Raw genomic sequence first — 122,084 nt, 5'->3', positions numbered from 1 at the left:
CCGGTAGATGACACTGATAGGCACGGATATGTGGCACTGAGGTGCAGCACTGTTGTTAAGGCAGATTGTGGGCACTGATAGGTGACACTGTGGGCACTGATGTATGGCACTTTTATTAATAACTGGCTGGTACTGGCAGGGGGCAGGTGGGCACTGATAAGTTGGCCGTGATCGGGACTGATGTCCCGATCACGGCCGCCGGTGATCGGCTTTTTTTTTTCTCTCCTCGTGCTGTCAGCGCGAGGAGGAAAAATAGCCGATTACCAGCTCTGTTTTGTCACATGATCAGCTGTCATTGGCTGACAGTTGATCACGTGGTAAGGGGTCGGGATCGACCCCTTGCTCGGATCCGTGATCAGGCGAGTCTCATAGACTCGCCGATCACAGAGTGCGCCCCTCAGGGGGCGCGCAGGCCGCTCGTGCACGGGACGACGTCAATAGACGTAGTCCCGGCAAAGCAGGTCCGCGCTGTAGCCCTCATGATCTAATGCTAAACAATTAGTTTTTTTTCCTGTAATGCAAATGCCTGTGTAAACCCCTCATGTGCACCAGCGCTTGTGTCCTGTGGCAGCCTTGCTTCAATGTCTGTTTCCCAGAGTATCAGTATTAAGCTTTTTCAGGCGTGAGCTTGATTGTCTATGTACCACGCCCTTTTCTGTGCTTTAGCAAGAGTCACCTCAGAGGGGAGGCGGGAAGGGGATTTACACAGCAGTTTTATCAGCTCTTTAGATTTATGCTTGTTTAAACTTAACATGTATCCCTATCCACTCAGTTTCCCGATTTAGGGGGAGAGGAGACCCGCCTCCAGCTGCTGAGACACACGCTGTATTAGCGCAGATTTAAACAGGGTCTATTCACTATTACTCCCTCTAGAGAATTTTTTTTTAAGGCATTTTACAATATAATTGAAAGAAAAGTCATAGGTGGACTTTGCAGTTCCTATGCTTTCCTCTTACCTTTTCCTCGCTGCAGGATACTGCTGTAAACAAACAGATCCAAACTTCACCCATCACGGCAGGCAGAGTGGTTAAATCAGCAAAGACTGGGGCCCTTCTAATAGGGGTTCCACTCCTTTAGGCCATGTATAGCACCCCTCAGGGCAGTTTTATGTAATGTAGCAAGACCAAAAAGAGTCCTGTAGAGCCCTGACCATGACCAGAGAATGTAAGGCAACTTCCTTCGGATATGTCGGCTTAGGACATAGGGATGGCAGCATGATGTCCTCATTTAGATGAAAAGCCGAAACCACCATCGGAAGAAAAGAGGGCTGCGGACGCAGCACCGCTTTATCCTTGTGGAGAACCAGGTAGGGAGACTTGCACGACAAGGCCACCAATTCAGAAAGTCTCCTGGCAGATGTAATTGCCACTAGAAAGACTACTTTCTGAGAAAGCGTCAACAAGGGAATCTCCCTAATATTTTCAAACGGCAGTTTCTGAAGAACCGATAGCACCAGATTCAGATTCCATGGAGGCCGCGGTGGTTGAACCAGTTGCACAAATGTACTTGCCAATGAGTGAGTGGCCAAGGGACGTTGAAAGAAGACAGCCAAGGCTGATATCTGCCCCTCGATGGTGCTTAAGGCAAGTTTCTGATCCACTCCTCGCTGCAAAAACAGCAGGATCCTGGAAACGGAGTATGTGCGCCGACGCCACCCCATCTCCTCACACATGGAAAAGTAGGCCTTCCATGTACGATGGTAAATCTTCCACGAATATGACTTCCGTGCCCTCAACATAGTGACCATTAACGAGTCTGACAGACCTTGTCCCTTAGCACCTGGCTTTCAACAGCCATGCCGTGCGACGGTAAAACAGGATGAAGTATCGGACCTTGCGATAGAAGGTCCTCTCGCATCGGCAGCCGCCAAGGAACATCCGCCAACAATTGTACTAGGTCGGCATACCAAGGACACCGAGGCCAATCTGGGGCAATCGGAATCACCGGAATCCCCTCAGCTTCCACTCAGAATAGCAGGGGAATGCATAAATCAGCCGATAATGCCCCCATGTAGCCACCGTGTCCGACCAGGGGTCTTGTCCTGGACACAAACCTCTGCACCTTTCGATTGAGCCAAGAGGGCAAGAGATCCACATCTGGTGTGCCCCACCTTAGGCAAATGAGCCGGAATACATCCGGATGCAACAACCATTCCCCTTGTCCAGCATCTGATAACTTAGGTAGCCCGCCTGCCAGTTTTTTATACCCAGAATATATACAACCGACAAGGTTGGCATGTGCCGCTTTGCTGACTGTAGGATGCGAGTGACCTCCCGTGCTGCAGGCACACTCCTTGTTCCTCATTGATGGTTGAGGTACGCCACTGCCGTGGGGTTGTCAGACTGAATCCTGACCGAACGCCCCTGCAGCCTCTTTGACCATGTGGTGGGGCACCGCCTGATCTCCCGAAGCTCAAGCACATTGATCGGCAGGTGGGATTCCTCCCACGTCCAACGGCCCTGGGCCAACTGTACGCCGAAAACTCCCCCCCAACCGGTCAGGCTGGCGTCCATTGTGATCACCGTCCAATGGAGAGGAAGGAACAATTTCCCAGACCGAAGCGCTGGAGACCTCAGCCACCTGAGCAGGGAATCCCTGACTAACTAGCTCACCCAAATTTGACAATCCAGGGATAAAGGAGATTTGTCCCATTTCAATTTTCTGCAAGACTCGAGTGTGACACAGAGTACAGTACTGCCTTGAAAATGGTTACCATGAGACCCAGGACTCGCATGCAGAAATGCAGCGACGACCACCTGCAGTTCTCCAATAACCTCACCGCAGCTTGAAGAGTCTGCAGCTTGTCCGAAGGGAAAAAGACTCTCACTTCTGAGGAGTCCAGCAGTAAGCCCAGGTACTCCAGGCATTGAGTCAGCACCAACACTGACTTTTTTTTTTAGGTTCAGTACCCAACCAAACTCCCGGAGAGTTTGCATGGTGATTGCCACATCCTCCCTTAATTCTGAGGCGGCAGCAGCTCTCAGAAGGAGGTAGTCTAGGTAACTCAGGATTGCGATCCCACAATGCCAGAATTGGGGCTAACACCTTGGTGAAGACCCGGGGTGCTGACGCCAGGCCAAAAGGAAGAGCCCAAAATTGGTAGTGATCTTCCCCGACTGCAAATTGCAGAAACCTCTGATGCCTGAGGCATATGGGTACATGTAAGTATCCGTCCTTGATGTCCAAGGAGGCCAGGAAGTCCCTCTGATGGAGTGCAGCGACCACAGAGCAAACAGATTCCATCCTGAACCTTTCACTTGCACTTTCACAAAGCTGTTGAGGGCCTTGAGGTCCAGCATTGGACGGACCCCTTCCTTCTTTGGGACTACAGACTGGAGTAGAATCCCTGAAACCTTTCTAGCGTCAGTACAGCTACTATCACCCCACGCAGTAGCAGGTCCTGTACTCTCCCAAATAAGGCCTCCCGACGAACCAGATGAAGGTTGGAGGGAAAGAATCTGTTGGACAAGAAAGAAACTATCTTGTATCCCAATGAAACCAATTCGCAGACCCATTGGTCAGACAGTAGGGAGGTCCACCGGGCTGCAAACTCCCGCAGGCGACCCCCTTCCCCCCCCCCCACGCGAGAGTCGGGCGGGGGCAAACCTTCATGCGCTAACATTTTTGCTCGCAGACTTGTTTGGCTTGCGAAACCAGGGACGCTTTGGTCCTTCTGCAGGTGCCTTGTCAGACTGGGAGCGCTTACCTGCCGACCCGGGCGGGCGAAAAAGCCGCTTCTGAGCGGCAAAAGAGGGCCCTTGCCTACAGCGTGGCTCCTTACCCTTTTCTGGACTGTGGAAGCAATGTGCTCTTCCCACCGGTAACATTTTTACTAATAGCAAAAGGGATAAAGGTGAAAAACTGCACTGAGGTAAATAAACAATATGTGGCAAATTAATCCCAAAAGACTGAACTCAGCTGCGGCTTGACTGTATCACATATTACAGAAAAAGACAATTAGGAAAAATATTAAGCCGCGCTAAGTGCGCTACAACAGATTAAAGTGACAATGTAGAGACAATATTGTTCTGCCCCCAACCAGTGGGAGAACAAACAATATAAATATTATTCCCAGCCACACCCTTAAGTGGGCAGGTCACAGCTTAGTGTACAAAAATTATATAAATCAGGTGATCACATCAAAAAACACCCGTGAACTGAAAGTCTCTAGACACACACAAAATGATGAGCAAATGAATAAATGAAGAAAAAAAGTCCAGCTGTAATGGATTAAATACAAATAGAATCCTCCATATACGAAAAGTGTTCAATCCACCCCCAAGTATCTGAAGTTACTTCTTACGGGAACTTCATGATCCCCCACTACAGAGGATCACGGTGAGCATATGAATATAAGGTTGTCCCCCACTTCAAAGGAATCCTTCCTGTTTGCCTTTACACCACCCTTTCCATGTACGAATAGCTGGATGCGTTTTTCATGGGATACTTCTCACAAATTTGGAAGGCTCATCCAACCTGATGGAGCTTGAGAGGTCATTATTGTGGCAAAAAGCAGGCAAAATAAGGTCCCATACAACGGGGGCATCAGTGTATTCAGTCCCTGGGATGGATGTGCCGTTCATTTTTTTTACTAATGTTATCCAGCGAGGCTCCAAATAGCCTCTCACCTGGAAGGGAAAATCCGCCAGTGCTTTTTTTTTTTTTGATGCCTGGTCCACAGAACAGCATTTCAGACAAATCAGGCGCCGTAACATCACTTCCAGGGCCGCATCACAGACATACTTAAGGCCATGCACCAACTGATCTGCCAATTCTACACAGACGGGGGAAGTCTGTTGCTTCTCCAATTAATGGTGCAACAACTTTGCCCATTCAGTAAGCCTCTGTAACACCAGGGCCATGACCAACACAGGTCGTAACACTGACCCTACCATTGCAAACATGGACCGGGCCACTGCATCAGCTCTCCTGTCAGCAGGGTCCTTGAAGGCAGGAGTCCCTTCTACCGGAATCATGGTTACTTTATTCAACTTGGATACCGGGGGGGGGGGGGGTCAACGACCGGAGGAGATGCCCATTTTTTCAAGAGGCTCTCCTCAAAAGGGTAACGCACAGCCATTCTTCTCAGGACTGAAAAGGCCCGTTGCAGGCTTCCCCATTCCTTGTAAATTAACTTATCAAAATAAGTCAAATACAGATGCCCCTGCTGTATCCTGTATCTTCAGGGTATCCCGCACCGCTGTGGAAAATGCTCCTACTAGCGCTTTTTCCTGTGCTAACCTGGACACAGAGTCATCGTCACTGTCCTGGTCCGCATCCTCACACGTCAGAACAGGGGCCGTCTGTCACAGCGGGGCCCGCGTCTGAATCAGAGCTTTCCCCAGAAGATGGGGGTAGGGGGCAGCCCGCACGCCGCCTGGACCCTGGCAACAAAGGACTCCTGGACCGCCGACAAAGCTTCCATAGGAACCGCATTTTGTGCAGGTGAGCTGGTTGCAATAGCAGGGATGTCTGGGGAATGCCAGCTTCTGATGTCATGCTGACCCTCACTCGCCTGTCACTACTCAGGGACTTAAGGCAAGGTACACAAATTCCCACCCTCCTAGCTGCTCGCAGATTGAGGGGGCCCCCGGTGGACTCACCACCCTGACTGAGTACTGCGCTGTGCTGCCACCGTCCGCTCTGCCCTGTGTCAGTCACAAGGTGTTCGAGTAAAAACCGAGCTGTTCTGGAAGCAGTCACCAGCACTAGCGGTAAGCCACGCTGAGGCTACAAGAAAATGGCTGCCGGCCGTTCTAGCAAAAAATAGGATTTTTTTTTTTTTTTACTCCCCGTAAAGATAAAAAGGAGGGGCGGGTGCTGTGTCGGTCAGTGAATTACAGAGAAAAGGATTTGACGGTGAGTACAAAAAATCCTATTTTCTCTTATATTCACCAACCAACACAGCTCCTCTCAGCCACTGGGACGTCCCCAAGCAGTGCTAAACGAGGGGTGGGAAAAACAGCATAAAAACTTCAACCACCATGGCAAGTGGGAACTAGTGAAACTTTACCCACAAAAAAACAACACAACAAAATCCAGGGCATCTTCAACAGGAGTGATTACCCAAAACTGCAGAAGTAATGCAACAGTGCATTAACATAACAGTACTGTGTTTTTATTGAAAAACCAGGAAAAAAAAAAAAAGGAAATATATATTGCATATTCAATTGCAACTATACGGCCGCCTGCAAAACTTTGCGGCCAGAACAGGCATCAGCCAATGCACTGACGTCTACCTTGTAGAACTTGGTAAACGTGTGGACAGATGACCAAGGCGCCGCTTTACACACCTGAGCGACAGACACTTGGTGTCGGAAGACCCAAGACGTTCCGATTGCCCGAGTGGAGTGGGCCGTGACCGGAAAGGGGGGCACCTGCCCCTTCAAGGCGTAAGCTTGTACCACAAGCTGTCTGATCCACCTGGAAATGGCCGATGAGACTGCCATGCCCTTCTTTGGACCAGCCACCGAAACAGCGAGTCCGACTTCCGAAAGGGAGCCATGGCAAACAAATACACCTTCAGAGCCTGAACCACATCCAGTGCGTGAAGGGCCACCTCCTTACGGTGCTTCGGCTTAAGACACAGAGATGGTAATAAAATGTCCTCATTGATATGAAAAGCCAAAATCTCCCTGATATTTTCAAACAGCGGCGTTTGAAGCGCCGAAAACACCAGGTTCAAATCCCAAGGGGGTAACAGTGGACGCACCGGAGGGACTACATGTCGTACCCCCTGAACGAAGGTACTCACTAATGAGTGATGCCAGGGGCCGCTGAAAAAAAAAAAAAAAAAGACAGCCAAGGCTGAAATTTGCCCTTTAATGGTGCTTAACGGCAATTTCTGGTATACTCCTTGCTGAAGAAACAGCAGGATCCTGGATATAGAAAAGGAGCACGGATGCCATCCTTTCTCCTCACATGGAGATGTAGGCCTTCCACGTACGATGGTATATCTTTCGGGAGGAACATTTTCGTGCTCCTAACATAGTTGGGATCACAGAGTCTGACAGACCCCGGTCCCTCAACACCTGGCTCTCAATAGCCATGCTGTTAAAGCCAGTGATGGTAAAGCAGGATGGAGAATCTGACCTTGAGACAGAAGGTCCTCTCGCAACGGCAGTCGCCAGGGAGCATCTGCCACCAGACACACCAGGTCTGCGTACCAAGGACGCCGAGGCCAATCTGGGGTAACCAGTATCACTAGGATCCCCTCGGCTTCCTCTCTGCGAAGCAGACGTGGTAACAGTTTCAGTGGAGGAAAGGCATAGGATCAGCTGGTACTAATGCCACGGAGCCACCAGCGCGGCCAACGCGTCTGCCCACGAATCTCGTCCTGGACACGAATCTAGGGACCTTCCGATTGAGACGGGAGGCCAGCAGATCCACGTCTGGTGTGCCCCACTTCAGGCACAGTAACCTGAATATCTCTGGATGCAACGCCCATTCTCCTGGCTCCAGCATCTGTCGACTCAGTCCGCCTGCCAGTTCTCCACTCCCGGGATGTAAATGGCCGACAGGGCCGGTACATGTCGCTCTGCCCACTGAAGTATGTGAGGGAACTCCCGTGCAGCGGCTGAGCTTCTTGTGATGTATGCCACTGCAGTGGAGTTGTCTGACTGGATCCTGATCGGACGCCCTTGCAGTCTCATCGACCATGTGGAGAGGCACAGCCTGATCGCTCTCAATTCTAGCAGATTGATCGGCAACTTGGATTTTTCCATCTACCAGAGGCCCTGAGCCGACTGAACCCCCATCACTCCACCCCAGCCGGATAGACTGGTATCCGTTGTGTTTACTGTCCATCTCAGAGGTAGGAATGATTTTCCTGACCGAATCACCGGGGACCTCAACCACCATATCAGCGAGTGTGACTGACTGGCTCACCTGGATCTGTCGATCCAGGGACAACTGAGATTTGTCAAAATCTCCTTCTGCAGGACTCTGGTGTGGAACTGGGCATACGGCACTGCCTCGAAGGAGGCTACCATGAGGCCCAGCACATCCTTCTAATTTTGAGGTGGAAGATGCCCTCAGGAGGAGATCGTCTAGGTATCCCACAATTGCGATCCCACGTTGCCGTAGCAACGCCAAAACTGGAACCAATACCTTGGTAAAGACTCGGGGGGGCTGATGCCAGACCAAAAGGAAGAGCCACAAACTGGTAGTGGGCTTCCGACTGCAATCGCAGAAACTTTTGATGCCGGAGGCATATGGGTATGCGCAGGTACGCATCCTGGATGTCTAAGGACGCCAGGGCGTCCCCTTGACTGAGTGCAGCGACTACTGAGTGAACTGATTCCATTCTGAACCTCTGCACTTTAACAAAGTGATTGAGGGCTTTTAGATCCAAGATTGAACGTACCGCTTTCCTTTTTGGGAACTACAAACAGGTTTGAGTAGAACCCCTGGAAACGTTCCTATTCTTAAACAGGTACATTCATCCCACGATTCAGCAGGTCCCCTACTGCTGGAGGGGAAGAATCTGTTTTGCGGCCAAGAGAGGAAATCTATCTTGTAGCCGTAGGAAATCAGATTGCAGACCCATTGGTTGGACAGTCGAGAGGACCACCAGGCTGAAAACTCCCGAAGGCGACCCCCACCCGAGTCATGGGTGGGGGCAAACCTCCATAGGGTAGCACTATTGTTCACAGACTTGCGGTTCCAGGGACGTTTCTGCCCATCCGTGGTCATCCTGTCGGGCTGACAAAAAAAGCCGTTTGTGAGCGGAAAAAGGAGGGCCCTTGCCTACGGCGTGGCTTCTTAGCCTTCCTGGCCTGTGGGAGTACTGTACTCTTACCACCTGTGGCATTCTTAATAATGTCATCCAAAGAGGTTCCAAAGAGCCGGTTGCCAAGGAAGGGAAGATCCGTCAGGGCTTTTTTGGATGCCTGGACAGCAGACCAGCATTTCAACCAAATCAGGCACCTCGGCACCACTGCTGACACTGAAGCCCTGGATAACAGGTGGAGGGTATCCAGGGCCACGTCACAAACGTACTTAAGGCCATGCACTAGTTGGTCTGCTAGTTCCAGACAGACTGGAGAAGCCTGTTCTCCCAATTCGCGGTGCAAAAGTTTTGCCCACTCAGTGTCTGCGACACAAGTGCGGATGACAGTACTGGTCGCATGGTTGACCCCACAACCGTAAACAAGGAACGAGCCTCTGCCTCGGCCTTCCTGTCCATGGGATCCTTAACCACTTTGCGCCCAGGCCAATTCTGACATTTCTCTCCTACATGTAAAAATGTTTTGCTAGAAAATTACATAGAACCCCCAAACATTATATTTGTTTTTTTAGCAAAGACCCTAGAGAATACAATGGCGGTCGTTGAAAAAAAAGTTTCACGCTTAAAAAAAAAAAAAAAAAAAAAAAAAAAAACACACAACAGTAAAGTTAGCCCATTTTTTTGCATAATGTGAAAGAGGAAGATACGCGGAGTAAATAGATACCCAACATGTCACGCTTCAAAATTGCACGCTCTCGTGGAATGGCGCCAAACTTTGGTATTTAAAAATCCCCATAGGCGACGCTTTAAATTTTTTTACTGGTTACATGTTTTGGGTTAGAGGTGGTCTAGAGCTAAAATTATGGCCCTCGCTCTAACGTTCGCGGCAATACCTTACATGTGTGGTTTGAACACCGTTTTCATATGTGGGTGGGACTTATGTATGCGTTCGCTTCTGCGTACGAGCTCACGGGGACAGGGCGCTTTACTTTTTTTTTTTATTGTTAATTTTATTTAAATTTTTTTAGTTTGACACTTAAAAAAAATAAAAAAAATTAATTACTTTTATTATTTTTACAAGGAATGTAAACATCCCTTGTAATAGGAATATGGCACGATCGGACCTATTTACAGTGAGATATGGGGTCAATAAGACCTCACATCTCACCTCTAGGCTGGGGAGCCTAAAATAAAAAAAATAAAAAGATCCTGGCTTCCTAGCCAAATTGGCGGGGTTAATTTGAATGCAGAGGCCGGGCGTGACATAACATCGCGCCCAGCCTCCGGACGATCATAGAGACTCCGGGGACGATCTGGTCCGCCGGAAATATCTATGGTAACTTCCGGGGGCCGGCGGATCCTGTGACCGACTCACTGATGGAAGTGGTGAGTCGGTACAAGCACCGGAGGGCGGCGGGAGGGGGGGCGTCCCCTCCCGCTGCCCGTAAGAACGATCAAGCGGCGGAACAGCCGCTATGATCATTCTTATGGTGCAGGGAATCGCCGGCTGAAAGCGCCGATATCTGAATGATGTCTGTGGCCTCAGGCATCATTCAGATATACCGCCACAAAGCCAATGATGTCAATAAACGTAGTATGGGCGCCAAGTGGTTAAATGCAGGAGTCCCCTCTACCGGGATCCTGGTTACTTTGTTTAACCTGGATACTGGGGGGGTCCATGACCGGAGGAGCCGACCACTTTTTGAGAAGGCTCTACTCAAAGGGGCAACGCACCGCCATGTATTTGGGGACCGAAAGGTCCATTGCGGTCGACCCCATTCCTTGTAAATTAACTTGTTAAAATAAGTCAGATATGGGAACACCTTAGGTGAATGGCTGGCTTACGGGACCCAAAAGGGGCCGCTACATCACGCACAGCTGTGATAAGTGCTCCAACAAGCGCTTTGACGTGCACGGACCCAGACGGGGACTCATCCTCACTGTTCGAATGGTCCTGGTCAGCAGCATCTGAAAACGACAGAGCAGGGGTCACCAGTCTCAGGCGAACCGGTTGCAATTGCCTGGACTTCGGGGGAAGAAACACCAGGGGACATCCTGCTTCTCGTTCCACCCTTGCTAGGTGAACTTGAGAGGTCATTGTTTAGGCCTATATCCTACAGGATAATGTTCTTCCCTTTCCTGATAAGGCCCACTCCACTAGGTCTGTGGAAGTTTTTTGCGCCTTTCTGCAACAAGCATCAGTTTTTCAGCTTTGTAAGGCCGCTGGTCTTCTAGTCAGACATTTACTAAGTATTAGCAGGTCGATGTTCATGCCTTTGTTGATGTGGCTTTGGCTGCAAGGTGCTGCAAGCAGTTTTCTACCCAGTTTCCCCGAAAATAAGATCTAGGGTGATTGTGCAATATAAGCCCTAGTTAAAGTCCTTGGTCTCATTTTCAGGGTAGGGCTTATTTGGGGGGTAGGGCTTATATTGCAGCCATCACCGACAATCACGCTAGGTCTTATTTTCGGGGAAACAGGGTAGTTAGGATCTTTAAACCCTTGTTTGTTTTTTTGCTCTTATGCCCACTGATCCTTTTTAAGTATTGCTTTTTGGAAGTCCCAGTCATCTAGGACGATGCCATGTTTTGTGCTGTACCATCAAGAAAAAAGGATTTTTGACTCGTCAGATCATGTGGCAGTTTCCTGTCAATAGAGAATTATTTCCCAGTGGACACCATCCCCAACTGCTTTATAAACCGAGAAACCCATTAAGGGCAGAAATAGTTGAATGGGACTTTATGTGCCACCAAGAAATCACATAAATCAAAATAATTTATATATATATATTTTTTTTCCATATTTAAATTTCAAAGATAATCCTCAGTATATAATTAATGTGTGGTATCTGCAGGGCTGTCCTCATGCAAGGCTCCCCTCAGACACAGCCCAGTGAAAAAAAACAGACCTAATAAAAGCTATGTAGATCAGTAAAAACAGTGAAGTTAAAAATAAAAAAAATAAAAAATAAAATCACATACTTGATTTTTTGTTTGCTTTCAGTCACTGGAAAAGTACTGAAGCCATTAGAATACTATTTTGTTGGTATCCTTTGGATTTTTTTTCAATTCTGGAGGATTTTTTTTCTTACAAATTTCTTGTTAGTAACCCCTTTCATGACCAGTGTTCTATAGTTTTGCCATTTTTTTTCAAACTGACATATTCATGGTAAGCCACAATACATTTCACACGGCTTGTCTCAGCAAAGAATATTTTTTTTTAGTAGTATGATACTGTAATTGTTGATAAAGGCTGAAATGTGATACTTTGGACATCAAAGCCAAAGCATACCATATTTTCCATGACCCCAGCACACAAAAGATATATCATGGTGTTCTTTCAGGATCAGCAAGTTTGTGCACTTGGAGATATAGAAAATATTTTCTCCTTTCAGAATCAGTTTGTTGAGATATTTTTGCATATAATTTTCAATGTAAAGAAAAAAAAATAAAGCATTTTGTAAAACTAGAGCATTTAATGAAACACACAAAAAAAAAAATCAATGTTTCTGCTTGGATTTCTTCTTTCGGACATTTTGGGATTGTGGATCCGTCTTCTTTTTGTCGCGATTTTTGTTTTTGACATTGTGAGTGTCGTAGTATCGTACCCCCACTTTTTTTGAATGTTGTTGCCGCTCTAGACGTCTCCTCTAAAAAAAAAAAAAAAAAACTCAGCATAACAAAAATACCTCAAGGGTTCATAAACCACAATAAAATCAAAATTCATGCATAATTTATTTTGTTCATTTGCTCTTGGTAAATAGATTGAAGTACCGAATGATGCCTCCATACTTGCAGCCTATAGGGGTTGCTTCTTTTGTCAAAGAGTCCAGTTTTAAAGCATTATATTAAAACGGAACTTCTGGTACACGGAATCCATTAAGTTGTGGTTTGTAGGTGGGAGCTTTAGGTGTCCTTATGCAAGCCAGATGGAGGTGCAGGGGGACCTGGGTGTAGGAATCAGCTGCACGCTGCCCGTCCTCAGGGATGATGGAAACCCGGAACCAGGAGGACAAACCACACACAACTCAATGGATTCCGTGTCCCGGAAGGGATATATGGACGTGTCCATACGTCACTTCCAGGACACGGAATCCATAGAGTTGCGAGATCCATGCTGGTTTGTCCTTCTGGTTCCGAGTTTTCAGCATACCCGAGGATAGACAGCGGGCAGCCGATTCCTACACCCAGGTCCCCCTGCACCTGGAACCGGAAGGACAAACCACAACTCGATGGATTCCATGTAACGGGAGTGACGTATGGACGTGTCCATACATCACTTCCAGTACACGGAATCTATCGAGTTGTGCGTTCCACGCTGGTTTGTCCTTCCAGTTCCAGGTTTCCAGCATCCCCCCAGGATGGACGGCGTGCAGCCGATTGCTACACCCCGGTCCCCCTGAACCTTCATCTGGCTTGCATAAGGACAGACGGCCCCCACCTAAAGCAAGACATACAGGCCGTCTTACATCTCCATCTTGGCAGTTCATCCAGATTCCGCTGGGACGCCTCCACTAAAGAGGCCTAGAGGCGATTCAGTTCGCATTGTGCGCTATACAAGTATTTCATTCATTCATTCATTCACTAATGCAACCCTGGACTGAATAAGTGAACATGGACTTCACTACCTTTACATGCCCGATTCTCACTCATAAGTTGTGAGTAGCCACTTGGCCACCTTTTATTTCTTCATTAAATTGGTCCATACATACTGCACTTAGATTGGCATGCCTAGTCTCTTATTTGTCTTCCAAAGTTTTTGCTTCAACTCCCAAGGGAGCTGCCGCAAGTAATTTTATAAATCCCTCCCCACGTTTTATTGCTGGAACTTTTTATCTATATACATATTTCTTTGAGATATAAACATTATATACATTATGATTATTTATCTAACTTTGATTGCTGTTATAATGTTTGGTTAATTGTTGTGCCATCTCTTCCTTTTCTGTTGAGCTGCTGGTTTGCTCTATGCAGCTGCTGCATGGTCAAGTGCCACCTTGTTGCCTATGACAGCTGCCAGCTCTGCTGGTTGCAGGTGCCGCTAGGCCCATCCCCTCTCCCTTACTGAATGGGACTGCACATAATTCATTCCAGGAGACACCGCGTCATTCACCTAGGAGAGTTCCCGGGAGCTGGGGAACTAATCATAAAATAAATTTAAAATATTGCCGCTGTGGAGGGGGGATGGGAGGAGGAGGAATGAATGAAATACTTGTATAGCGCACAATGCGAACTGAATCGCCTCTAGGCGCTGTGGCGAGCTTTCGTCTGCTAAAAGAGGAAGGTCTTGAGTTTTATCCTAAAAGCCAGGTGATTTTCTTCCAGGTGGATGTTGATTGGTAGAGCATTTCATAGCCGAGGCCCTAGGACAGTGAATCTCCAATCCCCCTTGGATTTATACCGGGCTTTGGGTATGAGGAGGAGGTTTTTGTTGGCTGATCCAAGACTGCGGTTTGGTGTGTAATGATTTATTTTCTCCATTAGGTATTGCGGAGCTTCTCTGAGGAGGAGAAGTGAAGGTCCGCTAATGGCCTACTGTCCAATTTGGTGTACATTCTGCCTTGTTGTGAACAGGTCGCTTCTTCAGCCCAAGGCAAAGCAGGATGAAAACAGAGCCAAGATACTTGAAATGTGCTTGACCTTAAGAAAAAGTAACCCATTAAACTGCTCTTTTGGGACAAGTAGAAATCCATAATTAACAGTGAAAAGTGTACTTAAAGTAACATCAGATGGCCACACCTGAAATACAGGATTTTGGCACTAACCGTTTAATACTTTCTCTTAAGTAGATTGAGGGACAAAGGAAACCATTACCTGTCAAGTTATACTGCCACCTACAAAAGTGCAGTACTGGACACTGACCAGCAAACAAAAAGAATATAGGCGAGCCCAGATAACCCCTCCCAGTATGTTGCAGTTTGCAGCAAAGCAGTATCGAGAAGTTGAAAACAGGGGGGGGGGGGGGGAAGAAAAGTATTTTATGCAGAGTATAGAAATCCGGTTTTCCTTCTTGTCTATTGAGGAACTCAGGAAGTCATTAACTATCAGGATCAACTGACTGGTGGACAATAGTCCCAAAAACAAAACTGTCTGCAGCTCAATAAGCCACCAGAATGATCTCATGTCCACAACTGGCATGAGATCAGGCCTGAACATCCACCTTTGAAACCGTGAACAGAAGACCAGGAGGCAGCCTTGCAAATCTTGAAAGCAGATTCCTCTGTACTGAAGAGCCCAAGTGGCAATCACAGAACTAGTAGTGTGTGCCTTGACGGGGGGGGGGACCTTTTCTTAAGACCATAAGCTAAGATAGTAATCGGAGCCACCGAGAAATGGTGGAATAAGAAGCTGGCTCACCTTTATGTGTACAATCCGATATTACGAGAGTCCGTCTTTATATATTTTTTTTACCACTTCAATACCAGGCACTTAGACACCTTCTGCCCAAGCCAATTTTCAGCTTTCAGCTCGGTCACAATTTGAATGACAATTCCACGATCATACAACACTGTACCCAAATTAAATTTTTATCATTTTGTTCCCACAAATAGAGCTTTCTTCTGGTATTTGATCACCTCTACGGTTTGTATTTTTTGCGCAACAAATAAAAAAAAAAAGACAGAAAATTTTGAAAAAAAATGAAAAAAAGGTTTTTCTTTATTTCTGTTACTTTTTTTGTAAATAAGTAAGTTTTCTTCTTCAATGACGGGCACTTATAAGGCAGCACTGATGGGAACTAATGAGGTGGCACTGATAGGCACATTGCTGGGCATCATGTTCTATAATGGTGCCAGTCATTTGTGGGCACTAATTGGCACAGATTAGGCATAATTTCTACATGTGGATGGCCATGGGGTATATACCGCAGAGGTGATCAAATACCACCAAAAGAAAGCTCTATTTGTGGGAAAAACAGGGCGTCAATTTTGTTTGGGTCCAAAGTCGCATGACCATGCAATTGTCAGTTAAAGTAATAGTGCTGTATTGCAAAAAATGTACTGGTTATTAGGGGGGTAAATCCTTCTGGGGCAGAAGTAGTTAAAGAGCAACTAAAAAAGGTAAAAAAAATAAAATTCTCTCATTTTAGAGTAAGGGGGAATTATAACATTCTGTAATATTTATCTTTGCCACCTGTGGCCCATTGGAGGATTTCCCTTTATTTACTTCCTGTCCCATCACCAAAACAGCAAGCGAGAGGAAATCCCAGTGTGTCACCAGACCTAGTGTTACCATTGAAAGATATCCTCTCTATTACTATTCTGATCTCAACTCAAAAGGTTTGATTTACTTTCACTGTCGATGAAAACAGAAAAAGGTGAATATGGGATACAGACAGCAATAAAAACTGGTGTTCTAATGCCTCTCAACTCTGTCCAAAACTTTGTGGAGTTACACTTTAAACAAACACTCACCACATTCTTAAAAAAACTAATTAAAATGCCCTTAACAATGAAGACTTCCACAGAAAAAGCAAGCAACACTGTTTGAAAGAACACTGTTCAAAGGACAGTTTTGCTAGATTTTAATTTCTGCATGGACTAAAAAAAATACACAGGAATACAAAAGGAGGTCAATACATAGACTCAATCTGTGCTTACATAAAGTGTCTCTTTATACAGTGCCTTGAAAAAGTATTTATAACCCTTGAAATCGTCCCCATTTTGTCACGTTACGACCAAAAACATCAATGTATTTTATTGGGATTATATGCGATAGACCAAACAAAAAGTGGCACATAATTGTGAAGTGGAACAAATGGTTTTCGACATTTTTTACAAATATCTGAAAGCGTGGCGTGCATTTGTATTCAGCATCCTTTACTCGGATACCCCTAACTAAATTCTAGTGGAACCAATTGGCTTTAGAAGTCACCTAATTAGTAAATAGCATCCACCTGTGTGTAATTTAATCTCAGTATAAAATACAGCTTTTCTGTGCCCTCAGAGGTTTATAAATTCTGAGCCCTCAGAGGTTTATAAGAGAGCCTTAGTGAACAAACAGCATCACAAAGGCCAAGGACACACCAGACAGGTCAGGGATAAAAAGTTGGAGAAACTTAAAGCAGGTTAGGTTACAAAAAAATATTCCAAGCTTTGAACATCTCACGGATGATGTTCAATCCATCATCCGAAAATGGAAAGTGTATGGCACAATTGCAAACCTACCATCCACCAAAACTGACAGGCCGGGCAAGGAGAGCATCAGAGAAGCAGCCACAAGGCCCATGGTAACTCTGGAGGAGCTGCAGAGATCCACAGCTCAGGTTGGAAAATCTGTCCACAGGACAACTATTAGTTGTGCACTCCACAAATGTGGCCTTTATGGAAGAGTGGCAAGAAGAAAACCATAAGAAGTCCCGTTTGCAAGAAGCCATGTGGGGGACATAGCAAACGTGGACAAAGGTGCTCTGGTCAGAGAAGTCCAAAATGTAACTTTTTGGCCTAAAAGCAAAATGCTATGTGTGGCAGAAAACACTACACATCACCCTGAACACACTATCCGCACAGTGAAACGTGGTGGCAGCATCCTGTTGTGGGGATGCTTTTCTTGAGCAGGGACAGGGAAGTTGGTCAGAGTTGATGGGAAGATGGATGGAGCCAAATACAGGGCACTCTTAGAAGAAAACCTATGTGCAAAAAAGACTTGAGACTGGGGCGGAGGTTCACCTTCCAGCAGGAAAACTACCCAAAATATACAGCAAGAGCTACAATGGAATGGTTTAGATCAAAGCATATTCATGTGTTAGAATGGCCCAGGTGAAGTCCAGACCTAAACCCAGATGAAAATCTGTGGCAATGGCTGTTCACAGAAGCTCTCCATTCAATCTGACAGAGCTTGAGCTATTTTGCAAAGAAGAATGCGCACAAATGTCACTCTAGATGTGCAAAGCTGGTAGACACATACCCAAAAAGAAAGGGGGTTCTACAAAGTATTCACTGAATACAAATGCATGCCACACTTATCACATATTTGTAATAATAATTTGAAAACCATTTAATCATTTTCCCTTCCACTTCACAAGTATGCCACTTCAAGATCTAACTTCATCAAACCAGAAGTAAGCACAAATAAAAATAGTACAAGACAGAATCTCAAGTGGCAAAGTTCAAAAAGGTAAAATTGGTTACAGCACATATTGTTCATCTCTCCATTAAAAAAAAAAAAAAAAAAAAAAAGGAAGACAAAAAGGATATTTTTTACACTGAAATGTTTTTCATCTACAAACCAATTCAATGCCTACCTCATTTCTACTGACCAGGGATACATACCTCTTTTGATGTTAGTTTTTTCTGTGGCTTTTCATCATCCTCCTCCTCTTCAACCAGTTTCCTTTTCTTTCCCAGTTTATTCTTCCCTGTGAAAAATAGTTTATTAGTGTAAAGCTTTATGCTCTGCTAGAGAGTAGTGACAAAATAATTTAGGATCCTTTGCTATCCCTCACAGAATAGTAACATACATTACAAGTAACAAAAGGACAGTACAGGATAGTAAGTCATAGACAGTGAGTTTTATGCTCTTCTCTTCAGGTGATTGGACACTGACAAAAGCTTTCCTTAGCTACATCCCGCAGTGCATCTCCTATAACCCCAACAACTGTATGTGACTTCAGTTACGTAGTAAGCAATAAAGAAGAAGCAGATGACAGAGGGGAGGGACCTGTGCCTTGTACTGTACTCCAAGATATAGAATTTAGTGGTAGAGCCAAAAATGTCTAATTATATTAATCGCACAGTAGAAGACACAGAGCAGGACATCAGACAGCTGAATGCCCACAATAATAAATTGAGGGATGGACAACATAGCAAACAGGCCCACATAAGGAAGGGCCAATGGATCCTAAACAGAAACTAGGTGGCAGCATTGCAAACCCGGGAAATTGGTGTTTGATGCAAAAAAGTCCTAGAAACGCCTATAGAATTGCGTGGAGTGGGTCCTAAAAGGGAAAGGAGGAACCCTTTCCTTGAGGGTGTAAGCCTTAGAAATGAGCAACCTGAACCACCTAGCAATGGTGGAAGATGAAGGATGTCCCTTCTTGGGGTCTTCAAGTTGGAAGTTTTTTTCTGAAGGAAGATGTGGCAGACAGGTAGACCCCTAAGCACGCTGATTACATCCAGGCAGCAAAGGGGGGTTTCTTCAGCATATTTCTGAACAGGACATAGGGGAGAGAGAGCAATGCCTTTGAGGTGAAAGCAAGACAATCTGGATCTTAGGATCACCATGCACCAATGTAAGACAAGAAAAGGCTCCTTGCAAGAAAGAACCACTAGCCAGGAGACACCTGACAGAGGTAACGACCACAATAAAGGCCATATTACCAGTGAAACCCACAAATTAAATTGGTTCAAAGGGAGGTTTTTGAAGAACCAAAGGCACTAGATTCAAGTCCCATGCCGACACAGACCATCAGAGTGGAGGATTAACATAAGAAACTACTTTTCTACTATTCCAAAGATTTCTGGAACAAAAAAAGATAAGACCGAACCCTGTCCTTTTAGAGTACTAAAAGCCAGATGCTGGGTCTGGCCAGACTGGAGGAAGGCCAAGATGCAAGGAAAAGAATATTCCTGGGTGTTGAGGGGCCTACTTTTGCACCAGCCAAGTAGGCCCTTCAAGTGCAATATTAGATACTGCAAGAAATCTGACCTTAAGCAAGGAATCCTTTAGGACCTGGGTTTCAGCAGTCGCGCCCTTAAAGCCAGCAACTGAGATGCATGGTGGAACAGAGGGCCCTGGACAAGAGTCCTGGCCTGTTTGACAGAGGCCAAGGCTCGTTCACCAGGAGTCTGTGTACCAAGTTCTCCTGGGCCAATCTGAAATGATGAAGATCACCAGAATCGGTTATTCCTCTACCTTGTGGAGCAACTGAGGCAGAACCTTCACTGGAGATAATGCATACACCAGTCTGAACTTGAACCGATCATTCATCAGGGCATCCATCATGAAAGCCAGGGGATCCCTGGACCTGGTCACTAACCTGTTAAGTGTTTTTTTTTTTTTTTTTACTCTAGTAGGCCATGATGTCAACCTCTGTTGGTCCAATTCCTGACAGAGCATCAAGAAGTTCTCAGGATGAAGGGAACACTCCCCTGAGACTTGGCAACTCAGGAAGTCCACTTGCTAATTTTTCTTGGAATATGGCTCTCTGTCCAGGTGGGAATCGGGTATACATTATTCATGGCTGCCCAATTTATGGTACCCCCCCTGGATGGTTTATGTAGGAAAAAGCTATGGTGTGTCCCAACTTACCCACCCATTTCTTACTGTATGGGTGAGTCACTCTTATGGGTCTGTTCCCAAAGGCCAAAGGCTGATGGGGAGCATAGATTTCTGGTGGGACCAGGTTCCATGGACAGTCAGGGAGTTGTGATTTCCTGGATTCTAGGGATTTAAAAATCCATGTCAGATTTTTGTCCTGGGTGGACAGCATTAGTGGGGAATACAGAAGGGATCTGCTCGTTTCACATCAAGAGGATGTCGAGCTGAAAAGCTCTTGAGTGGAACTAGGCAAAAGGGAATGGCCTTGAAGGTGACCACCATGAGGCTCAGAACCCTCATGCAGAAGTGAGCCAAGGCATAACTGGTTGACCTGGGAGTCTCACAGTTGGGCCTTTGAGAATCAGTCTTTTCTTGGGGAGGATACATCTTTGCCTGAGCTGTGTCAAAGATCTTCCGCAATTACTTCAGGTTATGGGAAGGATAGGAGGCAAGACTTCTTGAATTAGATCAAGCATCTGAAATTTGGAAGCAATTAAATCTTTTAGATGCTGCTGGACAGGACCGTGGCTGAAGAATCTTCCAGCAGGTGGTCATCCTGGTATTCTGTGATCTGGATGCTGCGAGTTCTAAGCTGGGACTTTGTGGTGAAAGCAAAGAAGCATAAATCTCTGTAGTATTCTATTTTGCTTTACTAAACAAGAATGCAGTACCTACAAACTACTTGTGCAGTGTAGGAAAGCAGTACAAGACATACAGAGTATTACAGATATACATACAACACATGGATACGCTACCTAACATTTCTAGCAAAAGGAGAGTGGACAATGGTCTTTGTACAAAAAGGATTCACTATAAGTCATATAGGGGCTTCACAAACTAAGAAAAATCTGTGTCAGGGGGCTGCATTACAACACGAGAATGAAACAGGAAAATCTGTGCCAGAAGAAACTTCACCTGGGGATGATGCTAGCACCCGATCTACTACCCCTAAAATGAGACTGACTTATGTTTTTATGCCTGTACCAAACTGCTAAAGTGTGAGTAGTTCATATTTGAACACAATTAAAAACTTTTATTTAACATACAGGGAGCACTTAGATCCTTTCCTTTTTTATTGTTTATGGTTGGGCGTCCGTATCTATTTGTGAGGAGTCTGGAAATGAGTGTGTGATCTACTTCAACCCATTTGGTATTATTGGGATCTGCTTGCATGACTACCTGTTAGGTCAGGAGTCCATGCCCTGAGGTGAGAGTAGATAATTGGATAGGAGGTGGAGGGACTGTCACCTAATGTCGATGTATTGTCACTGGTGAAGGCTTTCTGGGACCTGTTGTCCATCAACTCTTTGGACTTTTTTTCTCATTTATCACTTATTTGATAATTATTGAATTTTATTTTGGACTTGATGTTCAATGTTTATATAATTTTTTATATCTTATTTAATTTTGCCTTTGGATTTTTTGTGAAAATTCTTTACTGTTCAGCTTGCATACAAGGGGGGGGGGGGGGTTGGGGTTTATTTAATTTCTCAAAAAAAAAAAAAATTTATATATATATATATATATTTTTTTGTGCTGATTGTACCTTCTGTTTTTTACACTTTTAGAGTAGAGCCTGGAGCTCCGGCTGCCTACAGTGAGGATGTCCCTTCTGGGTAGACATTGATGGTTTGGGGTCTAATGATTGCGACAAAAGAATGAAGCTGCCTTTGACTTAAAGTTTAAAAAAAAAAAAAAAAAAAAAAAAACATTAACATATAAACATTTTTACAAGTAAATAAAATGTGAATTTTCTAAGGAGCCTGCAGAGCATTGTACGTGCAATTAGCAGATTGTGGATGCAATCTCAGTGTCCCACAGACTCAGCATAGCTGTTTGCTAGCTAGTATCTCATAAGGGCAGGTAGTTACCCAAGAACAGGAAGATCAATGGACTACGAGAGCACGCTCACAGCTCATTGAGAACTAAAAGCCAGCAACCACTATGGCTGACGGTACTTGTAGGCATTTATTCACAGGACACTCAATGAATGATGCAGCCATGTGAGCCGAGCTGTACATGGCTGGTTGTTTTCAAATTGTGACAGTGAGTATGGGGAGAGAATCCCCCCCGCCCGATGTTCCACCTTAAAAACTGGTGAAACATGCAACATGTTCCAAGGGTGAACTTTAAAGGAAGATGGCTAGGTGGCATGAAAGAATCACTTTCCACTAGAAGAGGTCACAGCCATGCTAATAACAGGCTTAGAGACTGTTCTTGTTGATAAAAGTACTTTTCCCCATTAACTTCCTTGATACCTTTTATCAAGGGATGCACTGAACAGGTGTTCATCATCATAAGTCAAGCATTAAAGATGCAGGCTCAGCAGATCAAGCCTTTAACAACAGAATTCTGCGCATATGCACAGGGAGCAGTGTCATCCTAGAGACCAGGCAAATTACATTCTCCAGATCAAAATAAAATAGCAGCACAGAGCATGAGCTGCAATTTTGCCAGCAGAACAGGGTTCTTAACCACTTCTCGCCTGGTCAATAGCATATTGACGTCCAGGTAGTGGTTCTGTTAACCTGACTGGGCGTCATATGATGTCCAGCAGCATAACATGCCGGCACGTGCCTGTGGGGGTGCGCAGTGCGGCATGTCAGTCTAACATGCCGCATCTCTGATCGTGATAAGAAGCCTCTGTCAGAGGCTTCTTACAACGTAATCAGCTGTGATGGTAAACGTCGTCCCTTGGTTCGCGCTGACAGGGAGAGTCCCCATAATAAAAGACTGCCAGTGTCCATCACAGTGCCAGTCAGTGCCGCCTATTGGTGCCCATCAGTGCTACATATCGGTGCCCATCAATTCTACATATCAGTCCCCATCAGTGAAGGGGAAAACAAAATTTTATGACAAACTGAGAAAAAAAACGTAAAAAAAACATTTTTTTGGTATTTTTTAGTTTGTTTAGCAAAAAATAAAAACCCCAGAGGTGATCAAATACCACCAAAAAAAAAGCTCTATTTGTGGGAAGAAAATTATAAAAATGTAGTTTGGGTACAGTGTTGCATGACCACGCAATTGTCATTCAAAGTGTGACAGTGCTGAAAGCTGAAAATTGTCCTGGACAGGAATTGGCAAAAGTGCATGGTATTGAAGTGGTTAAGGACAAGATTCTAGTCTATTCATTTGCTGAGTGAGAGCCTTCATTTGTGTTTCAAAAGGTCTAAAAACAGAATCCTTAAAGGAAGGAATATCCACAACAAGATGCTTGCTGGTTGAGAACAGAAATGGCAGGAGAGGATGTAATATCAGAACAGACCATTTTTTTCATCAATTTATTTTCCAGTAAGAGCTTGAGGGAGAAGTAGCAAAAAAACTTTTCAGGATTTGGTCAAAATTCAGTTCTTTTGTGTGTTCAAGGAAAAGGTCTTTCCAACCTCACCAGCCATTCTGTGTCCAGCCTGGGAAGTTTCCGGTGCTTTAGGCAAAGGCCAAGTACGTGCTGCATCAAAAAGTAACCCCGCAGAAGAAAGCATATGGTGTGAAGCCTTACTTTTGCATCATAAAACGCATCAGGTGAACATTTCTCTGCATTGGAAGAAATCTGTGTCAGTATAGGACCTTAGTCCAATGCAGGGGAACAACTATTGCCCTGAGCATTTTGCCGATTTGATGAGTGCGATTAGGCCCTTTTTATCAGCTCCTCTGCGCCTTGTCTTTGCAAGTTTTAAATGTGGTGCCCTTTGGGGTACTCACAAATGTATGTGGAATTCTTATTCCACATCTTCTTGTCCAGAAAGGGAACTGGAAAAAAAAAACACAGGCGCCGAGGTGAATAAACACCCTACATGTAAAAACAGGACAAAAACAGAAAAACCCTCTCTTTATCCACACTGAAGATACTTGTATGGGACCGAACGTCACCTGTCACAATGAGCATACACCTCAACCACCCCCCACCGAAAGGGTCTTCAGTGTCTGGGTGCAATAGGCATGGAGTATGTATTGGCACCCTGCAGCTAAGTACAACCACCAAATCCAATCAAACTACAATTTGCAATTCTCATAAACCCATATTTTATTCACAAATAGAAAACCTCAAATCTTTAAACTGAGAAAATTTGCCATTTTAAAAAGGAAAAAAAAAAAAAGCAATTTTGATATTTGCATACTGCATCTATGATCACCGCAAGGTTTTGTAGTATAAAAGTCTGGGTACTTAACTGGCCTGCCTGCAGATCAGACCTTTCACCAACTGAAAATATTTGGTACACCTTGAAATAAAAAATACAACAAAAGACGACCCAGGACTGTTGAATAGGTTGAATCCTATATCAGACAAGAATGGGACATCTTTCTGCTCCCAAAACTACAAAAACTGGTCTTAGTTCCTAGATGTTTAGGGCGTTATTAAAAGAAAAATGGTCCTGTCCAAACTTTGCTGTCATCAAATTCAAAACAATCTTCATTTTTTTTTCTTAAAATAGTACAACTTCTCAGGTTTAAACATTTGATAGGTTTTCTATTGCGAATAAAATATGGGTTTGAGATTTACAAATCATTGCATTTTACTTTTATGTAGATTTTACACAGCATCCCAAACCTTTTGTAATAGGGGTTGTACACTCATTGCACCATGTGCCAAGGATCCAGTGCCTGAAGAAAACAAAGTACAGCCCCGCTGCTTTGGGGTCTGGGTACGGTTCCCAAATGTTCATCGAGGGTAACCTATCTGCAAACTGCTAGTGAGCCTGAAACATTCAGCAGTTGGATCGCGATAGAAGTATCAGTCAAAATGGTGAAGAAAAAATTAAAATTAATAGGTATGGATAAAATGTCCATCGGCTAAAGGACACTAGCAAAAAAAAAAAACTGGAGTCCCAGTGGAGATTGTTATGAGAGGCTGCGCTGGGGACATCCCCAGAAAAGCTTTTGCCAGTTTTTAACCACCTGAAGTGACATATAAAAATGCATTGGTCTATGATTTGCTATACTGTGCCCTGTACTGTACGATTAAGATAACAAAAATTACCAGCAACATCTTTAAAATCTTCAATAATGTGTAAGATTAAAATCATCACAAGGCAGATCTGGATAACTACCAGGGTCAGTTTCAAAGCAGCAGTATACAGCATATATCTGGGTTCCTGCTGCATCCTATAGTCAATAAAGCCATCATGAAATTTTCATCAACACCAAAATGGATAGCAAATATGAATCAAGATCAAAGCTCAGGCCAAAGAAATGTTAAAGATTGCTATTACTGTTCTGCAACTGTGTAAGCATGGGAATCTTGATTTAGAAATAAAGTGTGTTGACAAGGAAGTCAAGTGGACTATCTTTGTGTTCTAATGTAGCCTTAAAGTGTTAAAATAATGCACAACTGTTAAAAGGAGTTTGAAATGGTCTGTGCTAATAGACAATCACAGTAATTGGATGTTTAAAGTGGAAGTAAACTCCTCTATCGTTTTCAGCCAAGGAAGCTGCCATCTTTGCCTCTGTTTAATCTTCTACTGCTATGGTGCTGCACATGTGATTCGTTATGACACCAGCCATTGGATGGTTTGATAGTTTGGCTGAGAGCACAGCCAACGTGCAGTTAGCATTCCCGACATGCCTTTTTTTTTTAACTGTTTAAATCGATGGGTTTACTTCCACTTTAAAGATACAACTATCAAAACACAAAAATCGACAAGAAGCCAAAATTACTTTTCTCAAAACGTTAAAGTGTGACGAAAGACTAGTTTTGGTGATACACTGAGATTCCCTCACTTCTGTTTTTGCTATGGGACAGGAAGTCAAGGAAAATCTCCCCAATAGAACACAGATGGCAAAAAAAAAAAAAAACTGACCGTTTATAATCCTCCCTTACTCTATACAAAAAAAAAAAAAAAAAAAGTTAAAATAAAAATTAGCCTCTAGTTACACTTTAAGATGCATCTGTAGGCTGAATATATAAAATTGGCAACGCACCGTATAGCGAGCCCCTTCTAGTGTCTATGCCTTGCATTCCCCTTTATTACAGCGAGCAGTTAAACCTATGGCGTCCAGTTATTCAATTAGTGACCTGTGCCAGCAGGCTCTAGTCCATAGCTTACATTTTGTTTATCAGGTCACTCGTCATAGCGATGGCCTGCAGAGTGTACTTTAGGGACACCTTATGCAATGAATGTGATGGTTTCAAATGTATGCAAGGACAACAGGTTTTCTGCAAGTTGTACAGAGTTACAGTAGTTTTTTCCATCCAAAAGGAAAAATATACAGTAACATACAAAAAAAATATATATATTATTGCTGTGCCAGTTTTTAGAAGGATGAATGGCAGGTAATAATTGCATGGCTAAAATGGTTCAGAAAATAATTAACTTTAAGCAGTGAAGTGCAAAGGCCAGGTAATTAATGGGCATTAATAGTTAGAGAACATGATAAATGTGGGTGGCAGCTCTAAGCAACCTCAGGAGATTACTAAAGTGTAAAAATTACCTTCATTTTGTTGCTGTTCTTCATCATCACTCTTTTTGGGTTTTGCAAATAAGTGCTCACATAGATCTTTAGGAATTCTGAAAGTCACAAAATTAGAATATTTTTTATTATCACACACATATCAATATTGCATTTAGTAGTAAATTGGCTCCAATATATAATTTCATGTTAGGAACGAAATCAAGTATATAAAACTATTTGGTAACATTTATTGTTTTTCCCAAAACCTTAACAACCCTATTAAATTCCTCAATACCAACAATATTTGAAACATGCTTCATTCAGAAACCACAGCTTTCAACAGCATACAATAAGTCCCTAGGCACATACCACGGCCAATCTTCAGAAAATATGCACCTCAGCACAGAACAGGCTCCTGTTAAAAATATTTCACCACATATACACTAGCAATCTTAGTTAACCCTCTGCACACTGATATATACCCGTATGCTCTTCTAGCTAACCCCTGTGCCTATGATAAAAAGGGAGGAATAAAAAAAGAAATAAAAAAAAGAAAGGAGGAAGGAAACTCAGTCACTTACAGACCATCCGTATTTTACGTGCATCCCCTCCCGCCGAAATCGAACACAGAAAGGTTTTGTCAGCAGGTTTCAGCCAATGATTTCATGGCCGAGAGCTGCTGATCGACTCAGAGCCCTGTTGGAAAACACTAAGGGCTCTGTACAGAGGGAACTTTGTTTCTCACTGCAAACCACCAAGAAGGAACAACCAGATTTTCAGTAAATAGCAGCACATATTACACACATTAACACGTGTCAGGCACACACTTAATGCCAGATTACCCCAAAATGTTAACCCCTAGTGACAGTGTATAGTATCACTGTATTTGTGTCATTGGTGATGTCAGTGTCAGTCATTTTGACTACCCCCCACCCAGTGTCAGGTAATGTCAGACTGTCCACTGCACTATGACAGTCCCACTAGAAGTCGCTGATCACTGCCATTACTAGCAAAAAAATAAAAACATTTGAATATATATATATATATATATATATATATATATATATATATATATATATATATATATATATATATATATATATATATATATATATATATATATATATATATATATTTGGGGGATAAGAAGGGGCTATTGTACCATCACTGCAGGGTTTGGGAGGTGGTGAGACAGACTTAAACTCCCGCCCACACACTTCCACACGCCGCTAGGGAATAATTCAGGTCTAAGGGAACTGCAAAATTTACCGGCCTTCGACCTCCCTAACTATGCATTTTCGATACCTCCAGCTCCACCACGCTCTGCGGACACAATTTCACGAGACCACCCCCCTAGTGTAGAATGCTTCGACTGTTTCTGTATCCTCACAGGTCAGGAGCACCAAAAGCTAACATCATTGATATACAACTCACTTCTTAGACCCCAGCATACATGCTGAAAGTGTGATGGTCGGGGGATGTGGGGGAGCTGGAGGACGATGAGTGGGAGGATGCGCTGGGTACCTGCAAAAAGGTCTCAACTAAACTGTCTGACCGTCTTACGCAATTATATATCCTACACAGAACATACCCGACACCAATCTGGATAGCGAAATATAAGCCAAACTACAGCCCCCTCTGCCCTAGGTGCAACAGTCCAAACAGTACCTTCTTTCATATGATATGGGTGTGTCCAGTGATACAGGCCTACTGGACTCATGTCATGAAGTTCATTCATGACAAGATGGGTTCACCTCTGACATTATGCCCTAAACAATGCCTGTTAGGAATATTTCCTGACCCTGACTTGGACAAATTTCATAAAATATTTCTTCAGGAATCACTCTACATGGCTAGATTACTTATAGCGAGATGATGGCTTCAGGCCCTACCACCAACACTGCAGAAATGGATAGCTGCAATAAATAAGGTTCTCTCCTACAAGAAGAGGATATATGCCCACAGAGGATGTGAAGCCAAGTATGGGAAGGTTTGGGAAGCCTGGTTGGGCAGTGCTGCCACGTGTAATGAGCTGCCACAGTAAAACCTATGTTATGTGCCTGCTCACTCACTCTGTGCAGAATCAGAATTCGATACCCAGCAAGCAGCGCACCCAAGTACCAGGATTAGCTAAATCTTTCTTCGTTCTTATTACACATATTCATGTAGCTGCTCTCTGTATTCCACTGCAATAAGTGACAATTTCACGTGACTGCATTTTGTCCTATCTTGCTGAAACCTATTCTGACAAATGTGTACTGTGCACTGCTGTATTGCCGATATCCTTTGTGTAATGTAGCCTTACTGCTCTTAATAAAACACGTTAATTGGAAAAAAAAAAAAAAAAAAAAAAAAAATGGACCATTTAAAGTAAATCTAACTTGGCCTTAAAATTTGTTGAAGTGTAGGGACATTTTAAGGTGCTGTAAATATCTGTTAGTCTTCAAAGCCGCACCCCAATACCCTAGCTATTCGTAAGACCTTGACCAATGGGCAAATGGGAAAGAATATCCTCTTTTCTGGTGATAAGCTTTGCTCCATCTTTTAGCTGTCAGATTCCAGAACTTGGTCAACTTTTTTTTTTACTCATGTTCAATTAACTGCTGCCATTCTCCATTTCACATACTTGCATTTTCTTTGCTGTCCCACTACTGTTCAGCTGTATGAAATTAAGAGAAATATCTGGGAATTTTGGGTATCAGATGCACCTGACTTGGTTCTCATCCTCCCATGTACAGCACTAATGGTTAGTGATTGGGAAACTAGTACTGTCTTAACTACATCACTAAAAGGACAATTCTGACACTTCTCACATACATGTAAAAAAAATAAAATAAAATCTTCCTTTTTTTGCTGGAAAATTACTTGGAACTCCCAAACATTATTATATATTTTGAAGCAGAGGCCTTATAGGATGGGTGTTGCAAGTTTTTTGTGTCAGGTAGCCAATATGCCTAAAAAAATATCAGTCTTCCGAGAGTACAGGCCACGGCCCGTGACTTCACCGCGGGGCTCCCTCCCCCTCCTTTTTTGGGCAGAACACCGCTTTAAATTTACTTTTCAGTTATTTTTCTCATTTATTGTTCCGTGCATATTTTTTTTTAACCAGCCCTAATGTCCTAATTATACGTATCCTTTTAGCATATCTTAACAAATAAAAAAAAAGTGCCAACTTTTCATTAACCAAAGTCTTGAAGCAGACCCAATGGCTCCTGTCCCAAGGCTTCCCAACATGTGGTGCTGGTTTTAGCCTCTTGCACAACAAGTGCTAACGAGAGAAAGGTTACTTTATTTGAGAACTGGCAAGTCCTCAACTGAAAAAGCATTGAATAATAATATTCAATAAATGGTCTTTTTAAATCCTTCAACATTTTATACCTCTAAAATCCTTTTTGGATTTCCAGTACATAGTCTACCCCCTTTTTCTCATGGATGTTAGGAAACAAACTAACCATTTTCACCAACACCATCTGTGCAAGTCCAAAGCTTAAATGTCTTACCCCATAATAGAAAACAGTCAATAAAATCAGGTGAAGTGGCTGTTGGTAATTTTACAGAAAAAAAAAAACAGATTAACACGATAAAGGCTAGTGATTTGTACCCAGGCAACAGAATGTTGACACGTCTAAAGCTAAATGATAAAATGGCTTCACGGGGAAGGGAAGAGATGGGAAATTGATCCAGTGGGGAAAATGCCTAATATATTGGTACAAATTTACACACACCAAGACTCCTTTCACACTTGTGGGACTTAGAAGCAGACTTGTGAGACCCAAAATCACAGGACATGTGAAATGCCATGCATCTAACAGCCATTCCAATTGACACTGCTAAAGTCGTTGCAACTTCAGGTTCCTTCCTGTTAGTTTTTTTAGACTTTGTTATCTGGTAATCAGCGCCTAGAGGCGATTCAGTTCGCATTGTGCGCTATACAAGTATTTCATTCATTCATTCAGTAACACATTTCCTTCCCTTCTACTCTATGAGGAGGTAAACTATAATTTGGATAAAGAAAGTCCTGTATCTATATTTCACTAAAGCATTTGGCAGTACCCCATTAAATACTTACTTTAAAAACTGAGGTCATTTGGCATTGATGACATTGTATGTACTTGGATGTAAATAGTTTTAGGGGTCCTATTAGATCAAACTCAGCAATAGCATGCAATGCAAGCTGCAGTAAGAAAGGCCAGCAGACTATTTCTCTTAGCATGTATTAAAAAGTGTATTTACTCCAGAAATAAAACTAGAATTATTTAATTTTACAAAACTCTGGTTCAGCCAAATCTTGAGTATGTGAGACAGTTTTGGTCAGCTGTGCTCAGAAAGGAAGTGCTTGAACTGGAGAGGGTCCAGAGAAGGGCAACCAAGCTAATAAGGGAGGCGGCAGCAGCAGATATGATGACCTGTAAGATTTGAAGCATCATCTATGAAAAATTTGGGGTATCGAAGTTTTCCACAATTTCAAGGGTGGCCTGACAGGTCTGAGCATTTACTAGTCACAAAATCATCTTTTATATCTTGTCCAAAAAAATAAAAAAACGAATTACATTGTTGGCGTGTTGTGTGCCCTAAAATAAATGTATTTTTTTGCTGAAAATTTGTATGCAATAAATCATTGTGCGAATATGCAACATAAAAATCTGCAAATACTGCCATTTTACTCTCTGATTTCAGAAAATGTTTGGGGGTTGTGCAAACCCATAGAATGTGCAACAATAGCAGCGAACGGGTTAATCCTATTTACCAGGTATGTAAAATATAGTATATAGAAATCCATCTAGCCATTGAAACCACCCTTTTCGGATTACGTTACCTTAAAGCAGAGAATCGTTTTGCTTTGGCTTTATCCAGGAATTTCTTGCACTTTGCTATTCTGTCATCTAAATCTTTCAAACGTGTTTTTGAACTTTGCTTTTCAGCCTGTTGCTGATCAGTATGCTCTGTACTGTTGTCTGTGTGTACAGTATTAGTAACTTGATCTTCCTCTTCTTCCGATTGTTCTTCTATCCCTGTAGAATCTAGGTCTGAAATGTCCGACATGCCATCTACTTCTATAGGGACCAGATCCTCCTGTGAAAACTCAGGTGCCACATTGATCTTGCCAAAATTCTGTCTCACATGTGAAATTATTTCCTTTATTTCTCTCTTTTCTAGAAGTGCAGCTTCCTGTGCATCTGAAACTGAGCTTTCATCGTCACATTTCTCATCATTTACAACATTCTCATTTGATGTTGTTTGGGATGTTTGCAAAGCCTAGCAAATGGGAAAGACATGGAAAATAAGCTATAATTATACAGTTATGTCAAAAGATATATTATATATATTTTTATTCACACGTATGTCGAGCACCTAAGCCATTTTTGCAGTCAAGTCAGGGTGGTTCATAGCAACAAATTTTTTTATGGTCCATTCACACTGCTCAAGTGCGTTAAACATGCACCTGTTAATTCAAGATTAATTACAAAGTAACAGACATTACATTAAGCACTTCCCACCCGGCACTTCCTCCTGAGTGGAAGTTCAGGAACATCCCTCAGGAGGAGGGGGGATCACGCACGTGCATGCCCTCGCAGTGGCACGATACCGATGCGCTCGTGTCAACCTGATGCGGCACATCTCCGATCAGCAGGAGGGCTCTGTGATTGGCCCTCCTGTTCACGATAGCTGTGTCCAATCACAGCGTCATGTGATGTAAACAGAGCTGGTTGCTAGGCGATCGACTCTCCTCTCCTCACAAGGAAGTGGTCAGTGAGGAAAGAACAGTAGATCACTGCAGCCAGCCGATGATCAGTGATTAGAAGCACACAGTGTCCGCAAAACACCCGTCCCCACATATGTAACACTAAAATCATATGTCCCAATGATCATCTGCACACATGTCTGATCATTGCGTACATACATCTGATCACACAAACCAGTTATACACTTAAAAGTATTTTTTTTTTTACCAAAGACATGTAGCAGAATACATTTTGGCTTAAATTTGACAAAATTCGATTTTATTGGATTTATTTTAAAACAAAAGTAGAAAATATTTTTTTTTTTTCCAAAATTTGGGTACAGTGTTGCATGACCGTGCAATTGTTATCGAAAGTGCAAGAGCGCTGAAAGTTGAAAATTGGCCTGGGAAGAAGGGGTGAAAGTACCCAGTATTGTAGTGGTTAAATAGGCTGCCTAACACACCAAAATGAACCAAATGTCATGCACACACTATTTTCTCTAGTGCACCGCAATGCATGGTTTATTCCGAATGGCACCCCCAATGCACCAACACGCACTATGGCGATGCATGAGTTACTGCAGTAAGATGGTAGGAACTTGCCCTTATGTTTTTGGTAAAATTGCCTTAGCAGTAAACTCTGTTTGGCAGTATGCTCCAGCAGTACGCCATGCTCTCTGTGAGAGCAGCTGTCCAACAGGATCCTATGAATTACAGCTACAGTGCTGTATTCAAAAGGGAGCATGAGGTTTGCTGAATGAGTGTTACAGCATTTTGTTTTCATATAGCCTCCTGCACACAAACAGTAATAAAACTATTAGCCATTTTCAGCCATGTGGGCTTGCTTTCTTTTTTAAATGACTACAATAATACATTTATCAGAGATGTTACCTCAGGGGGTGGTTCAGCATTTGGTGGTTTCACAAAGAATGGTATTCTTCCCCTCTGCCAGTCATTAAGAACCATCTTTGACACAGTTTGTCTGTCTGGTTCTCCACCCTACAAAAAGTGTACAAAATATCATGTGAATTAAACATATTTAAGGGATTTTGTAAATGCTACTAGGAAAAAACAAAGTGTATTTTAATATAGGATGAAAACCAGGTACTACTGCATAGTTGGGAAAATAACCAATCTTGGGTCTGCTTCACTTCCCTGCAACTAGGAAGTGCTGCTGGCGCCCTTAGCTTTATATACAAGTTTTGACTTTCTCAAAGTTTTAACAGCCATAAGCCATCATCCTTTTCCCCACTACTGGCACTGATTACTGCACTGGGGGTGGCAGGAAGGCTCTTTAGGTTTGCTCCAATAAGAGGTGCCAAGTGTTTGAGGTGAGCTCTGCAGTGATGCAACAACCTAATTCACCATGACATATCCAGATAAGAAGTCATTGTAAGGGCCTTACAAAACTAGGAAGCATATCCCATTGATGTTTTTTCTGCATGATTACAAGGTGGTAATATCCAACAAGTGATAGACCATTCATTTTTGTTTAACGTGTGTAACAAATGAAGTATGCTAACCTTCAACAATTTTCCTGTTTTATAAGCTAGCTTCTCAAGGAAATCCTCATCATTTTCCCAGGATTCTATCTTGTAGGCCTTGCTTATGTATTCTGGCTTGGCTCTCTCAAGAACAGCAGCTATGTGATCTTCTGGGCTTTTAATCTTTTCCACTTGTACCTAAGTAGGGAAGAATAGAAAGGAAAAACATGTTTTTTTTAACAAAAAAAAAAGCATTTGGAATTTTTTTTTTTGCTCACCTCTAAATGGCTGTTGCTAGTGGGTCCATTGTAGTCTGCCTCCTTCAGTGCCTGGGCTCTTAATGTCACTTCCCCTCAGTGCAGGAAGGGCTCAGCTCTGCCCCCTCCCTCTTGTCAATCTGGGACACGTGACATGTCCCAGATGATTGAAGCCACAGCCGGGAACCCGCAGTTGCAATGCTGGTGCTGCCGAACGGAGGGGGAGACAAGCAGGGCTTCGATTCCTCGCATCGATGGACCCTGGGACAGGCAAGTGTCCGATTATTAAGTCAGCAGCTGCTGACTTGATTTACTTTTTATAATGGGAACTCCGCTTTAATTTCCCCAATTAATTGAATCAGAGTTCTAGACCAACACAGGAGTAACAGCTGAAAGTCAATCATATTCTGGCAAATCCTCTCACAGTATGTATTTAACCCCACAGTCCCCTCTGTACACCTCCTTAGAACCAGCCCTGTACCATCAAAAACACACACTTGCCGACAACGACTGGAATTTCCGACAACCAAACCGTGGCTTTATTTCCGACGGATGTTGACTGAAACTTGTCTTGCATACACGCGGTCGCACAAATGTTTTACGATGGGCAAGAACACGCTCATGTACAACACATACGACAGGACTAGAAAAAGGAAGTTCAATAGCCAGTGCGACTCTTCTGCTTGATTCCAGGCATGTGTGGAATTTGGTACACACGATCGGAATTTCCAACAGCGGATTTTTTTGTCGGAAAATTTGAGATCCAGCTCTCAAATTTTTGTTGTCGGAAATTCAACAGAAAACGTCCGATAGAGTCTACACATGGTAGGAATTTCTGACAACAAGCTCACACCGAACATTTGTTGTCAGAAATTCCGATCATGGAGGAAATGTGGGGCAACAGGCAATTTGCTCCACATGTTCTGGGCCTGCAAACACTTGACCAGTTACTGGAATTCTGTCTTCCGCTCCATCTCAGCCATCACGGGCATCCTGACCAAACCTAATCCAGGTCTTGCGATATTGAATCTAGGCATAGAATCCTTTCCTGCAGAATTTAGAACAGTGATTACTCACATCCTCCTGGTCGCAAGAACCCTAATCACCAGACACCGGAAAGATGATAGAGCTCCGAATGTCTCAGAGGTTCTTACCAAGACCCAAGTTCACTATGCCTATGAATCCCTATTAGCTGGTAGAAATGGTAATATTAAACAATTTGATAAACACTGGAAAATTTGGACACTGTGGTTTAAAAGTAATTGATGAAGTAAATTGATTTCTAGCTATACTATCTATCCCTAAGCCTTGATGTAAATCTGACCCAAGTCTTGCCTATCCCTACCCTCCCCTTCCCCCCTCCATTGTTATAATGTTAAAATGTTTTACTCTTTTACTCTCAACAGATTTGTTCAACAGTAGCGAGAATCATCCAACACTGTTAGAATGCCTTATGAGCATCTTATGATATATTGCAGTTTATCCAGTATTCAGTTTCCCTGAATTTATGACTCATTGTACAATAAGGAATGCTGTTTTCTATCTGTAACTTGTTTAACCCAATAAAAAGCTATTTAAACAAAAAAAAAAAAGAAGAAATTCCGATCACGTGCACATGGCATAAGAGTTGACAAACGCTAAATACCGAATGCCTGGAGAACTATTAACTATAGTAGCCGGAGCCACTTTCTCGTTTTCAGGAGCTGCCAGAGGACCCACCTTTACTTTAGGGTGCTATTGAAACCCAAAACAAACTGTCAGTCGGGGGGGTTTGGGGAGGGTAGTGTTAGATGTACTAGCAGATTTATATACACACTAAAAAACTGAAGCTGAACTCCAGCTAAAACCTTATAAATCAGTTACAGCAAACAGTTGTGTTCATTTGGGGATAAAGGTTTTATATAAATAAATGCTGATCATTTTAAGCACCCTTGCCAGTATTAAATAGGTAATCTCATCCTCAAAAAAACAAAACAAAAAATGGATCTCGTTCCCTTAAAACGTGTATACAGCACAGTGCTTCTGCTGTGTCATCTGGCCCCCTGTATCACCTGAAATACCTGGCTGATCCTGCCAGTTTCTGCCCCCACCCTTTTCGTACGATTCTGGAAAACCTTGCCGTTTGCGTAGCTACGTATTGGAAATTATGTCAAATTACGTGCAAACCGTGTTTGCCACGCCTTTTGGCCATTTCCGCTCATATTGTACTCCCATCTCCTTCCGGGTTATTTTCACGCTTCCAATCATGCGTAGCGTTTATTTTTAGCAGACACACTGTACTGATTAAAACGATTGTCGTAAGTTGGGCTATCATCTGAGCAAAGTTTTTGTGTTTGTTCCTTCGGATTTTGTTGGACAGACTGTCATGATTGGCTGTCGAAAGCTGTGTACTAATCTGAAAGCGATTTTTATCATACGAGCGTGTGTGTAAGGCATAAGGCTACCAGCAGATTTGGCCTCTACAAACTCGGAAGTGCCTAAAAATAGAGAGCAACTGAGCATGTGCAGAGCGAGACAGTATTACTGAATTGTAAACAGTATAGGCACATATTTTTAATGTTTTACAGGAGTCTATCTTAAAAATCTCCATAGGTGACTCTTTAAATTTTCTTTACGGTTATCAAGTTAGAGTTAGAGGAGGTCTAGTGCTAGAATTATTGCTCTCGCTCTAACGAGCATGGCGATACCTCGTTTACCGTTTACCGAACACCGTTTACATACGTGGGCACGCCTTCCATATGCGTCTTTGCTGCGAAAGCTCGCAGGGACAGGGGGCGCTTTAAAAAAAAAGTTTTTTTTCTTTTTTATACTATGAAGTTGTGTAAAAAATAAATAAATAAATAAATAACTCATCACTTTTATTGCTGTCACAAGCAATGTAAACATCTCTTGTGACAGTAATAAGTGGTGACAGGTACTCTTAATGGAGGGAATCTTTTAGACCCCCGATCCCTCCTTTGCCCTTCAAAGTATTCAGATCGCCGTTTGACGATTCTGAATACTGTATTTTTTTTAAAACCGGTGCCATTGGCAGCCGCGTAAACCAGAGATATCATTTATAAAGCTTAGTATACTTACCACTCCTTTCAGCACTATGTCAGTTTCAGAGTCTCCAGATGGATAAACTACACCAGGGCAATCAATTAGAAATATCCGACGCATAAGGGTGATATACTGCCAAACCTTAAAAAAAAATAAAAAATAAAAATAATCACATCAAACGAAGCTCATACATGGTATGCAGATGTTCATCTCATCTCATCATTTAATAATGCTGTATAAACCAAGTTTGGGTCAACAGTTTTGAAACTGACCACATATAAAAGATCAGCCCTAATCTAATAAGACATTTTTACAGAATAGCTATACTTGCCAGTCATATCATTGCTCACTAAATCAGGCAGGGACAGCATTTTTATTTTTACATTATGTACCGATCTATAACATAACACAAATATTATTATTTGTGTTATCGGTTCTTCAAATGTACCTGATGTTTATAAGCACAAAAATATAAATAGCATTTTGTGGGGAAGAAGTTTCTCATGCAGTGTCACAGCAGAGTGTGAGTTAATGAATAGTTTCCATAGTCAGATGGAAGAAAGTGTGTTAACATGGAAGTTATCTGGAGGACGCGGTGGTGTAGTATCAGGTTGTTATGGTAGCAGTCTGGAAGCTTATAAAATGGCTCGGGCGGAATGGCTCACCTACCTACTAATAAAGCCTATTGGAGGGCGACATGTCTAGGGAGGGAGGGAGGGGCCACACCTGTGACATCATGCTACCACCTCTGTGTAAGAGGAGTGGCGAGCCAGCTGATGTAGATTTGCTACAAGTGCTTTTTACAGTTTTATCTTGGAAGTGTATTCCATTGGAAGTTTTAATAAATGGTCAAAACAGGAAAGCACTACGTATCTGCCTCTTTGTTTCCTATGTTCCGGTTGGTGAACATGAACACAAGGGTGAGAGATAACAGACTCAAGAGGAAAGAAAGCAGTTCTTAGGAGCAGAGTGATATTTAATGATGGGCCTGATTATTTCTATGTTGAGGTGAGCAGGTTTTTTCACGTGGTGTTGGGAGTACATGCAACACAAGAGGAAGAATTTATCACTGAACAAGGTTGGTGGAAGGCGAGGGACACTTGTATATATGAGTGGAAAGGATTAGGTTTTAGAATTTTTTTGTGCAACTACCACAATTGGAGATAATGACACTATAATATTATCTTACAAAGGGAATAATAAAATTATATATATTTTTTTATGAATCTAGTGGGGTTTTTTTTTTGATTAGCTAATTAATCCTTTGGATAACCTTGAGAGCATTGGCTGGCAGAGCATTGGCTGGCAGAGCATTGCATTGCATGGGCTGGCAGAGCATTGCATTGCATGGGCTGGCAGAGCATTGCATTGCATGGGCTGGCAGAGCATTGCATTGCATGGGCTGGCAGAGTATTGCATTGCATGGGCTGGCAGAGCATTGCATTGCATGGGCTGGCAGAGTATTGCATTGCATGGGCTGGCAGAGTATTGCATTGCATGGGCTGGCAGAGTATTGCATTGCATGGGCTGGCAGAGTATTGCATTGCATGGGCTGGCAGAGTATTGCATTGCATGGGCTGGCAGAGTATTGCATTGCATGGGCTGGCAGAGTATTGCATGGGCTGGCAGAGTATTGCATTGCATGGGCTGGCAGAGTATTGCATTGCATGGGCTGGCAGAGTATTGCATTGCATGGGCTGGCAGAGTATTGCATTGCATGGGCTGGCAGAGTATTGCATTGCATGGGCTGGCAGAGTATTGCATTGCATGGGCTGGCAGAGTATTGCATTGCATGGGCTGGCAGAGTATTGTATTGCATGGGCTGGCAGAGTATTGTATTGCATGGGCTGGCAGAGTATTGTATTGCATGGGCTGGCAGAGTATTGTATTGCATGGGCTGGCAGAGTATTGTATTGCATGGGCTGGCAGAGTATTGTATTGCATGGGCTGGCAGAGTATTGTATTGCATGGGCTGGCAGAGTATTGTATTGCATGGGCTGGCAGAGTATTGTATGGGCTGGCAGAGTATTGTATGGGCTGGCAGAGTATTGTATTGCATGGGCTGGCAGAGTATTGCAGAGTATTGTATTGTATGGGCTGGCAGAGTATGGGCTGGCAGAGTATGGGCTGGCAGAGTATGGGCTGGCAGAGTATGGGGGGATGGCTGCTTCCATCCAACCTCTCCCCTCCACTGCACAGATCAGTACAGAGAGGGGAGAGAGAAACCAGCGCCATGTCATGACGCCGGTTTGTTTACAAGTGATCACTCTGTCGGAGCGATCACATTGTAAACGCCTGGGCGTAGGAAGATGGGCGCCGCTTTGGAGCTAGGCCAAAGCCACGGCCTCTAAGGCCGAGACCGGAGCGCTCCGCGGAACGCGGCAGGTGCCGAACCGAGCGCGGTGACTCGTTCGGATCACGGATCGGTGGCGATCCGTTGCACCCCTAGGGATGGCGGCACGGAGGGGGAGAAGAGAGGGGGAGGGCGGCACGGAGCACTGTGATGCATCGATGCCCTGCACGCACTTCGACGTATTTTTGTAGTCAACGTAATCGATTACGTCGACTCGTCGTGGCAGCTCATATAAATATATGTTGCACTGTCAAGGGGTATAAATTGTTTGGTGTTGTGAGATCACCAATTGTTCAGTTTGCAACAATTGTGAAATTATTTTGAGCTACTAGTTATATTGTTTTTAGGTTTACATATATTGAAATAATTTTGATTACGCCGACTATATACTAGATTTTTTTTTTTCTCAAATAACGTATTTATTGGCATATAACGTGCACTTTTTCCCCCTGCAAATAGTATAACAGTATAACATGCCCTTTTTCCCCTCTGAAAATAGGGGGCAAATCATGGGTGCGCGTTATACGCCGATAACTGGGCTGCCTCGGTGGGGAGCCTCCTCCTGGCACGGCTCCTAGCATAGATGTCACATATCCTGGCATTGGACCAGTGTTCTGTCTATCATAGGAGTCGGGACAGGACTGAGTGACTGCGAGCGCCAAGTACACATGAGATCCTGGCACTGTGTAATCTGTCACTGGTGAGGCTGCATTGATGGGCACTGAGCAGGCTGTATTACTGGGCAATGGTGAGGCTGCAGATGGGCACTGAGCAGGCTGTATTACTGGGCAATGGTGAGGCTGCATTGATGGGCACTGACCCTTATTTTGCTTCAAAGTGCATCATTTAAAATGTAATTTTTTTTTCCTGAAACTTCCCACTTTAAGGGGCATGTTATACACCAATAAATATGGTAATCAATTTTAAGAATAGATAGTTATAAGCCTGGGACTTTCACTTTCAGTGTTCTAGTGGACAGTGTTAAATAACATAACAAAAATGACAGGTACCACAATCCCACTGATATTTCAACAGCAACTTCATTTTGTGCCAGAAGTACAGATTTTTGCGGCCACCCAAATCACTATTTGGCAGGCCATTTTTATTTTTAATGGACATACTGTGCTTGGTGTACTGAAATTGCCGCTTACCTTCGTTTCACCAGCAATTGGGGCAACATTGCAGACTTTCTTTGACCGTAGTGTGTTGATCACAGAGCTTTTTCCCACATTTGGATAACCAATGAATCCCACGCTGATTTGCTTTTTGTCCGTGTGCAGCTGTGACAAGGACAGGACAAATGAGAATCTGACAACCTAATACAGGTGAAAAACTAGAATGAACTAAAAAGTCAGAAATTAGCGATATGCGCTTACCCTAAAACACATTACATAAAATGCCTAGATTCTGGCCAAAAAAAAAAAAAGGAGGAGACCACAACTGTTTACTGAAAATATAATGTACAGTTTTAACTGCCAAAAAGATTAGCTATGAAAAGCACAATTTGCATTTTTGGCACAAAGAAAGGCAGGGGCTTTATAAAAATGAACTTGGGATGCCAGTAGATTTTACAGCAGAGTCACCAGATAATCACTAAGTGCCTGCTCCTTTGAAGATCGGTTTTCTGGTAAGCATTACAACAATTACGCTTGGATTGAAATTGCCAATAGTTAATACCTATGCCGTGTAATCATTTTTAAACACTTTTTTTGCCTTTTAACCACTTACAGACCGGACCATTTTGCTGGTCAAAGACCAGACCACTTTTTGCGATTCGGCACGGTGTCGCTTTAACCGACAATTGCGCGGTCGTGCGACGTGGCTCCCAAACAAAATTGACGTCCTTTTTCCCCCCAAATAGAGCTTTCTTTTGGTGGTTATTTGACCCCCCCTGCGGTTTTTATTTTTTGCGCTATATACAAAAATAGAGCGCCATTTTTGAAAAAAACAAAACGCAATATTTTTTTACTTTTTATAATAAATATCCCCCAAAATATATACCGTATATACTCGAGTATAAGCCGAGATTTTCAGCCTCTTTTTTGATGCTGAAAGTGCCCCCCTCGGCTTATACTCGAGTCATCGCCGTCTGCCTGCCCGATCAGCGTGTCGAGCAGACAGACGGCGGCCATTCTACTATTCAAAAGCCGCGCCTCCGTCTATGATAGGCGGAACACTCAATTTCCCAGCAGTCAGTGGTCCGCCTATCACGGACATCCGCTCATCCTCAGACTACGGACGAGGATGAGAGGATGTCCGTGATAGGCGGAACACAGACTGCTGGGAAATTGAGTGTTCCGCCTATCACAGACGGAGGCGCGGCTTTTGAACAGTGGAATGGCCGCCGACGAAGAGCGGCGATCCTGGCATGGCAGAAGGACGGAGGCTTGGGACGGGACGGAGGCTCGGGACACAGGTAGGCTGGACACACACACAGGCATGGATGGACACACACACACACAGGCATGGATGGACACACACAGGCATGGATGGACACACACAGGCATGGATGGACACACACACACACACACACAGGCATGGATGGACACGCGCACACACACACAGGCATGGATGGACACGCGCACACACACACACACACACACACACACACACACACACAGGCATGGATGGACACACACACACACACACACACGGATGGACACACACACACACACACACACACACACACACACACAGGCATGGATGGACACACACACACACACACACACACACACAGGCATGGATGGACACACACACACACACACACACACAGGCATGGATGGACACACACACACACACACACACACAGGCATGGATGGACACACACACACACACAGGCATGGATGGACACACACACACACACACACACACACAGGCATGGATGGACACACACACACACACACACAGGCATGGATGGACACACACACACACACACACACACAGGCATGGATGGACACACACACACACACACACACACACACAGGCATGGATGGACACACACACACACACACACACACACAGGCATGGATGGACACACACACACACACACAGGCATGGATGGACACACACACACAGGCATGGATGGACACACACACACACACACACACACACACAGGCATGGATGGACACACACACACACACACACACAGGCATGGATGGACACACACACACACACACAGGCATGGATGGACACACACACACACACACACACATGGATGGACACACACACACACACACACACATGGATGGACACACACACACACACACACACACACACACAGGCATGGATGGACACACACACACACACACACACACACAGGCATGGATGGACACACACACACACACACACACACAGGCATGGATGGACACACACAGGCATGGATGGACACACACACACACACAGGCATGGATGGACACACACACACACACACACAGGCATGGATGGACACACACACACACACACACAGGCATGGATGGACACACACACACACACAGGCATGGATGGACACACACACACACACAGGCATGGATGGACACACACACACACACAGGCATGGATGGACACACACACACACACACAGGCATGGATGGACACACACACACACACACACACACAGGCATGGATGGACACACACACACACACACACACACAGGCATGGATGGACACACACACACACACACAGGCATGGATGGACACACACACACACACACAGGCATGGATGGACACACACACACACACACAGGCATGGATGGACACACACACACACACAGGCATGGATGGACACACACACACACACAGGCATGGATGGACACACACACACACACACAGGCATGGATGGACACACACACACACACAGGCATGGATGGACACACACACACACACACACACACACACACAGGCATGGATGGACACACACACACACACACACAGGCATGGATGGACACACACACACACACACACACACACACAGGCATGGATGGACACACACACACACACACAGGCATGGATGGACACACACACACACACACAGGCATGGATGGACACACACACACACACACACAGGCATGGATGGACACACACACACACACACAGGCATGGATGGACACACACACACACACACAGGCATGGATGGACACACACACAGGCATGGATGGACACACACACAGGCATGGATGGACACACACACACACACACACACACAGGGATGGACGGACACACACACACAGGGATGGACGGACACACACACAGGGATGGACGGACACACACACAGGGATGGACGGACACGTCTCACCCTCGGCTTATACACGAGTCAATAAGTTTCCCAGTTTTTTTGGGGTAAATTGGGGGCCTCGGCTTATATTGGGGTCGGCCTATACTCGAGTATATACGGTATATAAAAAAAACTTTTTTTACCTCAGTTTAGGCCGATACGTATTCTTCTACATATTTTTTGAAAAAAATTAAACAAAATAAAAATCGCAATAAGTGATTATTGATTTGCGCAAAAGTTATAGCGTTTACAAAATAGGGATAGTTTTATGGCATTTTTATTAATTTTTTTCATTTTTATTTTTTTACTAGTAATGGCGGCGATCAGCGATTTTTATTGTGACTGCGACATTATAGAGGACACATCGGACATTTTTGACACATTTTTGGGACCATTGTCAGTTATACAATAATCACTGCTATATAAATGCAGTGATTCCTGTGTAAATGACACTGGCAGTGAAGGGGTTAACCAGTGGGTGGTACTGTAGGGGTTAAGTGTTCCTAGGGGTGTGTTACTAACTGTGGGGGGTTGGGCTTTCATTTAGTGAACACTGATCTCTGCTCCAATCACATGGAGCAGAGATCAGCGTCACTAGTTGCTAGGCAGAATGGAGAAATGCTGTTTACAACGGCATTTCCTCCATTCAGCCATCCCCTTAGACGATCACGGGTATGCCCACGGCAATAGAGTCCACGGGACCTGCGACCAGACTCACGGGGGTCCCGACCAGCACGCGAGCGCACCGCCTCGCTCGTGATGGCAGGGCGGCATTGAAGATTGGACGTACCTGCACGCCAATATGCCTGCCCGTGCCATTCTGCCGACGTACATCGGCGTGCGCTGGTCGGGAACCGGTTAAAGTGCAACTATATAAAAAAAGGCACACAGGATACAACTGAGGGCTACTGTCATTAAAAGAACTGTGGGATTTACTAAAGCTGGGGAGTACAAAATCTGGTGTAGTTCTGAGCAGAAACCAATCGGCTTTCAGGTTTTATTGACAAAGCTTAATGCAACAGGCTGAAGCCAATTAGAAGCCAAATGGCTACCATGCACAGGTGCACCAGATTCACAGTGCACAGTTTTAGTAAATCTACCCATGTGTTTCATGTCAAATGTTGCAAAGCTCGCAATCACTGGACCAACATTTTAAATTTTTTTTAAACAAACACATTTTTGTTTTGTTTTATTTTTTTTTGTACCCTGCAAGGTAATGTCATAATGTGCTAGTATGCTTCGCATCACAGTATATAAAAATAATATGCAAAGTGGTCAGGTGGTGAGCAGACTGCAGTTCCTCTTTAGGGGAAAACTATGGAGATTTTAGGACACCTTTGTAAAGTTTAAAAAAAGCGTTTAAACCAATGTTACAATCTCCTGTTCTGAGCCCTATAGCTGCCACACTGGACCAGGGGTTAGAAATTTCCTTGGCTTAATCTTCAAAACGTCCTCCTTCAGAAGGTATGTTTCAGAGCATTCTAATTGGTTGGCGCAGACCAATCAGATCTCGCAAAACCAATTCGGTCAGCGGGGGAAGTAGAGAAAATGCCCCGGCCCAGTGAGGTGGCGATAGCAGGGCTCAGAACGGGAGATCGCCACACTGCAGGTCAGCCGACTAAGTTAACCTTACAGATTTTTCTGTAAAAAGGTGAACTTACACTTTAAGAGCATTGGCTCCGAGTTCCAGGTGACCTTATATTGCCAAAAAGAGAAAAACACAAACTGGAGATAGAATCAGAGGTCTCAAAGTGTACGAGAGGAGACAGGAAGATGTGCAAATCCTGAACAGGAGTTATCTAGACTTCCTTTAAGACATTCTGCTACACTGTATTTTAAAAACAAACATTGTATATATAGGGTGCACCCATTCCACCGGTATTTCTAAGAGCACACTGTAAATTTTAGTCTCATGACAGTAAATCAGGTAGGAAAAAAATTAGAGGGAGTAACTCCTCCTTACATACTAAAACACTATACATTCCAATTAAAAGTACAAGTGATGGTAAAACTCAGCTTTGCATTACTTTTCCAAATTGTCTGAGAAGCTGGATGAAAGCACCTTTACCAAATGGATTGGTAAGGCTAGAGTGAAAGGCCAGTGTTGGATACTCCTCCGATAAATGGGCAACCCAGCGTTTCTGAAAGAGAACAGATATTCATATGTTTTTATTTCACAGTCTATCCCAAAGCCTCTAAGATCCTACCTAAAAGCCTGCATTATATTAGTGTATAAAGGATACAAAATTCTGCGCTCGGTAATTCAAAGAATATAAAATATATGACCCAACTGCTGCACTCATATGTATGCACACACCATAAAACATAAGCAAAATGTTGTGCTGTCATTATTGTGATAATGAAAATCAATATGCAAATAAAGATAGTTATAAACAATACAAGTCCATTCATGTGATCCACAAAAGCCCCGTACACACGATCGGACTATCTGACGGGAAATGTTCAATGCCAGGCTGTTAATCCGACCGTGTGTATGCTCCATCAGACAATTGTTGCCGGATTTTCCGCAAACAAATGTTAGCTAGCAGGTTTTAAAATTTTCTGCCAATAAATGTCTGTTTTTAGATTTTCTGAGCGTGTGTACACAAGTCCGTCAGACAAAAGTCCAAAGTACAAACATGCATGCTCGGAAGCAAGGACGAGCCAGAAGCAGTCGGTCTTGTAAACTAGCATTAGTAATGGAGAATTAACATTCGTGACATTGCAAATTATGAGATCTCCAAATGCAGCGCACATTCTCTTTAATGGGATAATAATAAAGCTGCTTTGCTAGTGATACTGATGGAGTTGTTGCAAACAAATTTTCAAAGGCTTTTTTTTCTAGCGCTATCAAGATTATTACGCTTTTTTTTTTATTTGGGCAAGTTACCACAACACCATTATCCCGTAGTTTTTAAGATCAAAGATACAACTACCATTAATGTCCCTTGTTAATTTTACATTGTATTTTTTTTTTTTAACCACTTTCAGACCAGACCAATTTGCTGGTCAAAGACCAGACCACTTTTTGCGATTCGGCACTGCGTCGCTTTAACTGACAATTGCGTGGTCGTGCGACGTGGCTCGCAAACAAAATTGACGTCCTTTTTTTCCCACAAATAGAGCTTTCTTTTGGTGGTATTTGATCATCCCCTGTGGTTTTTATTTTTTGCGCTATAAACAAAAATAGAGCGACAATTTTGAAAAAAAAACGCATTATTTTTTACTTTTTGTTATAATAAATATCCCCCAAAAATATATAAAAAAACATTTTTTTCCCTCAGTTTAGGCCGATACGTATTCTTCTACATATTTTTGGTAAAAAAAATCGCAATAAGCGATTATTGATTGGTTTGCGCAAAAGTTATAGCGTTTACAAAATAGGGATAGTTTTATAGCATTTTTATTAATAATTTTTTATTATTTTTTTTTTTACTAGTAATGGCGGCGATCTGCGATTTTTATTGTGACTGCGACATTGTCGGGGACCCATCGGACATTTTTGACACATTTTTGGGACCATTGTCATTTATACAGTAATCACTGCTATATAAATGCAGTGATTCCTGTGTAAATGACACTGGCAGTGAAAGGGTTAACCAGTGGGTGGCAGTGTAGGGGTTAAGTGTTCCTAGGGGTGTGTTACTAACTGTGGGGGGGTTGGGCTTTCATTTAGTGTACACTGATCTCTGCTCCAATCACATGGAGCAGAGATCAGCGTCACTAGTTGCTAGGCAGAATGGGAAAATGTTGTTTATACAGCATTTCCTCCATTCGGCCGCTCCGTGAGACGATCGCGGGGATGCCCGCGGCGATCGAGTCCGCGGGTCCCGCGACCGGACTCACTGGGGTCCCGACCAGCGCGGGAGCGCGCCGCCGGCGGCGCGCTCCCGATGGCACGGCGGCAACGAATATTGGACGTACATGTACGCCAATATGCCTGCCCGTGCCATGCTGTCGACGTACATCGTCGTGCGCTGGTCGGGAAGTGGTTAAATGTAACTGCCTACTCCCAAACTGTCATTTGAAGTAAAACACATAGCCAAGTACTCATCTCCACATTTTTTTTTATTGTGTATTAAAAAAAGAAAAACAAATTAAATTAGACATCCCATCTGCCAATAGAACTTAACCAAAAAGTGCAGTCTATGCATCCAAAAATATACCAAATAAAATCATTATTCAACGTCAACGTATTATTAAATGTCAAAGCAATAACTCCAAGGTCAATAAATACACGTTATCGCCTCCGATTCCGCAACATGGGTGGTTGACGAACAGCCACCAAGAAACTGACTGAAAAGCGTGAAATGAAAAGTGCGAATCACTCAAAATTTCTACCAACATGAAATTAGCAGAAGGAGCCCAAAGTGTGGCGCTAAAGAGCTGAAAAACAACGTAGTACATCACTACGTTTGTAATTGTTGGCCAACAATTGTTTGGCCGTGTGGATGAAAGACAAGTTTGGGCCAACGCCCTTCAGACAAAATTCCACGGTTTTGTTGGCGAACAATCCGATCATGTGTATGAGGCTTTAGTGATAATTGAAAAAGATCCAAAACACAAAAAAGTCCTTGTTGTGAAAGAAAATAGTGATGTCCTTCCAAATCAACTGCTGGTGTTAATCCTCGTGCTCCCCAGAAGCTAATTATAGTAAAGGTATCCCCTTACCAGATATCATGACCTTTCAAGGCCGAAATATGCAGTAGTGAGTTCTTACCCCTCACTATAGGTATATCCAGCTCAGCTTTTCCACCGGTTATAGGAGACGCCAATATTGTGTATCGATCTCCCACAAGCCTCAGATCCAATTAAGCCAGGGGTTGATAAATTTGCTTTGAATTTAGGAGCCAGTTGAAAAAGTTAGGAGCCAGTTTTTTTTTTTTTTTAAGAGTGGTATGGATTGTCAGCTCCCGGGGTAAGGCCACTCATTTTCACCCCCTATCCCTAACTCACAATGGAGCACCCAGTCAATAACTCCAATGAAACGCTATTACATCAGGGTTATGGGCTGACCAGAAAGAGTAAGGCTGGCAACAGATGGAACTGGCTGGCACTGGCAGGTGGCACGGGTTTGGAACTGGCAGGTGGTACTGGCAGGTGGCACTGGTTTGGAACTGGCAGGTGGCACTGGCGGTGGCACTGATTGGCAGGTGACCCTGGTTGGCGGTGGCACTAGTTGTCGGTGGCACTAGTTGTCACTGGCAGATGGCACTGATTGGTGGTGGCACTGGTTGGTGTTGGCAGATGGCACTGGTTGGCGGTGGCACTAGTTGGCACTGATTGGCGGTGGCAATGGCAGGTGGCACTGATTGGTGGTGGCAGGTGGCACTGGCAGGCACGTGGAATTGCCAGATGGCATTGGCAGGTGACACTGGTTTGGAAGTGGCAGGTGGCCCTGGTTGGCGGTGGCACTAGTTGTCACTGGCAGATAGCACTGATTGGCAGTGGCACTGGTTGGTGTTGGCAGATGGCACTGGTTTGTGGTGGCACTAGTTGGCACTGATTGGCGGTGGCACTGACAGTGACACTAGGCACTGACTGACATTGGTAGTGGCAGGTGGCACCGATCGGCTGTGGGACTGGTTGGTGGTTGCAGGTGGTATCGATTGGCGGTGGCACTGGTTGGCGCTGGCAGGTGGCACTGACAGGTTTCACACGGAGCACTCTGTTACTGAAATGTAACAGAGGAGCTGTCAGATTTGAGCTTAATGTTGGGGTGGGCGGGTCCCGGCCGGGTGGGCGGGACTCAGCAGCTATCAAACACCGGCCAACGATTGGGCTGCTTAAAAAAAAAAGGCGGGGCCACATACACGTAGCGGCCCACCCAGATTCCATTGGCTGGTGTTTGATAGTTGATGGGTCCCGCCCACCCCGACATCAGGCTGAAATCTGACAGATCCTCCTCTCTCTGTAGCTTGTCAGTTTCACACACTTAGCGCGACGCCGCAGAGTGTGGGGGAGGGAGGAGGACGGCAGTCAGTGTTAATGCTGCTGCATGTCTGAGGCATCAATAGTGAGTGGGCTGGTGGCAGCTTAGGAGCCAGTTTGCGATTTCTGGTCGCATTGACGGCCTGGGGTTTGTCGAGCCCTGAATTAAGCCATATGTCAGGAAATAGAGGAAACCTACCTCATTGCACAACATTCAGTTAAAAGCACAAGAGTTGTTTTAAAATTCTACTTGCATTCGAAGTCGGAGATCTTACCAATAGTGCTTACCCCAGCCCTCGCAGACAACCTAAAGGTGGCGTTTCCATTTACATGGGTTAAGTCCTCCATAAGGTACCTGGGTATACAACTAACAGATCGCTTCAAAACTCTTTATCAAAAGCAACTACCCCACTCTAATAACTGCAGTTAAGAAAGACCTCAAACATTGGACCAATACTGCCTTTAGCTGGCTAGGGCGAGTGAACATCCTCAAAATGAATGTTCTCCCTAGGGTACTTTTCTATTTACAGATGGTACCAGTAACTTTGCCAAGCTCCTTCTTTTCAACAATCACTAGCACATTCTCTGAATTTGTGTGGAGTGGAAAGAGACCCTGTATAGCAATGAGAGTGCTGAAGTGCTCAAAGAGGGCCGGAAGACTAGGCATACCAGATATTAGGAGCTATTAGAGGGCTATCGTTCTCCAGAAAACTCTTAACTGGCGCTTCCACACTCGAACCAGGATCTGGGTCTCCTTGGAAAAATGCCTAGCAGGAAGGGATCTGGCTTCTGCCCCATGGCTAGCTAGGGGGCCGTCAGATGCCACCTCTCCCCTGACGACCCAGGTTCTTAGGGTCTGGGATAGGATCAATAGCATATACTCTCTGCGGCCCCCCCCCCCCCCCCCGTGTCTCTGCTGGCCCCACTTGGGGGCTTTTTCTGATTCTCCCCAGGAGAACAAACTGCGTTCTTTAAGAAGTGGTCGGATGGGCCAAACACATGTTCATCCATGGAGAACGGTGGATTACTCACTCGAGACACTTAGGGCCCACCATGGTAGCTTCCCCATGGACTTTTGGTGACAAACAGCTCAGTCACTTCTTTGCCACGCTAAGTCAACCCATTAGAGCTACCTCTCAGCTTACACCATAGGAACTTCTCTTTGTCGCAGAGGAACCAACTTCATGTACGATTTCTAAATTGTACCGCCTACTGGGCTGGGCTGCCTCAGAGACCAAGCCCGTCTATATCAGAGTAGAAACATGACCTGTGAGGGAATTTTCGGAGGTGCAGCAGACTCACCTGTACCAGCTAACACACTCTAGCTCTATAGAGTCCAGAACGCAAGAAACCAAATTACAAGCTCCTGACACGCTGTTACGGGGTGCCGACTGCCTTATCCCGAGTCTACCCCTCCATGTCTGATCGCTGCTGGAGAGGCTGTGGCCTCCGCGGCACCCTACTTCATATATGGTGGGAGTTCCCAAGAATTAAGCCATTCTGGGAGGCAATTAAAAATCAGATACAGGATATACTGGGTATCGATATCCCTTTCTCCCCTTTGCACTTCCTTTTCCATATTCCTCCCATGCCAGTTAGCCAATATAGGAAGAGTGCATTGCCACACTTCTTAAATGCAGCCAAATGCCTGCTTCCTATATATTGGAAACCGTCGCATGTACCTGATAGGGAGGAATGGACTCGGGAGGTGAAGGAGACTAGGGAGGCAGAGGAGTGAGTGGCTGCCTACAGGGGCACTAGGGAGAAGTTTGACTCTACCTGGGCATCCTGGTTACAACACATCCGGTGGGGGGTTTGTCACCTCCAGTCTAGATATTGCCTTGTTGGAGCTCGCTGAACCCTCCCTTAGAGGACGAGTAGACCAGCGCAGTTCAACCACCTAGAGGACCTCGGTGATGAAAAGTCGCCACTTCCAACACGCATTTGTCCTAGTTAAGTGGCAGAACGTTAGTCAGGAGCTACCGCAGATATTCACCAAGAGCATAGATGCGTGTCATGAGGGAGAGTTCCCTTCCCCCCTCCTCCCCTCCCCTCTTACCCCTACTATTCTCTCTACCTTCTGTTTTTATTCCCTCCCCCTCTTTTTTTAATCATAAAAAAAATTGTTGTTTTTGAGTTATGTTTGGAATCACATAAAGTGGCTTAGACCATGCTTCATAGTGGACAATAGGCGCAGCACCGGAACTGCCCCCTCTCCTTGATGTAAGGGAGATGGGCCACACTCCGGTATGTTGTCCCTGTCTTGCTTGACCTCGGCTGGATACTGGTCGGAGAGGGTCAGATGGAGGTCTTTTGAACTCCCCCCCCCCCTCTATTGGGGACATGTGGGAGTGGCCGTTTTTTGTGAATCCAGACAGCATGAATGATCACCTGCTGTGGAAAACATTAGGGACTTGCCTGACAACACTGCTACAAGATTAGATGGCTCCTATACAAGGGGAGCTGCATACCCCCCTTCTGGGGATAGTTAATATTGCGCTATAAGGGCATTCATGACTGGTTATTGTTTAAAAGTTTTCTGTATGTGAATCATCCCCTATAGAAGGTTTGATACATTGGTTGTCATATGCATCTGCAGGTTTTGTCTTTATTGTCATAAATAAAAATTACATAAAAAAATTCCACTTACAAGGATTAATATACAGGCATATCTGAAAAAAACTTGAGTCCCACGCTCTGCTCGTGTACTGAGACCATCACAAATATTTCTTGCTTCGCTGATGTACATTTTGTTCAACAGAACATTATCAACAGGCAGTAAGGGAGAGCAGTGCTCACACAGCTTCCTTAAATAAATTAGACGTGCTCGACACTAGAGGGCAGCACTCACTTGCTAATAGTCTGCAAACCATCCTGGAACCCACCTCCATGATGTTGTAGACCATCCAGCAGTCATGATGTTCGACGGTTGGATGATTATGAATTAAAATGTCATCAACCACAGTTGACCGGGATATAAATATGTATAACTATTGTTGAAATTAGGATCCTTCTAGTGATTTTAGTCATCATTTTGTAGATGATTGCATATTAACCACTTCGCGCCCAGGCCAATTCTGACATTTCTCTCCTACATGTAAAATTCCAATTTTTTTTGCTAGAAAATGACATAGAACCCCCTAAACATTATATATGTTTTTTTTAGCAAAGACCCAAGAGAATACAATGGCGCTCGTTGCAACTTTTTATCTCGCACGGTATTCGCGCAGGAATTTTTCGAACAAGTTTTTTTCTGAAAAAACGGTTTCATGTTTAAAAAAAAAACAAAAAAAAAAAAAACAGTAGTTAGCCCAATTTTTTTTTTGCGTAATGTGAAACTTGTGGTATTTAAAAATCCCCATAGGCGACGCTTTAAATTTTTTTTACTGGTTACATATTTTGGGTTACAGAGGAGGTCTAGGGCTAGAATTATGGCTCTCGCTCCAACGTTTGCGGCAATACCTCACATGTGTGGTTTTGAACACCGTTTTTATATGTGGGCGGGACTTACGTATGCGTTTGCTTCTGTGTGCGAGCTCACAGGGACAGGGGCGCTTTAAATTTTTTTTTTTTTTTGTTAATTTTATTTTTGTTTTTAGCTTTACAATTAAAAAAAAAAAAATTGATGACTTTTATTCCTATTACAAGGAATGTAAACATCCCTTGTAATAGGAATATGGCACGATCGGACATATTTACAGTGAGATATGGGGTCAATAAGACCCCATATCTCACCTCTATGCTAGGAAGAATAAAAAAAAAAAAAAAATAAAAAATAAAAAAAAAAAAGATCCTGGCTTCCTAGCCAGATCGGCGACGTTAATTTGAATACAGAGGCCGGGCGTGACGTTATAACATCGCGCCCGGCCTCCGAACGATCATAGAGACTCCGGGGACGATCTGGTCCGCCGGAAATCTCTATGGTAACTTGCTGGGGCCGGCGGATCCTGTGACAGACTCACCGATGGAAACGGTGAGTCGGTACAAGCACCGGAGGGCGTTCCCTCCCACCCCCCGTAAGAACGATCAAGCGGCGGAACAGCCACTATGATCGTTCTTATGGTGCAGGGAATCGCCGGCTGAAAACGGCAATATGTGAATGATGTTTGTGGCCTCAGGCATCATTTAGATATAACCACTGAAAGCCCACGACGTCAATAGACGTAGTATGGGCACCAAGTGGTTAAAGCAGATGTCCAGCAGAAATGTATTTTTTTTAAAGTCAGCAGCTACAAAAACACTGTAGATGCTGACTTAATAAACACACTTACCTGTTCAGGGTGCCCACGATGTCTCGAGGGCGATCTGTCCATCGGATCGGGTCCCGGCGCCCCCATTTGAACTAAGGGAAATAGGCAGTGAAGCCTTGCGGCTTCACTGCCCATTTACTACTGCGCATGCTCGAGTCGCACGGCACTTTGTGAATGGCCGGCTGTATTCTGGGACACACACAGTTCCCAGAACACAGCGCACCCCATTCCCCAGAAGACAACACGGTGAGAAGAATAAAGATCACCGTGGAGTATGAAGTGGCAGATTAGGATGATCAGCCTAGCAACAGCCATTTCTGGTAAGTAAAATTGTATTTTTAAATTCAGATTTTTAGGAGCATTTTTATTCACATTTTTTTTTCTTTTTTTTTTTTAGGGTGGACCTCCGCTTTAAAGTGGTCGTAAACCGTGCCATTGCTTCAGCTGATGTGCCGCTACCAGTGGTTCCCACGCGCATGTGGGAGTGATGTCCTCGCAGCTCTGGCCAATCACAGTGCCGGAGCCCGCGATAACCGTAAATAACTCCGGGAGACATGTCGCAAGCAGAGAAGTGTGCCGGGACCGCTGCAGGGGCTTCGATCTAAGGTATTTCATAATGAACTAGAATGCTATACGTACTAGCTCATTATGCCTTTGTCTTGCAGGTTTATTTTTTTTGTTTTTGTTTTGTTTTGTTTTTTCTAGGGTTTACAACCACTTTAAGTGTAGCTTGATCTTCTAAGATAATGATGGCAATCTTAGATGTCAATTAAATCGGGAACCACTTACGATATTGCAGGGGGTTGCACATGCAGGGGGTTCTTTTTTCAAAGAAGTGGGGTTCAAGTGCCACTTCTGCTCTTGGATCATCCATCTGAAAATGTTTTCTCTCTCTCTCCACAGGCAAATCTGCGTTTATAATCCCATTTACCTTAAACTGAACATTGACTGTGTGCTCAAATGTATATATTTGGTAAATCAGCATTTGTCATTGCTGTATCAACTTCATCTGTAGCCATGTTCACATTACTTTTATGTTTATTTAGCCTTTAAGTCTTACCTAAATTATGGGTTTCCTTATCTCTACAATTTTGGCCTTTTGGTTCTCTTGTGGCTTGATTGTGGTGTGAAAAGTTCTGCTCTGCTAGCTGTGTACCTGATATTACCTCCTGATTGATTAAATTGCCATATTCCATCCACACCCAACGCAGTATAAAACAAGGCTTTCTTTATCGGGGAACACATGCAGGGGGTCCTTCCAAAGAAGTGGGGTTCTTTAAATAAAGTGACATTTCCACTCTTGCACTTCAGCGACTTGCACAAAGCAAACATCAACAGCAGACTACTTTACAAAACAGACTGCAGCTGACCCCATTTCCATATCATCTGACCTTCCTCTCTGAAGCATGCACTCTTTACCTCTCCTTTTCACAAATTCTTTATTTCCATATTGATTTTCATTATCACAATAATGACAGTGCAACATTTTGCTTATTTTATTAGTGCAGATGTCCCAGGATGCTTTCAGAATAGAAAAACCCTACATTTTAATAACTAAAGGCAATTTTATTTTTAGTTTTGGGTAGAATGGAGAGGGATTGGAACCCCCATTAAGTTTTCATTGCCATCTGTGCTCCCGTTGGGGAGATTCACCCTTTCCATTTGTCCTGTTAATCATGATCATTGAAAGTAAAAGAAGATACCAAATTTTGGATTACCCATCAAAAAGTAAGAGGGAAAATCTTCCAATGGGGACACTAGTTCTGGTGACCTGGAGGTCTTCAACAGATTTTCTTAAATTGCAGGGATTTCCCCTCACTTCCTGTTTGGCTATGGGACAGGATGTGAACGAGAATCTACCCGATGGGACAAAGAAGAAAAATAAACCTTACAGGTATTTATACCCCTCCCTTACTCTATCCAAATGAATAAAAAATAAAGTTTTGCCTATAGTTTTACTTTATGTCTCTCCCTTTAATGTTCAAAATACAAAGAAATGGACTGGATCTATACTTCTAAAGAAAGCAAGTTTGGACAGATTTAGCCTTGAAACAATAAAATATTTTCTTGCAAGATGAATTGAGGATTTCCAATTATTTTCCTGTGCAGTGGGATCTAAATGGCAAATTAAAAATATCTATAAAATGTGGCTCTTTAATAAATGCTATAACCTGGAGTTTGTTAATCCCATATTCACGTAAAGCAAGAGCATTAACCACAGTAAAAGCAAATTTTGCTAAAATGTCAAAGCCCTGCTGTGCTCTTAAAACAATCCAATTAATTTACTCTAATACAAGACAGACATCCCATTGACAGTCTTTCAGAATTAGAACTGTTATTTCTATGTGTAATAAATAGTTTTGAAAAACAAACACAAGGAGAAATGTATGCAGACAGAAATAGGCGTTTTAACATGATACAAGTCATGGCAGACACATAAATCCCTTAGACCAGGGATTTGCAACAGCTGGAGGTCTGCTAATTGCATAACTACAAGTCCCATCATGCCTCTGGGTGTCATGCTTGTGGCTGTCAGGGTCTTGCTATGCCTCATGGGAATTGTAGTTCTGCAACAGCTGGAGGTCCACTAATTGCATATCCCCGCCTTAGACACACAGAATACATGTGTATATACCTTTCTTTATAATACAGCACTTCATTAGGAGCCACAAATTTTAGAGCCTTTACTAGGAAAGTATCAAAATAACCTGTTGCAATGTTGGAGCTTAAGCATGACACTTCTCATTACTCAATGAAAAAACACCACCACACATCTGAAAGCACAGAATATCCACTATACAGCCAAACAGTTGTGGACACCTGAACATACCCAGCAAAGTATACTGACACTTATCCAAATTAGAGAGCTCAGCTATTGCAGTGAAAGGTACTGCTAACGCTATAGCATTCAAACAAGTTTTAGATAATTGTATGCTTCCAAACATACAACAGACACCATTCTTGAGTGGCCAGCATACAGCCCTGAAACCAACTCAACACCTTTGAGATGAACCAGATCACCAATTATAAGCCATGTCTTTATATCCAACATCAGTGCTAGATCTCAGAAATGCTCCCTTTGGAGAAATGTACACAAATTTAAAAAAAGACACTAAGGGGGGGGGGGGGGGGGGGGGGGGGGGGTTACAACTCTATATTAAATGCCCTTGCCTTTAGGTCAGGGGCGTTCAAACTTTTTTTCAAAGAGGGCCAGATTTGATGAAGTGAACATGCACGAGGGCCGACCATTTTGCCTGACTTTCTTTGAACCATTAAAATTCAGTCTAAGTGTGTTCGTTCGAACACTAATACACGGCCCAACAAGAATTCTCTTGCCTTTGTGGCTGTGTGTGTTGAAGAGATGAGCTCGGGCGTGTTATTTGGATATACCATATTTATTGGCGAATAAGAGGGAAGTTTCAGGAAAAAAACCTTAAAATTTTAAATAAACTGTGAAGCAAAATAAGGGTCAGTGCCCATCTGCGCGCCCACCATTGCCAGGATTTCACTCACCATTAGCCAGGAATGCAGCCACCATTAGCCAGGATTTCACATACTATTGCCAGGAATGCAGCCACCATTAGCCAGGTATGCAGCCACCATTAGCCAGGATTTCACATATTATTGCCAGGAATGTGGCCACCATTAGCCAGGATTTCACTCACTATTGCCAGGAATGTGGCCACCATTAGCCAGGATTTCACTCACTATTGCCAGGAATGTGGCCACCATTAGCCAGGATTTCACTCACTATTGCCAGGAATGTAGCCACCATTAGCCAGGATTTCACTCACTTTTGCCAGGAATGCAGCCATTAGCCAGGATTGCAGCCACCATTAGCCAGGATTTCACATACTATTGCCAGGAATGCAGCCACCATTAGCCAGGAATGCAGCCACCATTAGCCAGGAATGCAGCCACCATTAGCCAGGAATGCAGCCACCATTAGCCAGGAATGCAGCCACCATTAGCCAGGAATGCAGCCACCATTAGCCAGGAATGCAGCCACCATTAGCCAGGAATGCAGCCACCATTAGCCAGGAATGCAGCCACCATTAGCCAGGAATGCAGCCACCATTAGCCAGGAATGCAGCCACCATTAGCCAGGAATGCAGCCACCATTAGCCAGGAATGCAGCCACCATTAGCCAGGAATGTACTTACCATTGCCATCACTGCAGCCTTGGAGGGGACATGGAGAGGGCTGGACAAGCGCCAAAGAACAGGAGAATCTCCTGTTTACACAGCGGCCTCTTTAAGAGAAAGTCCCGCCTCCTTTGATGGACAGAACAGTCGTTCAATGGCGGAGACGGGACTTCCTATTACAGAGGCTGCTGTGTAAACAAGAAATACTCCTGTGTGCACGGCGTTCGTACAGCCTCCTATCTCCAATGCAGCCAGACTATATATCTTTTGTGGCCCCGGCGCTGATAGATCATCGGGGGCCACAAAAGATATGCATGTTTAGATTACCAGGCGAGCCGTTCAAAACCGGACCGCGGGCCGTGATTGGCCCGCGGGCCAGACTTTGGACATCCCTACTTTAGGTAATGATGTACAACGAGCTCAAATAAGTGATGGTCAGGTGTCCAAAAACCTTTAGCCATATAGCATATCACTGAGGAATGCAAGTGGAAGGGAAGGTGCTTCCATTTGAATGCTGAACACAGGCAGGTAAGTTAGTGTGGGATTGAGAAGTTTTGCTACAAAAATGGGCAGCACAGTAGCTAAGTGGTTAACACTTCTGCCTAGCAGCACTAGGGTTGCCCGTTCAAATCCCAACCACAGCATTACCTGCCTGGAGTTTGCATGTTCTTCCTGTGCGGGTTTCCTCCGGGTACTGTCTCCCACACTAAAAAGACATGCTGGTAGGTTAATTAGTTCCTGTCTAAATTGTCCCTAGTACGTGTATGTATAAATGAATGCGAGTTTGGGATCTTAGACTGTAAAGGTCCTTGAGGGCAGGGACTGACATGAATGTATAATATGTTAAGCGCTGGGTAAATTGATGGCACTATATAAGTACTTGCAGTAAATAAATAAAAAAACAAAAACACAATTGCACACAGTGCTTGCCTTCTAGGTCTCCTTCAAACAGTCTAAATATGAGAGAACAAGTGCATCTTTGTGCAAACCCCATTCTGAGTGCATTTATGGAGGGGAAAAAAAAGGCAAGGCAGAACAGCTCTGTGCCAGCTTATCTCTTATTCTTTCTGATGTCAGACCCAGGTCCTCTGTTGCGGTTGCCATGGTCTGCCTTTGCTATGCAGAAAGGTCAGCTTTAAAGACAGGCTTGGAAGTACTACTTAAAATTTGCAATCTTTTAAGAGATGGTTCAAGATATATTTGACCAAAATAGGATTTGGGGGAACAAAAAAAAAAAAAAAAATTAAAAACACCACAGTCCAACAGTCGCATGAAAGGAAGCCACGCATCAAACAAATCCTGAGGTTTCACAGAGATAAATTCAGGGGCAGAGCTATTCTCATCTACCATGAAATTACAGGTTTTTATGACAATATATCTCTATGTAAACCACAAGGCTGGAAGACTAAAAACTGTCATTATAAAAACGGAAGCTTTCCGGACCAACACTACTAATATATTATAATCGGGGGGGTTAAAGCCACAATTTGATATTTCCTGTCTAATCCTGTTCTGGGGTCAACTCACAATTTTGAGTATTTCCTCACTTTCTATTGACAATGGCCAACAAACGGAGGGAGTGAATCTGCCCAGCAAAGACAGATACAAACAAACAAAGCCCCTTACCCATTGTGAGATATATATACACCTCTCCCCCAACACAAATTCACAAATCCAAATCACATTCACCATAATAGGCAAGCCAGCCCCAGTCTGTATGGTTATATTTCACCATTTTTTCACATGGTTTAATGTAAAAAGTTTAGATTTTGGAAGATTCTACACGAATATGGAAACTCAGCCTTACAGAAGTACATACTAAACAAATTAAAATAAAAAAGGGAAGAAGAGGGAGCATACACATTCAAAAGTGATTAAAGCCCTTTCTACAACCCTACCCCATCCTCCTGCCTGTGTTTACTACTTTTTACATAAAACAAGGGGAGCACATAAAAGGTCTTACCGTAGCCCATGTTGGGACCAAATCACACTTATTGAGGACAAACAACAAATGCTTCCATGGTTTTTCTTTTTTGATATAAGTCTCGATGCGAGGCGAGCGAGTTCCTATAGGATCTCTGGCATCCAGAACTTGTATTATCACATCAGAGGAATCAATTACCTGTAGGTGATAAGAAAAATACAATCTTCCAACACAACATACTCTGCATTAGTCATTTCTACCCAACGCGTGACAATCAATATGAAAAGTACTCAACTGTAACCAAACCAATACTGTAGAGCCCTATGCTGGTAGTTTTTTTTTTTTTTCAAACACACTATCCACAATGGCTGAAGTGTTTTGTAGCCACTGTGCCTGGAGTCTGGGGGGGGGCACGCTATACATGCTCCGGTGTGTATTGCTAGACAGTTTATTTTATTTTTCTTCTCTCTCCCTCTCTCTCAAGAGTGCATGTGATGGGCACAGGGCCCAATCAGCACTGTCCAGACAAAGGGTCAGGGGTTATGCAGCCTCATTAGGACAGTCAGAGGAGAAAGAAAACTACAAGCTTTAACCAGTGCTCGGCCGGACACTGATAGAAGTCACAAGACTGCTATATACTGCTGATGAGAAAAAGTATTTAGCGGTTTATATTTGTTCTGTGTACTGTGGGGGACCAAATATAGTGAATGCAGGGTCCTGGGATTAGTAACACTTTAAAAGAACAATGTAGCAATTAAGTTACGGGGCCTATGAACAACACTTGCCCATCTCTTTTTCTCACTTACCGAGCACAGCAGCCCTGCTATTAATCATAAAAACACAAATAAGCAGTCTGACTTTCTAGCTGAACTTTTTCGCACCATTTCGAAATTAGTCCCTGCACACTATTTGCTTTGGAATCATTTATCAAAACAACGTCCATTTGTTTTACATTAGTTTTAATATGATCCACTCGGTACATTCATATTCTTTTTAAAAAGATCTGCATTTAGTTAACATAATTTTATTTATTTTACTTAACGCTTGCAACCGAACAATGTCTGATCAAATAGCTCTACATCTATTTGACTTCAAAATGTCACAGAAAAGCTAAATCGGGAGCATATAAAGTCAGTGAAAACATGTAGCAAATATAAAATGTAGCAAGTGCCAAGAATGTTTCTCGTTAACCATATCCTTTTACTAATGTCAGTGGTACAAATGCCACATGCAAAATACTAATGCAAATCACATTTTTAAATTCTGTATCTAGTTAACCATTTAAAGATCATGATTACTTCAAGGTGCAAACCCATATGCTGTATGACCATAGGCTAAAAACATTTAAGTGGACCTGAACCCCCAAAAAATTGAAGGTTTACTATGTTATATGGAACATTTCAATATGTCGATTGTCTGAGCAGCATTAAACAAAAAAACAAAAACAAAAAAAAAAAAGTACATTTCCAGGTATGGGAAGGGTGGCTAAAGCCTGGTAAATGTATCAATAGGGTGACACCTAATGTACTACTGCCTCTGACTGCTAGTCTCAGGGGATTTGAAATGAGAATTGGCTATGTCACTACTTGCTGGAGACTATGACATGAGGAAGCAAGGACTTGTCTACCTTAAGATGGCCACCAGAACAATGCACGGTAGGTCAATAGTGGGGAAAGATCAGCTGTAGAAACTCTACAGGTAAAGCTGAGCTATTCATTTGCCTTCTCCCTACCTTCTTTGGCCACAGCTTCCAGAGTCCAGTTCATCTTTAAAGATGGACTCTTTAAGATAAAATGTACAATATTTAAACATATGTATCTGGCGGGAGGGGCAGCGCTGTTGGATACATCACGGCTCTATTTCTTAGAGAAAAAATGCTTAGAGAAAGACAGCAGCGTGATGACTTCACCAGTGTGCTGTGCTCCTTCAAAGTCCCATCACAGAGATGGCTGGGTCCTAGACGGGGTTACTTTGTTTATCTGCAGAGCAGTCTGCAAAGAGGTTTTGGGACCTAATGCTGTCTGGCAGGATTGCACGATTCGAGAAACAAAATGACACTCATTGGCTGGTAAAACAGTTCATGTACTGTATTATGCCTTTCAAATATATTTAGAAGTCAGACTGGAATTCAGCTTTAACAAAATCATGAAAAATACACTTTCATCCTATCAGCTGTGCAATCCAGAACATGGTAACCTTCCAAATTAGGGGACGTGACTGTTGCCGCACATAAGCCAAAATGGTCACCCTATTTCTCATCAGCGAACATGGTAGTTAGATGTTACTATAAACTGCTTTAACAAAACTGTAGGTTTTATAATGGGGTAATTTGCCCATGTTATGTATGCTACGCAAACAATGCATAGCATAAGAAAAATAATTGGTATCAAGTACTCCAGTTGCCTTTGGCAGTAGGACTATAGCAGCACAGCAGGGAGACAACAATCATTAAAATAAAATATAGTCTTATACAATGTTAAAGGACAAGGTAAAAACCACAATAAGCTTGTATCCAATGTACAGTGCCTTGAAAAAGTACTCATACGCCTCAAAATGTTACACATTGTCAGGTTACAACCAAAAAGGTAAATGTATTTAATTGGGATCTTATGCGATAGACCAACACAAAGTGGCACAAATTTGTGAAGTGGAAGGAAAATTATATATTGTTTTCATTTTTTTTTTTTTTACAAATATCTATCTGAAAAGTGTGGCGTGCATTTGGATTCAGCCCCCTTTACTCTGATACCCTAAAAAAATCTAGTGGAACCAATTGCCTTCAGAAGTCACCTAATTAGTAAATAGATTCCACCTGTGTGTAATTTTATTTCGGGATATATACAGCTGTTCTGAAGCCCTCAGGAGGTTTGTTAGAGAACCTTAGTGGACAAACAGCATCATGAAGGCCAAGGAACACACCAGGGATAGTCGTGGAGCAGTTTAAAGCAGGGTTAGGTTACAAACAAATATCCCAAGCTTTGAACATCTCAGAGCTCTGTTCAATCCATCATTCGAAAATGGAAAGAGTACCAAACCTACCAAGACATGGCCATCCACCTAAACCAGCAGGGCTGGGCAAGGAGAGCATTAATCAGAGAAGCAGCCAAGAGGCCCATCTGTCCACAGGACAACTATTAGTCGTACACTTCACAAATCTGTCCTTTATGAAAGAGTGGCAAGAAACCCATTGTTGAAAGAAATGTTTGTAGTTTGAGAGAAGCCATGTGGGACACAGCAAACACGTGGAAGAAGGTGCTCTGGTCAGATGAGCCCAAAATTTTACTTTTCTAAAAGCAAAATGCTATATGTGGGGGAAAAAAAAAAAAAAAAAAAAAAAACCAACACTGCACATCACCCTGAACACACCATCCCCACCACGAAACATGGTGGTGGCAGCATTATGTTGTGGGGATGCTTTTCTTCAGCAGGGACAGGGAAACTGGTCAGAGTGGATGGGAATATGGATGGTGCCAAATACAGGGCAATCCAGCAGGGCAATGACCCTAAACATACAGCCAGAGCTACAATGAAATGGTTTTAATCAAAGCATATTCATGTGTTAGAATGGCCCAGTCAAAGTTCAGACCTAAATCCAAATGAGAATCTGTGACAAGACTTGCAAAACTGCTGTTCAGAGTCTCTCCCTGCCCAATCTGACAGAGCTTGAGCTACTTTGCAAAGAAGAATGGGCAATCATTTCACTCTAGATGTGCAAAGCTGGTAGAGACATACCCAAAAATGCTTGCAAAGGTGGTTCTACAGTATTGGATACAAATGCATGCCACAGTTTTCAGATATTTGTAAAAAAAAAAAAATTTAAAACCATTTATCATTTTCCTTCCACATCACAATTACCGTATTTATCGGCTTAGAACACGCACAGGCTTCTAACACACACAGGCATCTAACACGCACCCTAATTTTAAGAGTGAAGTTTTAGGAAGTAAAATGTATTTTTAAACAAACAACTTTTTAGTTTAGTTTTTAGACAATGCTCATCTGCAGCCTCCCCATGGATAGTGCAGGAAATCATAGCAGTCATCTCCTGTTTACTCGGCTCTCACACACAGTCCTGCCTCCGCCATCCGACCAGCTCCTATGATAGACAGAACACTGGTCCAATCGCAGTGGCGGAGGCAGGAATGTGTATAAACTTGGGAGCTGAGTAAACAGGAGAGAACTGCTCATGAATTCCGACGGTGTTCGTCCCCCTCCTTCCCCTACCAGGTATACTTTCGGCCTTATAACACACACCCGTGATTTGCCCCCCCCCCCCCATTTTCAGGGGGGAAAAAAAGTGTGCGTTATATGCCAATAAATATGGTATGTGCCACTTTGTGTTGGTCTATCACATAAAATCCCAATAAAATACATTTACGGAATATTTGGGAGGTGAAGCCCTCTTACTTTTTACAGTTAAAGCGTTGTTGAACCCAAGGCAGGAGTCATGTCCTTTTTCTGGTTTGCTGGTAATGTATCTGGTCTGCTTATTAATACGTGAGTAACGTTTACTTTTCTAGGAGAGTATGTGCACTTCATGGTTTTTACTACTGCTCATCTCCTATATCTAGATTTTTTTTTCCTGGTCACCTGTGTTTGCATTTGTCGTTCTTCTGGGGTATTAGACCCCTTTCATACTGGGGCGTTTTTAAGGCGCTTTAGCGTTTTAAAAAAGCGACTGAAAGAAGCCTCATTTGCAATCCCAAGGCTTCAAAAAGTTTCCCCTTCTCTTCAAATGCATAGCATAGTTTTGTTTGTTTTTTTAAAAGTCATATTTAATACAAATATTTTTGAATACCTTGTACAATTCACCCCAGATTCTCTTGGACTGGCCCTTTTTATATATTTCTTCCCGGGCTTCTTCTCTAAATAAAAAGAAAAATATTTCACAAATAGGCATTTAGTCTGGGTTCACATGTCTGTGCGGACATGTTTTAGCAGGCACAGCAGCCCATTCATTTGAATAGGCCGCAGTACCTGCGAGAAAAAAGTCCCTGACCCTTTTTTTAAAACATGGCCGCACGGAAATGTAAAATAAGAAAAAGAAAAAAAAGAATTTTTAAACATGCCCCATCCTGCCGAGCTTGCAGGCAGAAGCAAACGCATACGTGAGCAGTGCCTTCATATGAAAACCGTGTTCAAACCACACGTGAGGCATTGCCGCGATCAGTAGAGCGAGAGCAGTCATTCTAGCCCTAGACCTCCTCTAACTCAAAACATGCAACCTGTAGAATTTTTTAAACGTTGCCTATGGAGATCTTTAAGGGTAAAAGTTTGTCGCCATTCCACGAGCGGGCGCAATTTTGAAGTGAGACATGTTGGGTATCAATTTACTCGGCACAACATTATCTTTCACAATATATATTAAAAAAAAAAAAAAAAAAAAAAAAAAAAAAACACCAAACACACTTTACTGTCTTATTTTTTTTCATCCAAAAAAAGTGCAAATACGTGATAGAAATTATTGCAATGAGCACCATTTTATTCTCTAGGGTATTAGAAGGAAAAATAAAATAAACAGTATGATGTTTGGGGGTTCTAAGTAATTTTCGAGCAAAAAAGAAAAAGTTTTTAAACAAATCTCAGAAAGAGGCTCGGTCCTTACAGTTGTATGCAAACGTTTTAGGAACCCCTGACAATTTCTGATTGTCATTTATAAATATTTGGGTGTTAGATCAAAATTAAAATTGCTGATCCAATCAAATAACTGAAGGACACAGTAATATTTCAGTAGTGAAATTAGGTTTGTTGGATTGATAGAAAATGAGCAATATGCATCAAAATGAAATTAGGTGCATAAAATTTGGGTACTCCAACAGAAAAATCAAATCAATATTTAGTAGAGCCTGCTTTAGCAGAAATAACAGCCGCTAGATGCTTCCTATAGCCTGTAATAAGTGTCTGGATGAATGTATTTTGGACCATTCCTCCTTACAAAACATATCCAGTTCAGTTTGATGGTTGCTCAGCATGGACAGCACGCTTCAAATCACCCAACACATGTTCAATGATATTCAGGTCTGGGGACTGGGATAGCCATTCCAGAACATTGAACTTGTTCCCCTGCAAAAAAATGACTGAGTAGAGTTTGAGCAGTGTTTTGGGTCATTGTCTTGTTGACATATCCAGCCCCGGCGCAACTTCAACTTTGTGACTGATTCCTCCACATTATTCTAAAGAATCTGTTGATGGAGTATCTATGTGACCCTCAACTTTAACCAGATTCCCAGTACCGGCACTGGCCACACAGCACGATGGCACCTCCACCAAATTTTACTGTGAGTAGCAATAGTTTTTCTTGGCATGCTGTGTTCTTTTGCCACCATGCATAACACTCTTTGTTATGAGCAAATAAACTTTGTTTCATCAGACCACAGCACCTTATTCCAAAATGAAGCTGGCTTGTCCAAATGTGCATTTGCATACCTCAAGCGACTCAGTTTGTAGCATGTGCAGAAAAGGCTTCTTTTGCATCACTCTCCCATACAGCTTCTCCCTGTGCAAAGTAAGCAGAATTTTTGAAGGATGTACAGCGACACCATCTGCAGCAAGTTGATGTTGAAGGTGGTCCGTGGACGTTTTTTTGACCGTTCTCACCATCCTTCGCCTCTCCAATATTTTATGATGCCTGCCACTTCTGGCCTTAACAAGAACTGTACCTGTGGTCTTCCATTTCCTCACCATGTTCCTCACAGTGGACACTGACAGCTTATCTCTCTGATAACTTTTTGTAGCCTTCCCCTAAACCATAATGTAGAACAATCTGTTTTCAGGTCATTGAGATTCCCCCATGTTGCCACTCTTCAGAGGAGAGTCAAAGAGAACAGCACCTGTCTATAAGTTCACCAAACCAATTGTGTGTTACAATTAATCAGTGCTAAGTAGTTACAGGTATTTAAATCAACAAAATGACAAGGGTGCCCAAATTTATGCACCTGCAATTTAGTTTTGATGCATATTGCGCATTTTCTGTTAATCCAATAAACCTCACTTCACTACTAAAATATTACTGTGTCCTTCAGTTATTTGAGAGATCAAAGTGAAATTGCTGATCCAAACACCCAAATATTTATAAATGACAATCAGAAATTGTCAGGGGGTTCCTAAACTTTTGCATACAACAGTAAGTGGTTAATAGGGGCAGAAACCAGAAATAAAAAACACCAAATTTAAAGATAAAGGAAGAACCTTGAGATGGTTTCTAGTTTTATACCTGACTCCAGTATCTTCAGTAACCAAGTCTCTGTCTTTCTCCTGGTCATAGCTCTTTGCTGAGGCCTCAGCATTGAGAAGAAGCTCGTGCATATCATCAGCAATAAGATTTGGCCTTTTTCGCTGAGATTTCGGACCAAATGTTGTTTCAAAAGCTTCTGTGTCCAGGATGTGAACTTTGGAGTTCTATAAAAAATCAAAACAAAAAAAAAAAAAAAAAAAAAAAAAAAAGGTAGATAGCATAAATTAACCTTGATTAACATATTTCACATAGTGTAAAATAATAAAAAAAAAAAAAGAATAATAAAATTAAATGAACCAACTTCCTTAAACCCAAGTTGAGTAGAACACCTGACCAAAAAAAACAAAAACAAATTGAATTTTGACACACCTGTAAAACTGCATGCCTTGGAGTACAGGACACAGGTTGGATATTCCTAAACCCTGGGTTATAGGCTACCTTCAAGTAATTGGACACTGAAAGCTTTTTGACACACCCCCTTGGTGTACCTCTATAACCTTAACCAGCTCAGTGAGAATTATTTTAGCAAGCAATGCAGAGTAACAAAAAATAAATAAAAAATGGGGAGGGTGGCCTGCGATGTGTACTGTACTCCAAGATATGGAAATTACAAGTCAAAATTGCTTTCATCCCAATCATACAGTACATGACACAGGCTGGATATTCATAGACCCTGGGATGCCCAAGCAATGAATCAGAGGGGTGGGCAACAACAAGGCAAACTGAACTGTGTCAACGGCCCAAAAAAATAGACAATGGTCAAAAAACCAACTTAGGGTGCTGCTGAAAGAAACTTGTGGCCAAAGGGTGCATTCACATAGGCCAGGACATACAACCAGTAGAACTTGGGAGGTGAGCAACAGATCCTGGATGCCAATGCTCAGGAGACCCACACAGACACTGATCTGGTGAAGTGAGCGATATAAGGGTACTGAAGGTACCTTGAGTGTACCTCCAGTACCCTTATGACAGACAGACCCTGAAAGCTCTGATTACAACCAGACAATGGAGAAAAATTTGTTTGGGATGCTTAGGAGTAGGGCACAAGTAACGAAGGGAGGACGGATGGACAATATCCCTCCCCACCCCCTCCACAGCCCAGCACTCCAATGGGAGAACTGAGCAATCAGCAGTGTTTGATTGCTCAGTTCTCAATGCAGAACCAGCAGAGGACAGATGTAGAGATTTGATGCTGAATACATCTAGGCGAGTATTAGAGCTGCACGATTCTGGCTAAAATTAGAATCACGATTTGTTTGCTTAGAAAATAGATCACGATTCTCTCAGGATTCTCGCAGCATAACATTTTTCACATAAAAAAAAAAAAAAAAAACACACAACAATTGTGCTAACATTACTATTTTTTTAAAAAATTTATTTATTGAAGTGTATTTTTTCCCAAACAATTGCATTTGAAAGACTGCTGGGCAAACACAGTGTGACATAAAATATTGCAGCAATTGCCATTTTATTCCCTAGGGTCTCTGCTAAAATAAATATATAAGGGGCATCCCTAGGGGGCAGTGATCCGAGGCATGAAGGTGCATGAATTGGGGCCGATCTGTGGTGTGAAGGTGCATGAATTGGGGCGAATATCTGAAATGTGAAGGTGCATGAATTGGGGCAGATTTGAGGTGTGACGGCAGGATGTTTATTTCTCACTATTACTTAAGGTTACATGCCCACTGACGTTTTAAAAAACAGGCTGTAAAGGCAGCACAGACGACAGGAAAAAAGCGGTGTTAAAAACGTGATTTTATCCATGTTTTGCATTGAATCCATTGCACGTCACTGGCTTTCAGACGTGTTTCTCCGTCTCTATTCAAAATCAATGGTTCCCTATGGCAGCCCATTGATTTGAATATAGGTCGCACTAGAAGTCAGATCAAGAGGATCTGACTTGCGGTGCGACTTGTGTGCCGAGAACCTTAAGGGGGGAACCCAGCGAAAATGTAAAAAACAAAAAAAAATTAAAAATTGTGTGAAGTTAGGAGGAGCCCGCCAGAAGACACCAGAGAGCACAGAGAAGTCTGAAGAGACCCCCGGAGCTGCCTAATAAAATTACTTTAAAAACCTGTGTAGTGAGTTTTTTTTTTTTTATTGACACTTTTCCCCAGGTGAATGAGTAGGGGTACAATATACCACACACTCATTCACATAGGGTGGGGGGCCAGGATCTGGGGGCCCCCCTTAGTAAAGGGGGCTTCCAGATTCTGATAAAAGCCCCCCCGCAGACCTCAAAAGCCAGGGTTGTTGGCAAGAGGCCCTCGTTCTCATCAACATGGGGACAAGGTGCTTCGGGGTGGGGGGCCAGGATCTGGGGGCCCCCTTATTAAAGGGGACTGCCAGATTCCGATAAAAGCCCCCCCCCGCAGACCCCAGCAACTTACAGCCAGGGTTGTCGGGAAGAGGCCCTTGTCCTCAATATGGGGACAAGGTGCTTTGGGGTGGGGGGCGCAGGGCCCCCCGCCCCAAAGCACCAACCCCCCATGTTGAGGGCATGTGGCTTGGTATGGTCCAGGAGAGGGGGGGGCGCTTTCTCTCCCCCACTTTCCTGACCTGCTGGGCTGCGTGCTCGGATAAGGGTCTGCTATGGATCTTAGGGGGGAGCCTCACATTTTTTTCCTCAATTCCCCCTCCCCTAGATTCTCAGCACACAAGTCGCACCGCAAGTCGGATCCTCTTGATCCGACTTCTGGTGCGACCTCTATTCAAATCAATGGGCTCCCATAGGGAACCACTGATTTTGAATAGAGACAGAAATGCCGGACGAGACTTAACACAGTGTTAAGCCTCGTTAAATCACGCTTAACACCTTTTGCAGGTGTCTTGACGTTTTCACAGCTCTAGCGCTGGAGCCTCAGAATGCACTGGTCCTGGGTTTGTTTGTTTTTTGCAGCTTAAAAACGGCTATGCCATTTATAGCTCAAAAATGGCATGGTGGGCATGAGGCCATAGGCTAAGATGGAGAGGAATTTTTAAGCTGCAAAAAATACTCAAAAAAGCGGCTGTAAAAAAAAGTCCATGGGCATGAGGCCTAAGTAGTTTACAGCATTTACTTTATAAAAAATCTTTTGTGATCGAGAGTGTGAAGTTGACTTTTTTTGTTATAAAATCGGCACGCTCAAATTCTTTGAAAACATTTTTTGGGACACTGCGAAAAAGGTTGTCTACCCCTGCTGTAAAAGATATGGAAAAAAAAAACCCCCCACAAAAATCTTGCAATTATTTATTTGCCAGACCAAAAGAGACCAGTTAGTGTGTTAGGGTTTATATACCCTTTAACTTTTTCCTACAGCCAATGAAAGAAATTGTGGTCAGAAACAATCAACCTAATCCATATATGCATTAAACATTTATTTATGTATGAAACCAAAAAAGCTAGTCAAACCCTAGCAGCATGCATTGAGCTTTCTTGAAGTGTTCTTACACACTATATTTTGAAAAGCGTTGGGACATTTGTACCTCAGACTAAGCCTTTAGGGTTCGTCTTCGGTTCTTTGAAGATATTTTCCAAGGAATACGATGAAACAAAACATAAGGGAAAACCAAAGCCAATTTCTCACACTTCCTTCGCCAGCATGCTAATTCTACAATACCAGGGTTCTCCCATGAATTAAATGTTCACTAGAAAGAGCAAAAGCTAATAAAAACCATTGTGATTGAAGGGAGACGGCCACAGGTACGCTATAGCTAATTAGATACAACACATGCCAGTTTATTCTTCAAACATAAAACCCAATAACTTATTGCAGTCTATTTTTCTGTGCAGTGTTTTGCTCAGATAACATTTCCCTTTTGTATTTAATAGAATACATGTGCATTAGGCTAATGGGGGAAAAAAAAAACATCATAAAACATTGGTTTAGACGTGCATGCACAATAGAACTTTATGTTCCCAAAAAATGAATGATGAATGTGAAGAGGTTCTGAATATTTGAAACAAGATGAAAGATCCCAGCTTGAGAACAGGGTTATGTCATATTATTAGACAGTATAATAATAATATTCTTGTCTAATAAATCTGAAAACATATGCTGTCTGGTTATAAAACCAAACCTAAGCAGAAAAGTCAAGTCGCTAAGCTTGCATAACTCATCTGCCATTTCAGAAGATGTTTCCTACTTAGAAAGTAAAATCATTTGCTCAGGAGACAGTTTAATTAACATAAAATAATAAAACGGAACAGGCAATGACGTCCATCGCTATATTTTAGACACATTCTACAGATTTCGTAGCTCAAAAGCAGCAATAGCTAATGGTGCATGAACAGGAAAACCTTCATTCCAGCAGTTTTTGTCCCATAGTTTGTCATGTTACATATTATACATAACCACTTGTGAAATTACAGAAGAAACTATACCCTTTTCTCCAAACCGATGTCCACTGCAGCAGCCTGGGATGTGTGTCCCTTAAGAACTTCATTCATTTAGGAGAAAGAGAGGCACTGTAAAGTTTCGCACTATTAAAAGGTGAGGCTGTTCTTTCCACACCTCTGAAAAGTGATCTGTGGGAGAATTGGTTTTTAGAAGAATTTGACAGGCAGTGGGAGAGGTGATACACCTCCTCACCACCTGTTCTGACCCTCAAAATACCAACCGACTGTGGCATGTGTGCATCCCTGTCTAGCTGCCTTTGCAGCTCATGTACTACCCATTACTAATGTTCCCACAAGCAGCACTGTGGCCAAATGCTTAGTGTCTACCTAGGGTCATCTGTTCCAGTCCCAACTACAGCACTACCTGCCTGGAGTTTGCAAGTTCTCCCTGTGCGAGTTTCCTCCGGATACTCCAGTTTCCTCCCATACTCCAAAGACATGCTAGGAGATTAACTGGCCCTAGTATGTGTATGAATGCAAGGTAGAGACCATCGATTGTAAGCGCCTCGAGGGCAGGGACTGATGTGAAATTAAAGTGTTGCCCTGCCAGGGTCTAAAAGGAGGACGTGACCCAGAATTCTTAACCAGACGGGTTGAGGGGCTCCAGGGAGCATGTGTCATGAAGAGGAAACTGGAGATTCGGGTGGGATGGAATCCCTAGTCCTTAAAAAAAAAAAAAAAAGTTTATAATATATATATATATATATATATATATATATATATATATATATATATATATATATATATATATATACATATACATACACACACACACACTCTTGCTGCATAATTTGCATAAATTGACAGCACTATCCAAGTACCTGTAATAAATAAGCAAACATATGACATGTAAGGAGGAGTTCTAAAAAGTCCCCAGTGATAAACATTGTTCAGCTGCTGGTGATGTCTGCAGGCTTTTCATATATCCCTATGGACACTAGGTTGTATTGGTTAAGGGGAACTGGAAGCAAAGCATTTATGTCATATTTCAAATGTCAAATATGGACCAAAATATCACCACTACAAAAGTAGAAAAACAGAGTTTAAACAAAAATGTATTTTGCTCAGTTTTCTATGTGCAAATAAACCCACCATGCTAGCTAAACTGTGTTTGCACCCTTTTCTTCCATTTCTTCCAAGTATTAAAGCACTTTAAAGAGGAAGTAAACCCTGATGGGTTTACTTCCTCTTTCATTCCCTGCAAAGGCAAAGCATAATGGACTACTATGCATCGCATAGTAGTCCATTATGTGTCACTTACCTGACACAGGAGCCAGCGATGTCACCGCTGTCCCCTGTAGTCCGGCGCATCCATCTTTTCGGTGGGGTCTCGCAGCTCCGCCGCTGTCATTCGGCGGAGCCGCGATGACGTCCCTCCCGCGCATGCGCACGGGAGCCGACATGCGCGGCAGCTCCCTTGTTGAAAATGCCGCGCTCAGTGCGCCTGCTCGCCGCTGTCTACTGCGCGGTGCCTGTCTTCGGGCAAATATCTCCTAAACCGTATAGGTTTAGGAGATATTTCTTGGACCTACAGGTAAGCCTTAATCTAGGCTTACCTGTAGGTCAAAGTGGTTTGTAAGGGTTTACAACCACTTTAAATTAACATACTTGTGCGATTGGAATAGGGTAAAACCCTACAACAGCTACAAACAGGACAACCATATAAAAAAAAAAAAAAAAAAAAAAAAAAAAAAAAGCGATTAAGAATTGGAGATTACAAAATCCCTTTGAACTCAAAATATAATAAACATTTTTCTCTTTTATTTTTTTTTTTGATTTTTTTTAACAGCTCAATAACTTACATGAGGTTTCTTTCGATCATACAATAGAGACATTGGTAGTTTGGTTTGCTTCATCACCACCTTATATGGATCTTTCATTACAGCATCCATCTCTTCCTGAAACCTTTGTAAAGATGACTGCTTAATCACACGGGTATTTCCTGGAAGAAGAAAAAATAAATAAAAATAAAGGGAAGAATAAATCTCTCTACTGGACAACAGATACACACAAATCAAACAGATCCCCAGCCACAATAAAAGGCTATGTGACTTACAATGAAAAAAACTTACCAAACCATTTGATGTTGGGCTCCACTCGAGCCACTGTGCCAGATGGGACTGAAGACTGATATTGTAGAGTCTTGATCACTTTCCCACGGTTGTTCCTGAAGTACAAAAACTAAGTGAGAGCGCCAAACCAATGATCATAAACCGATTGTTCTGTTCCTAATATGGTATATTCAGTAATTAAAAATAACTTTTTTTAAAACAGCTTTTTATTTGAATCATATGGAAAAGGTTAAGAATTCTGTCAGGCTTTCATTGCTGACTGTACATCCACTGCAGAGGTTTTCAGTGACTTCCTGATGTGTGACCAAGACAGAAAGCGAGCAGATTTGCTTGTAAAAGATTCTCCTGGCAATAACTTTTACAACAATCTTCCTAACGTGAAACACCTTGGCAAACCAACTAGGACAGGTTCCTTAGTGAAAAATCACCTCCCTAATATGTTTACCAAAAAAAAAAAAAAAAGTTGTTACATTTTACTACTGTTATCTGGAAGAAAATAATCTGTGTGCGGTCATAAAAGATGTCCGGAAAAAATGTCAAGTGTTATCCTAGGCTTCCCTGTTTAACTATAATTTGATCATGTAATCCTGCTATTCCAGCATCCCAGTGTCAGTGAGAGGCTGTTGCAAAGGAAAGGAGGGAGTAGCAAAAACAGCTGGAGCCATAAGCCCCATACACACTATCAGTTTTTCTGGAGATTTTTTCCTTCAGATTTACCAAAACCATGTAGTGCTAGGTCCTGCCTGATTGCATACAAATTGGAACTCCTAAGGCTCGAGCTCATATTATATGGTTTTGGTAAATCTGAAGGAAAACCTCAGCAGAAAAACTGATAGTGTGTATGGGGCTTTAAGGGTGACATCACAGCTCCTGCAATTCACAGCCGCTTTGGAGAGCCAGAGTTACATGATCAGACTGAACTGAAAAAAGTGCAGAGATCTTTTTTATACATACAGGGTATGCAGGATAAGTAGGGGGGGGGTGTTCAAGAATAGTTACTGTTAAACATTTTTTCCACTTTACACTACACGTCATGAGAGAAATGCAATGCATGGCAGTTTGCTACTAGGCAAGCTAGTTGTTTGGCTGTGTGTGCCTTCAGTTATTTTGCACTCGCGTACCCATACATGATAAAGAAGATCAGAATTCCATATCTAGATCTGTTCAGGTCTGAATCAAAAACCGATAAAGCCAATACAGCAACATGACAGCCAAAAAACCAACAACATTTCGATAAGGTGAGGTCAGCACTAGCAACCAACATAATTTCGCTCCAGGCTGTAAACATTAAAGTGTTTTTTTTTTTGGTTAACAAATGGGATCCTGTTCCTTTAAAGCACGACCACCACCACAGTGCTTGTGCTGTCATTTGGCCCCCTGTAATACCTGAAATATCTGACTGATCTTGTCTAGTTCTGCCCTCCCCTTTGTAAACTGACCACAGTGTGTCATGGCTTCTGAGTCCTGACATCGTGGTCAGTTTACGTGTCTCTGTTTTCTCCTCTGTGCTTTCCTATGTCCCCTCCCCTCCCCCCGCTGCTCTAATTACTATTTTTTTTTACAGTATCCAGTTTATTCATTTAATCTGCCCTGTGTCTGTGCCTTATGAAAATAATAATGCTATATACCTAATTTTAGAGCGCCTATCGGGGCTCACGTGACCCACCACCTCTCCTCCTGACTGACATCAGCGGGGGATCCTCGGCCCTGCCCACTGCAGCTGTTAGGCCAAGAAAGGAGAGGGACGGTGGATCATGTGAGCACCAATCTGAAATTGGGTATTCAGCTGCATTATTTTTATTAGGCACAGACATAGGGCAGATTACATGAACAAATAGAGGATACTGTAATTTTCACTTGGTGGGTTAACAACTTTAATCGTACATGTCACCCTAACCCTAAATCAATGCAAATTTAACTACACACTTAAAAGTGAACCTGTGAGGAAAAATGTATGGTCGCTGCTATTGCTGACCTGTTAAAAAAGGTGTCTACACCTACTTCTAGGGTTGTCAATCAGATTCTGGCTTACAATGCAAGTCCTGCATCTGTAGAAAACATTCAGGTAGGAACTTGACATTTTTAAATGAAATCCTCTCCATACTGGGACTAATCTGAATAAGATAACAGTGGGATACAATTTCTGGCAATTGCCCAACTGAGTCATTACAATCTCTTGAAATCCATGGAGAGGACCACCCTACCTGGGACTACCAGATAGGTGCCCACTGCAGTATCCATCTAGCATACCAATGAAAATAGGCAAAACTATGCCTGGTATCGGAAGGGCCACATGTTGCACAAACACCTGCTGTTTTGGGTCCAGGTAGATCAAACTTACTTGGAAAACGATTTCACCTTTAAGATCAAGAGGTTCAAGGTAAGCACAGTATAAAGAATACTGCGGTAAAAAAAAGGAAAAGAAGAAAAACACAGAGGAGTAGTGAAAAGGCATTGGCCAAAACTCTCCATTAGAGGTCGGCCGATATATCGGCTGATATTTGCAATTTTTTTTTTATTAATCGGCATCGGCCGATTGTGCTGATAAAAAGGCTGATTAGAACTACAGCTACTTGCAAATGACTTCTGTAATAGAAGTCAATGCAAGTTGCCTGAGTCTTCAGTGAAGCACTTTCCTCCTCTCTGGGCAGTCTGCCAATAAAAGAGCAAAAAGATACAATGTTTACACTTGAATGAATGAACTCAACTCAGTGTGTAGAAGTTCTCAGTTTAACCATTTAAAGACTAAATCTTTTCTGACACTTGTTGCTTACAAGTAAAAATCCTGTATTTTCTGCCAGAAAATCACTTAGAACCCCCCCCCAAAAAAAATTTATATATATATATATATATATATATATATATATATATATATATATATATATATATATATATATATATATATATATATATATATATATATATATTATTCGCACTGGAGTGGGCAGGCGTTGATGGTAAAACATTGCTAGTTTTAGCAGCGCTTTACCTTCATTTTAGCGGTACTATTCGGCTGCTAGTGGGGCACATATAACCCAGCTAGCGGCTGAGGAAGAGGTTAAATGCGGCCGTGAAGCGCCGCTGCCAAATTGCATTGCATGCGATTCAGCAGTGGTGCCCATTCATATCAATCGACAGAAGTGGTAGAGGAGCGGTATACACCACTCCAAACGTGCTTTTTTTTTTTTTTTTACATCCTGCCAGCGCATCGCTTAAGTGTGAAAGCACTCGGACTTTCACACAGACTGCAGGGGAGCCGTTTTGCAGGCACTTTACAGGTGCTATTTTTAGCCCAAAAGCGCTTGAAAAACGCCCCAGTGGGAAAGGTGTCTGTTCGATTTTATGAGATGAGGGGGGGAAAATCGGCCTAACATTTTAGCCCAAAAAAAAAAATAAAAAAAAAATCGGCATCATATATCGGCCATCATGATTTCTAAATATCGGCATTGGCCAGAGAAAAACCCATATTGGTCGACCTCTACTCTCCATTTGCAGTCTTAGCTGGTGCGTGAAAATCTATAAAGCCCTTATCTCAGGCCTCGGATCGTGGTATGGGAAGCTGCGCGGCCCCGTAGGTCAACAAGGGTACAGCAGGGACTGACACCCATGGCTCTTAGCCCCCACCATTCATCAGCTTGGCTGACCTACATCTCGTGGCAATGGACATTAAAAATACTTGATCAGTAGCGATCTCAGATCTCAAAACTGATCTGAGAGCAGTGGCGTCTCGCCATGTGGAGTCTGCGGCCCTGACTCATGCTGAAGCTATGCAGCAGGTACAGAGCGCTACTAGTGTTCATGCCCAACATTTACTCTATATGAACCACCACCTGGAGGACCTTGATAACAGGGGCAGGAGGTGTAATATGCACATTAGAGGGATTCTGGAATTGGTGAAAGGTCCACAGCTACAGCCAGTGGTATGGGCAATATTCATCTCCTTACTGGGCAGGCCATCAGATGCACCAGTGGAAATGGAAAGGTGTCACAGGGCACTCAGTCCTAGGGCCCCCCCCCCTTTAGTACACTGTTTGTTGCTTAGTCAGCTTTACACAGAAGGAACACAGAAGGACATACCGCACTTGCCATATACCCATAGGCAATTGATTCATGATGGGGTGCACATACAAATATTCCAGGACCTGTCCGCCATTACGCTCCAGCATAGGAGGGATCTGCGCCCCCTGCTTACTACTCTGCTTCACAGGCATATTGCCGGTGGAAATTCCCCTTCTGACAGCCACAGTGGGAAACCGTTCAGCCTTCCTGCTAACACCCGCAGACCTTCAAGAGGAGTTCCCCTTAAAAAAAAAAAAAAAATTTAAAGTCAGCAGCTACAAATACTGCAGCTGCTGACTTAATAATCGGACACTTATCTGTCCCAGGGTCCAGCGATACGGGGGAACAAAGCCCCGCTCGTTCCCCCCTCCGCTCTGTGGCACCGGCATTCTAACTGTGGGCACCCGGCTGTGGCTTCACAGCTGGGCACCCAATAGAAATGCCAGAGCGGCCGCGCAGTCATCTGCGACATGTCACGTGTCCCAGATAACTGACAGGAGGGAGGGGGCAGAGCTGAGCCCTTCCTGTGCCGAGGGGAAGTGATGTCACCAGCCCAGGCACTGAAGGAGGCAGACTACGAGGGACCCCCTAGCAACAGGCATTTAGAGGGGAGTTAAAAAAAAATCCAAATTTTTAAATTTTATTATTTTTTTAGGAATTTTGATGATTTTCTTTTTTTATGTGCAACACCACTTTCAGGCCTTCTGTGACACCCTAGGAATCCCGAGGGCGGCAGTCCCGAATTGGTACAGTTCCTTCCTGCAACCAGAACCCTGGATCAACACAATGCCACACTCACGGTGCCACAGGCAGAGGTGCCACAGATCCTCCTCTACCTCCTCCCCGAGAAGCCAAGGGGACATGGATACAGAACGTGGTTCCAGAGATTCACCTTCCTCGGCTCGATGCAACACAGATTTATGAACAGAGCTTACCACAGTCCATGAGTTGACATTCTAACCTGGTTCCTTTGGAAAAAAAAAAAAAAAACAAGCTGCCTACTATTAGAACATTAAGACAGGAGGGCCTTTGCAGGGGGATAGTGTAAGCAGAGTCCCTGCTGCACAGGGCCAAACTGTGCCTACACTAACAATTTTCCTGAAGACACATACCCACCCCATTTGCAATGTCTGGCTTAGTCTCACTGGATATGCTTTGTGTTTTCTGTACACCTCCCCTTCACTTGTTTAAATGTAAAGTGACATCCCATTCACCTATTACTAGCTGCTCCCACAAAGATTTTGACTGTGGAACCTGACGGTAATCTACATCTGTATGAATCCTATGGTGGTGCGTTATTTTTCTTGGGTCTTTTCCACTTTTTTTTTTTTTTTTTATTTACTTTTTTTTGTGTGCACTTATCAGAGTTAGACCTCCCTGGCCCTTTTGAGGTCTGGGTCTTTCGCACCTCCCATCCAGTAATGACCAAGACTGTCTTGAGCCATTGTGAGAGTAATACGGCTTGGGACATGTTATATCATCTCTTTCTTATTACAAGTGAGCCATGGTGATGGATATCCTTATATGCACAAAGAGTTTATCATATGCCATTTTCGACTGGTGTCAGTAATGGTGCAGTCAGGACTGTTATGCCAGAGACCAATGTTTTACAGGAGAGCTTATTGGGGGTGGGAATATTGTCGAAAGGGCTATGCTCCAGAGGTGGGATGTATACTTCCCCTGTAAGTCTTACCACCAATATAGCGATTGTGCTCCTTGGCATTGTAATCTGACACTTTTTTTTTTTTTTTTAACTACTGCATACTAACCAGAGCGCTCACTCACCCAGGACCTGACTACGGCATCTTTACATTATCAGTAATTCCATGGCTGAGGGTACCTGTGATGAATGGGTGCTTGTAAACATAAAGAGGTAAAATGAGATCTGGAAGTCCCGTCTTTTGCTGGGTGTTACCCAGCTAATGCATTTATGGGTGCTCCTGGATCAGGTTATCGTTTACTCAGACTTACAACTATAACTACTGTTATCACAGGTGTTATGCTACTTATAAGTTATGGTCTGGCTGTTAGGCACTGCTGCATACACCCAGCAGTAGAATGACTGGTCATTAATGCTGTACAGGTTTCACTACTACTCCAGGGACAGCACAGCGAACTGCCTTATTACTCTGAGTCAGGGTCTAGGGGAAAGCTGACAGATGTCTTACCTATTCGAGAGGGTAATCATCCGGCATCCTCATTCCCCTACCAGGTTACAGATCTCTCTATTATGACTAAACACCAGGTTGTCGACAGTGTTGGTTTATATCTGTGCTAGACCCGTTTAAAACCTCAGAGAGGCATTCTCCCCCCTGGACTTTTACGGCATACCTTTCCTTTCATCCCCCATAGTTTCCTGTTTAGGTGGACTAGCAGGTCTGTATCCGCCTCTGGTATATGACATAAGCGTATTCTGCATCTCTCCAAGAGATCTAAAAAGCGCTACTACAAAGTCGGTTTCTATGCACATGATCAATGCTGGATATCCACAGACCCTCCATCAATGAGGAGTGGCTCCGGTGTATTGATCATATAGCCGAGATGGAGGAGCTGATCCATATCACTCTTCATAAAGTGTCCAAGTACTTTGATATATGGACGCGCTTGACAAACTTTTGAGGTACACCTTCATATCAATAACTACAACAGGCTGCCAATTGATATCCAGCTACACCAACATAACATGATTGAGTATTGTGATAGGCTTGCTTGCTTACTTGTCGTTTATGATGTTGCAGCCCTCTGTATACTTGGCAATAATGGATCGAGAGGGCCGTTGGTCGTGTTCCCACCCCCTCCCCATTTCCGTGGCTTGGCCTCGGTGAATAAGAATAGCAGAATTGAGAGGGACCTGAGATGGCTACTTATTTTATCCAGGTAGGCAGTGGTCATTCCTGGCTATCTCTGGTATTGCTCTCAGTAGCACGTGTTAAAGGGCTTGTTAGAATTTTTTATTTGTTTGCCATATTCTTACTGGGAGAGTCTTCATGGTACGAGCCCCTACTCTTGTCCTATGGTAGATCTTGTTAATTTCTTGCCTTATCTGGTTTATCATTCTCCATTTACATGACTGTACAATGTATGTGGCATTTCCCCTTTGTATTTTTTGTATTTCTTTTAAAAACATTTATTATAATATAATGTTTATGCAAAAAATTAAAAAATAAATAAAACAAGAGAAAATGACAAAATATAAACAGCATTGTGTAGATGAAAAAAACAGTAGCCTCAAAGAGGAAGAGAATAGTGCCCTTTAGAAAAAGCTAGATAAAAAAGGTACTTTAAATATAAGTTGGCAAGAGATTAATATAAGATGGTAACAAAGTGAACTTACCGCCGTTCTTTCTGGCGATACATATTTAGCCGCTTGATGGTTGCCCGGTCTCTCATATTGTTCCCTCCAGCACCCTTCACACGATCTGTTCACAGAAACATGTACAAAATATTTACCACAGCTCCAGGTACTATTTTCCCATCTTTAAAAGAAAAAGCAGCATAAAAGAGTTTTCAAATCCTTGTCAAATTCCCTAGGGGACCAAATGCACTGTGCAGGAAAAGGGCATCTTATTTTTTATTTGTGCTGACTGTAGCTCCAACCCAGGGCTGAAGCCCAATTTATGGGTGTTCCTACAAGGAGAGGTACAGAACAGCACGGTAGCAACCGTCCCTTTTTTATTCCTACTGGGCTGGATTCTGTGTATTGTATGTGAAAAAGTCAATACCTGCTTTTATATAGCATGTGCATGTTAGGGTGCTCTAGACAGCTTGAATGAATTAGGCTGGCAGTCTGTGTTGTGAATGATAGAGAAGAGCACCATCATTCAAAATAACACACAAGCTACCACTCTAATCTCTCAGGTGACTGAGTCCAGACCTGCCTGCTATATTTGGGAGAGAAACTAGAGTAATAGTGATGTTGTGGGCTTATGTTGTTGTGAATGATGGCTCTCATCTCTAGCACACTGCCATTCACAACACAAGCCTCCAACTATAGTACTGTAGTAGCTCTCGCTCTAGATTAGCAGGTCTCTGTGCCGTGTTGGCTATCCACTGTTGTATGCTCTCTCCTATGCCCGTCACCTGAGACAAGAAAAAAAAAAGGAATTTGTCTCCTTGTGAGCTGTGCATTGATCAAATTTAGCTGAGCAACCAAAGATCAGATCAGCAAGTGCTCCATGTACTTGGTCCCCTGGGGGAATTCCATAGGCATTTAAAAATTATAACACTCTTTTAGGGGCAATCCACTCTGGCATAATGGGTATGGTAAAACAGACAAGGTTGGTTTCCAATACAGCGACCAAGCACCATAGTCTGTGGTTATAAGCCACACGGCGAGAAAACATTTTCACTGTGGGGTGAATATAAAAAACCAAAAACAAACATACACTCAACTATCCACTTTTAACCTTCCACTTCCCGACTGCCCACCGGGGATTTATGTTGCTACTTTGACGCTGAATACTGTTATGACAGATAGCTTCCATAACCCTGGTATTTTCTTAAAGATGATTCGCTTTAAGATAAAAATGGTCTCCACGTTTACATTCCTTGTAATAGAAATAAAATAAAAGCGATCCAAAAAATATTTTAAAGGGACAGTGTAAAAATAACATGTAAAAAAAAAAATTCTTAGTTAAAGTGCTTGTCCTCCCATGCTCGTGTGCAGAAGTGAACAAATACGCAAGTCACGCCCACATATGTAAACAGTGTTCAAACCACACGTGAGGTATCGCTACGATTGTTAGAGTGAGTGCAATAATTCTAGCAACATACCTGCTTGGTAACCTGTAGAAATTTTTAAACAAGACTACCTTTCACAATATAAAATAAAAATAATTGGGACAACTGCTTTCCTATTAAAAAAAAAAATAAGAAAACAGTTAAGTTGGCCCAATTTATTTCTTTTTTAAGTTAAAAAAAAAAGTGTAGTTTTAAAAAAAAAAAAATTGCGTTTGTAATACCACTGCGCAAATATGGTATTCTCTAGGGTGTCTGGAAATTTTTTATTTTTTTTTATAACATTTGGGGGTTCTAAGTAATTTTCTAGCAAAAAAATGATTTTAACTTGTAAATACCAAGTGTAAAAAATAGGCTTGGCCCTAAACAAGCCTTGGAAGTGGTTGTAAACACTTCCATATGCCCAGTATGCGACCGGCCTCAGGCGATACACAAATTAAACAAAATCATCATACATAAGTTGTACCCGTTTATCTACTCCTATCTCCTTTACATTCATTTAACCACTTGCTGTCTGGGGTAATATTAACATTTCTCACATATATGGTAAAATCGACATTTTGGTTTGGGGCGCCCCCCCCCCCCCCATTTAAATTAATTGCCATCACAAGGAGTTAATTCCACCCTCGTCTTCCAAGCCCTGTAAAAGTGACTGGGCAGCTATAGAGCTGCTCAGATTACTTTTTTAATATGCAAGCCGATTGCCGACTCTGAACCCTCATCCCCCCCAAAATCACAGCTATAGCTGCAGCTGTGATCCTGGTAAGACCGCCTCCAGGACATTTGTACACTGGATGGGAAGCAGTTCATGTTCAGGATTTACACAGCTTTTCCGAGCTTCCAGATGCAGAAGCAAAGATCCGATTTCACAATGCAGCGCTCAGAGGAAAGCCAAATCCAATCTGAGACCTAAGTGGATGGAAGGGTCACATTCTACTAGGGAAACATGGCATAAGTGCGCTTAGGACTTCTGCTGCCAGTTTTCGCAAGAGTTTGGGTCACAAAGTATTAGTGACTGCATGAGACACAAGTAGGGGTCTCTGTATCGATTGAGATAACCCTATGAAGAAGTTCCTACAGCTACAGGATCCATGAAGTGAACAATAACGACAGCATGGATTGAGTTGGGACATGAGAAAACATGCTGCACCTAGGCTTCCACATTTTCCTTCGGCCCAGATACAGATACCCATCAGTGTACAATGCAATAAGTCCTCCACCTCGAGGCAAACACCTTCACACCATGCATAATAGGTACCTCCAACAGTAATCGTGCACACCAAGCAAACTATACAAGCCTTGAGGCGATTTAGTTCCTGTTGTGCGCTATACAAATATTTCATTAATTCATAAGATGTCCCACCAAAACAACATCAGCACCTGCCAAATGTTCCCAGGACCGGCCTCCAGCTGCCAATGACCTACCTGTGGAAAGGCTCCTGACCCTACAATATCCACATGAACCTTTGCTGGTGGAAACAGTCTCCACACTATTAGATCACCAGGGAGGTAAGGTGTGCCTGCCAAGACACTAGGGGTAACACCTAGGAGCCCAAATGGTAGCAATGTGACAGGCTGCCCTGCGTGTGACAATCAGAAAATATGCAAAATGGCCAAAAAAAAAAAAAAAGTGTGTGTGAATGAGAATTCCTGCTACATAGAGATATGAACAGAGCCTGACAGCTCAGTGTCTCCATCCACTCCTTCCTAGAGAGCGCTGCGGCAGAACCTGGGAACTGCACAGCCAATCACTGATCATTGTACTGGGACGATGTGGTCCAGATACCATGTAATCACTGTCACCAATCACAGCGAGCATATGAACAGTAGTAAACAATGCTGTCATTCCTTACTACTGTGCGAGCTCTGTGTTTGGTCACAGCAATCACATGGTACCTGGGATAATGAAACCTTTACACACAGAGCTGCACAATTAATCATCAAGAATCATTATCGCGATCTTGACTAAAGTGTTTCACAATTCTTTCTATGCAAAGAATTCTCTCTGCTCTTCTGAAGCCCCAGCCCTCAAAAAAAAGGAAGAAAAAAAAAAACTGGGCAGTCTGCCAAGAATCAAAGCATTCTTCATCAGTTGAACTTAAGTATAAACATTATAACAATTTGTCAATGGAATAGACTGCAAGTGAAAAACGTTTAACCGCTTAACCACTTGCCGACCGCCGCACGACGATATACGTCGGCAGAATGGCACGGGCAGGCATATGGGCGTATATATAAGTCCCTGCCTGCCCGCGGGTGGGGGGCCCGATCGGGCCCCCCCCCGGTGCCTGCGGCGGTCGGCATTTCTTCGAGAGCGATCCGGGATGAGGGGGCGGCCATTCATTCATGGCCACCCCCTCGCGATCGCTCTCGACGAATGGAAATCCCCGGTGACATCACTTCCTCTCCTGTAATGTAAACACAGGAGAGGAAGTGATGTATTCTCTCCTCCGTGTCGGTATTTTCCGTTCCGACACGGAGGAGAGCGGATCGGTGAGTTGCACCAACACTCTACACACACAGTAGAACATGCCAGGCACACTCACACCCCCCCTTTACCCCCCGATCACCCCCCCAATTACCCCTGCCCCCCAGTCACAGTGACACCAATGTCATTTTTTTTTTTTTTTTTTTTTTTTTGCATTGGTGTCATTTGTGACTGTAATAACTGTTAGGGCAGTTAGAGTTAGCCCCCTTTAGTTCTAATGTACCCCCCTAACCCCCCCAATAAAGGTTTAACCCCGTGATCACCCCCCGTCGCCAGTGTCACTAAGGCTGGGTTCACATTGCAGCGGTTTATGAGAACGAATGTGATTCGCACCGCACTGCAGTGCAAATCACATCCGATCTCTGTGCGATTCGAGTTCAGCCATTCGCCGCACCCGCCGCACCCGCCACACCCGCCGCACCCGCCGCAAATTCGCACGGGACCCTTTTTTTGGCCCGCAGCAGAATCGGATCGCATGGGTGTTCACACCATGCGATCCGAGTTTGCAGATCGCACTGCGATATGCGAACTGATCTGGGGGTGTCAGTAACATTTCACTGACACTCCCAGCAGTTCGCATAGGGCAGTGTGAACTGCCGCCGGGAGGCATGCGATGCGGGAACCCGCCGCGGATTCGCGGCGTTTCCGCATCGCTCCAGTGTGAACCCAGCCTAATAAGCGATCATTTTTCTGATCGCCGTATTAGTGTCACAGGTGACGCTAGTTAGGCAGGTAGGTATTTAGGTTCGCCGCAGCTTTTTATAGCGCCAGGGACCCCCATATACTACCGCATAAAGCCCCCTGATTGCCCCCTAGTTAACCCTTTCACCAGTGATCACCATATAACTGTTACAGGTGACGCTGGTTGGTTAGTTATTTTTTTATAGTTTCAGGGCACCCGCCATTTATTACCTAATAAAGGTTTAACCCCCTGATCACCCGGCGGGTGTCATTTGTGACTAATAACTGTTAGGGCAGTTAGGGTTAGCCCCCTTTAGTTCTAAGGTACCCCCCTAACCCCCCCAATAAAGGTTTAACCCCGTGATCACCCCCCGTCGCCAGTGTCACTAAGGCTGGGTTCAGATTGCAGCGGTTTGAGAACGGATGTGATTCGCACCGCACTGCAGTGCAAATCACATCCGATCTCTGTGCGATTCGAGTTCAGCCATTCGCCGCACCCGCCGCACCCGCCGCACCCGCCGCAAATTCGCACGGGACCCTTTTTTTGGCCCGCAGCAGAATCGGATCGCATGGGTGTTCACACCATGCGATCCGAGTTTGCAGATCGCACTGCGATATGCGAACTGATCTGGGGGTGTCAGTAACATTTCACTGACACTCCCAGCAGTTCGCATAGGGCAGTGTGAACTGCCGCCGGGAGGCATGCGATGCGGGAACCCGCCGCGCATTCGTGGCGTTCCCGCATCGCTCCAGTGTGAACCCAGCCTAATAAGCGATCGTTTTTCTGATCGCTGTATTAGTGTCACAGGTGACGCTAGTTAGGCAGGTAGGTATTTAGGTTCGCCGCAGCTTTTTATAGCGCCAGGGACCCCCATATACTACCGCATAAAGCCCCCTGATTGCCCCCTAGTTAACCCTTTCACCAGTGATCACCATATAACTGTTACAGGTGACGCTGGTTGGTTAGTTATTTTTTTATAGTTTCAGGGCACCCGCCATTTATTACCTAGTCTCACTAGTGTACCCCTAAATTTAGGGGTGTCTACTTTCCAAAATGGGGTCATTTGGGGGGGGTTTGTGCCATCTTGGCATTTTATGGCCTTCAAAACTGTAACGCCCTTAGAAAGCCTGAAGGCGGTGCTTGGTTTTCGGGGCCCCGTACGCGGCTAGGCTCCCAAAAAGTCCCACATATGTGGTATCCCCGTACTCAGGAGAAGCAGCAGAATTTATTTTGGGGTGTCATTTCACATATGCCCATGGCATGCGTGAGCAATATATCATTTAGTGACAACTTTGTGAAAAAAAAAAAAAAAAATAAAAGTTTGTAATTTTCCCGCAACTTGTGGCAAAATATAAAATATTCCATGGACTCAACATGCCTCTCAGCAAATAGCTTGGGGTGTCTACTTTCTAAAATGGGGTCATTTGTGGGGGTTTTGTGCCATCTTGGCATTTTATGGCCTTCAAAACTGTAATAGGTAGTGAGGAGTGAAGTCAAATATTTACGCCCTTAGAAAGCCTGAAGGCGGTGCTTGGTTTTCGGGGCCCCGTACGCGGCTAGGCTCCCAAAAAGTCCCACATATGTGGTATCCCCGTACTCAGGAGAAGCAGCAGAATTTATTTTGGGGTGTCATTTCACATATGCCCATGGCATGTGTGAGCAATATATCATTTAGTGACAACTTTGTGAAAAAAAAAAAAAAAAAAAAAAAGTTTGTAATTTTCCCGCAACTTGTGGCAAAATATAAAATATTCCATGAACTCAACATGCCTCTCAGCAAATAGCTTGGGGTGTCTACTTTCTAAAATGGGGTCATTTGTGGGGGTTTTGTGCCATCTTGGCATTTTATGGCCTTCAAAACTGTAATAGGTAGTGAGAAGTGAACTCAAAAATTTACGCCCTTAGAAAGCCTGAAGGCGGTGCTTGGTTTTCGGGGCCCCGTACGCGGCTAGGCTCCCAAAAAGTCCCACATATGTGGTATCCCCGTACTCAGGAGAAGCAGCAGAATTTATTTTGGGGTGTCATTTCACATACGCCCATAGCATGTGTGAGCAATATATCATTTAGTGACAACTTTGTGTAAAAAAAAAAAAAAAAATTTTTTTTTGTCATTATTCAATCGCTTGAGGCAAAAAAATAAAATATTCAATGGGCTCAACATGCCTCTTATCAATTTCCTTAGGGGGTCTACTTTCCAAAATGGGGTCATTTGGGGGGGTTTTGTACTGCCCTGCCATTTTAGCACCTCAAGAAATGATAGGCAGTCGTAAACTAAAAGCTGCGTAAATTCCAGAAAACGTACCTTAGTTTGTAGATGTGACAACTTTTGCGCAAACCAATAAATATACAATTATTGACTTTTTTTTTACCAAAGACATGTGGCTGAATACATTTTGGCCTAAATGTATGACTAAAATTGAGTTTATTGGATTTTTCTAATAACAAAAAGTAGAAAATATCATTTTTTTTCAAAATTTGCGGTCTTTTTACGTTTATATCGCAAAAAATAAAAATCGCAGAGGCAATCAAATACCATCAAAAGAAAGCTCTATTTGTGGGAAGAAAAGGACGCAAATTTTGTTTGGGTACAACATTGCATGACCGCGCAATTACCAGTTAACCACTTTCAGACCGGACCATTTTGCTGGTAAATGACCAGAGGTCTTTTTACACTTTGGCACTGCGCTGCTTTAACTGGTAATTGCGCGGTCATGCAATGTTGTACCCAAACAAAATTTGCGTCCTTTTCTTCCCACAAATAGAGCTTTCTTTTGATGGTATTTGATTGCCTCTGCGATTTTTATTTTTTGCGATATAAACGTAAAAAGACCGCAAATTTTGAAAAAAAATGATATTTTCTACTTTTTGTTATTAGAAAAATCCAATAAACTCAATTTTAGTCATACATTTAGGCCAAAATGTATTCAGCCACATGTCTTTGGTAAAAAAAAAGTCAATAATTGTATATTTATTGGTTTGCGCAAAAGTTGTCACATCTACAAACTAAGGTACGTTTTCTGGAATTTACGCAGCTTTTAGTTTACGACTGCCTATCTCATTTCTTGAGGTGCTAAAATGACAGGGCAGTACAAAACCCCCCCAAATGACCCCATTTTGGAAAGTAGACCCCCTAAGGAAATTGATAAGAGGCATGTTGAGCCCATTGAATATTTTATTTTTTTGCCTCAAGCGATTGAATAATGACAAAAAAAAAATTTTTTTTTTTTTTTTTACACAAAGTTGTCACTAAATGATATATTGCTCACACATGCTATGGGCGTATGTGAAATGACACCCCAAAATAAATTCTGCTGCTTCTCCTGAGTACGGGGATACCACATATGTGGGACTTTTTGGGAGCCTAGCCGCGTACAGGGCCCCGAAAACCAAGCACCGCCTTCAGGCTTTCTAAGGGCGTAAATTTTTGATTTCACGCCTCACTACCTATTACAGTTTTGAAGGCCATAAAATGCCAAGATGGCACAAAACCCCCACAAATGACCCCATTTTAGAAAGTAGACACCCCAAGCTATTTGCTGAGAGGCATGTTGAGTCCATGGAATATTTTATATTTTGCCACAAGTTGCGGGAAAATTACAAACTTTTTTTTTTTTTTTTTTTTTTTCACAAAGTTGTCACTAAATGATATATTGCTCATGCATGCCATGGGCATATGTGAAATGACACCCCAAAATAAATTCTGCTGCTTCTCCTGAGTACGGGGATACCACATATGTGGGACTTTTTGGGAGCCTAGCCGCGTACGGGGCCCCGAAAACCAAGCACCGCCTTCAGGCTTTCTAAGGGCGTAATTTTTTGAGTTCACTTCTCACTACCTATTACAGTTTTGAAGGCCATAAAATGCCAAGATGGCACAAAACCCCCACAAATGACCCCATTTTAGAAAGTAGACACCCCAAGCTATTTGCTGAGAGGCATGTTGAGTCCATGGAATATTTTATATTTTGCCACAAGTTGCGGGAAAATTACAAACTTTTTTTTTTTTTCACAAAGTTGTCACTAAATGATATATTGCTCACGCATGCCATGGGCATATGTGAAATGACACCCCAAAATAAATTCTGCTGCTTCTCCTGAGTACGGGGATACCACATATGTGGGACTTTTTGGGAGCCTAGCCGCGTACGGGGCCCCAAAAACCAAGCACCGCCTTCAGGCTTTCTAAGGGCGTTACAGTTTTGAAGGCCATAAAATGCCAAGATGGCACAAACCCCCCCCCCCAAATGACCCCATTTTAGAAAGTAGACACCCCTAAATTTAGGGGTACACTAGTGAGACTAGGTAATAAATGGCGGGTGCCCTGAAACTATAAAAAAATAACTAACCAACCAGCGTCACCTGTAACAGTTATATGGTGATCACTGGTGAAAGGGTTAACTAGGGGGCAATCAGGGGGCTTTATGCGGTAGTATATGGGGGTCCCTGGCGCTATAAAAAGCTGCGGCGAACCTAAATACCTACCTGCCTAACTAGCGTCACCTGTGACACTAATACAGCGATCAGAAAAACGATCGCTTATTAGGCTGGGTTCACACTGGAGCGATGCGGGAACGCCACGAATGCGCGGCGGGTTCCCGCATCGCATGCCTCCCGGCGGCAGTTCACACTGCCCTATGCGAACTGCTGGGAGTGTCAGTGAAATGTTAATGACACCCCCAGATCAGTTCGCATATCGCAGTGCGATCTGCAAACTTGGATCGCATGGTGTGAACACCCATGCGATCCGATTCTGCTGCGGACCAAAAAAAGGGTCCCGTGCGAGTTTGCGGCGGGTGCGGCGGGTGCGACACGAATTCAGCCATACTATCTGTATAGCTGAACTCGAATCGCACAGAGATCGGATGTGATTTGCACTGCAGTGCGGTGCGAATCACATCCGTTCTCATAAACCGCTGCAATGTGAACCCAGCCTTAGTGACACTGGCGACGGGGGGTGATCACGGGGTTAAACCTTTATTGGGGGGGTTAGGGGGGTACCTTAGAACTAAAGGGGGCTAACCCTAACTGCCCTAACAGTTATTAGTCACAAATGACACCTGCCGGGTGATCAGGGGGTTAAACCTTTATTAGGTAATAAATGGCGGGTGCCCTGAAACTATAAAAAAATAACTAACCAACCAGCGTCACCTGTAACAGTTATATGGTGATCACTGGTGAAAGGGTTAACTAGGGGGCAATCAGGGGGCTTTATGCGGTAGTATATGGGGGTCCCTAGCGCTATAAAAAGCTGCGGCGAACCTAAATACCTACCTGCCTAACTAGCGTCACCTGTGACACTAATACGGCGATCAGAAAAATGATCGCTTATTAGGCTGGGTTCACACTGGAGCGATGCGGAAACGCCGCGAATCCGCGGCGGGTTCCCGCATCGCATGCCTCCCGGCGGCAGTTCACACTGCCCTATGCGAACTGCTGGGAGTGTCAGTGAAATGTTACTGACACCCCCAGATCAGTTCGCATATCGCAGTGCGATCTGCAAACTCGGATCGCATGGTGTGAACACCCATGCGATCCGATTCTGCTGCGGGCCAAAAAAAGGGTCCCGTGCGAATTTGCGGCGGGTGCGGCGGGTGTGGCGGGTGCGGCGGGTGCGGCGAATGGCTGAACTCGAATCGCACAGAGATCGGATGTGATTTGCACTGCAGTGCGGTGCGAATCACATTCGTTCTCATAAACCGCTGCAATGTGAACCCAGCCTTAGTGACACTGGCGACGGGGGGTGATCACGGGGTTAAACCTTTATTGGGGGGGTTAGGGGGGTACATTAGAACTAAAGGGGGCTAACCCTAACTGCCCTAACAGTTATTACAGTCACAAATGACACCAATGCAAAAAAAAAAAAAAAAAAATGACATTGGTGTCACTGTGACTGGGGGGGCAGGGGTAATTGGGGGGGTGATCGGGGGGTAAAGGGGGGGTGTGAGTGTGCCTGGCATGTTCTACTGTGTGTGGGATGTGTTGGTGCAACTCACTGATCCGCTCTCCTCCGTGTCGGAACGAAAAATACCGACACGGAGGAGAGAATACATCACTTCCTCTCCTGTGTTTACATTACAGGAGAGGAAGTGATGTCACCGGGGATTTCCATTCGTCGGGAGCGATCGCGAGGGGGTGGCCATGAATGAATGGCCGTCCCCTCGTCCGGGATCGCTCCCGAACGAAAACCGACCGCCGCAGGCACCGGGCGGGGGCCCGATCGGGCCCCCGACCCGCGGGAGGCAAATCACGTACATGTACGTGCTTATGCCTGCCCGTGCCATTCTGCCGACGTACATCGGCGTGAGGCGGTCGGCAAGTGGTTAAAGCAGCGCAGTGCCAAAGTGTAAAAAGACCTCTGGTCATTTACCAGCAAAATGGTCCGGTCTGAAAGTGGTTAAACACTAAACCTTTTCCGACATTTGTTGGTTTCAAGTTAAAATTATTATTTATTTATTTTTGCTAGAAAATGATTTAGAACTCCCAAACATTATGCATTGTTTTGTAGACACACTAGAGAATAAAATGGTGGTTATTGCAATATTTTATGTCATATTGTATTTGTAAATTAATGAATTGGGAAAAAAAAAAAAAAAAAAACTGTAAAGTTAGTCCTTTTTTTTTTTTTTGGTATAATGTGAAAGATTTTACGTTGCAAGAATCGTGATCTTTTTATGCCAAGTAAAAAAATTGTGATTCTCATTTTGGCCAGAATCGCGCAGCTCTACAAACAGGTAATCTTTCGCCTTCACTGATGTGTGCTGATGAGCACAGATTGGGACTAATGTCCCTGTAACTGAAGCTGGTTACCTTTTTCTTTTCTCCTCTCGATGATTGTGAGGAAGAAAAAAAAAAAAAGTTGATAACCAGCTTCTGTTTACTTCCGTGTTCATCTGTAATTGGCCCCTTTACCCAGTTCTTTGATCAGCCGAGTCCAAAAGGACTAAACGATCACAGAGATTGACGAGCACACAACGTGATCACTGGAGGACGTCTATTGACGCTCTCCCAGCAATGGAAGTCCAAGCTGTAGCCACCTTTTGGGCTATAGCATGGGTGGAAAGTGGTTAACCACTTAAGGACTGCCTCCTGCACATATACAATCGGCAGAATGGCACAGCTGGGCACAAGCACGTACCTGTACGTTGCTCTTTAAGTGACCAGCCGTGAGTCACAAGCACGCCGCCGCGCTCCTGACCCGGTCCTGAGCTCCGTGACCATGGCTGCGGGCCCAGTGGACCCGATCGCCGCTGGTGTCCCATGATCAGGTCACAGAGCTGAAGAACGAGGAGAGGTCTGTGTAAACAAACCTCTCCTCGTGCTTCCTACTGTGGCTTTCACTGATAGTCTTTCCCTATAACAGGAAACAGACAATCAGTGACGTCACATGCCAAGCCACACCCCCCTACAGTTAAAAAAAAAAAAAAAAAACACGCACACTTACTTAACCCCTCCCCGCCCCCTAGTGATTAACTCCTTCACTGCCAGTGGCATTTACACAGGAATCAGTGCATTTAAATAGAACTGATTGCTGTATAAATGACAATGGTCCCAAAAATGTCCGATGTGTCCGCCATGATGTCGCAGTCACAATAAAAAAAAAAAAAAAATGTATTAATAAAATGCCATAAAACTATCCCCTATTTTGTAAACGCTATAACTTTTGCGCAAACCAATCGCTAATTGTGATTTTTTTTACCAAAAATATGTACAAGAATATGCATTGGCATAAACTGAGGAAAAAAAAATGTTTCTTTATATATTTTTTGGGGATATTTGTTATAGAAAAAAGTAAAAAATATTGAATTATTTTCAAAATTGACGCTCTATTTTTTTTATAGTGCAAAAAATAAAAACCACAGAGGTGATCAAATACCACCAAAAAAAACTATTTGTGGGAAAAAAAGGACGCCAATTTTGTTTGGGAGCCACGTCGCACGACCAAGCAAATGTCAGTTAAAGCGACGCAGTGCCGAATCGCAAAAAGGGGCCTGGTCCTTTGCCTGCAAATTGGTCCGGGGCTTAAATGGTTAATGACTGGAAGGATTTTCCCCCTTAACCACTTGCCGCCCGCCCTATAGGCAATTGACGGTGGCAAAGTGGTTGCATAATCCTGATCAGACGTCATATGACGTGATCAGGATTATGAGCCTCTGCGCGCCCCCAGGGGCGCGCATTGCGGCGATCGTTGTTGCGGGGTGTCAGTCTGACACCCGGCAACTACGATCTCGGTAAAGAGACTCTTTACCACGTGATCAGCCATGTCCAATCACTGCTGATCACAGTGCAAACAGGAAGAGCCGGTGATCGGCTTCTCCTCACTTGCGTCTGTCAGACGCGAGTAGAGGAGAGCCGATCGGCTGCTCCTCTGACAGGGGGGGGGGGGGGTCTGTGCTGATCGATCAGCACAGCCCCCCCGAGGATGCCCACACTGGACCACCAGGGACACAACCAGACCACCAGGGATGCCCAGAAAAAGGTAATCCTCCCTAGACCACCAGGGATGCCAGTCAGTGCCACAATGGATGCCAATCAGTGCCCATAATGGATGCCAGTGCCCACAATTGGCATCACTGATTGGCATCCATTAGTACAGTATAACAATACGGCTGCTCCTCTGACAGGGGGGGGGGGTCTGTGCTGATCGATCAGCACAGCCCCCCCGAGGATGCCCACACTGGACCACCAGGGACACAACCAGACCACCAGGGATGCCCAGAAAAAGGTAATCCTCCCTAGACCACCAGGGATGCCAGTCAGTGCCACAATGGATGCCAATCAGTGCCCATAATGGATGCCAGTGCCCACAATTGGCATCACTGATTGGCATCCATTAGTACAGTATAACAATACAATGCCGCCTATGAGTGCCCACCCGTGCCACCTATCAGTGCCCACCCGTGCCACCTATCAGTGCCGCCCATCACTGCCCATCCGTGCCACCAATCAGTGCCAATTTGTGCCACCTATCAGTGCCACATATCAGTGTCCATCAATGCCACCTCATCAGTGCCACTTCATTGGTGCCCATCAGTGCCGCCTTATCAGTGCCCATCAGTGTAGCCCCATCAGTGCCCATCAGTGAAGGAGAAAATGTACTTATTTACTAAGTTTTGAAACTGAAACAAAAAAAACATTTTTTTTCAAAATTTTCGGTATTTTTTTTTTATTTGTAGCGCAAAAAAAAAAAAACGTAGAGGTGATCAAATACCACCAAAAGAAAGCTCTATTTGTGGGAAAAAAATAATAAAAATGTAATTTGGGTACAGTGTAGCATGACCGCGCAATTGTCATTCAAAGTGCGACAGCGCTGAAAGCTCAAAATTGGTCTGGGCAGGAAGGTGTTTAAGTGCCCGGTATTGAAGCGGTTAATGACAAGGCCATTTCTTGCGATACAGCACTGTCACTTCAACTGACAAATAAAGCTTTTTTTTTTATGGCATTTGATCACCTTTTTATTTTTTGCACTATAAACAAAGAGCGACAATTTGAAACTATATATTAATATTAACCACTTCAGCCCTGGAAGATTTGGCTGCTCAATGACCAGGTCATTTTTTGCAATACAGCAAATTTTTATCATTTTTTTTTCCACACAAATAGAGCTTTCTTTGGTGGTATTTGATCACGTCTGTGGTTATTTTTTGCGCTATAAACAAAATAAGAGCGACAATTTTGAAAAAAAAAAAAAACACCTTTAATTTTTGCTATAATAAATATCCCATATTTTTTTTTAAAAAGATATACAATTTTTCTTCAGTTTAAGCTGATAATGTATTGTACATAAAAAAAAATAAAAAAATAAAATGGGGGATAGAATTATGTCATTTTTTTTTTTTTTTTAACTAGTAATGGTAGCTTTCCGATCTGCAATTTTTATTGAGATTGCGATATTGCGGAGGACAAATTGGACACTTGACAATTATACAGCGATCAGTGCGATAAAAACACACTTATTACTGTATAAAGGTCACTCTGGCAGGGAAGGGGTTAACACTAGGGGGGCGATCAAGGGGGTTAACTGTGTTCCCTAGGTGTGTTCTAACTGTGTTCTCGCTCTGCCACGAGCGATTGCGTGCACCCCTTGTGGCGAAAAACAAAACGATAAAAGACAAAGTCATTTCACCCAGCCTTGCCATTCTGCTGTAGTAAAAATGCGCCAGCTGGTCGGCAAGCAGTTAATTGGTTTGCGCAAAAGTTATCGCGTCTACAAACTACTGGAGAGATTTAGGCACTTTTATTTTCTAATTTGCTTTTACTAGCAATGGCAAAAATCTGCAGAATTTTTAGCGGGACTGCAACATTGCGGTGGACAAATCTGACCCCCGAATGACACTTTTTGGGGACCAGTGACATTACATTGAGCAGTATAAAAAGGACACTGGCAGGGAAAGGGTTAACACTGGGGGGCAATAAAGGGGTTAAAGGTGTTTCCACTGTAGGGGGGCATGGGCTGCCATCGGAGTTTGCTGAGACAGAACAAAGTTCTACCATGGTGTTCTATCAGATCACGTCTCCAAGAAGGTTCCTTGAGGATACCAGAAGTGTGTGGCTCTCCTTTACAACTGGCATAGAACTGTATTCTTCTCATAGGAATTATAAACAGATGTCTGTGTGAGGTGTTTTCACATAAGCCTTCACCCACATAAGACTTCACCCAATGTCTCTCCTGAGGTCACATCATACATGTTCCTATTCCCTAATCTATGAACAGGCTCTTCTGGGCTCCCTCACAAGATATCAATACCATGGTCAGCAGGATGTGAGCTCAGTGAGGTGTCCTATGAAGAGGGCTAAGCCATCATGTCTGCTCCCTGTGACTGACACGTTTCCTACCCCCCCCCGCACTCACACACCTGGGTTAGAGCTGGAGGTGGACGGGTTGATGGTGCTCCGTCCCTTAAACTGTGGCTTCACCATCTTGGCGGTTCTCTCCGGTCCCACACACAGGTACAAAGACTCGGAACCTGAGAGGAGTTCACACGCGGACACGGAGGAGCAGCCTCAGCTGTTTACAGGCCGCACTGAAGAGACCGAGCTGCCGCAAAGCATTCCGGGTAATCACATGCTAACAGTAAACTTCGGCCGCCATGTTTGATTTGGGCAAGTTGCCCTTCCGCAATGTGAACAGGAAACTTGAAGGGTTTGATCGCACCTCAGTAGTGTGTTTTTTTTTCTCTCTCAGTGTTTCAATGTCTTCAGTGTTTGTCAATTTGGACAAGTGCCCCTTCCCTAGGTTGCAGGGAATACATATGCTGTTTGTGTGTGTGTATATATATATATATATATATATATATATATATATATATATATATATATATATATATATATATATATATATATATATATATATATATATATATATATATACACACACAGTATATATATATATATATATATATACACACACACACACATACATATATATATATATATATATATATATATATATATACACATATATATATATATATATATATATATATATATATACACATATATATATATATATATATATATATATATATATATATATATATATATATATATTTATATCACATACTTCTGTAGTGTATGTTTTTTTCCTTCTATGGGTTGTTTTAACCACTTGCTTACAGGATATTTTCACCCACCGCTTACAGGACACTTTTTCGGTGCTCTCACACTTTCAATGACAATTGCTCATTCATGCAACACTGTACACAAAATATCCTAATCAAATTTTTATCATTTTTTTCACACAAATAGAGCTTTCTTTTGGTGGTATTTAATCACCTCTGGGGTTTTTATTTTTGTTTAAAAAAACAAAAAAAAAGACCGAAAAAAAAACAAAACTGTTTTATAGTTATAACATTTTGCAAACAGATAATTTTTCTTCTTCATGGATGTGCGTTGATGAGGTGGCACTAATGGGCACTGATAGGTGGCACTGATGGACACTGATGGGGTGGGCACAGATAGGTGGCACTGATGGGCACTGATAGGCTGCATTGATAGGCACTGATAAGTCGGCACTGATACGGTGACACTGATGGGCACTGATAGGCGGCGCTGATGGGCACTGATAGGTGGCAGTGGTGGGCACTATTGAGGTGGCAATGGTGGGCACTGATAGGCGGCACTGAAGGACACTGATAGGTGGCACTGATAAGGTGGCAATGATAGGCACTGATAAGGCAGCACTGATAGGTGGCACTGATGGGTGACACTGATAGGTGGCCCTGATGGGCACTGATAGGCACTGATAAGTCAGCACTGCTAAGGTGACACTGATACTCATAAGCACCAATAGGTGGCAGTGGTAGGTACTATTGAGGTGGCAATGGTGGGCATTGATAATTGGCACTGCCGGACACTGTTAGGTGGCACTGATGAGCACTGATAGGTGGCACTGATAGGCGCTGATATGGTGGCACTGATAAGGCGGAACTGATAGGTGGCACTGAAGGGCACTGATAGGTGGCACTGAAGGACACTGATAGGTGGCACTGATGGGTGGCACGATGGGCACTGGTAGGGGACATTGATAGGCAGCACTAATAGGTGGCACTGATGGTGAGGCACTGATGGGCATTGATTGGCAGAACTGAAGGGCACTGATAGGTGGCACTGTTGGGCATTGATAGATGGGCACTGGTAGGTGTCACTGGTGGGCCCTCTTTTGCACTGGTAGGTGGCACTAGCAGGTGGCACTGGTGGGCATAGATGAGGCAACAGTGGCTCATCTGTTAGCTAGCTGTTTGGGACTTATGTCCCTCTGACAGAAGCCAGTGATCGACTTTTTTTTTTTCTCCCCATGCTGTCAGCGGAAGAAAAAAAAAGCCGATTACCGATCTTCTGTTTACATCACGTGATCAGCTGTCATTGGTTGACAGCTGATCACGGGGTGAGGGGCCGTGTCTGTGATCAGCTGAGTCTTATTGACACAGTGATCACAGAGCTTGCCACACATGCCCCGCAGGGAGCGCGCAGGCAGCTCATGCATGGGAGGACGTACATGGACACCCTCCCGGCAATTAAGGCCCGCACTGTAGCCATCTTTCAGCTATAGCACTTGCAGGTGGTGGTTAAATATACAGTGCCTTTAAATAAAAGTCAATACAAACTAGCAGCATACGCGGATGACATCCTACTTTCCTTACTGATCCCATCACTACAATTCCCAACCTAATAAAAGATTTCTCCTTCTTTAAAGCGGTAGTAAACCCGCACATTTTTATTTATTTTTTTAAACCTGCAAAGCAAAAGGCATAATGAGCTAGTATGCACCGCATACTAGCTCATTATGAAATACTTACCTTAGAACGAGGCCCCGACATCTGGCCCGATCCACGCCGAGGGAGCTGACATGCTCCCTCAGCGTTTCTTCCGGGTATCGCGGCTCCGGCGCTGTGAGTGGCCGGAGCCGCGATATCGTCACTCCCGCGCATGCGCGCGGGAGATTTCAGTCCGGCCGCTCGGCCGCTGCCGGATTTTGACGGCGAGAAACCCCTTGTGCGCATGCGCCGCTGCAGTCAGCTGTGCATACCGAGGGGAATATCTCCTAAACCGTACAGGTTTAGGAGATATTTTTTTTACCTACAGGTAAACCTTATTATAGGCTTTCCTGTAGGTAAAAGTTAAAAATGTGGGTATACAACCTCTTTAAATTAATTTCCAATCTACAAATTAATTTTGCAAAATTCAGGGCCCTAAACATATTCCTGTATGCCAATATAGTGTCACTTTGCCAAAATAACTTCACCTTCGGGTGGGACACGCATGCTCTCACCTACCTAGGGATTCAACTACTAGGGATGGCCGAACTGTTCGCCCGGCAGTCGGTTCGCTGCGAATTTTGCGTGTTCGCGATTCGCCAAACCGGCGGACTATTGCCGCTGTTCGCCCGGCGGACATATGTGTTTACAGTGTGAAAGAACTTTGACCCATGATGGCACATCCATCGTGGGGTACAGGACAGCCAATTGAGACATTTCAGCACATGGACAATTGGACATACCCCCTACCTTATAAATGGACCTGATCTGGTGGCCATTTTACATTCTGTCTTATGTCAGTGTAGGGACAGGACGCTGTGTGCAGCAGGGAGAGACTGTAGTGACACAAATCACTAGCTATTAGGTCCACAAAAGTCCTTTTAAGGACTGGTATAGGTGTAGTACAGTATATAGGGTTCAGTGCACTGCTGTGCTGGTGATTGCAGCTGTCTTTTGTCAGTGTAGGGCAGGACGCTGTATGGAGCAGGGAGAGACTGTAGTGACACAAATCACTAGCTATTAGGTCCACAAAAGTCCTTTTAAGGACTGGTATAGGTGTAGTACAGTATATAGGGTTCAGTGCACTGCTGTGCTGGTGATTGCAGCTGTCTTTTGTCAGTGTAGGGACAGGACGCTGTATGGAGCAGGGACAGTCAGTTTAATCACTAGCTAGCTATTACTACTAGGTCCACAAAGGTCCTTTTAAAGAGGAAGTAAACCCTGATTAGTTTACTTCCTCTTTCATTCCCTGCAAAGGTAAAGCATAATGGACTACTATGCATCGCATAGTAGTCCATTATGTGTCACTTACCTGACACAGGAGCCAGCGAAGTCACAGCTGTCCTCTGTAGTCCGGCGCATCCATCTTCTCGGTGGGTCTCGCTGCTCCGCCGCTGTCATTCGGCGAAGCCGCAATGACGTCACTCCCGCGCATGCGCACGGGAGCCGCCATTTGCGGCATATCGCCATTGACCGCGGCGCGCTCAGTGCGCCTGCGCGCCGATGTCTACGGCGCATGCGCTGTAGACAGCAGTGCCTGTCTTTCGCCAAATATCTCCTAAACCGTGTAGGTTTAGGAGATATTTCTTGGACCTACAGGTAAGCCTTAATCTAGGCTTACCTGTAGGTCAAAGTTGGTTGTAAGGGTTTACAACCACTTTAAGGACTGGTATAGGTGTACACTATATAGGGTGCTGGTGCACTGCTGTTGACTGCTGCCCTAATCTGCAGCAGTCTTTTATCAGTGTAGGGGCTGTCTGCAAATCACTAGCTACTAGGTCCACAAAGGTCCTTTTAAGGACTGGTATAGGTGTACAATATATAGGGTGCTGGTGCACTGCTGCTGACTGCTGCCCTATTCTGCAGCAGTCTTTTATCAGTGTAGGGACTGAGGGACAGTCTGCAAATCACTAGCTACTAGGTCCACAAAGGTCCTTTTAAGGACTGGTATAGGTGTACTATTTGGTGTGCAGTATATAGGTGGGTAACACACGTATTAAATACTTGCACATATAGAAAGCATAGTATCGTGCATTTCCACTGTGCAGCATTGTGACTGCTGAGCGGTTCTGCAGTGATACTACAAAGAGTGACAAACGCAATAAAAAAAAAGTATTATAACTGGTGTGATAGGCCAGTGGCCCCCAAAAACGACAGATTGAAGCGGGGTGTTATATACCTTCTTCCACATACATACTGCACTTCTCTAGAGACTTTTGTCACAGGGTCATTTAAAATATTACAGGCAGAGGAAGAGGCAGGCCCTTCCGCAGGGGTGGTAGGGCAGGAGCAACAGGCTTGAGCCAAAGTGGCAAATTGCAGAAGGTGCGTGCGATTACGTCAAAGGACGCACCAGACTTGGTTGAGTGGCTCACTCAGCCTTACTCTTCTGCACCCTCCTCTTCCTCTCGATCTGCACCCTCTTCTTCACTCTCTGCTATGTGCACCCCTAAAGACACTACCACCAACACCACCACCACCATATACCTTCCGCTTGAGTCTCAGGAATTATTTTCCGATCCATATCAAGACATTTCCAATGCGCAGCCACTCTTGCCATTGGATCAGGAAGAGGAGGTAGCAACAACCGCCACTCAGCAGTCTGATGACAGTACCCAGATCAGCCCAAGGAGGAGGTTGGTCCCCGGTGTTGCTGCCTACTCTGAGATCTCTAATTATAGCGGTGGGGAAGGTGACATTGATGATGACGTGTCTAGTGATGTCACGTGGGTGCCCACAAGAGAGGAAGAGGAGGGGAGTTCAGAGGGAGATATGGACCAGCAGATAGGGAGGAGAAGCAGGAAGAACTTACATTGCACAGGAGGGACAAAACAGACTGCTAATGTATCAGGAGCAAGGCATCAACCATGTACGGTCACATCTGGCGCTCCCAGGACGCCGACACATGGCTCCGCAGTGTGGGCTTTTTTTAACGTGTCCGCTGCTGACAATAGTGTTGCCATCTGCAATCTTTGCAGTCAACGCATAAGTCGCGGTAAGCCCAACACTCACCTTAGGATGACCACCTTAAGAAGGCACATGAGCTGCCATCACTGAGCCCAGTGGGAGCAACGGAACCCACAAAGTCACACTCCAGGCTCTCACCGTCTAGCCTCGTCTTCTACTTCTACTTCTCCTTCTCCTCTCTCCTCACAATTGTCCTCCACTCCACCTTCCATCATGACATCCTCACAATTTTCTGGAAAAAGGCAGGCTTCCATGGGCCAAATGTTCGAGCCTAAAAAAATGATGACGCTCTTGCCCAACGGTTGACGGCTGGCTTGTCAGAACCGATAGCCCGCCAACTACTGCCATATAAACTGGTGGACTCGGAGGCCTTTTGAAAATTTGTGGCCATTGGAACACCACAATGGAAGGTCCCAGGATGGAAGTATTTCTCACAGAAGGGCATCCCAGAGCTATATGGCCATGTTCAGCGGCAAGTGAATGTATCTCTGGCACACAGTGTCGGTGCCAAGATACATCTGACCACAGACACGTGGTCTAGCAAACATGGACAAGGAAGGTATATCACTTTTACTAGAAAAAACTAAGGGGTAAAGGTGCGCTATGGACCCTAGGTGTGTTGAAAAATACACAAAAAACAAAATCCCAAAACGCAGTGGAGTGTAAAGTGATTAAAGTTAGGAAAAAAATGGAAAGAAAACTATGAAAAATTGCAAAATATCAAATGAATACCCTAGTGGTAAGAACAGGGGCTGCCACTACCTTTGAAATCACGCTGAAAGGGTGAATGGCGTAGATGTATATCAAAGGGGATAGTCACGGCGCACACCTGTTGCTGTTTTGTGCTAATTACAAATATTCACTAATCAATTAGTTGTATGTATACCAAATTTTTGTGCAAATATGTAAAAAGTGAAAAAAGATGATAATAAATAAAAATAAAAATTAAAATAAACATATGCTGATAATAAATATATACGTAATGAAAATAAATGGAAAATGACAGAAATATATGCGTAATGACCCAAGAATTCACTAACAATATGGGCAAAGTTATTCCATGTCTGGTGCACGATATTTAAATAAAGTGCTCAATACTCCTAAAAAGTGTGTGGTGCAAAGCATTAATATAAAGTGCTTATTGAAAAGTGCCTAGTGCTCCAAAAATACCTAAAAAATATATTGAGAAGCCAAAAAATTATCAAAATGTAATCGCACTCTTCATGCGATTATAAAATCGCTAGGTGGAGACATGCAGAAAAATATTAAAAGTCCAACATCAGGATACCATAAACAATAAAGTTTCATTAAAACAAATAAAAAAATTAAATAAAAGTTCTTCTTAAATACAAATTCTTCTTAAACGAAAGTGACAATGTGCTTCAAGATTCCTGGATAACAACCGGTGCGATTGTGGTGTAAAAGGCAGTAATCCGCACTCACCAGCTCCCCATCCCCTTATGGGGTTACAGTGCCTTCACAGTGTGAGCCCCTGTGTCGCTATGTATGGCTGGTCCGGTTAGGTATCCAGGGAATTCCTCATAAAAAGTAAGATGGGGCAGACATAGTGTGATCCAGTATATAAAAGATTTTTTATTTAATTATTTGTTAAAAACTACTCACATGGTATGGGATAAAAACCGGCATTTCAATTCATCAAATGTAAGTGTCAATCTGTTTGTATTCACCGCCGCCGCTATGCACGAGTGGATACACCTGAGGCCACGCCCTACGCGTTTCGTCATCGGACGTCCGATGTTTCAATGCGCTAAGCAGATTGGCACCGTTATCACACACCACTTTACCAACTGTCAAATTGAGCGGTGTTAGCCACTGATCTGCATGTGAACGCAAAGCTGAAAGGAGTGCAGGGCCAGTGTGGCTCTTGGCTTCCAGGCACAACAGACACAGCACAGCGTGGCAACGTCTCACCTGGTATGTCGAATAGGTTCTGGGGAGCTTGGGCGGCGCAGCGGAAGAGACGCTAGCAGTGGAAAAGGAGGAGTCAGCCGAGGAGGAGAGGGAGGAGGATGGAGTAGGAGGAGGAGAAGAAGAGCCAGGCCTGCATGCAATCCGTGGCAGTAAAACCAAATCTATACGGGTGCCACGGGTTACATGCTTGAAGGCCATCAGAAGGTTCACCCAGTGGGCAGTAAAAGTGATATATGTATATCAAAGGGGGTAGTCACGGCGCACACCTGTTGCTGTTTTGTGCTAATTACAAATATTCACTAATCAATTAGTTGTATGTATACCAAATTTTTGTGCAAATATGTAAAAAGTGAAAAAAGATGATAATAAATAAAAATTAAAATTAAAATAAACATATGCTGATAATAAATATATACGTAATGAAAATAAATGGAAAATGACAGAAATATATGCGTAATGCTCTATATCACGGTGCTGGTGTCAGTGCTCTCTATCTCGATGCTGGTGTCAGTGCTCTCTCTCTATCTCGGTGCTGGTGTGGTGTCAGTGCTCTCGATCTCGGTGCTGGTGTGGTCTCAGTGCTCTCTATCTCGGTGCTGGTGTCAGTGCTCTATATCACGGTGCTGGTGTCAGTGCTCTATATCACGATGCTGGTGTCAGTGCTCTATATCACAGTGCTGGTGTCAGTGCTCTCTATCTCGGTGCTGGTGTCAGTGCTCTCTATCTCGGTGCTGGTGTCAGTGCTCTCTATCTCTGTGCTGGTGTCAGTGCTCTATATTACAGTGCTGGTGTCAGTGCTCTATATCACGGTGCTGGTGTCAGTGCTCTCTATCTCAGTGCTGGTGTCAGTGCTCTCTATCTCGGTGCTGGTGTCAGTGCTCTCTATCACGGTGCTGGTGTCAGTGCTCTCTATTTTGGTGCTGGTGTCAGTGCTCTCTATCACGGTGCTGGTGTCAGTGCTCTCTATCTCGGTGCTGGTGTCAGTGCTCTATATCACGGTGCTGGTGTCAGTGCTCTCTATCTTGGTGCTGGTGTCAGTGCTCTCTATCACGGTGCTGGTGTCAGTGCTCAATATCACGGTGCTGGTGTCAGTGCTCTCTATCTCGGTGCTGGTGTTAGTGCTCTCTATCTCGGTGCTGGTGTCAGTGCTCTATATCACGGTGCTGGTGTCAGTGCTCTATATCCCGGTGCTGGTGTCAGTGCTCTATATCACGGTGCTGGTGTCAGTGCTCTATATCACAGTGCTGGTGTCAGTGATCTATATCTCTGTGCTGGTGTCAGTGCTCTATATCACGGTGCTGGTGTCAGTGCACTCTATCACGGTGCTGGTGGCAGTGCTCTCTATCTCGGTGCTGGTGTCAGTGCTCTATATCACGGTGCTGGTGTCAGTGCTCTATATCACAGTGCTGGTGTCAGTGCTCTATATCACAGTGCTGGTGTTAGTGCTCTCTATCTCGGTGCTGGTGTCAGTGCTCTCTATCTCGGTGCTGGTGTCAGTGCTCTCTATCTCGGTGCTGGTGTCAGTGCTCTCTATCTCTGTGCTGGTGTCAGTGCTCTATATCACGGTGCTGGTGTCAGTGCTCTATATCACGGTGCTGGTGTCAGTGCTCTATATCACGGTGCTGGTGTCAGTGCTCTATATCACGGTGCTGGTGTCAGTGCTCTCTATCTCAGTGCTGGTGTCAGTGCTCTCTATTTCGGTGCTGGTGTCAGTGCTCTCTATCACGGTGCTGGTGTCAGTGCTCTCTATCACGGTGCTGGTGTCAGTGCTCTCTATCACGGTGCTGGTGTCAGTGCTCTCTATCTCGGTGCTGGTGTTAGTGCTCTCTATCTCGGTGCTGGTGTCAGTGCTCTATATCACGGTGCTGGTGTCAGTGCTCTATATCTCGGTGCTGGTGTCAGTGCTCTATATCACGGTGCTGGTGTCAGTGCTCTATATCTCTGTGCTGGTGTCAGTGCTCTATATCACGGTGCTGGTGTCAGTGCTCTATATCACGGTGCTGGTGTCAGTGCTCTATATCTCGGTGCTGGTGTCAGTGCTCTATATCACGGTGCTGGTGTCAGTGCTCTATATCTCTGTGCTGGTGTCAATGCTCTATATCACGGTGCTGGTGGCAGTGCTCTCTATCTCGGTGCTGGTGTCAGTGCTCTATATCACGGTGCTGGTGTCAGTGCTCTATATCACAGTGCTGGTGTCAGTCCTCTCTATCACGGTGGTTGTGTCAGTTCTCTCTATCACGGTGCTGGTGATCATCTCCTGCACCCTCTTCATAGCCTACCCTGACCTTTACTCTCCTCCATTGCCTTCATGCGATCCTCAGTCCTGAATTGTCAAAATTTCACAGATAAAAAAAGAATACTTGTAGTTGTCGATTCCAGATTCACTTCATACATGTGTTATGTCAGTGACCATGTGGTGGGACTATGTGTGCACAGCTAGTAAGTATTTTGTGGCTGAAAATATGACCTGTAGGTGCTGGTGTCAGTGCTCTCTATCACGGTGCTGGTGTCAGTGCTCTCTATCACGGTGCTGGTGTCAGTGCTCTCTATCACGGTGCTGGTGTCAGTGCTCTCTATCTCGGTGCTGGTGTTAGTGCTCTCTATCTCGGTGCTGGTGTCAGTGCTCTATATCACGGTGCTGGTGTCAGTGCTCTATATCTCGGTGCTGGTGTCAGTGCTCTATATCACGGTGCTGGTGTCAGTGCTCTATATCTCGGTGCTGGTGTCAGTGCTCTATATCACGGTGCTGGTGTCAGTGCTCTATATCACTGTGCTGGTGTCAGTGCTCTATATCACGGTGCTGGTGGCAGTGCTCTCTATCTCGGTGCTGGTGTCAGTGCTCTATATCACGGTGCTGGTGGCAGTGCTCTATATCACAGTGCTGGTGTCAGTCCTCTCTATCACGGTGCTTGTGTCAGTTCTCTCTATCACGGTGCTGGTGATCATCTCCTGCACCCTCTTCATAGCCTACCCTGACCTTTACTCTCCTCCATTGCCTTCATGCGATCCTCAGTCCTGAATTGTCAAAATTTCACAGATAAAAAAAGAATACTTGTAGTTGTCGATTCCAGATTCACTTCATACATGTGTTATGTCAGTGACCATGTGGTGGGACTATGTGTGCACAGCTAGTAAGTATTTTGTGGCTGAAAATATGACCTGTAGGTTTTTAAGGTTCGCCTGCCATTGAAGTCAATGGGGCCCACCGCAAACTTTGCGGTTCGCAAACTTTTGGCCTCGTTCGTGGTTTGCGTTCGCGAAATGTCCCGTCGGAAGTTCGTCCATCTCTATCAACTACCAGTGCATCTATTGGACCTATACTCCAGGAACTTTCTTCCCATACTTAAAACTATACAAAAAGATCTTCAGAACTGGAACAAAGGCTCCTTCTCTTGGTTCGGGAGAGCGGCAATAGGGAAAATGAATATCCTTTCCAGACTCCTTTACCTCCTTCAGACTATACCGATTAAGCTACCGGTATCTTTCTTCACCACATACAAACAAATGTGTCTAAAATAAAATTCATCTGGGCTTCTAAACAACCTCGTGTAAGGTGGGACAAATTAGTTACTCCTAAGCTGAAGGGCGCAATCGGCCTCCCCGACATCCATAAATATTACTGGTCATGAAAATTGGCCCAAATAGTTGACTGGTACCTTTACATCGAAACCAAAGCTTGGATCAAACTTGAGGAAGTGGTCTCCCACCTACTGTTACCACCTACCGTGGATCAGTCCACATAGGATACCAAGAGATAGCGCGGCCCACCCCCTTACTGGTTCTACTCTACAGGTCTTTTGAACAATCCGGATTTCCCCCCAGGGATCACAGAGTCTGATACAACTGGCACTCCGGTGGTATCTTTACTTAGGGCAGAAGCTTTTTTTGACAAAGGAAAACTCTTTCCCTTTCAAACCCTGATTTCCCAACACCCCAACAGGAATAGCCCCTTCTTCAAGTACCTGTAGATCAGGCATTTCTTAAACAGCCCCAATTTGCTTTCTCATTGGTACAGAGACCAGACACCCTTTGAAGCTATGCACCAGATCGGAACCCCAAAGACACATGGCCTCGGTCATGTATTCCCTACTATCCACAAATATGAATCCCAAAAATGACGCTACTAGCCAAAAATGGGAAAGGGAATTTAAAGAGGAAGTAAACCCTAATGGGTTTACTTCCTCTTTGATTCCCTGCAAAGGTAAAGCATAATGGACTACTTTGCATGCGCCGTAGACAGCGGTGCCTGTCTTTTGGTAAATATCTCCTAAACCGTGTAGGTTTAGGAGATATTTCTTGGACCTACAGTTAAGCCTTAATCTAGGCTTACCTGTAGGTCAAAGTGATTTGTAAAGCCGCGTACACACGGGTGGACTGTATGGCCTACTTAGTCCGTCGAAACACATTTCAGCGGACAGTCTGCTCGTGTGTGGGCTTCAGCGGACTTTTTCAGCGTGCAGTCTGGCGTACTAAGTATTTCGGATTTTTCTAAATACTGTCCGTCATACTTTGGTTTCAGCGGACAATCCGCTCGTGAGTAGGCTAGTTCGACGGACTAAGAATGGCGCATGCTCAGAAAGGATTTACACGGCGAAAGGTTGCATTGCTGTGTATTGGACTTCCTATTTCTAGTCCCGTCGTACGTGCTGTACACGTCATCGTGCAAGCTTTCGACGGACTGTTTGTGCATCCGTGTGTGGTCAAGTCCGTTCATTCGAAAGTAGGACGGACTGTCCGTCGGATTGTATGACGGACTAAGAAGGCCATACAATCCGCCCGTGTGTACGCGGCTTAAGGGTTTACAACCACTTTAATACAGATCTCTCTCAGGAAGATTGGGAACAATTATTTACCCATATACACAAGGGCTCCTTAAATGTCTCCACACAAGAGAGCAGCTTTAAAATATACTCCAGATGGTATAGGACCCCAGACAGAATTCCTAAGTTTCACCCCAGTAGCTCCCCTCTATGCTGGCGTTGCAATGTGGCCCAAGGAACGCTTCTCCACATATGGTGGGACTGCCCCCAGATACAGCCCTTTTGGAGGGAAGTACACTATTTCCCATATAACGGCCTACACACGAGATTTCAAGCCAACACAATATTTGCTCCACCACACGTCTTTGCCCCAGTTGGCCTACAAAAGGTCTCTCACACTACATCTCATTAACACGGCCAAACTCTGTATACCCATACATTGGAGAGAGAGTTCCCCACCCTGCATTTCTGAATGGTTAGAAAGGGTTGGGAGAATCGCTGAAATGTAAGATCTAATACAACAAGCAAGAGACTCCCCAACAAAGTTCCATAAGATATGGGCCTGCTGGATCCACTTTAAAGAATCTGCAGAATATCGCACCTTATCTACCTCCACACCATGACTTGACCTGGTGCTTAGGTGGCGAACCCGGTCCCTTGACACACGTCTAGTGGAGTCCCTCTACTTTCTCAATATGTTTACCCGATATGCCCCCAAGGTACCTGTGATTTGCAGGAACGTGCCTATCTAAAGATTTACCTTAAGACTGTTATGGTTCTATATATATTTTTATTGATACCCAGTTTGCAGTATTATCAGGCATATGCATATTATTGTATAGACATATGTTTACTTTCATGTACTATGTAAAACCTTAATAAAAACATTGAAACAAAAAAAAAATATATACAGTGCCTTGAAAAAGTATTCATACCCCTTGAATTTTCCACATTTTGTCATCTTACAACCAAAAAACGTAAATGTATTCTTTTGGGATTGTATGTGATAGACCAACACAAAGTGGCACATAATTGTGAAGTGGAAAGAAAATGATAAATGGTTTTCATTTTTTTTTTGCAAATAAATCTGTGAAAAGTGTCAATACCTGACTTCCCCTCCAACTGCAATGCTGCTGTGGTCGAGCACCACCTTCAGTGGAGAAAATACATTGTCAATACTTTGTAGAACCACCTTTTGCTGCAATTACAGCTGCAAGTCTTTTTGGGTATGTCTCCACCAGCTTTGCACATCTAGAGAGTGACATTTTTGCCCATTCTTCTTTGAAAAATAGCTCAAGTTGTCAGATTGGATGGAGAACGTCTATGAACAGCAATTTTCAAGTCTTGCCCCAGATTCTCAATTGGATTTAGGTCTGGACTTTGACTGGGTCATTCTAAGCCCTTGTACACACGGTCGGAAAATCCGTCGGAATGTGTCCTATCGGACCGTGTCGTCGGATAATCCGACTGTGTGTGGTATGCATCGGACTGATTCCGTCAGAATATCCGTCGGACCAAGTTTTCCAACATGTTGGAAATATTTTCCGACCAACTGGTCCGATCGGACATACTCGGATCATGTGTAGCCTACTCCGACGGACAAGGTGCCACGCATGCTCACATTCAAATTCCAACACGGAAGCGCTCGTTCAGGTAAAACTACTGCTCGTAAGCGATATAGCACATTCGTCACGCTGCAATGTTAAAAATTCTTTCATCAAGCGCATTCTCTTGTTCTTTACAATGCTGCAAGAACGAACTTCTTTTGATGTTCATAGTCACACACACTTCTCCCGAAGGTATTTCATTACTCTTTTTTAACCATTTCAGCAATACAATTTTAGTTTGCATCACATCTACACAATTTTAGATTTGGTTTATTCTTTTTTGGATGCTTTTTTATTTTTAATTCCTAAAAATCTCCTTTAAAGACAGTTTGCTAATTTCTCCTTTTTTTGGGGTGTTTTTTGTGTGTAAACTTACCACAACAACATTATTTTATGTTTTATCCTTGGTTTTTCTTTTTTAATCTACAGGAGTTTGTTTAGTGTTGGTACCCCTTGTTATTTCATTTCACTTTGTATTTTTGAAATGTACCTGCCTGCTCACAAATAAACTGGCCTTTTGGAAGGAAAACACATTACACAAGTATTTCATCAAACAAAAAAAAACCTTTATTTTGGTCGCTATAAAATAAAAATAGGAACGCAGCACTGGAGAAACTTCTTACTTTGGTGCAGCCTTTGGCCCCCAGGGCAGACATGAACAAATTAGAATAGAAAAACTTTGTGGCCTGAGGAGTAGATATCTCAGGGAGAGAAGTCTGGTCCGGAAGTCCTAGAGAACAGGAAATTCAGATGCCATTTATGTCCCCAGGATGTGGATCTTCAAGAGGCTGCATCTTCTGGTAGACCAGACTGAACCCAGGCCATCACTCTCTCGTCTTCCTTGGGCACTTCCCACCAGGCATCCTTCCAGGCTGTGGCTCGGCTCCTGTAGTTGGGGCAGGAGGAGAAGGAGGGCATTGGTCGACCTCCTGGCTGCCACTTGCCACAACCTCCCCCCGACTGAGGTCTTCCTGTGTATGAAAAGGGGACATAGTTTTAGTTTTTTGATCACCAATCACAACATTTTGTGCTCCTGGCTTTTGCTAATTGAATGTTACCAAATAGAACAGACTATCATTCTGAGACCAGCATTTTTCTTTCCCGTCCCAATCATTTTTGGTCACTACTGTCTCTTGAGTTGTAAACCACTTTGAGAAATCACAACTTACTGATCAATAAGAACATCTAGTTAACATCATTAAATGTAACACAAGAAATATGTTCAACAATGCAATACCTGTCTCAAGCTGGGCCCCACCACATGTTGCTGCCTGGAAGGCCCAGGTTGGACATCAGAAGCCTCAGCTGGGGGTGAAGGATGCCTTGAAGGAAGACTGGAGAATGGTGGCCTGAGTGGTGGCCTGGGTACCCCTTGGTCTACCAGAAAATGCAGCCTGTCAAAGTGAACCATCCTGGGGGAATAAACGGCATCTGGATCTCCTGCTCTCAAGGACTCCAGGTGCTTCTTTCTCTCCCTGAAATATGTAATCCGCATGGCCCCAATTTTCCTATTCAGATAGGCCATGTCTGCCGTGGGGACCATGATCCGCACCAAAGAAAGCAGTTTCTCCAGAGCTGCGTTCCTCTTTGTTCTGTCGGCATAAAACTCGTTGTGGAACTGCCACAGGCAGGGCATCTCCATGTACAGTTCTAGGAATAGCCCCATAACATTTTCATTTTGGAAAGGATCCATATTGTCTGCAAGACACAACACAAGACAAACCCTCAAATACTAATAATGCCATTAAAAACCCTCCTAATCTTGTCCCAACATCGGCCTAGATAGAAGCAGTCTAGTCTAGTGAAGCACCAAGTTAAAATTTTTTTACCTTCGTTTCCATGTTCGTCACGTCCGCGCCTCACTCTCTTCCCAGATCGTACGGACGATACACGCGTGTTGTTTTTTATATACAGTGCGCATGCGTGAAATTCCTCCCGCCCCTGACGTTCTTTCCAGACTATTCCCCGCCCCTTCACTTCTGGCGCAGTGGGGAGAGCACATGGCGGAGAGAACACAGGTGCGCACTAATAATAGTTCCACTAATGAGGAGGAGGGTGAGGAAAGCCCGGAGCCTGAAACGTCCCGATCCAGGAAGACAAGATTTAAGGCCTCAAATATGTCTTTTGGAGAGATGTTGGAGATGGTCGACATATTGAACAGGACCGACTATGATGGGAAGTATGGACCTTACCCAAACCCAAATATCAGAAAGGCCAAGATCATGAATAAAGTTGTGAAGAGTCTTCATAAGAATTTTGGGGTACGCCGATCCAAGGATCAACTGAGAAAACGCTGGTCAGACCTAAAACTGAGGGAGCACGAGCAGTACATAAGGATCAAGCGTGTTCTTAAAAAAAGTAAGTAGTTGTCGTGTGTTCATATCATTATTCTTGCTTGCATACTGCTCCATGTGCTTTGATTTCATGTTGTGCATTTTAAAATGGCCACTTTCAAGTTCATGGTTTCATTCGTTCGTAAGAAACATCGTTCTGCAGGGAAGTATTCCAGCTTAACAAAGTGTACCCAATAATGTTCTCACCTTGTAACTCAGCCCAAAAACACAATTGTACAACACTTCCAAGCAATGTTTCAGATTCCTATTTCTGCCCTCTGTGTGCTAATTATTCTTTGTTTACATTCTCATAGGGGAGAGAAGACTCGGCAAGTATGAGGACACCAGGGACCACACCCCTCCCAAAGAAGGGCAACTTCCAAAAGCAGAAACAGAGGAGCAGGAGGAGGAGGAGGAAGGAGAGATTGTGGAGGTTGGACAAATTGTCACCACAACAGGTGAGTGTCGAAGAACACAGCTTCTGGTAAGCTCAGCAATGTATATCACCATATTTTTATTACATGGTGTGTTTGTTTGCTTTGTTTTGTAGGTGATGTGGAAGAAGATTCCCGTTTTACCAGTGAAAGGACCCAGATCTTGATTGGGGAGATAATGGGGTGCAATCGTGATTTGGAAATTATCCAACAAAACATCAATCATGTAAAAAATAAAATGAAGAACATCATTGATGTTTTGGGGAGAGTGTGAAACAACAAAAACTAGATAGGGTTTTATTTTTGCTATTTTAAAAACAAAATGTTGTATTTATCGAAATTCCAAATTTGGAAGATGCACAGAGTGTGCAAACATGCGCTATCTCCCATCATGGGGGATCAATGTACGTGTTTTGTGTCAAGTGTCTGAGATGAAGGGGTTGCAGCCCCAAAGCATGATGGGAGATAGCACATGTTGACACACTGTGTGCATCTTCCAAATTTGGATTTTTCAGGGGTGACACCCCATGTGATGAAGGCAATATCAGCCCAGTTTGTACATACTCATGTCTGATATTGTGTTCACTTTTCAAAGTTGAACTTTGTAAGTTCCTGTGTTCTGTATTTTACGGTTTAATACATGCCTGTTTACACAAAAACAACAAGGAAACAAAATTCTGATTAAACTCTGTTTTGGATACACAAAATCTCTTGGTTTGTTGTAAAAACCTTTTTGAAACGCACATGTGAATGTGCTTGTATTAAAAAGTTGAATTATCAACAATGTGTGGCTTCCTTTTTCATTGCGCATAAAATGTATTTGTATACGTATTTTAGTTTGTGCTGAGATGGAGTGTGATTTACTAAAGGTAACTCCACTTTGCACTCCAAGTGCAGTTTCAGGTGTACTTTTGCAGTGCACTTGTAGTGCATAGTGGATGTGCCTTTAGTAAAAAACACCCACAGTGAAGTGTAAATTTGGACAATCATGCCATTTTCCTGCCATGGTGCTAAAAATTAGCACGATTTTGGTCAGTAATTCACTACATACATTAGTTACAAAAACAAGGTGTGTGTGTAGCAGACCCACAACATAATAAGATTATCTGAAGAAGAGACCAGGGGCGGACTGACAACTCATGGGGCCCCCGGGCAGTAGGGGATCATGGGGCTCCCTTTGTCCCCACCCAAACACAAGCCACACCCTCACAAAGCACCATGTATATATTGCACTGGTGCATCATATTCATTGGTGACAGAATTTCTCTACTGTATGTTCAAAATAAAGGTTTAAAAAGTTAGGAAAATAAAGAAAAATAAACTCACATTAACCACGTACATTTACTGCGGGGCTGCATCTTCTGTGAGCAGAATCACATACAGGTACTTGATTCTGCACTTGCGGGTCTGCGCGCTGTTTGATTGGACACACCGAGAGCTAATCAGCGGGTCCGGCGGGCCCCGACGATTGTTTCCAACAAAGGCAGAACGGGGGTCTTCCAGAGAGCCTCCCTCACTTACATCAGGGTCCTCAGAGAGCCCCCCTTTACATCAGGGTCCCCGGATATCGCCCCCTCCATACATCAGGGTCCCGGAGATCGCCCCCTCCATACATCAGGGTCCCGGAGATTGCCCCCTCCATACATCAGGGTCCCCGGAGATCGCCCCCCTTACATCAGGGTCCCTAGAGAAATCCCCCCTTACATCAGGGTCCCCAGAGAGATCCCCCCTTACATCAGGGTCCCCAGAGAGATCCCCCCTTACATCAGGGTCCACAAAGAGCCCCCCTTACATCAGGGTCCACAAAGAGCCCCCCATAGATGTGGGTCCCTAGAGAGCCCCCCATACATCAGGGTCCCAGAGAGCCCCCCCATAGATATGGGTTCCCAGAGAGTCCCCTCATAGATCAGGGTCCCCAGAGGCCCCCCCATAGATCAGGGTCCCCAGAGGGCCCCCCCATAGATCAGGGTCCCCAGAGGCTCCCCCCATACATCAGGGTTCCCAGAGAGCCCCCCCATACATCAGGGTTCCCAGAGAGCCCCCTCCATACATCAGGGTTCCCAGAGAGCCCCCTCCATACATCAATGTCTCCAGAGAACCCCCCATACATCAGGGTCCCCAGAGAGCCCCTCCCCCCATACATCAGGGTCCCCAGAGAGACCTTCCCCCCATACATGTGGGTCCCCAGAGAGACCCTCCCCCCATACATGTGGGTCCCCAGAGAGACCCTCCCCCCATACATCAGGGTCCCCAGAGAGCCCCCCTCCATACAGCAGGGTCCCCAGAGAGCCCCCTCCATACAGCAGGGTCCCCAGAGAGCCCCCCTCCATACAGCAGGGTCCCCAGAGAGCCCCCCGCCCCCCCCCCCCAGTCACAGTGTCACTAATGCAGTGTTCATTTATTTATTGATCACTACATTTAGTGTCAGTTGTGACTGTAAAAAGTGTCAGGGCAGCTAGTGTTAGGCCCCTTTAGGTCCAGGGTAGCCCCCTACCCCCCCCTAATAAAGGTTTAACCCCTTGATTGCCCTCCCAGTTAACCCTTTCACCCTCTTTTACCAGTGTCACTAAGCGATCGTTTTTCTGATCGCTGCAATAGTGTCACTGGTCCCGCTAGGAAGCTAGTTTTTTTTTTAGGTTCAACGCCAGGTTTTTATACCGTTAGGTACCCCGATATATACCTAATAAAGGTTTTAACCCTTTGATTGCCCCTAGAGTTAACCCTTTCACCAGCGATCGCTGCATAAGTGTCACTGGTGACGCTGGTTAGCCAGTTAGTTATTTAGTTATTTAGGTTCCCCGTCAGCTTTTTATAAAGCTTCAGGTACCCCCATATAAATACCCAATAAAGGTTTTAACCCCTGATTGCCCTTAGTTAACCCTTTCACCAGTGATCACCGTATAAGTGTTACGGGTGACGCTGGTTAGGTAGTTCGCTTTTTATAGCATCAGGGCACCCGCCATTTATTACCTAATAAAGGTTTAACCCCCTGATCACCCGGCGGGTGATATAAATTTGGTTTTAGGGTCAGAAAGGGTCTGCGTCGCCCCAGGCAGTGCTAGGTTAGTGCCAGCACCGCTAACACACACGCGCAAAGCATACACCTCCCTTAGTGGTATAGTATCCGAACAGATCAATATCTGATCTGATCAGATCTATACTAGCGTGCCCAGCAATTTAGGGTTCTAAAAAAACGCATTGTTAGCGGAATCAGCCCAGATACCTGCTAGCACCTGCGTTTTGCCCCTCTGCCCAGCCCAGCCCAGCCCACCCAAGTGCAGTATCGATCGATCACTGTCACTTACAAAACACAACACACATAACTGCAGCGTTCGCAGAGTCAGGCCTGATCCCTGCGATCGCTAACAGTTTTTTTTGGTAGCGTTTTATACAGTCGCTGACAGGCTAGGTGCTTTTTTACCTGTGAGTCTCACTACTGTACCCCTAAATTTAGAGCCCAAAATGGCAAAGCGAAGGTACACTAGTGAAGAGGCCTACACGTTTCTGAGCATGACAGATAGTGAAGAGGAAGACACTGATCTGTCAGATTCAGGCTCAGAATACGAACCTGTAGAGGACAGCGCCTCCATGTCAGATAGCTCTGACGACGAAGAAGAGGTCCCTGCTATTGTCAGGCGTACCCGACCCCGATTTTCTGATGTTGTTGAGGTGCAGGAACCGCAAGTCCCTCGTATGGAGTATAGAGCCAGTACTAGCGCCGCTCATCCTTTTGGTGAACTGGCAAGCACCAGCGGCCTAGTACACCCTGGACGTACATCCAGCACTGCAGTATCACGTGGTGACGTGGCGAGTCCCATAAGTGCAGTTCAAGCTGGCGAGGTGGCAAGCACAAGTAGTGTCCCGCTGCCACCAAGAAGAAGACAAAGACAGGCCCGTCGTACCCATAGTGCCCTTCCTGCAGAATTCGCCTATCCCAATTGGGTGCCCACCACTTCTGCAGAACCCGTACTTCCCCCATTCACTGCCCAACCCGGTATTCAGGTGGATACAGATGATTTTACGCCACTCGATTTTTATTCTCTGTATCTCACGGAAGATCTCTATAGATCTATTGTGGACCAAACCAATTTATATGCTGGTCAACGCATCGCCGCTAATCCCCAGTTGCCGTCTCTTGCCAGAGATTGGAAACCAGTTACGGTTTCCGAATTTAAGACGTTTTTGGGCCTTTCCCTCAACATGGGCACACATAAATTTATGCGGATGCGGGCTTATTGGTCCACGCATCAGGCTGACCACATGCCCGTGTTCTCTAACTCCATGTCCAGGAAACGATACGAGCAGATCTTGCGGTTCTTGCACTTCAGTGACAATGAACTTTGTCGTCCACGTGGAGACCCTGAATACGATCGGCTCTACAAAATTCGGCCCCTCATAAACCACTTCAACCAACGTTTTGCAGACTTGTTTACTCCCCAAAAAGTTGTCTGCGTTGATGAGTCCCTGGTTAAGTTTACTGGTCGCTTGTCATTCAAACAGTACATTCCCAACAAGCGTACCAGATACGGGGTCAAGCTCTATAAGTGCTGTGACAGGGCCACAGGCTATGCATGGAGCTTTATGGTTTATGAGGGTAAAGATAGTTACGTAGAGCCGGAGAACTGCCCTGATTACATAGGAAGCGCTGGCAAGATAGTGTGGAAATTGGTGTCACCCTTATTCGGAAAGGGGTACCACTTGTACGTGGACAACTATTACACCAGCGTGCCACTGTTTAGTCATTTATTTGATAATCAGATTGGAGCATGTGGCACCGTGCGACCTAATCGCCGGGGCTTTCCCCAGCGGCTTGTAGATTCCCGTCTTAGGCTGGGGGAGAGAGCCTGCTATCGGTGTAATAATTTGCTCGCTATGAAGTGGAGGCATATTAAGAATGTTTTCTTTCTTACCTCCCTTCATGCAGACACGACGGTCCAAATTTCTACGGCGACTGGTATTGTGGAGAAACCCCTCTGTGTCCACGAATATAACAAAAATATGGGAGGGGTGGACCTCAATGACCAGATGTTGGCGCCGTATCTAACTTCCCGTAAGACCAGACGCTGGTACAAAAAAGTGTCTGCTTACTTATTTCAATTGGCTTTGCTGAATGCTTTTGTGCTATACAAAACTTCAGGCGGAACATTAACCTTTCTTTTCTTCCAAAGAGAGGTTGTCACAGAGCTTCTGTTTCCAGACGGTTCTGTTCCTCACCATTCCCAACCAAATGCAGTAAGCTGCATGAGAGGCATTATTCTTATGTCCTCCCGAGTACCCCTACCCAACGAGCCCCCCAAAAAAGATGTCGTGTCTGTAGCAAGCGCGGATATAGGCGTGACACCCATTCTTATTGTCCACGCTGTCCTGGCAATCCTGGTCTTTGTCAGGGTGAGTGTTTTGAACGCTACCATGAACTAGTGAAGTATTAGCGTAGGGTACAGCATTTCACAGGCTAGGCACACTTACACAGGGTCTCCCAAGATGCCATCGCATTTTGAGAGACCCGAACCGTTACAGTTACAGTTTACAGTTCAAAAAAAAGTGTATAAAAAAAAAAAAAAAAAAAAGTAAAATAAAAAAACCAAAAAAAAAATAAAATATAAAAACCAAAAATAGTTGTCGTTTTATTGTTCTCTCTCTCTCTCTCTCTCTTCTCTCAAATTTTTTATACTTTACTGTTTACTGTGTTATTGTTAACCATTTTTCATGTTTTCAGGTACGCCATTCAGCTGCAGCGTGGATTTATTTATCTTGACAGCAACAGCGTTTGCTCCCACGATACATAAAGCCGCGACTCCAGTGCTGTAGGAGGTGATTTCACCACCACAGTTAAAAAAGAGCATATATGCCGAAGCATGGGGGCATAAGGGGTGGAGGAGCGATTTTGCTCCTAATGCCGCGTACATACGGTCAAAATTCCGACGGAGGGCTTGCCCGTGGAAAAGTTTGAACGTATGTACGCAGCATAACTTTTTTGCGGGAGGATGCCCCCATGCTTCGGCATATATATATTTTAGGCACAGGTTGTGTTAAAAAATGTTTTATTTTTTACAGTTTTTTTTGGCAATTGCTTTGCAGGTATGGTATGGTAAGGTTTTACTGGGATGTTACTTTGTTTTAACGTTAACCATAATTTGCTTAGCAGGTACGCCATTCAGCTGCAGCGCGGATTTATTTATCTTGACAGCAACAGCGTTTGCTCCCACGATACATAAAGCCGTGACTCCAGTGCTGTAGGCGGTGATTTCACCACCACAGTTAAAAAAGAGCATATATGCCGAAGCATGGGGGCATAAGGGGTGGAGGAGTGATTTTGCTCCTAATGCCGCGTACATACGGTCAAAATTCCGACAGGGGGCTTGCCCATGGAAAAGTTTGAACGTATGTACGCGGCATAACTTTTTTGCGGGAGGATGCCCCCATGCTTCGGCATATATAAATGGTGCATGTATGTCCATCATTAGAAGTGGGTGGATGAAGGGAGGTATCTAATGGTGGGCATACCCACCGATCAATCTCTTTTTTTTCGTTCAGACAACATGACTCTCAGTAAATAGCTTGGGGTGTCTACTTTCCAAAATGGGGTAATTTGGGGGGGTTTTGTGCTATTTTGGCATTTTATGGCCTTTGCACCCTTAGAAATCCTGAAGGTGGTGATTGGTTTTCGGGGTGCCGTACGCGACTAGACTCCCAAAAAGTCCCACACATGTGGTATCCCCATACTCGGGAGAAGTAGCTGAATATATTTTGGGGTGCAATTCCACATATAACCATGGCATGTGTGAGCAATATATCATTTAGTGACAACTTTTTGTACATTTTTTTTTTTTTTTAGTCATTATTCAATCCCTTAGGACAAAAAAAATAAATATTCAATGGGCTCAACATACCCATCAGCAGTTTCCTTGGGGTGTCTACTTTCCAAAATGGGGTCATTTGGGGGGGTTTTGTGCCATCTTGGCATTTTATGGCCGTCAAAACTGTGATAGGTAGTGATAGGTAGTGAGGAGTAAAATAAAAAAATTATGCCCTTAGAAATCCTGAAGGCGGTGCTTGGATTTCGGGGTCCCGTACGCGGCTAGGCTCCCAAAAAGTCCCACACATGTGGTATCCCTGTACTCAGGAGAAGCAGCAGAATGTATTTTGGGGTGTCATTTCACATATGCCCATAGCATGTGTGAGCAATATATCATTTAGTGACAACTTTGTGCAAAAAAAAAAAAGTTTGTAATATTCCCGCAACTTGTGGCAAAATATAAAATATTCCATGGACTCAACATGCCTCTCAGTAAATAGCTTGGGGTGTCTACTTTCCAAAATGGGGTCATTTTGGGGGGTTTTGTGCTATTTTGGCTTTTTATGGCCTTCGAAACTGTGATAGGTAGTGAGGGGTGAAATCAAAAATTTGCACCCTTAGAAATCCTGAAGGTGGTGATTGGTTTTCGGGATGCCGTGCGCGACTATACTCCCAAAAAGTCCCACACATGTGGTATCCCCGTACTCGGGAGAAGTAGCGGAATATATTTTGGGGTGCAATTCCACATATAACCATGGCATGTGTGAGCAATATATCATTTAGTGACAACTTTTTGTACATTTTTTTTTTTTTAGTCATTATTCAATCCCTTAGGACAAAAAAAATAAATATTCAATGGGCTCAACATACCCATCAGCAGTTTCCTTGGGGTGTCTACTTTCCAAAATTGGGTCATTTGGGGGGGTTTTGTGCCATCTTGGCATTTTATAGCCGTCAAAACTGTGATAGGTAGTGATAGGTAGTGAGGAGTAAAATAAAAAAATTATGCCCTTAGAAATCCTGAAGGCGGTGCTTGGATTTCGGGGTCCCGTACGCGGCTAGGCTCCCAAAAAGTCCCACACATGTGGTATCCCTGTACTCAGGAGAAGCAGCAGAATGTATTTTGGGGTGTCATTTCACATATGCCCATAGCATGTGTGAGCAATATATCATTTAGTGACAACTTTGTGCAAAAAAAAAAAAGTTTGTAATATTCCCGCAACTTGTGGCAAAATATAAAATATTCCATGGACTCAACATGCCTCTCAGTAAATAGCTTGGGGTGTCTACTTTCCAAAATGGGGTCATTTTGGGGGGTTTTGTGCTATTTTGGCTTTTTATGGCCTTCGAAACTGTGATAGGTAGTGAGGGGTGAAATCAAAAATTTGCACCCTTAGAAATCCTGAAGGTGGTGATTGGTTTTCGGGATGCCGTGCGCGACTAGGCTCCCAAAAAGTCCCACACATGTGGTATCCCCGTACTCGGGAGAAGTAGCGGAATATATTTTGGGGTGCAATTCCACATATAACCATGGCATGTGTGAGCAATATATCATTTAGTGACAACTTTTTGTACTTTTTTTTGTCATTATTCAATCCCTTAGGACAAAAAAAATAAATATTCAATGGGCTCAACATACCCATCAGCAGTTTCCTTGGGGTGTCTACTTTCCAAAATGGGGTCATTTGGGGGGGGTTTGTACTGCCCTGCCATTTTAACACCTCAAGAAATGAGATAGGCAGTCATAAATTAAAAGCTGTGTAAATTCCAGAAAATGTACTCTAGTTTGTAGACGCTATAACTTTTGCGCAAACCAAAAAATATACGCTTATTGACATTTTTTTTACTAAAGACATGTGGCTGAATAAATTTTGCCCTCATTGTATGACTAAAATTTAGTTTATTCGATTTTTCTTATAACAAAAAGAAGAAAATATCATTTTTTTTCAAAATTTTCGCTCTTTTTCCATTTATATCGCAAAAAATAAAAATCGCAGAGGCAATCAAATACCATCAAAAGAAAGCTCTATTTGTGGGAAGAAAAGGACGCAAATTTCGTTTGGGTGCAATATTGCATGACCGCGCAATTACCAGTTAAAGCAACGCAGTGTGAAATTGGAAAAAGACCTCTGGTCCTTAAGGTATTTATTGGTCCGAGGCTGAAGTGGTTAAGAAACCAATGATGAGATGATTTGAGCTTTGTGACATGGTGCATTATCCTGCTGGAGTAGCTATCAGAAGGGATGGACATTGTCAGCAACAATACACAGGTAGGTCGTGGTGATCAACGATGCTTGGTTGGTATTAAGGGGCCCAAGATTTGCCAGGAAAATATCCCCCACACCATTACACCACCAGCGTGAACCGTTAATACAAGCCAGGATAGATCCAGGCTTTCATATTGTTTACACCAAATTCTGACCCTACCATCTGAATATCTCAGCTGAAATTGAGACTCATCAGACCAGGCAACATTTTTCCAATATTCTATTGTCCAATTTTGGTGAGCCTGTGCGAATTGTATCTTCAGTTTCCTGTTCTTAGCTGACAGGAGTGGCACCCAATGTGGTCTTCTGCTGCTGTAGCCCATCTACTTCAAGGT

General features: G+C 43.8%; 1 protein-coding gene across 1 annotated transcript; it reads right to left on the bottom strand.

Moving 5' to 3' along the window:
* Positions 1 to 12,181: 12,181 nt before the first annotated feature.
* On the bottom strand, positions 12,182 to 96,445 carry GNL2 (G protein nucleolar 2). The gene is made up of 16 exons (XM_077481804.1): positions 96,254 to 96,445; positions 80,828 to 80,912; positions 73,435 to 73,529; positions 73,165 to 73,304; positions 66,964 to 67,148; positions 64,549 to 64,615; positions 59,790 to 59,948; positions 45,528 to 45,641; positions 40,381 to 40,509; positions 36,913 to 37,017; positions 33,617 to 33,775; positions 32,985 to 33,092; positions 31,188 to 31,627; positions 26,411 to 26,487; positions 17,995 to 18,080; positions 12,182 to 12,375 (listed from the first exon to the last, which is right to left on the bottom strand). The coding sequence occupies exons 1-16, from the start codon at positions 96,315 to 96,317 to the stop codon at positions 12,226 to 12,228; spliced, it is 2,163 nt and encodes a 720-aa protein (XP_077337930.1). The 5' UTR covers positions 96,318 to 96,445; the 3' UTR covers positions 12,182 to 12,225.
* Positions 96,446 to 122,084: the final 25,639 nt, after the last annotated feature.

Source organism: Lithobates pipiens, unplaced genomic scaffold (genome assembly GCF_037356315.1).
Source record: "Lithobates pipiens isolate NorthernLeopardFrog02 unplaced genomic scaffold, aLitPip1_a1.2 Scaffold_16, whole genome shotgun sequence".
Lineage (NCBI taxonomy): Eukaryota > Metazoa > Chordata > Amphibia > Anura > Ranidae > Lithobates > Lithobates pipiens.
This window is presented reverse-complemented; position numbering and strand designations above follow the sequence as displayed.

What these genes read in the sequence shown, in the direction of transcription:
- GNL2 (XM_077481804.1), bottom strand. Translation starts at nt 96,317, where the DNA reads ATGGTGAAGCCACAGTTTAAGGGACGGAGCACCATCAACCCGTCCACC. An exon ending in ACTGAAGATACTGGAGTCAG is followed by an intron (nt 64,616 to 66,963) that starts GTATAAAACTAG and finishes CTTTTTATTTAG; the next exon opens with AGAAGAAGCCCGGGAAGAAA. An exon ending in AAACGATTCTCTGCTTTAAG is followed by an intron (nt 26,488 to 31,187) that starts GTAACGTAATCC and finishes TGTGACTTTCAG; the next exon opens with AATTCCTAAAGATCTATGTG.